The following is a 144,179-nucleotide window of genomic DNA, read 5'->3' as shown; positions in this document are numbered from 1 at the left end:
CTATCCAGTTAAAGACATACTTTCATCAACAACATCAGACTTTTCTTACTAGAAAACAACTTTTTTTCATTAGGAATAACTTAAAACATCGAAGTGTCAGTTTCAAAAGATGAGTTCAATTTGTTTAAAACCAAGATGACAATCTCCATGAACCCTTAAGGTAACAGAGTTCCTCTGAGGATTCCTAATTCCTGTTCTCAGTTACTGTGGTTAAAATCCTCTTAGGCATTTTGTTTCCCCTGAAATCCATGCTTTCCATACTTGATCAGCAATCAAAATTCTTCAAAGTTGTTTCCTAACAACATCTCTCCTATTGACACATTCATTAATATGCACAAAATATAATAAGACACCAGTTTACTTTGAAAGAAGGTAAACAAAGACAATATTGCTGCAGAGGGGCAGAGAGTGAGTAGATAATGATTAGTTAGGTTGAACAAAAGAATTAATGAGGTACAAGAAGCTATAGCTTAGTCTTAATGTAGGAAAACACCTAAATAGAGGATAACAAAAGAGAATAATTTTAAAAATGTAATTTAATACATCTTATAAAGATTATGACATTCAGTTCTATGATTAAGCTTAATAAAAATGCAGTTCAATATGTGGTTCAAATTTAGATATAAATGAATGTATATATTATAAACATATTTTTAACAATAATTCACTGATTGTACATCATTTAAGGACAAGTAGTAGCTAGCTAACAAGATAAACAGGAATATAATTAATTTATATTTTTACAAACGTACACATATTTCTATATATACACATAGTTACAGATTGAATGTTTTTGTTCCCTAAAATTCATATGTTGAAGCCTTAACTTTCAGTGGCTGTATTTGGAATTGGGGGCTTTAAGAAGTAATTCAGGTTAAATGAGGTCATGTGAGCAGGTCCCCATCATGTATGATAAATGTCCCTATAAGAAGAGGCACCAACTTCATCCATGTTCCTGCAAAGGACACGAACTCATTCTTCTTTATGGCTGCACAGTATTCCATGGTGTATATGTGACACATTTTCTTTATCCACTCTATCATTAATGGGCATTTGGGTTGGTTCCATTAGGACACATATCTAATGCAAGTGGGACTTAAAGCGTAGATGACAGGTTGATGGGTGCAGCAAACCACCGTGGCATATGTATACCTATGTAACAAACCTGCAGGTTCTGCACATGTATCCCAGAACTTAAAGTAAAATTAAAAAAAAAAAAAAAGTCACCCGGCCGGGAGCAGTGGCTCACGCCTGTAATCCCAGCACTTTGGGAGGCCAAGGCAGGCAGATCATGAGGTCAGGAGATCGAGACCATCCTGGCTAACACAGTGAAACCCCGTCTCTACTAAAAACACAAAAAAATTAGCCAGGCGTGGTGGCTGGTGCCTGTAGTCCCAGCTACTCGGGAGGCTGAAGCAAGAGAATGGCGTCAACCCGGGAGGCGGAGCTTGCAGTGAGCTCGGATCGCGCCACTGCACTCCAGAATGGGCGACAGAGTGAGACTCCGTCTCAAAAAATAAAAAAAATAAAAAAGTCACCAAAGAGTTTGTGCACTCCATCTCTCTCTTTTTCTCCTGTCTTTTTGTATCTCTCTTTCTCAGCACACAAAGAGATTATGTGAGTATACAGCGAATGATGACTACATACAAACCAATAGAAGAGGTCTCATAATAAAACCTACCTTGCCAGTACCTTGGTCTTGGACTTTGCAGTTTCCAGAACGGTGGGAAAATAAATGTTTGTTGTATAAGCCATTCAGTCTGTGATAGTTTATTATGGCAGTCTGAGCTGATTAATATTGATATTAATATATATGTTTATCCATATCCATATCTATGTGTATATATATGTATTTCATGAACTATATAATACAGGTAATTTTACACTAAGGCTTTATCTGACCTTGGAAAAATATATTAATTACTCTTTCAAGAGAGTTATTGCATGTAACAAAGAGAAACAACTAATGTGTTTTCTTTTTTAATTTTTTTTAAATTCCAAGTCAGTTGATTTTTGTGCTTTAAGTGATTTTATTGTGTGGTTGTAGGCTCCCCAAGAAGTTACAGTTCATTAAAAGGATTTTACATTTTGAATTTCAATTAGATGAGTTGTTTATTCAGTATAAGAGAATGTCATACTCTTTCTCAAAAGAAATAACATATTTTTAATATCAATTTACCAATATATCTCATATATGACATGTCTATTATTTATTCTCTTATTGTTTCTTACACTGTTTTTGTCTTTCTAGTTTATGGCCGTGCCTTCAATACTCCACTATAATTTAGATTTCATTTACTTCATTGAATTGTATTTTCTATTCTCATGACTTTAGGTATTATTTTGTGTTTTCTTAACCATTATTTTTTAGACTTCAAAATTATTATTTTTATAAAATATTAATTTTTCTGCAGCCATTTGTGCTCATTTACAATATTTTAACTGATATGTTATACATGCCATGTATAGATATTTATTTATTTCTTAAGAAAGAAAACAATTTTGGTACCGCCTCCGAAACAAAAAAGCACAGATGTAGCTGTAATGACAGTGATGGTCAATGAACTAAGCACGTTATTATAACAGGTGATGTCTATACCTAGACTCTCATTGTGATGATAAAGAAAAAAAAATTCCTCAAATCTGATATTGGAAGCTCTGTGTCAGAATTCTATTAATTCATCTGCAATCCTTTGCAAAACACTTACTAGAAAGGCTCAAGGTATCCTAGACTTGGAGTTCTAGGATGAAACATGTGTTTTGTAAGATAATAAGACAGAGGAATCTCTGAATTTGTGTTTTGGCTCTACCAGTTGTTAGCAGTATGACCCTGAAAATGTCACTTAAGTTCTCTTTGTTCTTAAATTTTTAAGTTGGGTGAGGGGTAATTTTCTTTATCCAAGGATTCTACTAAGTACAGAAAATTTACTTTAAAAGTATTAATAATAATTAACATTTGTAAATGTAAAATTAAACCATAAGAGTTTCAGCATTTTTTAAAAATTTGGTTTTCACCTATTTCCCACATGATGAAACCAGAGCTCATATTTGTTGTTTGCCTATGATTGCTGCCATAGTCTGAATGTGTTGCCCAAAATTCATGTGCTGGAAACTTAATCCCCTATACAACAGTGTTGGGAGGTGGAGCCTAATGGGAGATATTTAGCTTATGAAGGCTCCACCTTCATGAATAGACTAATACCACTAAAAATGGTCTGGCAGGAGTAACTTCTCTCCTCTGCTCTTCTGCCACCAACACAGCTTTGCTACTCTCTTGTCTCCTTTCGGCCTCCTCCTACCTCTCTTGCCTCCTCCTTCCACTATACGAAGATGGAGCAGGAAGGCCCTCAACTGCCAAATGCTGCTGCCTTGATCTTGAATGTCCTAGTCTCCAGAGCTTGAAGAATATATTTCTGTTCTTTATAAATTACCCTTTCTCAGGTATTTTTTTATAATGGTACAAATAAGACAATTGTTAAATTAGTAAAATCCTGTATTATAGACTTCATGCCTGGAACATCTAAACAGAAAAAAGTCTATTGCCTTCTAAGTAAATTTTCAGGCATGAGAATATATGTAATGAATGGGTGGCATAGATGATACCCTCTTTTTTTTATACTTAATTAGAAATTTAGAAGAGGGAGAAAAAGCACTTGGTGTGTTTGGAAAAAGCTTCATAGAGCAGTTTGAACTTCAGCTGGGTTTATAGAGGTAAGAAAAAGATCAATGAGAAGAACTGGAGAAAAAAATGCATAAATTTACATAATGCATTTAAGTGACAATGAGATCCTTCTGGCTGAAAAGTATGGTTCATGTAGACAAATGAGCAGATCTAGTTCAGAGACTTACAAGTAGTTCTAATAACAAAGAAGAGTCAAGGAGGAGGGGAGTGATGTTACAAGACAGACGTGTGCAATGATTCTTATTGACAATTTTTTGGTAACATTTTTCCTAATTTTTGGGGAAGCAAACACATGTCCACAACCATTCAGAATCCTATGCCAGTTATGTGCCTGAAATTTTAATTACAAATTACAATTACATAACACATACTGGTTTTGAGTAACAAGAAATATGGTGAGTTATTATTTCTCCCACCTGTATCCCAGATAATTGTATTGAATAGTACACTCAGAAAACATCAATAAAAATATATTTAGCATGCACAACCAACTGTCAAGTAGATAAGACAAAAACAGAAAAGTGTATATATATATCATATATATAATATCATATATATCATATATATTTAATCATATATATCATATACATATTACATCATATATATCACATACATGTATCATATATATGACATATAATATCATATATATGAATCATATATGTGATATATATGACATATAATATCATATATATGAATCATATATATGATATATATGATATATATGATTCATATATATGATATATATGAATCATATATATGATATCTTTTGTTTGATGCCTACTATCTACTTCTCATTTCTTTCTGGCTGCTTTATGTCTGGGAGGCAGGCCCTTATACACTGCATCATGGGTTCCCTTGGCTTATGGTTTCAGTTAGGTCAACATTTTGCACTGACAACAGATTGAAAGGTTGGAGGAGGAGTGTTCAGGTTATTAATTCTCTTGGTTACTCCACTCTACAAGATTCAGTGAATTGATTGCATCATTCATGCTGGACATCCTTCTCCATGCAATTACCATCTCTGATTCTAGGTAACTCTTTCCCTGGCCTTTTCTGGTCTATGTGTCTTAAAACCTTCCTGCTGTTGTTAACCCCAGGCACCCCTGTTGGTGTGAACATGCTGGAGGTGTTGTGAACACCCCTGTTGTGAACACCCTGTTGTGAACACCCCTGTTGTTAACCCCAGTTCACCCCTGTTGGTGTGAACATGCTGGAGGTGTTGATGGCTCTTACCATCTCCTGAGATCTAGCTGTGGCCATTGCTTCCCAACTCTGTCTTCATTAAGGCCATTGTGTCAGCTTGAAATCAGCCATGGTGGGAGCATTCACATCATGGAAAATAGCATAGCTACAAATTAGGCTTTTTTGGTTTATTTTTGTTTTTGATTTTTTTCGAGAAAGCCAGTTATTAAAAATGTCTAAATCCACTACTAGCTCAACTACTCTGTATTACCACTTCTTTCCTCCTTTTTAATTCCCTAAAACACAAACACAATTCGTAAAAGGATTTGCTTTATTAAACATCCCCCTAAATACTGATTTTAATGTGCCATCTATTTTTTTTTCTGGTTAAGCTTAAATAACATTGTAATTGGTATCAGAAATAGTTCCCAGAAACAAACCTTAGAAATAGTATCCTGGGGTTGAATTGTAGACATACTGAGAAACGTATGGATTTATTGGTTTTGAGGAAAATTTGGACACTGAAAAGTTGTAGGAAATAGTTGTATGAAGATTTTCAAAATATCACTGTTATTAGCATGGGAAGACATGCAATTAAAAACTAGGCTTCAGGAGATAAAATTTCTTTGGAATTTTATTCTTTTGATGACAATAATGATGATAAAGATTTTTATTGTGGTTGGCTACACCTAAGAGCCCTAGAAAGTATACTCAAGTAAAAGAACAAAATAAAGATTGTGAATACTCAACTCACACAATAAATGGAGAATTAGAAATTCTCAGTGACAGTTTTGAAGAGTTCATTACCTCTGCTAGTTACAGAGCAGATATGGCTAAGGAACAATAACCAGAGCTTGCTGTAGGAGTTGCAGATTTGCAGTGTCAATAAAATGCTCAATTCGCTGGTTGAGAAAGAATGACGCCTTGAGATATAGATGGAAAAAATTGGGAAGACATAAACCCAGCTGAACATTTTGGACTCTCTTCTACCCCCGAGTACTCCTGAATCTCCCTTGCTGGCAGAGGCATACATTCAAACCTTTTCTGAGAGAACTAGAGTTTCCCTTCAAAAAAAAAAACTTCTTAAATGTATTTAGGGACTACTTTCTCTGCAAAGGCCCTGCTAAATGCCAATCATCATCTTCAGGGCCTTAGGAGTTGTCCAACATACACCAAATGAGAAACGTAGTTGACTCCAGGACTCTATATACAGTGAAGTAACAAAAGTTTGTCAGTTTCAATTAACAAGAGTCTGAGAAGCATGTATGAGAGTGTTACTCTGGGGTACTAGACAAAGGAGGATGAAATTTTAAAATGATAAATGCCACCCAATATATTTATAAATTGTCCTTACCTGGAACATGGCATATAAGTTTGGATCTAGCACCTAGGATGGAAGTTAATAGTCAGCAGCTACTCTGGCTGGTTGAAGCCTGTACTCAAAAGAAAGCTTCAGCAATTAGCAATGCAGTTAAAATATCAGTTCCAGGGGGTATATATAGGAAAGAATCAGAAGTTTCATCTGGATTATAATGTTGGCATTGAAATGTTTTATATTACCTGATCATATAGCCATTGGCCATACCCTATGCAATGGTCTAAAGGTCATGCCTTTGTTAAGCATTGAGAAAAAAGCTTTGATTATAAGGGCATTAGCATTTTTATAAGCCTATGTGTGACCATCATCAATCTATTGGCTAGGACTGTGGCAAAAGATGCTGCAATAGCCTTGGGTTTCCTAAATCTCAGTGGAAGTATTGGGATTCAAAGTTGCTAGAGGCAAGGTTAGTGCTTGCCCTCCAGAGACAAGGTGGATGCAAATATCCCAATAAATGTCAAGGCAGGAATGGTAATAAAATTTAATATGCAGTCTGCGGTGATGGTTAACAAAACATAGGGTTTCAATGAATAACATAGATTGATAGCCTACTAAGGGATTGCAGGACATATATTAGCAGAAAAATTCTATGGTTGCAGGACAGAGAGGTAACTCAGATACCAATCTATTGAGTCAGTGGTCGTCCATTGAGGAGAAATCTGTATCTTTTGAAGGACTCAGCAAGATGACACATGTCTCTATCATGAATCTTTTCCAATGGTTTTGCAGAAGGAATTTCAGACTTTAGCAGATGACAAACCTTCAAGAAAATAAAAATAAGGAAAACACTCAAGCATTTTGGAGTTTATGGTACCACCTCTGAACAGACAATGATATCTGAACTTTTGCATTTTACCGTGGTCTGCACAGAGTGCAGGTTTTTGATGATTGATGGAGTCTTGCTTTGATTCTTTCTCGCAGTGGGTCCAATGAGACTACAAATTTATTCTATGTATATATTTTTTCATTCCCAGAATGTATGATGGCAGTAAACAAACTTAATAACTGGCAAAGCTTCCAGTGTCTTCTACATGGGAATCTAACGAAAATTCCTATATTTAGCCACACAATATAATAAAATAATGTTTGTCTTCTTCTTTACCGGTTTGCCTAAGGGCTATGGCAACTTTCTTGTTCCCTGTTATAATTAGTCAAGGGTTGTCTTAATAGCCCTCCTTACATCTTTCTGGTCCTTTGCACCGTAGACCTTATACCATTTGGACATGGAGAGAAGGATATAACAAGACACTTGTGTTAAGGACATAAATCTTTCACCTGGGTAAAAGACAAGAACAGACACTCCTGGGAGAATGGGGAAAAAGTGATACTCTCTCCTAGATATCCTGTTGCCTATCTAAATACATTCTCTAACCTTCTCTACACTGCTTTGTGTTCCAGAAAGCTGATGTATACACACTGCCTCAATGACTTCTCATCACTTTGATATCCAGCTGTGCATGAATAGAAGGAAGCCATCAGCAAGAAATCTGAGTGCTGGAGGAATATGCACTTTAGAGATGTACAATCACGTTATCACTTAACAGCTAGGATATGTTCTGAGAAATGTATTAGGGAATTCCGTTACAGTGTGAACATCGTAGAGTGCACTTACATAAATCTAAATGATATTGCCTACTACACACCTAGGCTATAAGGTATAGGTATAGATTATTGCTCCTAGGCTACAAAGTTGCACAGCAGATAACCAAACTAAATACTGCAGGCAACTGCAACACAATGGTAATCATTTGATATCCAAACATATCTAAACATAGAAAAGGTAGAGTAAAAATACAGTGTAAAAATTAAAAATGGTATACTTGTATAGGGTACCATGAATAAAGACTGCAGGACTAGAAGCTGCTCTCTGTGAGTTGGTGAGTGAGTGGTGAGTGTATGTGAAGGCCTGGGACATTACTGTGCACTACTGTTGACTTATACTGTACTTAGGATACACTAAATTTATGAAACTTTTTTCTTCAATAATAAACTAACTTTAGCTTACTGTAACTCACTTACTCTATAAATATTTTAAAACTTTTTGACTTTTTGTAATAACATTTAATTTAAAACAAGCTCATTGTAAAACTGTCCAAAAATATTTTCTTTCTATCCCTATCCAACATACTCTTTTCTATTTTTAAATTTATTTAATTATTTTTTTACTCTTTAAACTTTTTTGTTAAAAACGAAGACAAACACACATTAGCCTATTCCTACACAGGGTCAAGATCATCAAGAAGTAAGTAGGCTGGGCGCGGTGGCTCACGCCTGTAATCCCAGCAACTTTGGGAGGCTGAGGAGGGAGGATCACAAGGTCAGGAGATCGAGACCATCCTGGCTAACATGGTGAAACCCCGTCTCTATTGAAAATACAGAAAGTTAGCCGGGCGTGGTGGTGGGCACCTGTAGTCCCAGCTGCTCGGGAGGCTGAGGCAGGAGAACGGCATGAACCCAGGAGGTGGAGCTTGCAGTGAGCAGAGATCGTGCCACTGCACTCCAGCCTGGACAACAGAGTGAGACTCCGCCTCAAAAAAAAAAAAAAAAAAAAAAGAAGTAAGTAGGTGGTAGAAATTTTTTTGCTTTATTATAGTCTTGTGTGACCACTATCATATATGCGGTATGTCATTGACTGAGGCATCGTTATGAGCTGCATGACTGCTTTGCTGGATTCCTTAAAGGCATGGTATTCTCACCGACTGTCTTAGACTATTCTCCATCCTCTCTGTTTATTTTCTGCAGATTTACACTATTGAGCTCTTCCTTTCATCCTGCAGGATTAGGAAAGAGAATAGTTTCTTTCTGCTTCTGGCAATACATTATTCCTTGGGTACTCTTAAATACAACCCAAACCTCTATAAAAAGCAACTTTATAAACCTCTCTTCTAATTACCCAGCTTGAATTCCCAGTTTCTTGGAGGAAACATTACTAATACACTGTGTTTCAATTAGCTATAGCTCACACAATTTGCTCAAAATATCATAATTACTTAACTGTTTGATTCTATGACTCAGGTTTACATTTTAATTTTTTTCTCTCCACTTATAATGTTTATCCATACTATAATACCTTTCTAGAACATAACATCAGAAGTGTGGAATCTTAAACTCAAATATGCTCTTTCTAAATTAATCAAATGTTCATTGTGTTTAGATATATATTTTATTATTAGGCTATAATTATATAATTTTTGACTGAATTAAATAAATTAAAAATAATTTTTATAAATAGAAAAAATACTTTCCACTAATAACACAAATAAAACATATATCCTATTAGCAATGTGTTGTGTTGATACTAATCTTCAAATCTCATACCTTCTATATAGATACTTGTACTTTCCTCCTTTATATTACTATTTATTCTAGATTGTCCACTCTAATGCAAACTTTTATATAAATTAGACTTCTTACAGAAGCAAAGAGAAGAAATCAATTTCACTTGAAATAATTATTTTAATTTAATTGGTTAGTTATTAATGTTCTCCATAATAGTTAATCCAAAAGATACGTTTATTCTAGTTTTTTTTTTCCATTGGGAAAACCAATTTCTATACTCTTATTAGTACACGTTTTTGAAGAGTAGTATAAATAAAAGTGTTGATTATTAGACACTTTCTTTTTCACTCAACGTTTTTAAGACAAGAAATATTACATTTCTGAACGCTTAAGCTTTGTCATTTGTTGGGGGAATTTATCATTCAATCTGTTTTTCGAAAATCTCTTTTTCTCCCCATTCCACTTTGCATTCCTGCTGCAGGAATATTAAATGATCTATGTTCTTCTGAGTGCACCAATTTGTTCATATCTCCCTGAGTTTGCCCAAATTCCTTCAGCCTTAGAATGACATTTTATTACTATCTTTCAAGTTAAATATTTTCTATTTTTAAAACCTTTTTTTGACCCTACCTGCCCACCTCTGTCAAAATTAATCATTTTTTCCTTTTGCTACATGTATATTGAGTGAATGCCTCTTAAATTTCATTGACAGTATGAGATTATTCAGAAAATAGATTCAGCTCTCTGTAGCACAATAGTTAAGCAAGCACACCAAAGGAAAAAGAAGTAAATTATAGAGGTGTATTACATTTTAAAACACCACATTTTGTCAACTCTTACACACTTTTCAACATTTTAACATCTCTGACATTGGAATATATGTTAAAATTGATATTACATTATTATCCAGTTGGCATAAAATTGTCCCTCTTTGTTGTATATGAGAAATTGGTATTTATTCTAATTGGGGGAGGAGCCACTGTTAAAAATTTTTATTATATTTTATGATTTCCTGGCTTGATCTCTGTCTCTCTTTCTACCCAATAATGATGATTTTTGTTTTCTAATTTTGTGCTAATGTATAAAGGAAGATTTTCTCATTCTATGTTGGTCAGCCCAATAATTCAGTATGTGATCAGTTGCCTTTGCTTTATTTCAAGGTACTTATCAAGCAAAACTAATCCATATAAATGACAAGAAGATTTTACAGTGTTTAAATGTAACTTTCATGATTAGGCTAAGCAAATTTTTAATTTTTTGAAATTTCATTTTCTGTAAGCTAGGAATCAATCTATGTGTTCAGAGAAAGGTCTAAGACTTGTGATTATGAGAGGAAGAATATCATTAATTCAATATTCAAAAGCAATTCTAATAGTTTCTAAAAGTATTAAGCCGCTACCCTGTAAAACAAACTTGTCCAACCTGTGGCCCATGGGCAGCATGCAGCTGAGGGCAGCTTTGAATGCAGCCCAACACAAATTTGTAAACTTTTTAAAACATTATGGGATTTTTGGCAATTTTTTTAGCTCATTCGTTATCATTAGCATTAGTGTATTTTATATGTGGCCCAAGACAAGTCTTTTTCTTCCAATGTGTCCCAGGGAAGTCAAAATTTGGACAACTCAGTTGTAAAACAATGTAATTGGGCTTCTCTATAACCAGAAATCCCCAAATAGTCTTAATTGCTACTTGTAAAGATGTTTTTAAAAATGTTGTAGGTATCAGTTGAAGGAGAAAGATGTGGAAAGTTGCTATTTCCTGTAGAACTGGATTTTGATGTTCTGTCTTTTCAAATTCTTCAAAATAATCTTATTCATATGTATGTTTTCCTTTGGGTTAATTTTAACTACATTGAACTACATAACTTGAGAATAACATAACAAGAAGACATGTGTTGTTGGAAAAAATATGAGTGAAGACAGACTACAAATTCTTTAGCTGAAATTAAAATAAGTAATTTCATTTATTCAAAATGAAAATAAATGTAACATTAAGTCTTAATAAAAAGAAGAAACAAAAAGGAAGAACTGCAATTTTTGAGAATAGGTATGCAGGGAAATAAAAAAGAAACATCTAGAAATCAACGAGCTAATCCTACTTATACTTTTTGTAAAAAAGGCAAGTAAATGCAAACAAAATTTATGTGCACACAGAAAATAAGTTTAGCCTCTATCAAATACTACTGCCTATAGATTCAGTTTAATATCATCTTTGAAATAAAACTTTGGAGCTAAGACGGATTTTAACTGAAACGGACAGAAAATAAGAGGAAATGTATTCATAGAGCATCTGAACACAAAGAAGTTCACATAGACTTTTTCTTAAAACATAAATATTATAGAAGTAATATTTAAGATTGTGAAAAAGTAGAAAAAGAAAGAATATAATAAGTGCATGTGTCTGTATGTGTGTGTGCACTTATTGTACATGTGTCTGTATGTTTGCATGCACACACGTACTATATATATATTTATTACTACACATATGTGTGTGTGTATATATATATATATACACACACACACACACGCACACACACACACATGGAGAGAGAGAGAAAGAGAGGGAGAGAGTGCATATTCCCTGTGGAAAAAATATACCCAAAACACAGCAAAAATTATCCTTACAAATACATGGCTCAGAAAGGAATTACGTAGAATACACCATAAATTAAAAGTCAAATATCAGATAATAAAAAACCACAATTAGATGAAAGAGTAAAATTCAGAGTTAAGAAAAACGTTAAGAACTAAAATAGTATTCTTACAGAATTGACTAAATTCTGTAATGCCAAGAGAAAAAGGTTGACAACCTTAGGATAAATATACGGACATGCTGAAGATGCTTAAGAGAATAACAGAATGCAGGATTATATGAAGAGTGTTTAAATATGTTAGGAATGAGCGTACCAAAATATGAAAATAGAATTTGAAAGCACAAATAACATTTCTGTAAAAACTAAAATCATAAAACAGCGTTCATGTTTATAGGCATAAAATATTATAGGAATGAAGGAACAAAGGAAACCACAGAGAGAAGATTATACTATATTTTTGACAAATTTATGCAAAAGATCAACATCAACAGATTTTCCGGGGAGCTACTGACTTTCAAAGATTAAGAACTAATTCTACTAGGGTCCAACAAAGGACAGCAAGTCAAGTAAAACAATAACAACAAAATTAGGCAGATCTCAGCCTTCTCTAAGGTAGTATTCAATCCAGTACGCTGGTGAACATTGCTTCCCAAAAGTTAAAGTAAGTAAAATCACAACATTTTTTATGAGCTAACTTATCTTTCATAGGCAAAGCCCACAAAACCAAGCCAAAAGTGTGTTTTAAGACAACAAATTAACCATTTATCCCTAAAGGCTAAGTGAGCAGAGTCAACGTTTCATCTCTTGGTAGATAAAAAGTCTATGTAATGCAACTTATTGTCATATTTTTTATTTTTGTGGGATTTCAATAACGTTAATTTACCAAGTCATCACGCATCATAATTCAGGGCATTTTGTTAAATAATGCTGACCATATGACGTTTGAAATACACACAACTTCTGAGATAAACAATATGGATAAATCAAATTAAAGTCCTATGAAACAGAAAGTATTAAAGCCCTTTATTATAATAAGAGAAACTTAACTGTTAAAAAAGAAAGAAGAAGGCACAGATGAATCATCACACACTGGCTTGGATTTGGATTTCCCTGGACTATACAGCTAGATACTGTGTTCAACTCTAGAATCAATAAATCACCCACACACCTCTCCCAATTTTCTCTAGTCTTAGATGGATTTTTTTTCCCTCTTTGCATTTGGCAAGTTGTTAGGAACACAGGAAATGTTTCAAAATGTATTAGAATAAATTACAAAAATTCTATGGTGTTAATGCAGGGCAAATAAAGCAACAAGAAAACAGGAAATGAAAACCACTAATTTAAAAATGAGGCAGCAAAATTTTGACACTTAGTTTTTGTAATAGTCTAATAACTGACTTTGTAATCAATTTTCATAAGAAATTGAAGATTTTTGTCAGAGTTTAAAATGACTAAAACATTCAATGTAATTTGATTAATTACATTTGTGACTTATTTTTGATGCTTATTAAAGCAATTTTAAAAATTTTAATCACTATTTGAATATTTAATGGAAAATTAATTTTTAAAATAGTTTCTTTTATTTATGTATTTTAGAGACAAGGACTCACTCTGTCACCCAGGCTGCAGTACAGTAGAATGATCATAGCTCACTTGAATTCCTGAGCTCAAGTGATCCTCCTGCTGCAGCCTTCCAAGTATCTAGGACTACAGGTATGCACCACAAAACTCAGCTAATTAAAGAAATATATATTTTTGGTAGAGATGAGCCTAGGCTGAGGTAGAGACAACAGCCTATATTGTCTAGGCTGATCTCAGACTCCTGTCATCAAGTTCACTTTCTGCTTCAGCCTCCCAAAGTGCTAGAATTACGAGCATCAGCCACTGCATCTGGCACTAATTTTTATATATTTAAGTTTTGCTTTATTGTTCATGTAAATTATTTTTAATGGGAAGCCTGATGAAAATGTTTACAATAATTTCATAATGTTATAAAGAGTAGCAATTTTTTTAAATTAAATATTCTGTGTGTCCCTCTTCATCTATGAAGTTTATTCTGTTATTCAAGAACCTATCAATGCATTTTTAAACACTGAAAATCTAATAATGTATTTTAAAAATAATACATTATTTAGAAACCATAGGAAAAGAAGAGGTTGTATGATAATTACTTGCCAGATATGAGTTCACTTATGAGAATTTAAATATATGCTTATCTGTTTATTCAACATCGTTTAACAAATGTTGCAAATAATGGATAAATTTGGGAAAATGATCCAAGTTTTTTTTTTCCATTGCAGGCAAAGAACTAGGGAATATGGTTCACTTAGCCAAATATAGTTCACTTTTTTCTTTATTTACAACTCAAAAATATTTACTTATCACCATTCTATGCTTGTCATTGTTATAGGCTATGGGAATATAAAGATAAATATCACACACATGAATCCTGTTCTCATGGAGCCTGAAACCCAGAAGAAGAGACAAGCAAGGAAAAAGAAAATCACTTCGATGAGGTAACTGTAATTGTTTTAAAAACCAAGAAGGAAACAAACAAGTTCTAAAATAAATAATAACAGGTAGGACCTATTTCTTGGTAAGGAAAAGTGGAAGACCTCACTAATGAGCTGAGCTTTAAGTGGATTAATCCAGAATAATATTTACCCAGGTATAGAGAGAAGGAAAGTCCAACATAGGACCTGGTCTGATTGTAATATTCCATTACCTGTCACGGGCAAGGAGAAGTGGCAGAATATGTGGTTAGGGACAGAACAGAAACTAAATCATGAAGATCTTTGTAGGTCACGTTAGGCATTTAGCAATTATTCCAAGTCCAATGGTAAAGGCCGAGTGGTTTTAAGGTGGTGTTATGATTATTAATAACAGTAACAGTTGTTTATTGAGAGCTTACTGTGTGTCAACCCTGGAAGATGGCAGTGGTGGCCATGGAGACCCAGCCTGGCATACCCCTCTGCCCCTGTTCTCTCTCTATCCCTAGCACCTAGGGCCAGCAGCCAAGTCAGGAAGGCTGGCTGGGCTCTCCTGGAGGCCACCAAAATGAGTGTGTCAATGGGCAGAGATTGAAGAGGACAGTTAGATCCTCCTGCAGCCACACCTCAGACCTGTGATTCTACCAACTCAGAAGGTCTCCAGCTGAGGGCAAGTGGGGACACTCCATGACACTGACCTGGATCAACCATCATAGGTCTGAAAGGTGGGCAGGCATTTGGGTCCTCTCATTATCAAAGTAGCTCTGCAATATCCTTTTTGCCTCTTGACCCACAAAATCTGAACTATTTTTTAGTTGGCTCTTTACTTTCTTACATTTTCTGTAATGCTAGTCAATATGTAACCTTAATATCCCCATCCCACAGAGGCAGAACTGCAGCTCAGCAAGGCTACCAGACCCCAGAACCTGAGGCATGATTTGGGGGGCTATCACAGAGGTCCAGGAAATAAATAAGGGGCGCTGAGATGAAGGAGAAAAAAAGCTTGGGAGTATACTTGTAACACTAACTTGTCAAGGTTTACTTTTAAATCTCAGGTGAGAGTGAGTTAAGGATAGGCAAACTGATTTTGAAGTTTCTTCCTTTAACAAGAATGGTAGTACAATTATAAGATGAGAGTAAATTGGAGATGAAATAAGGATAAGGGGGAAAGAGTGGATATTGAGGAAGTGTCCTGCTAAATTGGAGATGTCTGGGAGAATCCCAAGAGGATCTGTAAGTAGGAAGCCGGACATAAGGTTCTAGAACTTCCAGTAACTAATTGAGCATTCACCTTAGATGTGGAAGGGAAGTGGCCTATTATTTTTGGCTTTGATTTTTGTTTTGTTTTTGCTCTTTTTATTTTTGACAAGGAAAACAGTAAGACGGAACTGAAAAGCAAGTCCTAGTTAACCCCAGGACCAGCCCAGCAGAAAAGCAGAAGAGAGAAAACTGAGAGCTACTGAATGTTCACTTCATTAATTGAAAGTACAGTTTATTTGATAATTGCATACTTTGCTATTAAATTATAGAACTTAAAGTGGCTTAGTATTTATTTCAAAATTCAGGTTGTCATTTTGTGGTATGTTACTACGTGAAGTTGCCTAGTCCATTGACTAGGTTAGCCTATTTCTACAACTTTGGATTCCTAAAATATTCTGCAAGAGAAGACAGTTGAAAAAAAAAAGTATCATTAATAAGTTAAATTAATGTAAAACAAAATTTGTTCCCAGCAACTTCAACACCAGACCATTATCCCTTCACTTTATCAAATTCATTGGCTGTACAAGCTTGACTTACTTACACTGGATGAATAAATGGGGGATCTTTTAATAGGATTCTTTAAATTATTATCACACTTTCCTTCCTCCACTTATGTCTTTCGAGAGGTCCAAAGGGTACAAATGAGCCAATCATTTTTACTCCAAATTAGACAACTCATAATTTTCTGAATACATGCTGATTGTCATCTAAAGATCAATTGAGAACAATGTAAACAAATTAGAAGCTGATAAACTGGGTAAACTACATTTATTTCAAAATTTCCCCTTTTCCTCTTTAAAAACTTTAAAGCAGTTAGAGATTTTAATTTCATTTACAAATCTGCATCTTTAGGCTGGAAGCGGTGGCTCACACTTGTAATCCCAGCACTTCGAGAGGCCAAGGCAGGCAGATCATCCAAGGTCGGGAGTTCAAGACCAACCTGGCCAACATGGTGAAACCCTGTCTCTACTAAAAATACAGAAATTAGCCAGGCATGATGTTGGGTGGGGGGTGGTGCCTGAGATCAAGCCACTGCACTCCAGCCTGGGCAACAGAGCAGGACTCTGTCTCAAAAAAAAAAAAATAATCTCCATTTCTAAACGAAAAGATACCAAAACCTTCATACTCTAGTTTATTCCAAAGAGTGGCCCTGGGATTTTAGTGTGATAGATGTCAAAGAAGTTTTGGAAAGCACAATTAGAATCTCACTGCTGAAATCATGGGAAATCAAGTAGAAGCCTGTCAGAGACAAAAGAGCAATTATTGAATAAGCAAGAAAGCAAAGTTAGTACTGTACACATTTTTAAATGTCAAGAAGGACCAACAGTAATGTTAATGGGGCCAGGCAGAAGGTTTCTACTCTTTCCCTTTCTTAAACCACTGGTATAATTCTCTGATGCCATGAAAGGGCCATGATCATAGGGTGAGCTTGGGAGAGGGGAAACAATAAAGAATGTAGTGAGGGATTTACATTCTATTAATTAGAACTGTCAACATTGCCTCTGTGGCCTTGAGAAAGAAGTTTCCTCTGTCTTCTGGCATCACTGCAGAGTTTATAAACTAAACCCAAAAGAGATTTGAAGTCCATGCTTTGGCAAGTGTTGTCCTGTTTCCAATTCCTGTTTGAATAAGGACTGCTCTCATACTAAGGAAAAATATTTGTCATGTGTGGGAGCAATTTTCATATAGCTAAAATCTTATCAAATTAGAATCATAAAATAAATTATTAAACCAATGTCTTATAAATAAAGAATGTAAAGGGCAAAAAGGGACAGAAGAAAGAAATATAAAATACAAAAACTCCCCCAAACCCAAAACCTTAAACCAAATTACTTTTTCTGTCATATGCCTATAGAAATGTAAGAGTTCTCCAAATCAAGATGATAAGAGATTTTCAGGGGTGTCCAGTCTTTTGGCTTGCCTGGGCGCCATTGGAAGAAGAAGAATTATCTTGGGCCATGCATAAAATACACTAACACTAACGATAGCTGATGAGCTAAAAACAAACAAACAAAAATCACAAAAAAATCCCATAATGTTTTAAGAAAGTATATGAATTTGTGTTGGGCCACATTCAAAGCCATCCTGGGCCACATGCAGCCTGTGGGCCGCAGTTTGGACAAGCTTGGATTAGAGCAACCCAATCGTATTGGAATAGTAATGTTTCCTATCTTGATAAAATGTAAGACTGCCTCACTATTGGGGAGCCAAGCCAAAGGACTTATAAGCTAATACTCGATTGGGTATTGGAGGCTATATAGAATTACTTCACCTTAGAAAACTCCACCAAAATGCTGTCAGGTAAATTCTGTATATTTCAAGGACTCGCTGCTTCGTAGTTTAAACAGAATTTCCATTATCATCATCATCATTATTATCAGTAGGCATGTATTTTATTTAAAAGTTCATTTTAATCTATATATTCTAATACAATTTATGTCCAGCTCTAATTATTGCTATACTTGAAAATATTAAATATATATAATATGTAGTATTACATTACTTAAACAACAGTTTGTATTTCCATACTATAGCGAGCGTCTTGAGTACCCTCTTTGATTAATATTAGTGATGTTTTAAAGCACATAATCCTTTGTCGAATATTATTTGAATAATAGTGCTCTAAGCAGATAAAGATATATTAAATTCCTATTGGGTTCAAAGCTGTAATATACCTTGTGGGACTCTTTAGGATAATTCATAAGTAATTATTTGACTTAATTTACTAAAATGTGAATTAAATATATATATGTTTATTATTAACAAGCACAAATAAATTTGAATATATTTTGCTTAAACATGGATTAACTACAGTTATTTTAGTGTTTCATTTCTTAAATGTCTATGGCGTTAAAATGTTGCTCTGTGAAGTTTTTAATCTATGGTAAACAGTGAGTAAATATTGTGGCATTGCATATACAGAAAAAATTCAATTGCATTAAACAAGCTGGTATGCTATGAACATATTTAAGGTCTTAGAAAAGTGAAAACTTATTTTTGTGCTGCTCAATAGTACATTAACAAATTAACATCTAGAGAAGTATAGCATCAAAGAGATAAAGGACACAAGCTAGAAATAAGCTTTACCCAACAGAAAGAAGTTTGATCAACTGCTTGGAGGAATAAAGCAGCTTAATGAGCTTATGAAGCTCATTAAGTCAATGAGGTCAGAGCCCAAATAAATGAGATGAGAAAGAGGAAATTTAAGAAAAAAATATTAAGAGTGAAAAGACCACAACTGAACTCATAAAAATGTTAGTAACATCAAAGGACAGAGGGTTAGTAACATAGGAACAAGGTTTGAGATAACTATGGGGGATCACATTTTTTTTTTTTTTTTTGAAAAGAAGGAAAAGTGAGATAGAGATGTATTAAGAAAGAAAGACGATTAATCTTCTTGAGGAATAAACCTCAATAACTAAAAATAACAAAAAATCACTAACACAACAATAAAACTAAGATTTACCAGAAAAAAAGAAGATACTATTTGTGTTCACAGAGCACTTTGAGTTTTAGGTAACATGCAGGTGCCCTTTAAATCTTCAAAAATATGGAAAGAATACTTCAGATAATGGAGCAGAGGGCAAGTCACTTAAAAAGTTGGAGGTTTTAGATTGGCATTAGACTTCTCTGCAGTAACATTCAATGCTCAGATTACAAAATTCAAAGAAAAAAGTAGAAACCAAAAGATGCAATTGTTCTCAGATAAGAAACCATTGTAAACTATAAAATTCCAATTGTTGGAGCAAGTGTTATTGAGAATTACTTGTATCCAATTAAGAAGTTAATTAGCACATACACTTTCCAAAGTAGAGAAATCGTAATCACAAAAACAGGTCCATTCAAATATAGAACAGATATTTTTATATTTAGTGTGTAACAGTTAGATGAATTATAAAGTAACAAACTGTAACAGATTAAAGTAGTGGTCTATATTTCAAGTATATGTATTAGAATGGAAGAGAGACAGCCAATGGCCTATCTTTTATTGAAAATATTCACTAAAAATTGTTTAAGAAAATATGTAGTTAAAAAATATGTGTTCCACCTGTTAATGTCTTCCATAATATCTTTGCATAATCTTAGAGTTTTTGAAGATATATATTGTATAAAATACAGTTTTTCAAACTTTGAATGTTTTCAGCTATACCTTAATTTCATGTTTTCTGATATTTCATGTAAAATGTAATACTACTGTATATTTTAATTAGATTATATGCAGAATGCAATCCATTTTTATAAAAGTATGTGTGCTTTTTTACTCATCATGCTCAGATAACTATCTGGAATCATTTTTACCTAAAAATAATTATGTATGTAGTTGAAAAATGATATGTGTGATCCTTTATTAATTTTTTCTGTACTTATTAGCATTGGATAAAATTTTCAGTAATAGTTTTGACATTTTGCAAAAATTGTAAGTGTAGTTGTTATTTTATAATATGAATTATATGGTAGTAATACTATTATTATGTTAAAAATTTGTAACTTAAAAAGAGAATAAAAATTTCCATCCACTCCAGAGAATATGTCCAGATTTGGAGAGCATAAATTATGGAATTAAATATGATGATAGTTTACAACAGCAACTGTAATTTAATAAAATAAATGAACAATTTGCAAACAGAATATAGTGTTCCCAGATTAAAGCATGTAGTTAAAAATGAGATAAGTTAGCTTAACAGTGTTGAAGAGTGTCAACAGTACTGTAAGCACTAATATCTGTGTGAACTAATGCCTATGCATGCATATGAATACAAATTATACACACAAATACCTTGAAAGGTGTAATATTTTCTGCTGAATATATTTGAAATATTAAACTTCAATTTTAGATTATCATGTAAAACTTGCCAATGCTGTTCATCTCTTCTCATTTATCAGTTCATAATAGGATTTTGTTGTTGTCGTTGTTGTTTGTTTTGAAACAAAGTCTCTCTCTATTGCCCAGGCTGGAGTGCAGTGTCATGATTTTGGCTCATCGCAACCTCTGCCTTCCAGGTTCAGAGATACTCCTGCCTCACTCAGCCTCCCGAGTAGCTGAGACTGCAGGTGTGCTCCCATGCCCAGCTAATTTTTGTATTTTTGCAGAGACAGGGATTAGCCACATTGGCCAGGCTGGTTTTGAACTCCTGATCTCAGGTGATCTACCTGCCTTGACTTCCCAAAGTGCCGGAATTACAGGAATGAGCCACTGCACCTGGCCCATAATAGTGTTAAAAAATTGAATTTTTGGCTGGGTACCGTGGCTCATGCCTGTAATCCCAGCACTTTGGGAAGCAGAGGCAGGTGGATCACTTGAGTTCCGGAGTTCAAGAACAGCCTAGCCAACATGGCGAAACCCCGTCTCTACTAAAAAATACAAAAATTAGACAGACGTGGTAGCAGGTGCCTGTAATCCTAGCTACTCAGAAGGCAGAGGCAGGGAGAATTACTTGAACCCGGGAGGCAGAAGTTGCAGTGGGCCAAGATCACGCCACTGCACTCCAGCTTCAGTGAGAAAGCGAGACTCTGTCTTGGAACAACAACAACAGCAACAACAACAAAAATGAATTTTTATACCACTGATGTTTAGAATAGTGGTCAGTTAATCAGTACTCCCCTGCCCCCGGCCCCTGCCAAATATTTTACACTACTTGGGCACAAGGAAAAGCCAAGAGTTAGAAAGACAAAGGCCTGGTAAATACAAGAGAACACTGAACTATTTCATCTACTACACAATTAAAGTATTTTGTATTTTTTGTTGGCACATAATAATTGTATACATTTACAGGGTACATGTGATATTTTGATACATGAATAGAATGTGTAATGAACAAATTAGGGTATTTAGGCTATCTATTGCCTCAAATATTTACCACTTTTGTGTGTGTGTTGGAAACATTTCAAACCTTCTTTTCTAGCTATTTTAAAATATAAAATAAATTTTTGTTAACTATAGTCACGTTACAGTGCTACTGAACACTAGAACTTATACTTTCTATGTACCTGCCTGTTTGTACCCATTAACAAGTTTCTCTTCATCCCTGCACCAAATCACTACCCTTCCCACCTTCTGGTAACCATCACTCTACTCTCTATGTCCATGAAATCAAATTCTTTAGCTCTCACATGAGTGAGAACAGGTGACACTTGTCCTTCTGGGCCTGGCTCATTTCATTTAACATAATGACTTCCAGTCCCACCCATGTTGCAAATGTAAAATTTCACTGCTTTTTATGGCTTAATAATCATTCTTTATACATATGTACTGCATTTTATTTATCCATTCATCTGTTGACAGACATTTTGTTATTCCGTATTTTGGATATTGTAAATAGTGCTGTAATAAACATAAGAGTGCAGATATCCCTTTTATATATGAATTTCCTTTGCTTTGAATAAATACCCAGTAGTGAATTCCCGGATCATATGGTAGTTTCGTTTTTACGTTTTTGAGAAACCTTTATACCGTTCTCCATAACGGTTGTACTAATTCACATTCTCACCAACAGTGTGTAAGAGTTCCCTTTTCTTCACAACCGTGCCAGCTTTTACCTTTTGTCTTTTTGGTAATTGCCGTTCTAACTAGAGTGATATCCTGGTTTGATTTACATTTCCCTGATGATTAGTGTTCTGGGCAATTTTAAAAGAGACTTGATGGGGCTGGGCACGGTGGCTCACACCCGTAATCCCAGCGCTTTGGGAGGCTGAGGAGGGTGGATCACTTGAGGTCAGGAGTTTGAGACCAGTCTGGCCAACATGGTGAAACACCACCTCTACTAAAAATACAAAATTTAGCTGAGTGTGGTGGTGGGTGCCTTTAATCCCAGCTACTCAGGAGGCTGAGGCAGGAAATCACTTGAACCTGGGAGGTGAAGTTTGCAGTGAGCCAAAATCGCGCCACTGCACTCCAGCCTGGGTGACAGAGTGAGACTCCCTCTCAAAAAAAAAAAAAAAAAAAAAGTATATATACATACACACACACACACACACACACACACACACACACACACACACACTTGTTGTCCCTTTGTATGTCTTCTTTTGAGAAATGTCTGTCTAGATCTTTTTCCTAGTTTATATTTGGATTATTTGGTTTTCTTTGTGCTGAGTTGTTTGGGTTTCTTACATCTTCCGGATATTAGTCCCTTGTCAGATGAATAATTTGCAAACATTTTCTCCCATTCTACAGGTTGTCTCTTTACCCTATTGATTATTTCTTTTCCTGTGCAGAAGGTTTTTTGAGTTTAACATAGTTTCGTTTATCTATTTTTTTCTTGTTACCTGTGCTTTTGTACTTTTAATTTTTTTATTGTATTTGTAATTATGCACATGTTCTGCAACTATAACTTCTAAAAACACTACTGAAAGTATATCCTAGGGGGAATGGTAGGGAGAGGCTGAAGCTGATGATACAGATTTACCCACCTACATTAGGCTCACAAGACAACCACAAACTCTCAGAATGTAAATGACCATAGTCCACTCTTCATAATAACATGAAATGAGAATGAGACTTGGAAATTTTTTCAAGGCTAGCAACACATTTAATTATAGAATTCACATCTCTGTAAAGGTGGTTCGTCTTTATGAACAAAAGTTAATCCTACAAATAAGACCCAAGAGGTTTTCTCTTTATGCATATGTGAATACAGATTGGAACAAAAGTAATTTCCACAAGTTTAAGCAGAAAATAAGTCCAGATTGACAAAATTGCTCATAAAAATATAAATAAGAAAAATAAGGCTCTGAAATAAACCGAAACTTGAAAAAGCAAAAAATAAAAAATAAAAATAAATACAAACATTGCATATAAGAGCAGAGAAAAAACCGGTTTAGGTAAAACAACTGATGAGTCATGCAATTATAAATCAACAGACCCTTTCTTCTTATACTTTCTCATTTTTGGATTTTTTGCTTTCATTATAACAAAAAATGTTCTATTCTATTCAATTTGCTCATTTTGGCCCTTCACATGCCACATTATAAATATACTGCAGTTGTATCTATCTTTCTGTCTGCCTGTGTATGTATCTATGTATCTACATTTATGTAAATATGTCTATAGATATTTTTTGTTTCTAATATTTTTAAAAATCTGTTCATTTTCACTTCATTTTCTTAGTGTTCATAAGCCAATATCCTATGCTTCTAATGTTTACAGCCCTATTTCCATTTTCATCATTTACAGTGTGATAACTTAAGTTTTCCTTGTAATTTCTTCTTAAATTCTGCCAGTTCACAGTCCCCTCCTCCTGATGCTTGACAGTTTTTCTTCGAACTTTTGTATATCTCATTTCAGCTCTCAGCTACCCTGTTTTCTTGTTTGTTTAGAACGTTTCTTTAATCTACTATTTTTGTTTTCTATTTATTTCTTCTTATGTTCTTCTAGTTTTTGTGTGTGCTATTCAAGTTAATTTTTAACTCTAATTCATCGTTTAATGATATGAGTTCTTTTCTGACCAGCTATTGCAGAAAACTTGGGACGTGTAGAGAAGGCAGTATTCAAGATGAAAATGCTCATATGTTTGAACGATTTATTTTACCTCTTTATTTTCTTCAAGTCAAGAGTTTTCCAATTGTAGAGATGTCCTCAAGTTAGAAACTTCCTAAATAATAGACTTGCAGGAATTTGTGTATTTCCTCATTCAGCTGCATTACCCCTTCTTCTCTGTTGCATCGACAAAGAGTCCATGACCTGTCATCACCAGTCCTTATGTCATTGCTCTTGAGTTAAAGACAGTTTTTTGTTTGTTTATTTGTTTTCCCTCTCAGTTGATGCCACTTGCTTTGGAGAATTGTTCTCTTCTGCTTGGCCCAAGATTTGTTCCTGAAATCATCCTCTCTAGTCATCTTTCTGAAATCTTACTGGTTCCCAAAGACATTCTGTAGCTTTTCCTCGTGTGTAGTGGTATAGAATCTCCTGCTCTTGTTGGAAGCTTAAGTTTTTGTTTCCTTTTTCTGGTTACCATTGCATTATATGTTTGACATAAGATATAAAAGAGGCATCTCTCTGGTCCCATTTATAAAATAAAACCCTTTTAATGTTTATCTGAAGGCTCACAGCTACAACATTAATGCAAATCTAACTGCATTGACTTGCCTCAAAATACGTCACCAGAACTAGCATATGTCCCAGTACAATTTTATGTTGTATTCAAGTTTTTATGCATTATAGGCACATTTTGTATTATCACGTCCTTGGTGTAGTTAACAGAAGGTCATATTTATTTGAATTTTATTGACATTGATGCACCATTTGTAAACTGTAAAATTTAGAGGCTTCTAGGTTTGGTGCATCTTAAACTTCATGCAAGTCTGAAGGTTGCATGAATACCTGCTTTGCTGATGAATAAATTTTGGGGAAGGTAAGCCATCCCAATTGCTTGATGCTTACGAGACTGTGTAATCTCATAGTCATACCCCTCAGAGAAGTGCTCTGAGGAATTCATTGTGATAAAAATATGAATTGACCATGTAATATACGTATTCACCATAGTTTCATTTGAGACTCTCATAAAAGCTATACATGTTCCATCCACAGGCTAAATTACATGTATAAATCATTTATACAACAAAGTGTTTTATGTCTGAATTCATAAGATTTCTAAGTGCCTAGAATACTAATCATAGGAAAGGGATTCTTATATCTTAGATTTTGATGTCTTACATGAAACCATATATACAGGCTTAAAATGCACATCTACCCTAGAACTTAAAGTATAATGAAAAAAGAAGTATAATTACTAATTATCATGGAATATAACAATAGACATTAATTACATTCTGGTTCAATGGGTGAGATTAAGTGGGATCTGCCTTATTTACCTACATGCACGGCTTTCAACTTTATAGGTTAAACAGACTTGCCTTATTTTTAATAAGGTGGAATAATTTTAGGTCTCAGAAAATGTCATTTTGAAAGTTACCATAAAATGGCATAGTTCCTAAGCAACTGATATTTCTAGCAAAATATCTGTGTTAAAGTCATTAGTAAATATCACGTATCAAAAAATGTGTCTAGAAAATACAACCTTTAACAAATAATTAAGTTCTAGAAAATAAGAAGTTTAGAAATATAGTGATGTTCAAGCATTTAAAATTAAAAGTAAATTTATCCTACTCTAATTCCATCATTGTTCTTTTATTTTCTTAATATTTACCCTGATGTCACTATATCATGGAGTGTTAATTGTCTCATTATTACAATGGAATCTGTATCATTCACTCTTGTCTTTATACTGCTCACAAGTAACAAAGACTATTATATCTTAATGTATTATACAGAATTTGAGTTTGAGAGCGAATAATAAATTTATCTATGATAGCCCTAGGCTAAACATTAAATTTTTGTTACCATCCAGACAGTTCATCTTTTTTACCTAAACAGGAATAGGATTGAGACACTATTTTATTTCCTCTCAAAGCCTAAAATAAATCAAAACTAATGAATAACTAACTGATTAAATAAATAAAACAGTAAATACCATGTTTCTTGTTTCTAAGGAGGATTGAGCTCCACAAAGTCATAATCTAAAGCACAAAACCATTCTGTCTCCAACAGTGCATCCTCTTGTTCTGAGTGAATATATTTGCATATGGATGTGTATTTATGTGAGCACAAAGGGGCTTCACCTAGGGCCTATACCTCTGAAATCATGGTTTTGATTATTACCAGTATTATTAATGCCTTATTTTGAAATAATTTTACACTTAATTAAAAGCTTCAAAATAGTACTAAGTATCCCCATCTACTATTCACACACAATCACTTAACGTAACTGTTTTCCACATTTGCTTTTTAAATAGTGTATCTTTTTCTTAAACGTTGAAATATTCCAGAGTAAATAACAGACGTGATGTCTCATTATCTTTACATGTGTCAATACTGATAGCCTAACAATATGGAAATTCTCTTACATCAATAAAATGTAATTCTAAAAGTCAGGAAATTCATATTAATATAGTATTCTGTCTTTTACATATAGTCAAATGCCATTGTTTACTAATTTATTTGATAGCAAAAGAAAAAATATTCACGTATAGAATTCAATTCATGAACACATGTTGTATTCAGTTGTCATTTGTTTTTAACTTAATCTGGAAAGACCTTTCAGTCTTCCTTTGTACTTCATAATCTTGGTATTTTCTACGAGTTCAGGCCAATAAGAAGTTGATCAAGGAATGAATGGGCGGTATGTGAAATGAAAACAGGAGTTGGCCTGAAGTACTCCCATTAGCCAAACTGAGGGCTATTTGAACATCAAGCAAATAATAATAACAGTGATAGATTATAACCTATAAATAAAAATAAGAATCCAGGAGTTCATACTGATGTAAATAAAATGAATAAATAAATGTCATAGAATGGAAAGTTTCTTTTTATAATATAATTTCTGCCTAAAAATGCAGAAGCAATGATGAAAATAGGACATCACAATTTGACAACTACAATAGTTATAATACATGCTTGCAAAAGTCATCAATGCCTGCTAACAGCATCAAGAATGTGATTAAAAATAAGATATTTACATAGTCCCAAATTATTTCCTGCAGATCCTTATTGGTGCAAAAGAATAAAACAACAATTTTGTAGTGGAAAAGCTTAACAGACACCACCTTAACCAGGAGATAAACACTATCACCAACAATGAGATGTCAAATGTTTTAAAATAATGCACTGACAAGGATGCAGCGGCAGTTTCATGATATTCTGGATAGACATATATAACAAAAATTTAATAATGAAAAAACATAAGACAGAGCCGTATTAAGGAACATTCTTCAAAATAACTAGTGTACACTCTGCAAAATAGTCTTATTTTTAAAAAAATCATTGGTTTTGTTTGTTTTGCCCTTTTTCCATGGTGGAACTCATCTTTATTCTTGGTTCTTCACTGTTATTTTTCCCTTCTCATTATATGTGTTATATAGAATTGCTACACATAGCATAATGCACTCTAGATGTCACTACGTGAAACTGCATAATAGACCCCAATTTCAGCTCAGTTCAAAAGGTATTTACTGTGTGAACACCTAAGTTACAGAGAATTTATCTTTCCCTTATCCATATAATAAAAACTCTCTCTTTGGCCTATCCATTACATTCTGCCTTATAATATTATGACAACAATGATTCATTTCCTTTACTAGATTCCTCCTGCTCCAGCCATGTGAAGTGTCAGCTCTGCTTCCCCTTCACCTTCCGCCACAGTTGTAAGTCCCCTGAGGTCTCCCAAGAAGTCAAGCAGAGGCCAACATCATGCTTCCTGTACAGCCTGTGGAAGTGTGAGTCAAACCACTTTTCTAAGGGATTCATCCGTGGCTCACTCACCTTTGTATTCCTAGTGTGCATAGATGGTAAATAAATTGAATTTTAAATCAGTGCCATATTTTTAAGTCTTGACACTTTCTCTTTTGTTGTGTACTAAAGCAGGCCATGGGTCTTCTCATCATTTTTAGGGTCAGTTCATGTTTCCATATTCTCCCAACTGCACTGAAAAGATTTACCTGCAGATCTAATTATTTCATCCCCGTAGTTGTAAACTAAATTTTCTAAGGGAAATTTATGTGTATTTGTCTTACCATTGATCATAAAGGCAGATATGCAAATATAGGTCAAAAAGGCATTCAAAGTTGGCCTCCCTGGAAGAGCTCGAAGTAATTCTTACAATAAATAATGTGTTAACATGTAATATTTTAAAACTGAATGCAAAAGCAAACTGTTTTTAAAAAGATAAAGAGCCTCACCTTTTACAAAGTTCCCCTAGAACATGCATGAGATTGCAATCTCTTTAGGCTTTCTTCACTTAAAGTAGGTGAAACATTTTTTTATTATGTGATTTTTCACTCTATTAACCAGTGATCAGATCAATTATGTACCCAATCATTTTTTTTTTTCTGTTTGCAGGAAGAAGAAATTGATTCACTATTCTGTCTGGTTTGAAAAAAAGTCTAAAATAAATTTATATTTGGGAGCTTATTTTATTGTGCTTTTTTCAATAAGAAAATGCATAATTAGGAGGAAAATGTGTTAACATAGATTCTCATGTAATTGTCCATATGAAAGACTGATAATTAAACCCAATACTGGTTACAGCTCACCTCTTCCAAAACCAAGTCCCTAATAGAAAAGAGGCACTTTCTTAGGTACTAGTTTTATACTTTAAGATAATAAACCTAGGTTCTAATTATTTCAGTGCCACTGAGTGGTCTATAATGGGCATTAAAACTCATTATCTGCATTCACATGTTTTGTTGGTTGAAATTATCTTCCCTTATCCTCCCTACAGGTGTAAGTAATCAAATGAAGCATCTAGAATTTCAAAATTATTCTGATTTTTAAAATCAAAATTAAACAATTAGAATAAAACAAGTAGTATTTTACAGAGATTAGTAAGTATGGTTATGCAGGGGTTGCATAAAATTAGAAAAATAATATAATAATCTTTATTGATGAATTGAATTGTGTATGACATGGCTAACACAGTATCCACACAAATAATTTTCAACCTTGTATGTTCTATTGAATTCAAATGGATCAGCAAGCTACAACTTGTAGGTTAAACATAGCCAAAAGCCCAAATCCAGCCAAGAGGCCTCTTTTGACCAGAGCCTTGTGATATGGTTTTAATCTGTGTCGCCACCAAATCTCACGTTGGGTTGTAGAACTCAACCTAGCCTGCTGGGAGGTGACTGGATCACTGGGCCAGGTTTCTCATGAATGGTTTAGCACTATCCCCTTGCTGTTGTTCTCCTGATAGTGTGTTAGTTCTTGTGAGAGCTGGTCCTTTAAAAGCCTGCGGCACCTCCCCCGGGGCTCTGTCTTCCTCCTGCTCCACTCCTGTGAAGTGTCAGCTGGGCTTCCCCTTCACCTTCAGCCATGTTTATAAGTTTCCTGAGGCCTCTCCCGACGTCAAGCAGAGGCCAACTTCACACTTCCTGTACAGCCTGTGGAAATGTGAGCCAAACCTCTTTTCTTTATAAATTATCCAGTGTCAGATATTTCTTTATAGTCATGTGAGAACAAACTAAAGCATCTTGTTTTTATAAATTAGGTTTTAGGGTAACAGTCACATCCATTCTTTTTGTAATGTCTATGGCTGCTTTCATGCTACGATGACAGAATGGAGGATTTGTCATATGCACCAACTGGCCTGCAAAACCTAGAACATTTACCATATGACCTTTAACAGAAAAAGTTTTCTGATTCCTGTATTAAAAGGAAATTTTCTGGCAAAATAGTTTCTGATGTCTGTAAATAGGTTGCAGGTATTTGTTGATGGTAAGAAAAGCTTGATGTAGATGCCCACTTGGCTTACACTTTTATAATAATAAGAAAGGACCTCTCTATTGCAACTTAGAAACCAATGTTAAAGAACTCCCATTTGATAGTGTAACTCATTCTCAAACTGAGTTAAGCAAATAAAACACTGTCACATGGGTATTGTTATTATATATTTAGAAGTAAATAAAATATTGCCAAATGGGTAATATATATTATATATTTTCTAAAGGCTTGAGCTTTGCAAGCAGCTCCTTTACCTTATATTTGCATTATGCGATTGTTTAACTCACCGTAAAAATTTTAGTACATTATTATTTCTTTCTACGCTTTTTAAAAACTAGATTCAGCTATATAACTTTTCAGTCACTGATGTGCACACTTATTTAGCAAAATCAACTGTCCTTTCTGTCGTGAATGAAGAGCGATATTCCGTTTAGGATATCACAAAGTAGGATTCCTGAAGAAATAACTTAAATATAAGGCCACTACTGAGGTAAGCCCTTGTACATTTGTGCTGGGGTTAGACCAATATCTTTTTCATTCGTGGTCATTAATTTTCATACTAAGGATTAAAGCTAATTTTTCTCTTTATATCTATAATGAAATATCTACATATGAAAAGCAGAATTTAGTTTTCCCCTTTTAGGGATAAAATACTTTTTGCTCATTGACTTTATGTTCAGTGTTGTAGTTGAAATGTTAGAAATTTCTTGAATTTTCTAATTCGCTTTAAAATATAAATGTAACCTTTTTAAAAAATTTCATTTATATGCTATTTAAAGTCTTCTTGAATACTTCTGTGGAATTGCATTTGAGGAATTGCTAATTAAACCCAATGGTTTCTCTAACCATCCATAACACTGAAGCTGGAATGTGTAAGTGACTTCACTTCTCTTTGTAAGACTCCTCTTTTTTCTTGAGCTGCTTCTACTAGTTACATGATATTTGTAAAAATGGTACCTAAAATAAAAATTCAATTTTATTGTAAATATTTCTGGGAGTTTCCAAAACAATTGAGCTTGCGCTCATTAGGTTGTAGAAAGGAAACAGAATACAAAATTTAAGATTACTTTTTTTAAATCAAAATCTGGCTAGTTCAGATTACACAGGCATTTAATGACATCTCTTTTTTCCAGGTTAGTGCATATTTAAACAGGATTACAAGGACTGTCAATGTATTTGAACTGCATAACTAGTGCAATGTGTGTGGCCTCCAAACTTATTCAGCGAATTTAATGAAATGGGCAAAATTAATACTACTCGACTAATTAGACATTGAGCACATATTAGTCAGCTTTTTCTGAATCAACTTGTTTCTTGTTATTATTCAAGTTAAGTTACAGAATGTAAATTTGATATCTATTTTATGTGTTACTGGTTATATGTGTAAGAATAGCCACATCTTCTTAGAAAAATTTGACTCAAAATTAAATCACAGGAGATTCTATCTCAGCCTCCTTTGATAAAAGGCCTTCGGGTATACATGTAAATCTAACTTTTAAATAACACTTTTTGGAATTTATAATTTTATTTTAGTTTTAAATTATTGCTTTGGTTTAGCTCTGGGATTTTTCTTCCTTAGAGGCATAATTAATGAAAAGTTGTTATTTCTCAGAAAGTAAAAAATAAATATAATTTTGCATACAAATGAGAAAATATGAAGTCAACAAGTTTAATAGAAACAATAGTTTTAAATTACATTAAGGCATCTTTACGTATAGAACCTTCTAGAGAAAAGGCAAGAATTAATCATTGTTTAAAGGTACACAAGATTATTCTAATAATTTAACAGTAGAAAGTAGTTTTTATTGTAATAATTATTTTGTTCATGACTTCAAAACATTCCTTTCAATTACTTCTCAGAGCTAATGTCAATATATTTTTATCAACACTTTAAAAAAGTTCCAACAACGTAGACTTTCTAGTCTTATTTTATGCCCACCTCTTTTTCTTTTTTCATTATGATTAACATTGCGTCTTACAGACTGCTTAAAGTGGAGGTTACCAGACTTGATTTTTTCCTTCTTCCTGAATTGCATCACCTTTCCCTTTTGCAAACCTTGGAACATGGAAATCACATGGAACATTCGAAAACATTCAAAACTGGAGAGAGGGAGAAATGAATTTGTGCCAATGCAAAAACACGATAAACTTCATTTTTCCATGGGTGCATCAATTTGGTAAACACACATATCGTGATGATGGGGTAGTGTATTAGTCAGGGTTCTCAAGATATATGTATGTATGTTCTATTAGTTTTGTCCCTCTAGAGAACATATATATATATATGTATATGAACTCCCCATATATATGTATAAAATATATGAGAACTATATATATATATAAGTACTCTCATATATGTATGAACTCTCTCATATATATATGTGTGTATATATATATATATGTAGGAGTTTATTATTAACTTACACTTTCACAAGGTTCCACAAATAGGCTGTCTACAAGCTTGAGGAGCAAGGAGAGTCATTCCGAGTCTCAAAACTGAAGAACTTTGAGTCCAATGATCGAGGGTGGGAAGGATCCAGTACCAGAGTCCAGTGATCGAGGGCAGGAGGCATCCAGTACTGGAGAAAGATGTAGGCTGGAAGAACAGGCCAGTTTCTCCTTTCCATGTTTTTCTGCCTGCTTTATATTCGCTGGCAGCTGATTCGATTGTGCCCAGCAGATTAAGGGTGGATCTGCCTTTCCCAGCCCACTGACTTAAATGTTTATCTCTTTAGGTAACACGCTCACAGACACACCTGGGATCAATACTTCGTATCATTTAATCCAATCAAGTTGACTCTTAGTATTAACTATCACAGGTAGTTAATTTTATATGTCAACATAGCAGGCCTATGATTCCCAGTTGTTTGGTCAAATGCTAATCTAGATGCTTCTGTGAGGTATTTCTCAGATGTGATTAACATTTGCAACAAATTAACTGTAAAGAAAAGAGATCATTCTCCATAAGGCAGGTGGGCCTCATTTGATCACTTGAAGGCCTTAGGAGCAGAAACCGAAGGTTCCCAGGGAACGAAGAATTCTGCCTTAAAAAGGTAACATGGAAATCTTGCCTAAGTTTGTAGCCTGCCAGCCTGCCCCATGATTTTGGATTCAAGAGGGTGACTTCAACTCTTATCAGTGTTTCCAGCTGGCTGGTCAGACCTACAGATTTCACACTTGCCAGACTCCACAATCCCTTGAGCCAACTCCTTAAAATCTCTCTCTCTCCGTTTCATACACAAATATCCCAACTCCTTTTCCCAACTTTGTTTGTCCAACCAATTTCCAATGAAAGGGTTTATATGTAATATTTGTTAAGTACAATCAAAGTTTTTTTTGGCATATTTGCAAGTTAGAGTTAGGAAAATAATTTAGAAAGACGTTGGATAAGTGATGGAAAATAGGTCATACTCATGGATAATTGATTAAGGAGAAACACCAGAGAGGATAATAAAAATTTGACATTAAAAGTTTTTAAATATCTTAAAATGAAAGTCTCTCATGAATGTTGGCAATAGTCTTACTCAGTGTTCTAAAATGATTGTCCAGTGACAGGGAAGTAGAGCTTTCTGGGGGAAATCCAAGATTAGGGCTTGGGTAGAGTTGGCATGTGGTGAAGAACTACTTCTTGGTTCAGACATACGTTTTCTCATCCTGTCCTCACATGGCAGAGGGGATAAAAGATGTCTCTGGGGGCTCCTTTATAAGGGCACGTATCTCATTCATGAGAGGCCCACCCTCAGGACCTAACGACCTCCCAAAGTCCCAAACTCCTAATACCATCACACTGAGTATTAGGTTTCAGTGTATCAATTTCGGGGAACATAAACATTTTGTCTCTAGCATCCATGTAATTAAAAGCTCTTAGAAGTTCTCAATAATACTTTAAAGAGATCCTGCAACAAATTCTTTGGAGAGCACAAGTGTAGTGTGATTTTCTAATTAATGTATAAAACTTAATTATAGTGCAGCCTTTGAGTGTGTATATTTAATAAGAGAGAATTACTAATACATAGGTGATACTATTTAATTTGGAGAACAGCTTTCATTAGATGTATGTTTTTATAGTCTGTATAAATCTTCCAACCTGTGAGATTATCAAATTTGTCCTATGTTTGTCTATTGAACCCCAAATAAAGGATCTGATTATTTGTTTGCCTTAGAGATTTTCATCTATGTAATGGTTACTTTTATGTAACATTATCTTTTCTTAGGGAAGCTAAACACGTTTTCTTCAGCTCTTACTTAAATGTTGGTCAAACTATTTGGATTAGATAAATTGACAGAGTTGAAACTATTATAGTTATTTGAAACTGTTCAGATTATGGTGGTGGTATCAGGTCTGTTGAATTTTACCAGTCCTATACAAAATTATACTCTTATTATTCTCTTACATGGTACCACAGCTTTTAATAACTCCCAGATTTATACACAGTTTATAGAAAAATTAGAGAATTTAAAGCAATTAGTCAAGGGAGTGTAAATAATACAGAAGAGAGAATAAATTTAAAATCTGGTGTTTTGGAATTGAAAAAAAATTGTTTTAAATTTTTAGTAAAGGTTTTTAAGAGATAATCCAGCATTTAATATTAAATCCAGCAGGCAACTGCAAAAATTTAAACATGTACACAAAAAGAAAATATAACAAGCTGCACATTTCTTTTCTTTTCTTTTTTTATTTTTTGAGTCGGGGTCTTGCTCTGTAGCCCAGGCTGGAGTGCAGTGGTGCGAACTGGGCTCACTGCAAGCTCCGCCTCCCAGGTTCATGCCATTCTCCTGCCTCAACAAGCTGCAAATTTCTATCATTTAGTTTCAAGAGTTTAAACTTTTTTCATCTTAACTCTTACTTTTTATGCCACCAAATCATACCACCAGATTAATTTGAAGTAAATTCTGTATGTTTTATATATATATATATATTGCAATTTCTCTCCTACAATTTTTATACTGTGATTTAATTTACCCTAAAAATTGCCTGTTTAAATAGTACAATTGAGGGATTTTTATTTTATTCAAAAAGATTGTGCAATCATCGCTATTAGCTAATTCCACTGTATTTTTATCACCCCCCTCAAATAAATGCCATACTCATTATGGCAAATGCTATGCCTATCTACTTTCTTTCTCTATAAATTACCCAATCTCGGCATTTAATATAACTAGTATCATTTCTGAGTCTGGTTTCTTTTACTTAGCGCAGTGCTTTTATGCTTTATAGTTTTGTATTTATGAATATTTCATTATTTTATGGTCAAATCATATTTCATTGTATAAATGTACCCCATTTCCTTTAGTCAGTTCATCAGTTGATGGACATCTGTGCTTTGACAGCGTTTCGGCTATTATGACAAATGTTGCTATGGAATGCAGGTACAATTTTTTGAATAGACTTATGTTTTCAATTCTCTGAAATGTGTACCTAGGGTTGCATTGCTGGGTCATAGAATAACTCAACTTTCTAATGAACTTTCCAGAATGTCTGAAGCACTTTAAATTTCCATCATCAATGAGTAAGCGCTCCAATTTCTTCACATCTTTGCTAATATGTTTCATTTCTCATGTTTGTAATTAGATCCATGCTGTTGGGTGGGACGTGGTGAATAATTGTAGTCTTGATTGGCACGTTGTACATCTTCTTTAGACAAATGTGCACTCAAATCATTTTAATTGGGTTAATGTCTTTAGAATTCAGTATATATTCTGGCTATTACTCTCTTATCAGATATATAATTCGCAATATTTTGTCCCATTTTGTGGTCTCTCTTTTCTTTTCCGTGATAGTATAAACTGTTTTTAATTTTAATTAAGTACAGTTTATTAATTTTTCTTTTGCTACTAGTATTTTTTGCTGTCATATTAAAGAAGTACTTATTTTACTTAATATCACAAATATTTACTCCTCTGTTTTCTTCTAGAGGTTTATCATTTAACCTCTCACATTTTGATATTTGATTAATTTTGAGATTTTTTTGTGAATATGCATAGTGTGAAGAAGGGGTGTAATGATTCTTTTGTATGTGGATATTAAGTTTTACTAGCACTATTTGTGGAATTCATTTATTTCCTCATCAAATAGTCTTAAAAACCTTCTTAATATATGAATTAGTCATAAATGTATAAGTTTATTTATGGATTCCCAACTCTATTCCATTTGATCTATATGACTTTCCTATGCTTATAACACACTGCTTGTATTACTATATGACTTTCCTACACTTTATGCCACAATGTTTTTATTACTATAGCTTCACAGTAAATTTGGTAGTAAGGAAAAGTGAATTACCCAACTCTAAATTTTAATTATGACTGTTTTGGTCTTCTGGATTCTTTAAATTTCCATGTGAGTTTTGGATCAGTTTATAAATATCTTTGAAAAGCCACTAGAATATTGATAGAGATTGCACTGAGTTTGTAGATCATTAGCAGAAATATTAGTTATCCAAAGACATGAGATGTCTTTTCATTAATATCTTTAAATAATGTTTTGTAAAATTCAGGGTACAAGTCTGGCTCTCTTTTGTTAAACTTATTTCTAAATATTTGTAATTTTGCTATTATAAATGAAATTATTTTATCATTTTCAGTTTCGGATGTTCAGTCTTAGTGTGCAGACATACAATTGATTTTATATATTGACTTGTACCCTGCAAACTTGCCGAAGTTGTTTATTAGCTCTAATAGGTGTTTTGGATTCCTTGGGATTTTTCTACACATAAGATCATGTCATGTGAAAAGAGAGATAGTTTTCATTCTTTCTAATCTGAATGCGTTTTACTTTACTTTCTTGTCAAATTGTCCTAGATAGCACCAAATGTACAATGGTGAATAAAAGTGGTGAGAGTGAATATCTGCATCTTGTTTCAGTCATTAGTGAGAAAACATTCAGTCTTTTACCAATTAACATTAACCCATTTATGCCTGAGGTGGCAAATTTTGTATTTTTGCAATCAGAACTTGGTGATCACCTTGAGCAATAGGATATAAATAACTCCTACATGCTTAGCATTCCAATAATGGAACACTAGGCATAAATAGGGAAAGCAATATATTAGTAGGGAGCTTTTTATAACTGTCCTTTGTTTACAGGAAATTTCTTCTATTTCTAATTTGTTGAGTTTTTTTTTTTACCATGAAAATGCATTTTATTTTGTCAAATAAAATTTTCTGCATTTATTAAAATAATAATGCCCTTTGTTCTAACAATATGGTATATTACATTGAATGTCATATTCTGAGTCAACTTTATATTCCTCATATCTGAGAATTTCATGGACCTGGTGTATAAGTCTTTTAATGTACTGTTGGATTTATTTTGCTAATATTTCACTGAGGATATTTTGTATCTTCATAACTGATATTGGCTTTCATTTTTTTGAGATATTTTTGTCTGGCATTAATGTCAGAGTAATAGAAGCCTCATAGAATAAGCTTAGAAGTATTCTCTACTATTCTGTTTTTGGAAGAGTTTCTTAAGAATTGATGTTAAATATTCGTGGTGTATAATCTTTTCAGTAAGCTGTTGGATATGTATTTTTGAGGATATTTGCATGTATATTCATAGAGTGCATAGGATCTGTTGTTTTCCTTACTTGTGAAGTCTTTGGCTTTTGGTGATTAAGATAATCCTAGCCATGCAGAATAAGTTTGGAAGGGATCACTCCTCTTCTATTTTTTTGGAAGATTTTGAAAAAGATAATTGTATATTTTCCTTTAAATATTTTATAGAATTCCCCAGTGTAGCCATCTGGTCCTGGGCTTTCTTTGTTAGGAAGTGTTTGATTATTGACTCAGTCTTTTCATTTTCACAGAAGTATGTTTTGATTGTTTAAATTTTTTGAGTGATATGTGTGTTTCTAGGAATTTGACTATTTCACCTATTTCATCTAATTTGTTTGGTATGCCATTGTGCATAGTATCTTTTAATAATTTTTATTTCTGTAAGTTCTGTCATATCGCCCCCACGTTAAATCCCATGTTAGTAATTTGAATCTTTCTGTTTTTTTCTTCGCCAACTGGACTAAATATTTTTCAGTTTTATTCATCTTAAAAAAATGTTTTTTTGGTGTTTAAAATTATTTTTCTAGGCCAGGCACTGTGGCTCACACCTGTAATCCTAGCACTTTGGGAGGCCGAGGCAGGCGGATCATGAGGTCAGGACATCGAGACCACGGTGAAACCCCGTCTCTACTAAAAATGCAAAAAATTAGCCGGGCATGGTGGCAGGCACCTGTAATCCCAGCTACTCGAGAGGCTGAGGCAGGAGAATGGTGTGAACCTGGGAGGCGGAGCTTGCAGTGAGCCGAGATCACACCACTGCACTCCAGCCTGGGCAACAGAGTGAGACTCCGTCTCAAAAAAAAAAAAAAAATTATTTTTCTATTCTCTATTTAGTTGATCTCTGATTTAACATTTAGTATTTTCCTTCTTCTTCTACCTTTGAGTTTAGTTTGTTCCTCTTCTTTCTCTGCATCATTGCCAGCATTTGGTATTATCATATTATTATTATTATTATATTAATTTTCATCATTCTGTTAGGCAAAGTGAGACATGTTATTGTGGTTAAAATTTGTATCTCCTGTATCATTCATGATGTTGAACATATTCTATATGTTTATTTGCCATGTGAATGTACTTTTCAGTGAAATGTCTGTGTCTTTTGCCCATTTACTTATTGTACTGTTTGTTCAATTACTGTTGAGTTTTGATAATTTTAAAAAAATATTTTCTAAATGCAAGCCTTTTGCTGAATATATTGCTTAGAAATATTTTCTCAAAATCTGTGGCTTTTCTGTTCATCATTTCAACTTTTAGCACAGTAATAGTTTTTAATTTTAATGAAGTCCAATTTATCATTATTTCCCCTTTATATTGTTCTTTCAATGTGACATCTAAGAAGTATAAATTATCTTCTATCTCACCCCAGTGCCTCCAGAAGTTTTATAGTTCTACATTTAACTGCATTATGCTTGCATTTTGAGTTCATTTTTTAAATTATACTTTAAGTTCTGGGAAACATGTGCAGAACGTGCAGGTTTGTTACACAGGTATACACGTGCCACGGTGGTTTGCTGCACCCATCAACCTGTCATCTACATTAGGTATTTTTCCTAATGCTATCCCTCCCCTAGCCCCCCACCACCCAACAAGCCCTGGTATGTGATGTTCCCCTCCCTATGTCCATGTGTTCTCATTGTTAAACTCCCATTTATGAGTGAGAACATGCATCATTTGGTTTTCTGTTCCTGTGTAAGTTTGCTGAGAATTATGGTTTCCAGCTTCATCCATGTCCCTGCAAAGGAATGAACCCATTCTTTTTTATGGCTACATAGTATTCCATGGTGTATATGTGCCACATGGGCATTTGGGTTGGTTCCAAGACTTGTTATTGTGAATAGTGCTGCAATAAACATATGTGTGCATCTGTCTTTATAGTAGAATGATTTATAATCCTTTGGGTATATATCCAGTAATGGGATTGCTGGGTCAAATGGTTTTCCTGGTTCTAGATCCTTGAGGAATCACCACACAGACTTCCACAATGGTTGAACTAATTTACACTCCCACCAACAGTGTAAAAGCATTTCTGTTTCTCCAAATCCTCTCCAGCATCTGTTGTTTCCTGACTTTTTAATGATCTCCATTCTAACTGGCGTGAGTTTGTATCTCATTGTGGTTTTGATTTGCATTTCTCTAATGACCAGTAATGATGAGCTTTTTCTCATGTTTGTTGGCCACATAAATGCCTTCTTTTGAGAGGTGTCTATTCATATCCTTTGCCCACTTTTTGATGGGGTTGTTTTTTTCTTGTAAATTTGTTTAAGTTCCTTGTAGATTCTGGATATTAGCTCTTTGTCAGATGGATAGATTGCAAAAAATTTCTCCCATTCTGTAGGTTGCCTGTTCACTCTGATGATCATTTCTTTTGCTGTGCAGAAGAAGCTCTTTAGTTGTTTAGATCCCATTTGTCAATTTTGGCTTTTGTTGCCATTGTTTTTGGTGTTTTAGTCATGAAGTCTTTGCCCATGCTTATGTCCTCAATAGTATTGCCTAGGTTTTCTTCTAGGGTTTTTATGGTTTTAGGTCTTACTTTTAAGTCTTTACTCCATCTCGAGTTAATTTTTGTATAAGCTCTAAGGAAGGGGTCCAGTTTCAGTTTTGGCTAGGCAGTTTTCCTACACAATTTATTAAATAGAGAATCCTTTCCCCATTGCTTGTTTTTGTCAGGTTTGTCAAAGATCAGATGGTTGTAGATGTGTGGCATTATTTCTGAGGTCTCTCTTCTGTTACATTGGTCCATATATCTGTTTTGGTACCAGTACCATGCTATTTTAGTTACTGTAGCCTTTTAGTATAGTTTGAAGTCAGGTAGCGTGATGCCTCCAGCTTTGTTCTTTTTGCTTAGGATTGTCTTGGCTATACGGGCTCTTTTTTGGTTCCATATGAAATTTAAAGTATTTTTCTCTAATTCTGTGAAGAAAGTCAGTGGTAACTTAATGGGGATAGCATTGAATCTACAAATTACTTTGCACAGTATGGCCATTTTCACAATATTGATTCTTCCTGTCCATGAGTATGGAATTTCCATTTGTTTGTGTCCTCTCTAATTTCCTTGAGCAGTGGTTTGTAGTTGTCCTTGAAGAGGCCTTCACATCCCTTGTAAGTTGCATTCCTAGATACTTTATTGTCTTTGTAGCAATTGTGAATGGGAGTTCACTCATGATTTGGTGCTCTGGTTTTCTGTTATTGGTGTATGGGAATGCCTGTGATTTTTGCACATTGATTTTGGATCCTAAGACTTTGCTGAAGTTGCTTATCAGCTTAAGGAGATTTGGGGCTGAGATTATGGGGTTTTCTAAATATACAATCATGTCATCTGCAGACAGAGACAATTTGACTTCCTCTCTTCCTAATCGAAAACCCTTTATTTCTTTCTCTTGCCTAATTGCCCTGGCCGGAACTTTCAATACTATGTTGAATAGGAGTAGTGAGAGAGGACATCCTTTTCTTGTGCTGGTTTTCAAAGGGAATGATTCCAGCTTTTGCCCATTCAGTATGAGTTAATTTTTATATAGGATGTCTGCCTTTAGATTCTTTTTTTTTTTCTTTTTCTTTTTTTGCTTGTGGTGTCTCACTGCTTTGGGCAAATTTGTTGAAAAAGCTATCATCCTCAATTGAATTGCTTTTGCACCTTTGTTAAAACACTGTTTGACATAGTGCAAAACTATTTCTGGCATTTTTATTTTGTGCTATTGATTTAGGTGTCTATCCCTTTTTCACTACTATATTATTTTATTTACTAGAGTTGGTCTTAATATCGGGTAGAGTGATCCCTTCCACTTTTTTTCTGACTTTTCAATGTCATTATAATTATACAGATCTAGACCTTCTTATATAAAATTTAGAATAAATTTGCTCACAAGAAAGAAACTGCTTGAATTTTGATAAGAATTTTATTTATTGGCTGGACATGGTGGCTCACACCCGTAATCCCAGCACTTTGGGAGGCTGAGGTGGGCAGATCATGAGGTCAGGAGTTTGAGACCAGCCTGACCGACATGAGTGAAACCCCGCCTCTACTAAAAATACAAAACAAACAAACAAACAAATTAGCCAGGCGTGGTGGCGGGTGCCTGTAATCTCAGCTACTCGGGAGGCTGAGGCAGGAGAATTGCTTGAACCTGGGAGGCGGAGGTTGCAGTGAGCTGAGATTGTGCCACTGCACTCCAGCCTGGCACAGGCTGAGACTCCATCTCAAAAAAAAAAAAAATTATTAAACATCAACATCTGTACCATATTCAGTCCTCTGATACATAAATACACTGTCTCTTCATTTATTTAGCACTTCTTTACATTTTTAGCAGTAATTTATATAATTTTCAGTACATAGATTGTATACATGTTTGGTTAAGTTTATACATAACCTACATATTTGATTTTATTTGGAAAAATTATAAATGCTATGGAGTTTTAAATTTTGGCTTTCATATGCTAATCGTTAGTATGTAGAAATGTAATTGATTTTTGTGTATTGACCTTACACCTGCAACCCTGCTGAACTCACTCATTAGTTCAATGAGGGGTTTTAGTTGTTTTTCTTTTTAATATAGAAAATCGTGACATCCTCAAATAGTGAGTTTTTTTTCATCTTAATGCCTGAAAGTTTTTTGTTGTTCTCTTCTTCCTCTTTTCATAGACAATCATGACAACTTCAAATAATGAGAGTTTTATTCCTTTTTTTTAGTTAAAACATCTTTAGTTTTCATTTATTTTTCTTTCTCATTACAGTTGGTAGGACTTCCAACATTGTGCTGAATGAGAGGGGACATATTTGTCTTGTTCCCAACATTACAGGGAAAGCATTAAGTCTTTCATGCTTAAGTATGATGCTAGTTGTAGATGTTTTGTATGTATTCTTTATCAAGTAGAGAAAGAACCCCTGTGGTCCTAGTTTGCTAAGAGTGTCATAAATGAGTGTTGATTGTCAATGCTTTTTTGGATGCACTTATATGATCATATAATTTTTTTTCTTTAGCCTGTTGACATGGTAGATTCCATTGATTGGCTTTCAAAGAGGGGACCAGACTAGTATAAATGGAATAAATCTAGTAGGTCATGAAATGCGGTTCTTTTTAAATATTGCTGGATCTGATTTACTAATATTTTATTGAGGATATTTGCACAAATTTTTGAGTTTGCCTACTTTCTCTTAGCATAATGAATTTGAGATTCTTTTTTGTTGTACATGTCTGTAGTTCATTTCTTTTTGTAATTTTTATTTCATGGGTAGATAGAATTTGTCTATTTTCTGATTTAGGGACATCTGAGTCAATTTTTGTAGCTATGAAGGAAGTTGTCATAAACATTTGCATAAGGTTTTGTGGAAACCTTTTTCTTCATTAAATACCTAGCAGTGGGATCCATAGTTCATATGGTAGAAGTATAATTAAATTATAAGAAATTACAAAGTATTTTCCAGAGTTGGCATGCAATTTTGCATTCTTTTGAACAATATGTGGAATTCTCAGTTGCCTTTTCATCCTGGCCAGCTCTTGATACTGTGAATTCTGTTTGTTGGTTTGCATCAATTTGATCTATTCTTGTAGGAATGTCGTAGGATTCTATTTTGGTATTAATTTGCATTTCCTTAATTCCTAAAGTTGTTGAACATCTTTTGATGTGTTTGTCTTTTTTCTGTAATTTTTTAATTGTTGTAGTACAAATCAAATATTTTGATCCCCTTTTATTAGCTTTTTGCTTTTTTATTACTAAATTTTGAAATTTCTTTCTATATTTTAAATACCATTATTTTAACAATGTTTTCTCCCAATCTATGACTTGTCTCTTCATTTTCTTAATTTTTTGAGCAGAAGTTATTAATTCTTATGAAATCTAATTCACAGATTTGTTTTTATATATTCTTCCGTTTTTCTAAGAAGTCTTTGCTTCCCTCAAGGTTACAAGTATTTTCTCACATACATTGTTTTAGAAGTTTTATAGTTTCATTTTTTATATTTAGGTCTCTGATCCATTTTACATTAATATTTATATATGTCATGTGAAATGAATTGAGGTCGTGTGTGTGCCAAATTTATGTTTACTTAATTCCCAAATGCATAATATATAATGTTTGCAAACTTCTACTATAGTAAATAATAAAATTACTTATGATCTAGCCACTCAAAAATCACCAGCTCTTGGCAGAACTGATTTGAAAGTATCCTGACAGAACCTATCAGAAAGACTTTCAATCGATGTTTTCTTCCATGAGGAGCACTTCCAGGCTATTCTTTGCTGCAACTTGACCACAATGTTTTAAAGATCTCAGGGCTCTGGTCAGAATACTTCTATTTTTTAATTATTTTTTCATAATGATCTAAGATGGCTGTTATGTTACTAAATTTTTAAGCATTGTTTATAAACTTGATGTATCTACACATTTATGTACTACATGAAAAATTGATTAAGACTTAAGGAAGCATGTATTTTTGTGGCCATTTTATTTTAAATTTCAAATAATTAGTATATTCAAGACGTCTCAGCCTAAGGCTTTCTCCCACCCCTAGTGGCTTGATTATGTATTCAATAATTTAAAAAAACAAATATCTTTAGAATTCTGAGGAGTGGAATGCCAAGATTATAAAAAAATAAGCTTTTCTATACAATTTAGAGATACATGTATGAGTGTGTGTGTGTGTGTAATACAACTATTTAAAATATTCTAATACTCAAGTGTAAAACTAAAAGTAAAGAAAGTTTAGTATAAAACATTGTTAAAGAGACAAGAGAGGCTGCTAAAAGTATCTATATATTACAATATTCAAGTTGGACAAAAGGTTGGCAATGATCAAACAAAAAATACTAATGAAAACTGTGTTTGCACCATCATTTGCACAGGAAGTCTTCTAGGGAATAGACTTCCAATGTAACAAAAAAGATTCTAGGCATTAAGAATAAGAGCATATCGTTATTCCAAAGGAAAGCTGACAGAGGAGAAATAGCAATTGTATTATTAGCCTTTGTAAATTATGACATTTACTGAAACGATAATAATATTTTCCTCTAATTTGAAGTGCCAGTTTTACCTAATACATTTTTTTCTAATACATTTTTTCTTTTATTAATAACTTGTCTTATGCTCATTGGTCTGCACATCTGTTGCTGAGCCAACATCAAAATGATTTAATTAATGAAGAATGATAAAACTTTGATATTATTTAGGCAAATTTTACACAAAATCTTTTCCTTTTTATCCATTTTATTTTTCATATGAATTTTAAATTTAAATTTAAGGCTTATGAGGAAATACAATAGTCAAATAAAATTATGGTATATGACTAGGTAAATTAGGGAAATCTAAATTTTACCACTTATTGTTTCATTTGCAAATTATTCATTAGTCTCCATTTATGGAAATAAAATTTTGGTTTATACCTTAGATTTTTTATATCAATAAACCCTTCTTATTTTTGTTAATTAATTGTGTTTATTATATAATTTTGAATGCTACTGTTAAAAGTATCTTTAATTTTCTGTCTCTCATAACTTATTGTTAATATTAATCAACACTATTAATTCTGAATAGTAACCTCATAGATGGCCAAATGACTGTGCTCTGCTATTTGTTTTCAATTGCTCATAATAAAAAAATAAAAACTTCTATTTCTGTGAAAACAGTTAAAACATACAGATTTTATTTTAGTTTCTAAATGATCTATAAAAAGTGAATAGTCTTCCATTCAACCAAATGGATACATTTTAAAGTTGACTTAATGTACAAGTGGTTATGTATTTTAAAATATTTTATTGTTATTTTAAAATTTCATTTTATCTGGGTAATGCCAACTTTATTAATGATAGACAAGAAATTATTTTTCAACATGATGTGTAGACCACTTTGCTGTTTGTTTGCTCATTTGTTTATTTTCAATTCTCATGCTCACTTTAAGTTTTAAAAGTCTTTCTGAAATATATCTTATAATATGGGCACAATGGAGGATCCCTTTGTATCTCTCCACTGAGAAATAAAATCATGAATAGCGCTCTTTCAGCGATTCTCTGGTGTCTTATAAAAATACATGTGCTTTACTCCTTGTTTTTCACTGTTACATTTCAAATTAAACTCCTTATTATACAAAGAGCAGATTCACCCTGTGTGTTCCCACTGACATACACATCTCATGCTCCTCTTCCAGGCTGCCTTTTAGGAAGTCAGTGGACTAACCAACTGCTCTTCTTCTGTCTTACTTCAACTACCACAACTATATCCGCTTTCTTTCTTCATGCCCAAAATGAGCATTTGCCCTAAATAATTTAATGAATTTAAATAAAAGTACAAGTGAATTTCCTATGAAATCATTACTTTTTTCCCACTATTCTAATTCTGCAAAACAGTTAATAAAAGTTCAATGTAATTATAAAATGCAGTGCTCTGTGTGTCTGTATAAACCAGTTAGCAAAATCATAGAATTAAAGAAAATGTGCACTGAATTCAAATGTATTGTCTGCATTAATTTTCCTTGAGCAATTAACTCTATGTGCCTTGAATGTAGAAGGAGAAAATAATTGAAAAAATGAGTAGTAAATATATACATGTATTTCTGTTTATATACCTATTTTATACATTAATAAATCTAAATGTAACACTAACAACATTTTGATATTGTTTATGCATTAGTGGTTGAGCCATATCCTAAGCTGAATTTTGTTCTTTCTATATACTTGTAGATTGTTTTACAATGAAAATGTTATTCACACTTATCCCATAGATCCTGATAACAAGTCAAAGATAGCAACTTACTTAATATCAAAAGAATGTTAAAACTGAAATTTTATCATAATGTGGTGCAAAGAGTTAGGAGAATGGCTAAAAAATGGTTATAGGGAATAAATTAAAATAAGTTAAAAGTCAGAGGTGCCTTTATGTTTTGTTTAATTTTAGCAAAAATATGAAACTGTTATGGAAAGATTCTGCTATGATGAGTACCATCTGGTCTTATTTTGTTATATAACAATTTGCATAAAATCTATTAAGTTTGCTGTATTGCATGCTTCAGGAATTTAATACCCCAGAATTATGGATGATATACAGTACTTGGTAACAAATGTTAATAAACAGATATTGTATTTCCAGCTAGAAATGCATATAGAAACTAATATGCAATTTTAGGCAGAATGAAGCTATGGCAAATTGTTTTTATTCTTTTTAGTAATTAATTTACTCTAATTAAGAAGGTGTGATTTGTATTTCTGTGATTCTAATTCTTTAGAGTACTAAAGAAAATGAAGTTTCATCGTTAACTTGGTAGCTTTTAATGTGTATCATATAATTCTTAGTCTCTCTTATTCTCTCACTCACTTTCTCTTCTTTAAAACATAATGAATCCACATGAAATTCTCTATTAAATGTAAAAATAAAAGCTATTGCTTAAAAAGAAATTACATATACAAAGTATCTACAGTGCCTTGTGTATAACAAAGTTCCAATCCCTTTTCATTCTGTTAGAAAGTTATTATTCTCTCTGTCTGAAATCTGAATTATTCCTAGATTTGGCCTCTTTTGAAGTAAAGAATAGTGAAAACATATTTTCAGTGATTTTTTCTTTTTTCTTTTTTTTTTTTTTTTTTTGACAGTGTCTAACTCTGTCACTCAGGCTGGAGTGCAGTATTGTGATCTTGGCTCACTGCAACTTCTACCTGCCCGGTTCAAAGGATTCTCCTCCTTCAGCCTCCTGAGTAGCTGGAACTACAGGCATGCACCACCCCGCCTGGCTAATTTTTGCATTTTTAGTAGAGACGGGGCTTTGCCATGGTCACCAGGCTGGTCTCAAACTCCTGACCTCAACGATTCACCCATCTCAGTCTCCCAAAATGCTGGGATTACCGGTGTGAGCCACCGCGCCCGCTCATCACAGTGATCTTTTAACATTTACCTACACGTCAGATACATGTATGCTGTTTTCATATCCTGCTAAAGGCAAGGTTATTAAACAATGCCAATGTATTCAGCCTTTTTTATGAGATCCTCTACCTATAAATTGCAAAGTTCTCTAAAATCTGTGTGTCTACTATCAAGATGATCATATAGTACTTAAAAACATAGGCTTTCTATTCGTACATCCTTATACCCAAATCTGCATTTCACCTCAAGTTACTTGAGGGAAATAAGACAAAGTTTCTTTCTAATTGTACGTTTTTTTACAGTAGGAAAACCTAATAGACATTACTATACACGGTTAATGTGTAGATTAAGTGGAATGGAAAATATGTAGCTATTTTTGGCCCAGAGAAATAATACATACAATACTAGCATTTTTAAAGCTATTCATTTTTGTATCTGTTCAAAACCATAAAGTATTCTGTCTTTATAAACTATAACTTGTGGAACCAAACAAATAGAAATATTTATAATATTCCTAACACATACAACAATTTTATACCATTAGAATACTTGATCAAACAATGTGAGAGGGTGTGTATGTATAAGTGTTTGTGTGTTTGTACATATGCTCTCCTTTGCATCTGTCATACCCATTAACAATAAATAAAGATACGTTATGGAACAACAATAAAGTGTTTTTCGTATATTTTTCTGATTGTGAATCAAGCCAATATTATTTCAACTATCTATCTTTGCTAGAATTATTATTTTTGGAAACTGTAAAATAATTTTGCTTTTGTTTTTAAGGTTTTCTCTTAATTCTTCATGTTTTATTCACTTTGGAACAGAAATTGAGAAAAATAGCCTCAACCAGCTAGTCAGCCAGCCAATCAACAACTCTATATTGAGTATCTGTTACGTGTCAGACACAGATGACAAGTCTGCAAGAAACAATAATGAAACAGCCATGGTTTCTACCTTCAAGAACATCTAAATTTAATCAAATATGGAAAAGTAAAGAAATAAGTATGGTGCAATAATATGACATTCATATAAAAACTCTGTAAAAGACATCAAGAGAACACAGAGTAAGTGACTTTAATTACTGATTTAATAGAGATGTGGTAGTCAATAAAGTCTTTGAAGTACGATCAGGAATTCACATGGTAGAGAAAAATATGTTGTCTTTTTGAATAACAACAAAAACAATAGCTATGACAGGATTAGAAACAGGATGATTCCCAAATGGTGAGAAATTCTAATACATATACATTAGGTATTTTTTTTCAAAATAGTAACATATTATTCCAATATTAGTCAGTATAGTGTTCTATAGAATGTTTATTTTTAGAAAAAATAAATTGAGAATAGTAAACTGTATGCAATAAATATTTTATAACATTATAAAAAACTACTAAATATTGAGTATCCTCATAGGATATTTGACAAGTGTTGCTACTGTTTCCCTAATTTACATATGGACGTTCTATAGACTATGAGAGTATTTTGCCTGTGATTATATAACTGATAAATGGATACAGCTGTATTCAAATTAACATGTGGCTTACTAAAACACATGCATTTTCCCTCTACAATATACTACTTCCAGATCTTCTTATTTAAAATCTTTCATTTTACTTCATTCTATTTTCAGAGAGTAACTAACTTGATGGATTGGGCAGAACTATTTATCTATATCACATTCAATTCACTCACAACACGTGTATTGGGTGTCTATCATCAGTGGCATTCCCTAGTTGTGAGCGATATTGCAGAAAACTAGGCCACTCCTTCCTTTGTAAGATAGGTTAGTACCCAGGTAGTTACAATGTGTAATCGGTACAAATGACTGTATCCTGCCTGTAATATAATTAGTCACATTTCTCCTATATCTCTAAATTAAGCTTCAAGTGTTGAAACCCATTGTCGGATCAAAAATTCCACTGAAGAAAGTGAAACATGCAAGAAAGACTTTATTCAATACTATTGCAATGGGGGAAGGGGACATAACTCACTTTGAAATTAATCCACTGAAATTTAAGGCATGAGGATTTTTAAGTGCTAGTGTGAGTTATGGAAAACATATCTTGGAACTTTAGGGAGAGGTAGATCAATAGGATATGTTAGACCCATTCACTTTTTTTGGTTTGCAAATGTTTTTATCTGTAGTTAGGCCTTCTGTATTTGCCAATAGGTACACATTAAAGTTACTCTTCTACCCGCCTGCAGACAGGGGAACTATTTTTTTTTTTTTTTTTTTTGATGACTACATTTCAAAAGGACGACTTCCAGCTTCTTTAAAATTATTCTTGGGTAGTAAAACTGGCCAGAGGTTTTTAAAAAGATTTACATCACCAAGCGGCAGAGAAAAAATTTACATATTTTCTAAAGTAAATGCTCTAAGAAATGGGAGGTCAGGGCGGAAAGTCAGAAAGAAGCCTGTCTAAATTTTAGTAAAGCTGAGAAAACATTAAGCCCTTCTTGGTCACAAACTATGTTAACTTGTCAGTAGGTACATTTCCAACATGCTTTTTCTTTCACGCTATCTCCCTTGTATGACTTTAAGACCCTTGGGTACCTAAACCAAGCTCTGAACACTCGTATGTAGAAAAGTCTTGTTTAATGCATTTTATTTAGACTATAAATTGTTGACCCATACAGCATATAAAATAAACATAGGGCAGTTTTTAAATTTGAGAAATTCCGTATATATTAATATTTCTGGTTTTTTTTTGCTGCCCTTGAAAATTGGGAAGTCTGGTTACAGTAGGCATTTGTATTTGTAACTCCTGTCTTATATAATCTAGTGAAAAGTCATCCAATGACTCCATAAGCAAGTTGTGGACTACTAGTCCCTTGCTGCCATTTCTGATATTGATCCACTCCATCATGTGGTATAGCTGTTGTATATGAACTAGATGACTTTAAGTGTTCTTTGGCTTTCTCTATACCCACAACAGTGTGGTTGTGCAATAAAAATCCATTGATAATGTTTCACACTTCCATTAGCCACAGTGAATACATCTTTTCCAAGTAGGCTTACCTGTAATCAAGACTTAATGTATCTTTATTATAGATAACTATATTTCAAAGTATATTTTAAGAGCCTTGTATGTGAGAGGATATGATATACACCAGATCAGGTTCTTACTTGAAAGAGTTTCTTCCTTCTTTTTTTTTTTTTGATTATTACATTTGTTTTTTAAAGTAAACAAATAAAAATTTTATATATTTACAATGTATAATGTGATGTTTTGATATACATATACATTGTGAAATAGTTAATCAAGCTAATTAATGTGTCTATCACCTCATATACATCATTTTTTGTGGTAAGAATAATTAAGGCTACTCTTCAAACCATTCAGAGAACACATTTAATTGATGCAACTTTAGTTTTTTTTTATTATTATACTTTAAGTTCTAGGGTACATGTGCACAATATGCAGGTTTGTTACATCTGTATACATGTGCCATGTTGGTGAGCTGCACCCATTACCTTGTCATTTACATTAGGTATATCTCCTAATGCTATCCCTCCCCCCTTCCCCACCCCACAACAGGCCCCGGTGTGTGATGTTCCCCTTCCTGTGTCCAAGTGTTCTCATTGTTCAATTCACACCTGTGAGTGAGAATATGCAGTGTTTGGTTTTCTGTCCTGTGATAGTTTGCTCAGAATGATGGTTTCCAGCTTCATCCATGTCCCTACAAAGGACATGAACTCATTCTTTTTTATGGCTGCATAGTATTCTATGGTGGATATGTGCCACATTTTCTTAACCCAGTCTATCATTGATGGGCATTTGGGTTGGTTCCAAGTCTTTGCTATTGTGAATAGTGCTGCAATAAACATATGTGTGCATGTGTCTTTATAGCAGCATAATTTATAATCCTTTGGGTATATACCCAGTAATGGGATGTCTGGGTCAAATGGTATTTCTAGTTCTAGATCCTTGTGGAATCATCACACTGTCTTCCACAATGGTTGAACTAGTTTACAGTCCCACCAACAGTGTAAAAGTGTTCCTATTTCTCCACATCCTCTCCAGCACCTGTTGTTTCCTGACTTTTTAATGATCACCATTCTAACTGGTGTGAGATGGTATCTCATTGTAGTTTTGATTTGCATTTCTCTGATGGCCAGATGAAGAGCATTTTTTCATGTGTCTGTTGGCTGCATAAATGTCTGCTTTTGAGAAGTGTCTGTTCATATCCTTCACCCACTTTTTGATGGGGTCGTTTGTTTTTTTCTTGTAAGTTTGTTTGAGTTCTTTGTAGATTCTGGATATTAGTCCTTTGTCAGATGAGTAGATTGCAAAAAATTTCTCCCATTCTGTAGGTTGCCTGTTCACTCCAATGGTAGTTTCTTTGCTGTGCAGAAGCTCTTTAGTTTAATTAGATCCCATTTGTCAACTTTGGCTTTTGTTGCCATTGCTTTTGGTGTTTTAGACATGAAGTCCTTGCCCATGCCTATGTCCTGAATGCTATTGCCTAGGTATTCTTCTAGGGTTTTTCTGGTTTTAGGTCTAACATTTAAGTCTTTAATCCATCTTGAATTAATTTTTGTATAAGGTGTAAGGAAGGGATCCAGTTTCAGCTTTCTACATATAACTAGCCAGTTTTTCCAGCACCATTTATTAAATAGGGAACCCTTTCCCCATTTCTTGTTTTTGTCAGGCTTGTCAAAGATCAGATGGTTGTAGATGTGTGGTATTGTTTCTGAGGGCTCTGTTCTGTTCCATTGGTCTATATCTCTGTTTTGGAACCAGTACCATGCTATTTTGGTTACTGTAGCCTTGTAGTATAGTTTGAAGTCGGGTAGCATGCTGCCTCCAGCTTTGTTCTTTTGGCTTAGGATTGTCTTGGCAATGCGGGCTCTTTTTTGGTTTCATATGAACTTTAGAGTCGTTTTTTCCAATTCTGTGAAGAAAGTCATTGGTAGCTTGATGGGGATGGGATTGAATCTATAAATTACCAGAGAATGCCACAAAGGTACTCCTCAAGAAGAGCAACTCCAAGACACATAATTGTCAGATTCATCAAAGTTGAAATGAAGGAAAAAATGTTAAGGGCAGCCAGAGAGAAAGGTCAAGTTACCCACAAAGGGAAGCCCATCAGACTAACAGTGGATATCTCGGCAGAAACTCTACAAGCCAGAAGAGAGTAGGGGCCGATATTCAACATTCTTAAAGAAAAGAATTTTTCAACCCAGAATTTCATATCCAGCCAAACTAAGCTTCATAAGTGAAAGTGAAATAAAATCCTTTACAGACAAGCAAATGCTGAGAGATTTTGTCACCACCAGGCCTGCCCTACAAGAGCTTCTGAAGGAAGCAGTAAACATGGAAAGGAAAAACCAGTACCAGCCACTACAAAAACATGCCAAATTATAAAGACCATCTATGCTCGGAAGAAACTGCATCAACTAACGAGCAAAATTACCAGCTAACATCATAATGACAGGATCAAATTCACACATAATAATATTAACCTTAAATGTAAATGGGCTAAATGCTCCCATTAAAAGACACAGACTGGCAAATTGGATAAAGCGTCAAGACCCATCAGTGTGCTGTACTCAGGAGACCCATCTCACATGCAGAGACACACATAGGCTTAAAATAAAGGGATGGAGGAAGATCTACCAAGCAAATGGAAAACAAAAAAGGTAGGGGTGGCAATCCTAGTCTCTGATAAAACAGACTTTAAACCAACAAAGATCAAAAGAGACAAAGAAGGCCATTACATAATGGTAAAGGGATCAATTCAACAAGAAGAGCTAACTATCCTAAATATATATGCACCCAATACAGGAGCACCCAGATTCATAAAGCAAGTCCTTAGAGACCTACAAAGAGACTTAGACTCTCACACAATAATAATAGGAGACTTTAACACCCCACTGTCAACATTAGACAGATCAATGAGACAGAAAGTTAACAAGGATATCCAGGAATTGATCTCAGCACTGCACCAAGTGGACCTAACAGACCTCTACAGAACTCTCCACCCCAAATCAACAGAATATACCTTCTTCTCAGCACCACATCACACTTATTCCAAAATTGACCACATAGTTGGAAGTAAAGCACTCCTCAGCAAATGTAAAACAGAAATTATAACAAACTGTCTCTCAGACCACAGTGCAATCAAACTAGAATTCAGGATGAAGAAACTTACTCAAAACCACTCAACTGCATGGAAACTGAACAACCTGCTCCTGAATGACCACTGGGTAAATAACGAAATGAAGGCAGAAATAAAGATGTTCTTTGAAACCAATGAGAACAAAGACACAACATACCAGAATCTCTGGCACACATTTAAAGCAGTGTGTAGAGGGAAATTTATAGCACTCAATGCCCACAAGAGAAAGCAGGAAAGATCTAAAATTGACACCCTAACATCACAATTAAAAGAACTAGAGAAGCAAGAGCAAACACATTCAAAAGCTAGTAGAAGGCAAGAAATAACTAAGATCAGAGCAGAACTGAAGGAGATAGAGACACAAAAAACCCTTCAAAAAAATCAATGAATCCAGGAGCTGATTTTTTTAAAAGATCAACAAAATTAATAGATGGCTAGCAAGACTAATAAAGATGAAAAGAGAGAAGAATCAAATAGTTGCAATAAAAAATGATAATGGGGATATCACCACCGATCCCACAGAAATACAAACTACCATCAAAGAATACTATAAACACCTCTATGCAAATAAACTAGAAAATCTAGAAGAAATGGATAAATTCCTGGACACATACACTCTCCCAAGACTAAACCAGGAAGAAGTTGAATCCCTGAATAGCGAATAACAGGCTCTGAAATTGAGGCAATAATTAATAGCCTAACAACCAAAAAAGTCCAGGACCAGATGGAAGCACAGCCGAATTCTACCAGAAGTACAAGGAGGAGCTGGTATCATTCATTCTGAAACTATTCCAATCGATAGAAAAAGAAGGAATCATCCCTAACTCATTTTATGAGGCCAGCATCATCCTGATACGAAAACCTGGCAGAGACACACACACACACACACAAAAAAAGAGAATTTTAGGCCAATATCCCTGATGAACATCGATGCAAAAATCCTCAGTAAAATACTTGCAAACCGAATCCAGCAGCACATCAAAAAGTTTATCCACCATGATCAGGTGGGCTTCATCCCTGGGATGCAAGGCTGGTTCAACATATGCAAATCAATAAACATAATCCAGCATATAAACAGAACCAGAGACAAAATCACATGATTATCTCAATAGATGCAGAAAAATCCTTTGACAAAATTCTACAACCCTTCATGCTAAAAACTCTCAATAAATTCGGTATTGATGGGACATATTTCAAAGTAATGAGTTATTTATGACAAACCCACAGCCAGTATCATACTGAATGGGCAAAAACTGGAAGCATTCCCTTTGAAAACTGACACAAGACAGGGAAGCCGTATTTCACCACTCCTATTCAACATAGTGTTGGAAGTTCTGGCCAGGGCAATCGGGCAGGAGAAAGAAATAAAGGGTATTCAATAAGGAAAAGAGGAAGTTAGATTGTCCCTGTTTGCAGATGACATGATTGTATATTTAGAAAACCCCATCATCTCAGCCCCAAATCTCCTTAAGCTGATAAGCAACTTCAGCAAAGTCTCAGGATAAAAAATCAACGTGCAAAAATCACAAGCATTCTTATACACCAATAATAGACAAACAGAGAGCCAAATCATGAGTGAACTCCCATTCACAATTGCTTCAAAGAGAATAAAACACCTAGGAATCCAACTTACAAGGGATGTGAAGGACCTCTTCAAGCAGAACTACAAACCACTGCTCAACAAAATAAAAGAGGACACAAACAAATGGAAGAACATTCCATGCTCATGGATAGGAAGAGTCAATATCGTGAAAGAGGTTCTTCTAGTTGAAAAACTGTTGAATAATGAACCAGTTTTATTTTATTTTAAGACAGGATCTCACTCTCGTTGCCCAGGCTGGAGTGCAGTGGCACAATCACGGCTCTCTGCAGCTTCAACTTCCCAGGCTCAGGTGATCCTCCCACTTCAGCCTCCCAAGTAGCTGGACCTACAGGCGCACACCATCATTCCAGGCTAAATAGAGACGAGGTCTCACTGTGTTGCCCAGGCTGGTCTCAAACTCCTGGGCTCAAGCAGTCCCTGCTCCTTGGCCTCCTAAAGTGTTGAGATTACAGGCATGAGCCACCATACTCAGCCATTGGCCTTTTTTTTTTTTTTTCTATTTTAAGACAGGATCTTGCTCTGTTGCCCCAGCTGGAGGACAGTGGCAAAATACAGCCTCATCCTCTTGAAATCAAGTCATCCTCCTGCGTCAGCCTCCCAAATAGCTGAGATTACAGGCATGCGCCACAACACCCAGTCAATTTTTTATTTTTTATAAAGATGAGATCCCACTATGTTGCCTAAGCTGTTCTTCAACTCCTGGGTTCAAACTATCTGCCCGCCCCCACCTCCCAAAGTTCTGGGGTTACAAGAGAGAGCCACCGTGCCCTGCTGTGTTTGAAATGCCACCATAATATGAAAAAGCTCCTCATATATTATTTTTTGTATAATATTTTGTGCCATGACTTACATGAAGACAAAAAATTTGATTTTACAGCCTTGGCAGAAGCTTCCAAGTTGTTGGGGATAACTAATTTGACTTATTTATATGGTTGCATTTGATTAGACCTCATCGTTAGCATCTACAGCAAGAAAAGTTAATAGAAACCATTGTAACATAATTTGTGGCCAGTAAACAGTCCACATGAACAAAAAGTCTTGGAATTTTAGTTAATCTACTATGAGGTTTTGCTTCCTGAGATAGCTGATCAAACTTATTTACATTATCACCTGACAGTATTCAGAACTGATGATAAAAACAAGCAATTATTCTCTAATGTTAGTGAAATTATTTCAGTGGTATTAAGGTAAGCATGGAGGCAATCTATTATAAATGAGATCAATAGTTTACAGTATCCTGAAGTTATATATGATTATTAAATAGATCAATAAATTAATGAGGAGACATAAAAAGTATGGAAAATGTATGATTCAAGAAAAACATTAGCTGATAAGCTTATTCTTGTAGAAAATGTCTATATTTTTAAATATATTGTCCTTAAAATAAATTAAGTGTTCTCCAGAAAATATTATTTTACATTTAACCCTATGTTGGATTCACAAAATAATAAAAGTAAAACAAATATGCCATTATGCTGGGATAAATTGATTTGTGATACAGTCCACTAAATTAAGCTGAGAATTCTATGATTCAAAATCACATAGATAATTCTAAATATAAATAATTTCTTAAGAGTCTTCATATATAGGCCAAAATTCTTTCATAGTGTATATGGTAGCCATTTTTAAAGCTGTGTGTGGAGAAATCAATAAAAATAAGATTCAGAAAGTTTTTGTAGTTTAATTTTAACCCAGTGCTTATGAGATTTAGTCTAATAAAATTGAGAAGACAAGAAAAATTAAGTTTGTGAAATTGATTCTTAAAGAGCACAGATTTTCTGGAGCTCAGCAGGTATGTGATAGGATTATATTTTCATAGCTAGAAATATGATTCAAAAAATAAAAATCTTTGCAACATGAAAGTGGGTATTATAATTGTCTAAAAAATCAGGATTTAAATACTATTCAAAAGTTATACTTTTTAAAGTGATATTACAATTTTGTATTTATGTGTGTGGGTTCATGTGTTTTCACACAAAATGTGACATAAAAAAGCTATCCAGAAGTTAATTTAAATTAAGTAGCATCGAGAAGCAAAACTCCAAACCAGGATCACAATCATGCTGACTCTGTGGTGGGGTATGAAATAAAGGACAATTAAAAAATAAACTTTTCTATTCACTGTCATTTCTGTGTTCACTGTGTAAATCAATCAAATGGGAATCTTCATGTTCAAAGGTTAAAATACGGGTGTAGCAAGTTTGTAGAAAATCTACTAAACCATCTATGGTTATTATCAATCTTAGTTCTTCAAAATGCAAATGACAGAAAACTCATATTAGCTTAGGATAAAAGAGAATGTATTGGATTAAATAATTGAAATGTCCCAATATGGCTACAGATGGATATTCAAAGGATTTAAGAAAGACATGTGCTTATCTCTATATCTTAGCTTTGATTTCTATTGTGCTTCCTAAATTCGGACTGAGTCTTCCACACCATGCAAGTTGATCTCCAGTAGCCTTAAGCTTAGCGTCTATGATTTTGACAATCTCAGTAGAAGCAGATTGCTTATATTTACAACAGTTCCAACAACAACTCTGAACTAAGTCTCATTGACCTAGGGTTGCATACACATCTCTATTAGACTAGATAAGGTTAGCTGCAGTGGTAAACACTCAGCAAGCTTATTGTAGTTTAACACGAGAAAGTTTTATTTGCTGCTCAAGTCACGTATGATGCAGTGATGCCATCTTCAACTTACGACTCATGACCTTAAATGTCTCCACAGCAGAGAAGAGAGAGGAACTACAGGAAAAGCACTATTTACTGGCTTGAAAAGGTTTCAATCAATGGACCCACCTGAGCACAGGAGGAGAGATAGCTAAATATACTTTCATGTGTGCCAAGAAAGACGAAAAGGAACAGGACTTGTTCCTGCCATGTCTTTACTTTCCTAATTACTTTTCACAGAGGTTTGGTACACCAGTGAACCAGACTAGGGTAACATACTCGCTCCTAATGTGGGCAGAGGTAGGAGGGTCAACACCAACTGCATTACAGGGGGCATGGTGGTGGGGAGAATTCTCAAAATAATACAGAGTAGCTTTTGTAGCTCAATGAGGGAATGGAGGCAGAGACACTGGATAGAATGACAAACTGCCCAGATATATAAAAGTTGTCTAGAGAAATATTACCTTCTCATTTTTATCAAATAGTAATACAGTTTGTCACATTTCAGTTGCTGTGTTTTTTTCATCATCTCGTCTTCCCCAACCAAATATTGATAATAAAGTTGATGGCTAAATAACTAAAATACAATTATAAAAATGTCCTGATGCTATACTTAATGATGCTGTATTTCAGTAGGTATAATAAAAATGAATTTTCACTAAGGAGTACTATTTATTTAAAAGAAAGACATACTCAATGTGTATATTTGATAGATTACTATAAACTACAAGTCACTTTTGGAGTTAAGAAAGAAGTAAGTTTAGCTGGGCGTGGTGGCGGGTGCCTGTATTCCCAGCTACTCAGGAGGCTGAGGCAGGAGAATCACTGGAAGCCGGAAAATGGAGGTAGCAGTGAGCCGAGATCGTGCCACTGCCCTGCACTCCAGCCTGGGCTACAGAACGAGACTCCATCTCAAAAAAAAAAAAAAAAAAAAAAAAAGAAATAAGAGGTATCTGAGTTACTGATACATATTCAAATTTGTGAAGATATCTTTAGATATTTTCCAGAATAATATATTCCTAGAATTTTAAAGTTAAAAATAATGCATCTCATCTAATCCAACAGGAATCTTATGTGTGAATGCCTTGTCTCTCTGACTGCATGCCACATGTATTGAATATTGGGTTACTGCAGCCTTTTTTATATTTAGATTCAATCCATATACCAAAATATTAATAGCTACATTTTATTCATACGACTATTATCAGAGTTTAATGAAAATTGAGTTTCATCCAAAAGTTCTAATGAAATGAATAGAATGTTCCATTGACACCTACAAATGTGTTGTGCAGACAGAAATCAGAAGTTCTGAATAGTCTCATATGCAAAGCTAACATCACTGTTTTATTTCTGTCAGGTCTATTATCTTGCCATTTTATTTTTCAGGTACTAAGTTGAATTGATCTGCTGTCTCAAACAGGGAAAATTTCCTCTTAATGCATTACGCAAATTAATTGCTAATCCATCATAGTCTCATTTAGTTCTTTAAAATACTATACAACAGGCTTATATTAAAAGCATGCACAGCTACATTCAGATTGGATATGGCTGATGTTATCACTTTTCCCCTGCCTCTAAAGAATTCTATATAGAAATGGGCTATCTGGGATCCTGGAAAGGCAGAGATTGTTCAGGGCCACCTGGGAAGGGATCCCATTGCCTTTGCTGAGAGGATACGGCCTCGCTGATGCTGTGCCACTGCAGATATAGAAAAACATTAATATTTACAATATTTACTTAAGAGAGGTGCAGAGATTGGTAGTGTAAATCTTTGAAGAAGATGCTGCAACCTGGAGTATAAAAAGATTGTGGAAAGACAAGTGTTTCCGACTCTGACAAGACATTACCCATATGAAGAGTGTCCCCAGATAGAAACGGGGGGACAGAAAAAGCCACACTAATTCATATTCCATTTACTTGTGCTCTGTACAGCCGATTACTACATCTTTGGTTTTAAAAAATTAGGAATAAATATGTTTTACTGTCTTTCCTCACCAATCCATATTCTATTTGAAAATTGTCAAAGGATATTCTTTGAATTTTCATTTCTTTTAAAGCTTACTCCTGTAAGGTAGTAAACTTAATACCCTTCCTTGCCTTGTCTGAAAACTCACAATGTCCTCATCAGAGCTTACTGAGCCTCTAAATCTAACTTTACATTCACCAAAAGCTTAGGCAATAGAGGAATATGTTAGATGACATCATGAGAATGAAATAATACAATTTCAGAAAGTGAGAAATTCTAAAGAATAAATGAGCCCATTTAAACAGTGAATGAATAAATAAAAGGCATGAACCAGATTAAATGAAGAAGAGGCTGTAATAAATTAAATGATGGACCCCATTTGGATCTGGATTATATAAAAATGTATTTTTAATATTTCAAAAAGATGAACATGGACTGTTATTATAGAATATGAATGGACTATGTTTAATCTTTTAGGTTTGATAATACTATTATAGTGAAATCCTTATCTATTTGTGATATATAGTAAGGTATTTATTGAGAAAAAAAGTGTTTCAATGACATTCATCGTTTGGTTTATGATAATGTCATTCCTCAGTGACAAAAGCCATGTGAAGTATACTTAACTGAGAAAAAGTAAAATTATTCTTGATTATATCAGACAATGTCACCACTGTGGCAATCAGAAGTGTTGGACAGGTTCAGTTACATGCATCAGTTGTTGCTACATTTCATGTATATGAATAAAATATGTAAATATATATATATATACATATGTAGGTGTATGGACACACATGCCTAAAAAGACATACATATTTATTACTTAAGTTCATTCCTTTTCATTTTGACTATTTCTTGAACATTGAAAAGAAATAGAAATTATTTGAATTGGCTACCTAAGAAATGCTGCTACAAAGTCTACAGGAAGAAAACTGCACTTTAAAGTTTTGTCCCTGCTTAGAAAATTTTAATCCTATAAGGCTTGGGAGGATGTAGGCCACATTAGAAAAGCACAAAGAAAGAAAAGAAAGTGGAATTTTTGCAACTTTAAGATTCCTCCAAATTTTAATAGCAAGATGCATAAATCGTATTGCAGGTCTATTTTTAATGCAATTATTTACATATTAATACCGTTAAAATCCTTGAACATTTGTAAATAAATAACTAACATATTTGATACTTTAATGTGAAGTTCAAAAAACACCCAGTATGTAGGTACTTTTAAAACTCTAAAAAAGCTTTAAATAAATGTTTAGACATTATGGGCAAGACTGTACCAAATGCTGTGATTAATGTTACTAAACACTTTCTATTACAAACTTCTGTTTTCAGAACCTGACATTACTCTGAAAAAGTCTCGGTTTGCATGAAAGTGTCGCATGTTTTGCCTTTTTCCAAGGTGATTTTTTTCTCGCATGTGGGAGGAAAATCTGTTCCTCTTTTCCAACAAGTGAGAATGGGGAAAAATATAATTTTTCATTATAAAAATAATTTGCTACCTATCTTTATTTAAAGTAGTTCAAATGGCATGCTTATATAACTATTATAAATAATTTTCACTTTTCATTTTCATTCTAAAAATTCTACATAATCATTGTAAAACTATTTAGAAACAGAGAAGCATTTACAGAAATACAAAAACCCACATATAGAAATCACCATATTTCATATTTTTTTCCAGTTCTTTTCAATCTTTAAAGATGAATACATATATACTGAATATTTTAAGTACTGGAATACATAAATATATAGCAACAAGACATGTTTTAAAATATTCTAAATTGTAAGTTTTAATGGCTCCATAATAATTTGTTAATATATGAGCTATAATTGTTTAATCAATAATCAATAGTAGAACAAGTATTTTGTTTCCAATTTCCTATTATAAAAATTAAAATATATCATTATCTGCACCTATATTTGTGAGACTCAATGTTTTTGTAGAAACTTTTTTGAATTGAAAGACTGCTAGCTGCCAACTGATATATATTCTCTTCTTTATTGATAATAAAACTAGTTTATTTTTCCCATCCTCCTTTACAATTAGGAATGGCCATGTGGTTAATTTATATTCAATCACAGGTGAGAGGAATTGATGGGTACCCCTTCCAGATCTTGTTCATAAATTCTCGCATGTATGATACTCCATGTTCTTTGTCCATCTCGAATGACTGGCCTAGTAACAACCAAAGCGACCTTGGAGGCATCTGTTGAATTTCATAGCCGCTGTGGGCTTAGCTTTTGGATGACAAGGCGGAAAAGTATTCTGCTGGCCGATATACCTGCTCAGAACATTTACTTAAGAAAAAACCCTCTTGCTTTTTAAGCTACTAAATTTTGGGGTATCTTTTTTGAATTACATATTTTAACTACTTTATTATGATAGGATAGACATTTTAAAAGCTGTGGTATTTAATGTCCCCATCTCATTGAGTTTTGGGATAAGAATATGTCCATGAAACCTCACCGCCATCAAGGTCATAAACGTATCTATCTCCTTGAAAAGTTTCTCTCATCCTCTTTATTACTATTGTTTGTTTTCTTTTGTTTCACTTTGTTTCTTTTTTTTTCTTATTTTTTAACAGATCACTTAATATAAGATCTACTATCTCAGCAAATTTGAAATAAACAACACAGTATTGTTAGTGATAGGCACTGTGTTCTATAGATTCCCAGAATTTATTCATCTTGCATAACTGAAGCTTCACACTCTTTAACCACAACCTCCCCATTTTCTCTACCTCAGCCCCTTAAAACCAGCATACTACAATCTGCATCTGAGTTTGATTCCTCAAGATTCCATACCTAAGTGAGTTCATGTGGAATGTATTTTTGTATGTCTGGCTTATTTTGTTTAAGATAATCCATATTATCTGAAAAGGCAAAGTTTTCTGTTTTTAAGGCTGAATAATATTCTATTGTATGTATTTATCACAATTTCCTTATCCATTCATCCTTCTATGGACTTTTATTTTGTTTCCATACTTTTGCTATTATGAATAATGCTGCAATGAACGTCTAAGGGCAGACATCTCTTCAAGATCCTTATTTCTATGCCCAGAAATGGAATTTCTGAATTATATGGTAATACTATTTTTTAAGTTTTAAGGAATCTCCATATGCTTTTCCGTAATGTCTATATCAATTTTCCAATATTGTACAAGAATCCCTTTTCTCCATATCTTTGCCAATACTTTTTGTTTTTTTTTTTTAATAATAGGCATTCTAACAGGTGTGAGGCGATAGCTCATTGTGGTTTTGATTTGCATTTTCCTGATGAATTGTGATGTTGAGCACATATACCTGTTGGCCATTTGTATGTCTTCTTCGGAAAAATGTCTTTTTGGATACTTTGCCCATTTACTAACAGGTTTATTGGTAGATTTTTGCTATTTAGTTGTATAATTTCATTGTATATTTTGGATACTAACCCTTACCACATATATGATTTGAAAATATTTTCTATTGTTTACTAGGTTACCATTTCATTTTGTTAAAAACTTTCTGTATAGAAAGTTTTTACTTTGATTGAATCCCACTTGTTTACTTTTGCTTTTGCGGTCTGTTCTTTTTGTGATATATAAAAAATAATCATTGCCAAGACCAATGTCAAGGTGCTTCTTGCCTGTTTTCTTTGAAGAGTTTTATTGCTTCAAGTCTTATATATAAGTCTTTAACCGATTTTAGTTGATTTTTGTGTATAACATAAGTGTTATTTTATTTGTTTGTTGCAGATATCCAGTTTTCTCAACACCATTTATTAAAGAGACTATCCATTACCCATTATATATTTTTGTCATTCTTGTCTTAATTAGTTGGCCGTATATACATGTATTTATCTCTGGACTCTCTGGTCTATTCTATTGGTCTAATTTCCTGTTTTATTCAGTACTATACAGTTTTTGATTAGTATAGCTTTGTAATATAATTTGAATTCAGTAAGTATGATGCCTCCAGCTTTGCTCTTCTTGCTCAAAATTGGTTTGGCTATTTCGCATTTTTGATGGTTCCTTCCATATAAATATTTCTATTTCTCTGAAAAATGCAATTTGAATTTTTACAGGATTGCATGGATTATGTAGATTACTTTAAGTAGTATGGACATTTTAACACCAAAGAAACACAAAATGTCACAAGAGACTGCTCAGAAAAATTATATGCCAATAAATTGAATAATTTAAAAATATTAATTTCTAGGAACATACAACCTACCAAGATTGAATCATGAAAAATTAGAAAATATGAACAGATTAGTAATGAGTAAGATTATATAAGTAATCAAAAATCTCTGAACAAAAAGAAAAGCTCAAACTAGATAACTTCAAGGCTAGGTTCTACAAAACATTTGAAGAATTAACATAAATCCTTTTAAACTCTGCAAAAAATAAAAAGAGGAAGAAACATCCCAAACTTATTTGTACAAGGCCAGTGTTACCATGTTATCAAAACCAGAGAAGGACATTGAAATGAAAGAAAATTTTATTCCAATATACCTGACATACAAAATGCCAAAATTCTCAACCAAATGCAGCAAAACAAATTTAGTAACATATTAAAATGATTATACATAACATGATCAGGTGGAATTTAATCCTGGTATGCCAGGATGGTTCAACATAGGCAAAACAAAAATGAGATATACTGCATTAACATAATAAAAGACAAAAATCATTAGATCTTCTCAGTAGATGCAGAAAAAGCATGTAATAATTTAAACATCTTTTCATGATCAAAACTCTCAATAAATTAGATATAGAAGAAATGCACCTTAAGATAATTTGGGCTATATATGACAAGTCCATGGCTAACATGATACACAATGGTGAAAATCCAAACATTTTTTCTCTAACTTCAGAAACAAAACAACAGTGCCCACTCTCACTACTTCTGTTCAACAAAGTACTGTAAGTCCTAGCCAGAACGATTAGACAAGACAATGAAATAAAAGTCATTCATGCCCTACATCCACCAGCACCCATATGTGAATGTAGGCCCAGTTGTCACTGCCCCAATGAAGTGCTTTTGCCAGAACTCACAATCAGATTGTTGTTGTCAGGGACAGGAACACCTAGGCCATTCCAGTGCATCAGGTGCTTAATTTTGAAGGGAGAGAGAACAAAGCCATGGGTGTAATCTCAGGCCCTGCTCACCCCCCTAGGTTACAGTATACAGCCCAGGGGTACTGAGTTGTTTCTTGGCCCCCTTTGCCCAGAAGCAAAGCCATTCAGCCAAACCCAACTTATGCCACAGAAATCCTCTAAGGCATCAAAGAAAATAAAAGCGAAAAGCATCATTCAAATGACAGCAACTTCAAAAATCAAAGGAACAACAGTCCAGACAGAGGAGAAAGAAACAGCACAAGAACTCTGGTAACTTTAAAAGACAGAGCGTGTTTTTGTTTGTTTATTTTTGAGACAGGGACTCGCTCTTTGGCCCGGGCTGGAGTGCACAATCCCAGCTCACCATAGCAATGACCTCCTGGGCTCAGGTGATCCTCCCACCTTAGCCTCCAGAGTAGCTAAGTCTACGGGCACACACTGCCACACCCAGCTAATTTTTGTATGTTTGGTACCGATGAGGATTCGTCATGTTGCCAAGGCTGGTTTTGAACTTCTGAGCTCAAAAGGTCCTCCCACCTTTGCATCCCCAAGTCCCCAAGTGTTAGGATTACAGACGTGAACCACCATGCCAAGCCCAGAGTGTCTCCTTACCTCCAAAAGACCACACTATCTCTCCAGCAATGGTTCTTAACTAGGTTGAAATGGCTGAAATGACAAACAAAATTTTGAAGCTGGATGGCAATAAACATCATCAAGTTTCAAGAGAAAGTGGAAAAAATTAAGGATTTCAGTAAAATGATTCAAGAACTGAAAGACAGGCTGGGCGCAGTGGCTCAGGTCTGTAATCCCAGCACTTTGGGAGCCCAAGGTGGGTGGATTGCCTGAGGTCAGGAGTTCAAGACCAGCCTGACCAACATGGTAAAACCCCGTCTCTACTAAAAATACAAAAATTACCTGGGTATGGTGGCTGGTGCCTGTAATCTCAGCTAGTTGGGAGGCTGAGGCAGGAGAATTGCTTGGAAGTGGAGGTTGCAGTAAGTCAAGATTATGCCATTGCACTCCAGCCTGGGTGACAAGAGCAAAACCCAGTCTTAAAAAAAAAAATAAAATAACTGAAAGACAAAATAGCCATTTTATGATGATAGAGCTGAAAAGTTCACTAAAATAATTTCATAATACAATTATATTAACAGCAAAATAGACAAAACTAAGAAAATAATCTCGAGTTCAAAGACCGCATTATTGATTCAACTCAGGCAGAAAAAAAAATTAAAAAGAATTAAAAAATAAACAAAACCTCTGACAAATATGAAATTATGTACAGAGACCAAACATATGACTCAATGGTGTCCCTGAAAGAGAGGGAGAGAGTTCAAGCAACTTGGAAAATACATTTGAGGATATTTTCCACAAATATTTCCCCAAACTGACTAGAAGGGTCCATATTTAAATTCAGGAATTTCAGGAAAAAAATCATACTATGCATGATGCTGTCCCAAAGACACATAGTCATCGGATTCACTAAGGTCAACACAAAAGAAAAAATATTGAAGACAGCTAGAGAGAAGAGGCAGGTCACCTACAAATCAAACCCCATCAGGCTAACAGCAGGTCTTTCAGCAGAAAGTATACAAGCCAGAAGAGATTGAGGGCCTATATTCAGTATCCTTAAAGAAAAGAAATTCCAACCAAGAATTTTATGTCCAGTCAAACTAAGCTTCATAAGTGAAGGAGAAATAAAATCCTTTCTTTGACAAGCAAATGCCAAGGGAAATTGTTCCCACCAGACCTGCCTTATAAGAAATCCTTAAGTGAGTGCTAAGCATGAGAAAGAAAGAGTATTATCAGCCACCGTGAAGACACACTTAAGTGCATAGATCATTGTCACTATAAAACAACTATACAATCAAGTGTACATAAAAAACCTAACAACAAAATGACAGGATCAAATCCATACATAGAAATATTAACCTTAAATATTAATGGACTAAACACCACCTTAAAAGACACAGAATGGCAAGTTGCATAAAGAAGAAAAACCTAACTCTATTCTGTCTATAACAGACAGGTCTCACATGCAGTGACACCGATGCACTCAAAGTAATGGAATGGAGAAAGATCTATCAAGCAAATAGAAAACAAAGAACAGCAAGTGTTGCTATTCTTATTTCAAACAAAACAGACTCAAAGGAACAATGATTGGAAAGGACGAAAAATGGTATTACATAATGGTGAAAAGTTCAATTCAACAAAAAGACTTAACCTTCTTAAATATATATGCAACCAACAATGGAGAACCTAGATTCGTAAGAGAAGTTGTTAAAGATCTACGAAGAGACTTAATGGAAGACTTCAACACCCCACTGATAGTATTAGACAGAACATCAAGGCAGAAAACTAACAATGATATTAAGAAGCTAAAATTCACATTGACCAAATGAATCCAACAGACGTCTACAGAACACTCCACCCAACAACAGAATGTACATGGCACATACTCTCTATGCAAGATGACCATCTCAAAGACACATAGTCATCAAATTCACTAAGATAAACACACACACAAAATATTAAAGACAGCTAGAGAGAAGAGACAGGTCACCTACAAAGCAAACCCCATCAAGTGAAGAGCAGGCCTTTCAGCAGAAACCCTACAAGCCAGAGGAGATTGATGACCTATATTCAGCATCCTTAAGGAACAGGAATTCCAACAAAGAATTTTATAACTAGCCAAACTAAGCTTCATAAATGAAGAAGAAATAAAATCCTTTTTTTCCTCCTTCTCAGCTACGCATGGCACATATGCTAAAATCAAACACGTGCCATAAAGCAATTCTCAAAAAAATTTTAAAAAATGAAATCAAACCAAGCACACTTTCAGACCACAGTACAATATAAATAGAAGTTAATGCTAAGAAGAGCTCTCAAAACAATACAATCCCATTGAAATTAAACAATCTGCTGCTGAATGACTTGTAGGAAACAATAAAATGAAGGCAGAAATCAAGATGTTTTTTGAAACTACTGAAAACAAAGATACAACATACCAGAATATCTGGGACTCAGCTAAATCAGTGTTAAAAGGAAAGTTTATAGCATTAAATGCCCACATCATGAAGTTAGGAAAATCTTACATTAATAACCTAACATCACACAAAGAGGAACTAGAAAAACAAGAGCAAACCAATCTTAAAGCTACGGAAGATAAGAAATAACCAAGATGAGGCCGAACTCAACAAAATTGAGGTACAAAAATCATTAAAAAGACGAAGCAAACAAATTTTGGTTATCTGAAAGAATAAATAAGACACATAGACCATATAGCTACACTAATAAAGAAGAAAAAGAGAGGATCCAAATAAACTCAATCCAGAAATGACAAAGGCAATAATACCACTGATCCCACAGATATACAAAAATCTCTCAGATACTATTATGAACACCTCTGATACAAACTCGAAAACCTAGAAAAAAAATGGATGAATTCCTGGAAACATACAACCTTCCAAAATTGAACAAGGAAGAAACTGAAACACCAAACAGACCAAAACAAGTTCTAAAATTGACTCAGTAATTAAAAACTTACCATCCAGAAAAAATTCTGGACCAGGCCAATTCACAAATGAATTCTACTAAATATATAAAGAAGATGTGGTACCAATCCTGCTCAAATTATTCCAAAATCTCAAGGAGGAAGCATGCCTCCCTAAGTCATTATATTAGACCAGCATCTTTCTGATACCAAATCCTGACAGAGCCCCAGTGAAAAAAGAAAACTTCAAACAAATATCCTTGCTGAACATAGGTACAAAAATCCTCAAATACATGGTATTTGGTTTGCAACCAAACCAAATCCAGCGGCACATCAAAAAGCTAATTCACCATGATCAAGTGGACTTTTATTCTGGGATACAGAGGGGTTTAACAATATGCAAATCAATAAATGTCTTTCATCACATAAACAGAACTAAAAACAAAAACCACATGATCATCTCTATAAGTGCAGAAAGGTTTTTGACAAAATCCAACCTCAGCTTATGTTAAAAAACCCCCAACAAACTAGATATTGAAGAATGTACCTCAAAAAAATAAGAGGCATCTATGACAAACCTGCAGCCAACATCATACTAAACGGGGAAAAGCTGAAAGCATTCTGCTTGGAACCAGATCAAAATAAGGATGCCCACTCTCATCACTTCTATTGAATATATTACTAGAAGTCCTAGCCAGAGCAATTATTCAATAGAAAGAAATAAAATGCATTCAAATAGTAAGAGAGGAACTCAAGCTATCTCTTTTTGCAGACAATATGATTCTATTCCCAGAATACCCCATAGTATCTGCCCAAAGCCTCCTATATATGATAAAAAAAACTTCAGCAAAGTTTCAGGATATAAAATAAATGTAAAGAAATCAATAGCATTTTGATATACCAATAACATCCAAACTGAGAGCCAAATGAAGATGAAAACCCCATTAATAATAGACACAAAATGAATAAAATACCTAGGAATATAGCTAACCAGAGAGGCTAAAGATCTCTGCAGTGAGAACTACAAAACACTGCTAAAAGAAAGCAAAGATGACACAAGCAAATGGAAAAAATTCTATGCTCATTGATAGGAAGAATCAAAATATTAGGTTGGTGAAAAAGTAACTGTGGTTTTTGCCATTATTTTTAATGAAAAAAGACACAATTACTTTTGCATCAACCTAATAGTTAAAATGGTCATAATGCCCAAAGCAATTCATAGATTAAATGCTATTCCTATCAAATTACCAACAGCATTTTTTTTACAGAATTAGTAAAAACTATTCTAAAATCCACATGGAACAAAAACAGGGCCAAATAGTCAAAGCAATCCTAAGGAAAAAAAAAAAAAAGAAAGCTGGGGGCATCACGTTACCTGACTTCAAACAATAATAGAAGGCTAGTGTAGTGAAAACAGCACGTTACTGGCACAAAAACAGACAGATAGATCAATGGAATAGGACAGAGAACCCACAAATAAAGCCACACACCTAAAACCCTCTGATTTTCGACAAGGTTAACAATCACCAGCAAGGGAGAAAGGACATCCTATTCAATAAATAGTGCTAGTATAAGTGGTTAACCTCATGCAGAAGATTGAAACTGGACCCCCTACTTTCACGACATATTAAAAAAACAACCCAGGATGGCTTAAAGACTTATATGGAAGACCTAAATCTATAAAAACCTTAGAAGGAAACCTAAAAAATACCACTCTGGACATAGGCCATGGCAAAGGTTTAACAGTGAAGACTCCAAAAGCAGTTGCCACAAAAACAAAAATTGACAAATGAGATCTAATTAAACTAAAGAGCTTCTATACAGCAACAGAAACTATAAACAGAGTCAACTGAGAACCTATAGAATGGGAGAACACTTTTGCAAACTATTCATCTGACAAAGGTCTAATATCTAGAATCTATAAGGAATTTAAACAAATCAACAAGCAAAAAACAAACAACCCCATTAAAAAATGGGCAAAATACATGAACAGACACTTCTTAAAAGAAGAGATACAAGTGGTCAACAAGCATATGAAAAAATATTCAACATCATTAATCATTAGAGGAATGCAAATCAAAGCCATGAGACACTATCTCATACTAGTCAGAATGGTTATTATTAAAGGGTCAAAAAATAATAGATGCTAGGTAGGTTGCAGAGAAAAGGAAATGTTTGTACACTGTTGGCGAGAATGTAAATTACTTTAGCCATTTTGGAAAGCAGTTTGGAGACTTCTCAAACAATTTGAAACAGAAATTAAACAATCACCTTAAAACAAAAAACAGACAACTTAAAGTATTTTATTTGACTCAGCAATCCCATTAGGGTATATATACCAAAAGGAATATAAATTGTACTACCATAAAGACACACCCATGTGTATGTTCATCACAGCGCCATTCACAATAGCAAAGACATAGAACAATCTATATGCCCATCAACAGTGGACTTGATAAAGAAATTGTATATCTATACACCATGGAATACTATGTAGCCATGACAAAGAACAAAATCATGTCCTTTACACCAACATGGATGCAGCTAGAGGCCATTATCATAAGTAAATTAACACAGGAACAGAAAACCAGATACCATGTATTCTCACTTATTTGTTGGGGCTAAGCTTTGAATACAGATGGACACGAAGGAGTGAATAACACTGGGCCTACTTGAGGATGGAGGCTGGGAGAAGCATGAGGATGGAAAAACTACCTATCGGGTACAATGCTTATTACTTGGGTGGTGAAATTTTGTATACCAAACCCCAGTAAAACAAAATTTACCCATGTAACAAACCTGCACATGTGTCTCCTGAATCTAACATGAAAGTTGGAAGGAACAAGAAATATTTAACTCTACAAAGGAAAGAAATACTTCCAATAAAACATGACATTATGCCTTTAAAAAAAGAAATAAGAAGCATTCAACTCAATCCAAATCAGAAAGGAAACAGTAACATTTGTGTTTGCAGATGACGTGATCTTATATGTCAGTCTCCAAATTTTCCAAAAAATAGTGTTAAAACTAACACAGGATATAAAGTTGTGAATAAAAATATCAACATACAAAAATCAGTCATGATTCTATACATTAATAATATACTATCTAAACAAAAAATTAAGAAAATAATCCCATTTACAATAGCACCAGAAGGAATAAAATACTTAAGCATATGTTTAACCATGGAAGTGAAAGATCTGTACAAAGGAAACTATAAAACATTGGTTAAAGAAATTGAAGAAGACACAAATAAACTGAGAAACAATCCATGTTAATAGAATGAAAGAATTAATGCTTTATTATCACAGTTTAGCCTAGCCTTACTAATACTTTTAATTGAATACAAATGATCAAACTGCCCTCTGAAAGCTGTGTAGTAATTTAAAACTAATGCAATAAGTTGTAATGTTATCAAATCAATACTCCTCCAAATATTGTGTGCTACAGCTCATCAATTAGAACTCATGTAGAATAAAAGGAATACAGAAAGTTTACATAAGAATACTTTGCTCTGAGTTTATTAAAAGACTGTTTACAATGGTTTGGGGCACATGTGAGGAAACTACTAGAGATAGAATACTGGGGAGAATTATACTTGTGCTCTACTACCAGCTGAGGTTTGGAAAGGCAAACGAGGGAGATTATTGCAATCTGTGACAGAGAATACTATGTTGACTAACTGTTTAATAGAAAGCAGAAAGAGCCAATTTTTTATTTTGTTCATATAGCTCAGATTGGAAGGACACAGAAAAGAAGGTTAACAAGTGGATCTAAAGAGATACTCAGCAATACAGTCCTTTTGCCCCTCCACATACATTTTTATTCATTCTGTCGGATAAGAAATACATAAAATCTCCTCAACTTCTCCACTGTCCAGTGATGGTGACATTTGGATCATAATTAATAAGTAACCTAAGAGGTAATTCACTATTTTTTCATACAAAAATGTGTACAACAAAGAAAATATAAGCAAATAAAATAAAACAAGGCTACTTCTGTAGCTAGCCTTTCCTATACATTGCGTTCCTGGTGTGTCTGGTTGGGGGTCCTGTACCTAGCTGGGTGAACCTCAATGCTGTGGTTCTGTGCTGAGTTCTTGGTAATCATTCCTCTAGTATTCACTGGATTACTGCAGTTTTACATTGACCAGAATTTAACAAGACAGTAATAAATGACACTCCAATTTCCTGGTTTCTGAACATAGTCATCATTGCTCTGATTTTGTAGCAGTATTCCAATCTGTTGGGTGATTTACTCTGGCCTACAGAGGAATCCAAATGTCTGACTATTGGTTAATTTGCACTCTGAATTAAGCTGGCCAAGAGAAAGTCTCTCTTCTGCAACACAGGAGCTGGGGGGTATAAAAACTTAAACCTCACTCTTTTCTCTTGCTTTAAACCTCAGTCAATTCCCCATGCTTGCCAATGAGCTAGAAGCCAGAGAGCAAAGGTATCCTCTGATAGAAGCCTTACAGGTTAGTATTTGTGGACAAGGAAGAATGAGGTGCTAAATATAGATCAGAAGGAATAAAATAATGATAGAATTGGCAATACTATTTTTAATATTCAATTTTAAATGATACTACAGTCCTTATTTAATGTGCAGTTCTTCAGTTTTCAAGTCACAAAACCATTTTTCATTCATTTGTGAATCAGTTGTCTTTACATCTTTTAAAAGTTTTTTTTTGCGTTTTTATTTTTGCAGTAAGTTCACGATAAGCGGCATTCAATTTCAATTCATTCCCCAATTATCTGGTCCATATTGTCCAATATTTCATGAACTCAGAGGCAAATATTTTTCATTCTCAAATCTACCTGTTTACCATTCTGTTTCTATTGTTTTCATGAATTACTGCAATCTAGTAGATGTGTTTTTCTTGATTTTCGGAAATAATCCTAGACATCTCTTGGATAGTACCATAGGCATTCATCTGAATCTAAAATTAATATATGAATTTCTATTTTCAATAACATGAGAGTACCTGCAATTAAGGGCTGAAGACTTTCCTCAGCTTAATGAACTCTTCCTTCATTATGTCTCTCATTTGCTTATTTTCTATTTCTATATAGTAGATTAAATATCATATTGCAAACTTGCCTGTCAATCAATTGAGGCAGGAATTATTAGGTAGGTGCAAAAGTAATTGTGGTGCTTGATAATTTATTGCTGAATTTTTAAATTAATTTGTAATTAATCATAAGATGGATATAAACATGACTTTATGTTTTAATCAAAGATTTGTAGAGTTAGTTCATGGATTCTAGAAAAAAACAGCATCAATTTTTTAGAATATGTGAGTCTGTTTCTGGCAATATGGAATGTTCTAATTTTAAGAATACAATCTGCCTGTCTAGAGAAAAATATAATTCAAGTAGATGATATTATTCATTCTCTGTCAATAGTTCGACGGAAAAATGTCCTAAAAGATCTCGCTCTAGTCCTACTTACTAATCTAATTTGTAGTTTTAGCTTCTGACATACAGAGAGAGCTTTAAACCAATAATTGGCAAAATCTGGCAGTTGACATACATCAGTCATTTTAAATTGCTAAACTGGCATTTTGGTTTATGTATTAGCCTCTTTTAAGTTTGATTACTATGATTTTAAATGCTTTAACCTCATTAGTTCTTGTTTAATGTGAGAACTTGAAGGCACAAATAAGTCCCTCAAAATAAATCGCCAAATTAAACAAGTAAATAGCATCTTCCCTAGAAGATGTCTAGGAGACAAAATTCTCCTAGAAACCTGGGACCACTTATTTTCATAGCTTTCTTTCCATCTTTTTCTTTATCTTTTTGATCATATTTTTTCTCATTATTCTTATATCTGATACTCTCAGGATGCCAAAAATCAAATAAAATTAATTTTAGATAATAAGATAATAAAATATTCTGACTTTTTTTCTTGATCTTTTTGGCTTTCCAAAGGGAAGACAATTCAAATTTTACACTAACACAAGTTTCAAAGAAAGGTAACTTATCCTTGTAAGGTAGACTCATGGAATCATTAAGACTTTCATGGTAAAGTCTGAAAAATGCAGAGTATGTTCTGTTCTTTCTCTGAATGCTTTTAGCTTAGTTGTTGTTGTGAAATGCATCCATTACCCAGAATTTTAAAAGTCTCTGGACAGTAATAAAATCAATAAGCGATTCAAAAATAAAAACAGAATGAAATAATGTTGATCAACTTTCAAACTAAATATAGGATCTCTACAAATGAACATTGTCTTCATGGAGAATCAACACAGAGTTGAATATCTGGACAACTGATGATGGCTTCCCCTACATAAATAACTAAGAAAGAAAAAGGAATTCCTACTTTTTAGAGAAGACAGTAATATTTGTCTACAGTATTGAGCAATCTTAAAAACCGGTTTATAACCCATTCCAATTGTATTAGTCAGCTGAAGCTGCTATAATCGAGTACCATAAACTGCAACAAACATTTGTTTTCTTACAGTTGTGGAAGCCGGACATCCAAAATCAAGGTGCCAGCATGGTTGGATTCTGGGGAAGCCTCTCTCTTTGACTTGCTGACCACTAAATGATCTCTGTGTTCTAAAATAGTTTTCATTCCCTTGTTTCTTATCCGTATAGAGTGGCTAAAAATTAAGAAAATGCTCGCAGTCCTTTGGATGATGTTTAATATACATTTGTTTTGGTCACCTTGAAATTTGCAGACACAATATGATGTGTGTGCTCCTACACATGCAGGAGAAAAATAACTACACAGTTTTAAATTTTCTGTCTTCTTGTTTTCTGTTCATCTGGAGAAAATCAATTATGGTTACTTTATATAAAGGTGTTAATTAATGAACAGATTATTGAGACTATGTAAAGTACAATAATTAAAATGAATATGAAATTATGTTGATAATAAGCTTTCATATTTTTCAAGAGAAGTTGAAGTTCATTAAGATGTCATATTCAATATTATATGTTTGTATTATTTTATTTATTTGATATACTGATTATATTAGTTTTTTTCAGTTAAGGTATAATCTTTCACATTACTGTCGGCTTTTATAATTATTTACATTACAGTGTTTCATATTACATTATATTTCATTATAATAATTTACAAAACAAATACAACATATATCTTATATTTAAATACTTATACACAAGATTTATATGGAGGGTCTTGAGAGTAGTGTTAAAAATTTATAAATGTAAAATTAGAAGTAATATTTTATAAAATAATGAAACTTTAAGATTACTTCATTTGGGACTTTAGGCCATAATTTAATTAAATAATTTAAAGTTCCTTATATTTAGAAAATAAATATTAATTTTTTATAATTATTTATGTGCTTCCTGGGTTTAAAAATATTGCCTATAACAATTTCTTATATATCAATATTTATTATTTATGTTCATATCATATCCTTTCTTAAAATTAGTTTTTAAATTTTGCCTTTCTCAGGTTCAAGCTTCAAATTCAGATTAATAAGTTTGTTTGTATATTAAGATAAATAAAACTGCTAAGATTCTATGGCCACAGGAAAAGCAAACATTTACTTCTTTTCTACATGTATGTGTGTGTGTGTGTGTGTGTGTGTATACACACATCTATATATATCCATTATACGGATGTGTGTGTATACACACATCTCTATATATCCATTATATGGATGTGTGTACATACATACATATTATGAACCAAGTAAATAGTATCTGCCCCAGATACAAAATTCATCTAATAGGGATACTATTTGCTTTCTTTAACATTCTTTAGAATTTAATTATTTCATATTGATTGTGAGAGCTCTTTTGTTAACTAAGACAAAGATTAGAGAAAATAGATATTCCAAAGAGAAGTGAAATCATTCTAGTTTAATTACATATAATTAAAACATCTTAATATAACTATGTTTAATGTCTCTGTATTTCTCAGGTTAAAAGAAGCATACTCTGGTTTTAGGCATGGTCTGGAATAATGACTATCAACAGATAAACTTTTATATTAAAAAATATTGAGGAATACCTTTGTCAATCATTGACATCCATAATATATCTCACAAGATAAATTAAGGCCTCTGGAGATTTGTGAATGTCTTCTGTCACTTTCTCTCACATGTCACTATCCACCACTGTTAACACTCTGAACCCAGTGACTCCATTAGGGAAATATTTATGCCAGTACAAACCTTAGAAGAATTTTTTTGGATAATCCTGAGTCATGTTTTATGTTGATGATTCATACCAAAAGGTTGTCAAGAAGACTATAAAATCATAGTTATAAATTCACTGTTTAACATAGAAACATCTTCCAGAAATTAAATCAATTCAATTGAATAAATTGTTCATCCTTACCTAAACTTTCCACTTAACAAAAGATAAAAATACAAATATTTGTAGAGATGGTGGGTGTGCTTTTGGGTTGGGTCTTGATTATTTTCTTTTATTATTATTATACTTGAAGTTCTGGGATACATGTGCAGAATGTGCAGGTTTGTTGCATAGGTAGTATACATGTGCTACGGTGGTTTGCTGCACCCATCAAACCGTCATCTACATTAGGTATTTCTCCTAATGGTATCCCTACCCTTGCCCCACACCCCCTGACAGGCCCCAGTGTGTGATGGTCCCCTCCCTGTGTCCATATGTTCTCATTGTTCAATTCTCACTTACGAATGAGAACATCTGGTGTTTGGTTTTCTGTTCCTGTGTAAGTTTGCTGAGAATGATGGTTTCCAGCTTCATCCATGTCCCTGCAAAGGACATGAATTCATCCTTTTTATGGCTATATAGTATTTCATGGTGTATATATGCCACAGTTTCTTTATCCAGTCTATAAATACCCATTGGTGGGCATTTGGGGTGGTTCCAAGTCTTTGCTATTGTGAATAGTGCTGCAATAAACATACGTGTGAATGTGTCTTTATAGTAGAATAATTTATAATCCTTTGCGAATATACCCAGTAATGCGATTGCTGGGTCAAATGGTATTTCTGGTTCTAGATCTTTGAGGAATCGCCACACTGTCTTCCACAATAGTTGAACTAATTTACACTCCCACCAACAGTGTAAAAGTGTTCCTGTTTATCCACATCCTCTCCAGCATCTGTTGTTTCCTGACTTTTTAATGATCACCATTCTAACTGGCATGAGATGGTATCTCATCGTGGTTTTGATTTTCATTTATCTAATGAGCAGTGATGATGAGCTTGTTTTCACATGTTTGTGGGCTGCATAAATGTCTTATTCTGAAAAGTGTCTGTTCATATCTTTTACCCACTTTTTGATGAGATTGTTTGTTTTTTTCTTGTAAGTTTTTTTAAGTTCCTTGTAGATTCTGGATATTAGCCCTTTGTCACATGGATAGATTGCAAAAATTTTCTCCCATTCTGTAGGTTGCCTGTTCACTCTGATGATAGTTTCTTTTGCTGTGCAGAAGATCTTTAGTTTAATTAGATTGCATTTGTCAATTTTGACTTTTGATGCAATTGCTTTTGGTGTTTTAGTCATGAAGTCTTTGCCCACTCCTATGTCCTGAATGGTATTGCCTTGGTTTTCTTCTTAATCTAGAATATGCTTGGTTTCCTTAAACCTTCCCTGTAACCACAAAGCCCAATTCCAAATCCTATAAATAAACTCTCTAAACCTCCTCTTCTCAAGACTGTCTTGGTATATTAAGGGAGATAAAACAATTTTTTTTCTATTCATCATAAGGTCCACGGCTGAGAACCCTAAAACAAAAGACAGTTGAAAAACAGAAAAATATACACATTGATTTAATACACATTTTAGGTGAGGAACTTCAGAAATTAAGATCCATGTATTTTTGTGGATAGTCATGCAGAAGAAGTATGACTGGAGGACAAAAGGGTATGATGTAATGGTAATAAACTGGGAAAAACTTGTCAACGCCTATTTGTTGATTCTTTTCTGTGTCTCTGTGTGACATTTCTTCCCGTCCTGTATAGGGCAGAACACCTGTAATATGAGGTTCTTCAGGAAAGAAGAAAGGGAGATTGTCAGAGAGTGACCTTCCTACGTTTTATAGTCTGTTTCAGGGAGAAGGGGCAAAGGAAATTCCAAGTTTTGTTTGTTTGTTTGTTTGCTCTCTTCAGGAGAATGGGAACAGGAGAAACTCAGAGAGACCTTTCTGCTTCTGTGGTTTTCTCAGCTTCCTTCAGCTTAAAATACTTAAAATATTAAGGTGCTATATTTGGGTGGTATCTTGTTCTGAGTTCTGACTTACTTATACTGTTTTTGCTGCTGATACATAACTAGGCCTAACTTTAAATACAGTAGTGTTCTTGGTGATCTTTGGCTGTTGGACTTCTATATTTCTTAGGGTCTTTAATTGTTTTCTTGAAAAATTTATATTTTATTTATTATTTTAAAAATATGAAACAAATGATATATCACTACAGACACGAAACCATTGCTCTTCTTTGTGGTAAATATGAATGTCAAGAATCAACTTTGGCCACCAATTGGTAATTTTCTCAGGTCTAGTAATGTAAGCTCATTTTCCATGTCTGTTCAGATCTGTTAATGATTGCAAGTCCTCAAGTTTGTTTTACTCCTCTCTCCAATATCACCCTCTTCTGGAATCAATGCATTTCTTTACTGTTTTCCTCAGTATATGTGTGTGTGTGTGTGTATGCACATCTATATATATCCATTATATGGATATAGATGTGTGCGTGTATATATATATAGTCAAAGTCCTCTGAGTTCAAGGACATGCATATTGAGGTGAGCAGTGGAGGTCATTTCAACTTTAGGGAGCACAGAAAGTTATTTACAAAAGAATGATGTTTATGTGTAATCTTTGTTGAAAGGCAAAATACGTTCTTTTTATTTTATTTCATATGTAAACATCTTTTATATAAAGTTATGGAAACACTTCACTTTTCTGTAGATAAATGTATCTAAAGAATGGTGGTAAATGGTGAAAAATACCATGCAACTTGCATGTATTCCATGAGTATGAAATACACTCAGCAATACAATTTTGGATTATGTTCCCCACATTGCTAGCTATGCTTGTGATTCCTTCTCTGACTTCATTGTCTTTTCTCCATCCCCCCTTCAGTCTGATGGCTAATTAGCTGCACTCTCTTTGGCTCATGTGCTGTCTCCTCCAGGAATCTATCCCTGACCTCTTTAGACTGAATTAGTCTGCTCTTTCCTGCGATTCCACCACACTCAGTACAAATCTATCATCCCTTGTACTTGCATTATTTTTTTTCCTGAGTCTGATTTTCCTATGGTTAATGGTTTCTTGAGAGAAATCTTATCTTATTCATTTTTGTATCTGCAATACCTCAGTGATTGCAAAATAATCTCCCAGGAAAGGTGTAAAAAATAAATGAGTGGTATAAACTTTTCCTATTTAAGAAGTAAAATTTAGTAGAGACAACCAGGTGCTTCTTAATTAAAATACACCATTTTGGAACCTAACAAATACTCCCATATTTGCTATTATGACTGATTAAGTGTTCCCTACAGCGTATACTGATATTACTTTCTTTGTATTGAAAGTGATTCTCTTTCACTATTGAAAAAGTATCAATTAGATACTAATTAGTCTTGCTCTCTGCTTGTGGAGGGCTTGAGGTAAATAGGTGTGGAAGAGAATGGGAGCAATAATTAAGTAAACATTTAGGCAGTTCAAACCTTGTGCTCCTTGCAGATAAAAATGCAAATCAGGTTTGCAATATAACCTCCATACAGACAACCAGGGCAGATGCTAATGAATCTAGCATGTTTGTCATGAGTAGTTCAGTTTTAAAACGACTGATTTCTTTACAAAGAGAAGCAGTGAAACATAAACTAAAGTTGCCATGCTGTACCCAACCTGAAAAATTAAACGCTGCTAATGGCCCTTTGTAATACATTGTGAGAATAATGATTATGAAAAAGCTCAGCAGTTTTGATGAATCACTCTCATCTGGCAAGAGGTCCTGACTTATTTGACAGAAGGTGCCTTGCATAGATCATTATAGAGAAGTGAGAGATAACAGCTATTGTGTTACATAATAGTGTAATAATATAACATTTACAGGGTTTTAAAGTGCAAGTGAGAAATAAAAAAAGTGAAGAATTTCACAGTTAAGGAGAAAACATACCAGTCTGCCCTTTAACACAAAGTCACAACCCACAATTAAGGAACTCATGATTCAGGGTAAATAGTGTGGCTGCACCAATTACTCTAGTCTTATAATATTTCTTTTCTTTTCTTTCTTTTACAGTTAGAAATATGCAAACAGTCTTTATAATGCCAGGATAACAACCCTCCTTAAACCTTGTGATTTTATTTTCTCCTTAAAAAAACATGTTGGAAAACAATCACCAAGCTTGTGAAATGTAAGCACTCTGGCTCAGCTGTCTTGTATATCTGAATCTGAGATGCCCCATTTCTCCATGTTTGTTTCCCTCTCCTCTCCAATTGCGCCCTCTACTGGAATTATCGTCTCCTTGGTTTGCAACAGTCGTTAAGAGCTTTTATTTGCATGAGTCAATCTCTCCTTGGAGTTCCTTCTCTTTTCCCTCTGTTTAAGTAATTCATAATATATTTTTTAAGTCTATCTCGAGTCTTACAAAAATAACATTTATTTTTTACTGAATGCTGGCTATGTGCCAAAGTTGTCTGACAAGTTTATGTACAGTATATTATTTAATCCCCACGATACCCTTGAGGAGGTCATAATAATTTCACCCATTTCACAGATGAGGAAACTCAGAAAGAAGTGACGTCATGTCCTCTAGGTCTGATGCCTGGCAAATAGCATGCTTCAAATTCGGCTTTGAAGGGCCAACTACAGAAATTCTGCTTTGTGTTCCTTATGAAATTGTTACCATAGACTCAGAATTCAGCTTTTAATTATCTTATTACTATTTTCAAATGAATTAATTATGTATCCAAGAGCAGCCTACAAAATAGAAGAACTCATAATTGTATCTTTCTGAATTTCCAGAATATTGAAAATGCTTGCTAAGACATGTTGAACTGAAAGGAAAAAGCTGCAGCATAAAATATCATTTTAAGGAGTTTACTTGAAACAAAGTGAGAACAGATGGTCAGGACACATTTCCAAATGGCCTAGGGAAGTGATCTATTTGACCTGTGCTCCAAGCAGATTTTTAAAGGCAAAGGAGGACAAAGAGCAGGCTGATACAAAGTTGATTGACAGGAGTTCTCACTGGTTTACAGAAAAAAGGATGATTAGTGAGTGGGTATACATTGTTGAACTGTAGGGCCTGAGTTATGATGTCCAGTGCATGGCATTTTATGGCCACTTAGCACTTCTTAGTCTGGAGCCCACATAGCAAGTAGCTTCAGGAGGTAATTATTTAGCTCCAGGTGGGAGGCAGATGTGACTACTCACATTTTAAATGCTTCTCCAAATCTGATAATTTAAAAGGGATTAAATTTCTCACATTAAAAAAAGTCTTCTTTTTTTCCTCATTTTTCTTCCTCAAGTTTCTTTTGATCAAAATCTTTCTTCTCGAAAGCATTGATTATCAAAATGCAAGTGTCAAATTGTCCTTCGTCGCTGGCAAGGCTCGTTCCTGGATAGTCCCGTCCCACATCAAGGAAGAAGAGAAGCTAGCTCAATTAGGTACTTTTCAAGTGCACCCTAAGGCTGAATTGAGATGGCATCACAGATTGACAAAAATGAGACTCACTCAAGTCATTGATTTATATAGCTGCTGTCACTTGAATTATCTCTAGTCTTTGAAATACCATGATTTTAGTTTTCTTGGAAGAAGTAATGCAATGAGCTATCCGTAGCACCAACAATTTGAGTAGTAGAAATACAATGGAAACATGAATTGCAATTGGAAAGAGACTTTGTAGGCCAGAATAACACAAAGAACCTATCCACTAGGGAGCCAACTAAAAAATAACGTGAAGAAAATTCAATTTTGGTTCTTCTTTAGAGACTTGTAACAAAATGGCTTCTCTTAAATTTTTTCCTAGATGAATTTCTGCTTCATAAGAAGTATGTATGTATACACAACAAGTATTTCTCACCATACGTATGCCTCCTTGTTTAGCTAATATATAATCTGAGGCAATGTGATTGTCTAGAGCAACCTTAGCCAGCGAATCAACAGATTTTCGTTGAGCTGCAGTGGAGGCAGCAGTTTCATCAGCAATATTTCCCGGGGTTACAAAACTATTTCTAAATATTGTTCATGGGAAAAAAAAAACACCCCACCAAGGAAAAACTGTTCTTCCAATAAAATTCATGGAGCTATTTTCTTGATGATCAGGCAGATAATTAGCAGATTTTCCTCCAAATAGAATCTCTGTCTAAAATACATTGGTGGTCATGTCTACAGAAAAGTTTGAGGAAACCAGTCCACTGTTGAGTTTCTTCAAAGCTATACGTACAGAGAGCGATGGCCAAGTATCCTAAGAGACAGTGCTATTTATAATTCCATGCCCTTACACATTTATAGACCCATGGATGGTGATCTCCATGGGTGAAAATAAGTCCTGATGGAACACAGGCGAGAGTATTATATTTGAGTACATAGTTGGTGGCATTATTAAACCATGAGTTAGAAACATTAGAACAAGGTTAGATTGAATCCTCATAGCACAAGGGATTGTTTTTCTTTTAATTTTTAACAACATTAAGATTTTTTTCACTGTCATTTCTGAGTAAGAACGCAATCATTTGAAAACAAGATTCGGATGAGTTAAACTGAAACATAGGACAAGCGGGTTGGGATGAGTCAGCCAGATTCAATAAACAGATTTTGCTTTGTATGGCTTCTAAGTTGTGATATGAGTACAATCAGTAATACTGGTGAAATTTAGAATAGGACATACCATTGTGTCACTGTGGTTAAAAGTGGTTTATGGGGCCAGTGGATCACGCCTGTAATCCTAGCACTTTGGGAGGCCGAGACGGGCGGATCACGAGGTCAGGAGATCGAGACCATCCTGGCTAACATGGCAAAACCCTGTATCTACTAAAAACTACAAAAAATTAGCCAGGCATGATGGCAGGCACCTGTAGTCCCAGCTACTCGGGAGGCTGAGGCAGGAGAATGGCGTGAACCTGAGAGCTGGAGCTTGCAGTGAACCGAGATCATGCCACTGCCCTCCAGCCTGGGCGATAGAGCGAGACTCCATCTCAAAAAAAAAAAAAAAAAAAATGTGGAGGGTTTATGGTTTATGGTAGCAAACCCAACATCTTGTCAAAGTTCCAGAAGTTGCAGTGGTTTCTAAGAATTATTCCTCCCTGATGTAGTCAAATTTATTAGGGAAAGCAAAAACTGAAACCTGATTATAGGCATTTGCCTGTGTGTATACACACAAACCATTAATAGGCATTTGTATGTGTCTATACAAAATAAATCTGATTGTAGGCACTTGCATGTGTGTATATACCATATGTGTATATACACACAAACCATTGCCATAGTACAAGTATAGTATATATTAAAAGAACTATATATGAGACAATTTTGCCAAAACCCCCAAGAGAGGATAACCATAGTGTATGAAGGAGACCCAAAAAGCATAAATAATTTGAAAATAGGACACCACCGAATATTTCAGTTGTGGTAGGCATTAAAATTGTGAAGAATTGGAAACCATCAATCTCAGCAAACTAACACAGGAACAAAAAAACAAACACCACAAGTTCTCACTCATAAGTGGGAGTTGAACACAGGGACACAGGGAGGGGAACATCACACACTAGGGCCTGTCAGAAGTTGGGGGGCTTGGAGAGGGATAGCATTCAGAGAAATACCTAATGTAGATGACGGGTTGATGGGTGCAGCAAACAACCATGGCACGTTTATACCTATGTAACAAACCTGCATGTTCTGCACATATATCCCAGAACTTAAACTATAATAGTTATTTTTTAGAAAGGGTAACTGAAGCCCTCAAGGAAGAGCTGTTCTATCATTAGGTCCATAAAATAAGCCTGTTTTTGTAGAAGACTTCCCTCGTTTACTTTTCAAAGGTCTATTTCCTTCTTTAGAGCTCCTGTTTATGCTTCTTTTAATAACATTTTAAATGAATAATAAGTCTGTAAGGACATCTCAAGACATCTGTTTTCTTATGTAACCTTCAGGGCTGCATCGTTAGCTACAATGTCACCAAATTGATTACCCTTGTTCTCTGGAGTATCAAGTTTTAAATTACCAGGAATTTTGATGATAGCCAGAGATTTTTGTTTTTTGGATTGTGTTTGAGTTCATTTGTGTTGCTATAAAGCAATATCTGAATTTCAGTGATTTATGTATTTTAAAAAATAGTTTATTTGGCTCACAATTCTGCCGGCTAGAATACTGGGCATCTAGTGAGTGCTACAGGCTGCTTCTGCTCAAGGCAGAAGGCAAACAGGAGCTGGCATGTAGAGAGGTTACATGGTGACAGAGGAAGCAAAAGAGAGATGGGGGAGGTGTCAGGGTTTTGTTGTTGTTGTTGTTGTTGTTGTTTGTTTGTTTTTTAAACAAGTAGCTCTCCTGGGAACTAATAAGAGCAAGAACTTATTACTCCAAGGATGTTATCAAGCCATTCTTGAGGGATTCATGTCCATGACACAAACAATTCCCATTAATTCTTACTTCCAGCATTGGGGATCTAATTTAGACATGAGGTTTGGAGGACAAACATCCAACCTGTAGAAGAGTACTTTCAAGAGGTCAGAGACTTGTTTACCAGCTCTGATGGTTTTACCTGAAGTGGTCAGAAATCCCTGTTGCTCTGAAGCATCCCCAAATTATAGCATGTCTGAAGGCATGTCTGCTGTCAGTGTAAATATTAGTTATGTTATCTTTTGCCAATTAACTGGCATGAGTTAGGGTGAGCAATGCTTTCTGTTGAGATAATTTTATATCTGGAAAGTATAACATATAGAGTATAATCTATAACCTCAGTTAGAGGCACTATGGTCTAATCAGCCCAGTAATTTTCAGATTCATCTTTCAAATAAATCATCAGTGAACAAAATTACAAATTACATCAGCATTATCTATATTTTGTTTTAGGCCCTGTCTATGAGTGATAGTATGGTCAAATAAGGTGATGCAGTCATAATGTGGCATCTCATCAATAGGCAAAGACAAAAGAATGGTTAGAACCATTGACATTTTTTACAGAATTAAAAAAAAACTTTTAAAACTTGTATGGAACCAAAAAGCAGCCTGAATAACCAAGAAGGTCCTAATAAACAAACAAAATAACAACAACAACAGAAAAAACATTCATGCCATCTGACTTCAAACTATGCTGTAAAGCTGTAGTAGCCAATATAGCATGGTACCAGTACAAGAACATAGGCTTAAATGAACAAACAAACAAAACAAAACAAACAAATATCCATACCACCCAACTTCAAACTATGCTATAAGGCTACAGTACAAGAACAGACACATAGACCAAGAGAACAGAATAGAGAACCCAGAGATATGACTGCACACCTACAACCAACTGATCTTTGACAAATCTGACAAAAACGGCAATGGGGAAAGGATTCCTTATTTAATAAATGGTGCTGGGAGAACTGGCTAGTCATATCCAAAAAAATTAAAACTAGATCCCTTCCTTGTACCATATACAAAAATCAACTCAAGATGGATTAAAGATTTAAATGTAAAATCCAAAGGTATAAAAACCCCAGAAGAAAATCTACCCAATACCATTGACAACATAGGCATGGGCAAAGATTTCATGACAAAGACACCAGAAGCATTTGCAACAAAAGCAAAAATTGACAAATGGGATCTAATTAAACTAAAGAGCTTCTGCACAGCAAAAGAAACTATCATCAGAGTGAACAGAAAACCTACAGAATGGGAGAAAATTTTTGCAATCTATTAATCTGACAAACGTTTAATATCCAGTGTCTATAAGGAACTTAACCAAATTTACAAGGAAAAAAACCATTAAAGAGTGGGCAAAGGACATGAACAGACAATTCTCGAAAGAAGATATACATGCAGCCAACAAACATGGAAAAAAGCTCAACATCGCTGATCTTTAGAGAAATGCAAATCAAATTGCCATGAGATACCATCTTGTACCAGTTAGAATGGTGATTATTAAAAAGTCAAGAAACAACAGATACTGGCAAGGCTGTGGAGAAAAAGGGACGCTTTTACACTGTTGGTGGGAGTGTAAATTTGTTCAACCATTACGATAGAAAGTATAGTGATTCCTCAAAGACCTAGACCAGAAATACCATTCGACCCAGCAATCCATTACTGGGTATATACCCAATGGAATATAAATCATTCTACTATAAAGATACATGCATGCATATGTTCACTGAAGCAATTTTCACAATAGCAAAGACATGGAATCAACCCAAATGCTCATCAATGATAGACTGGATGAAGAATATGTGGTACATATACACCATGAAATACTATGTAGCCATAAAAATGAATGAGATCACGTCCTTTGCAGGGACATGGATGAAGCTGGAAGACATTATCCTTAGCAAACTAATGAAGGAACAGAAAACCAAACACTGCATGTTATCACTTATAAGTGGGAGCTGAACTGTGAGAACACATGGGCATATGGTAGGGAATAACACACACTGTGGCCTGTTGGAGGGTTGGGGGTGGGAGGAGGAAGAGCATCAGGAAAAATAAATAATGGATGCTAGGCTTAATACCAAGGTGATGGGTTGATCTGTGCTAAACCACCATGGAATACATTTACCTGTGTAACAAACCTGCACATCCTGCATGTGTACCCCTCAACTTAAGAGCTGAAAATAAAAACAAAGATTAAGATCATTACATGGGAAAATAGTTATGTTAAGGTGAGGAAAGAAGAACCTCATGGAAAGTAAGTCTATTAACAGAGTAATGTTTGGTATAATGTGAGTGCAGAATGGTTTCCATTGAGTGGGAAACAGATGTGAGATAAGATTTCAAAACTACTTCCTCAACAGTTTTAAAGTGAGGTGGTAGCAAAGATCACTCTTAAGCAAGGTGGCATTTCTCTAGCAATTACCTCAATTTATTGGCTATAATATCCAAAAGGTCGATTTCCCAAAGCATTTCTCTGATATTCATAAAAGAACAGGGTAAACAGAAAGCTGTAATTGGGATTCCTTAAGGCAGGGGAAGTTGTAAGACTATCCTTGATAATTCGTGTGGTTTTCAGTCTTTCTGGAATTCAAAAAAGAGGATCACTCTGATCCAGTTTCAGGAGGGTGATTAAAACCTGTATTACTAAAAATTAGGTATCCAGTTCTGACAGTATCCAGCCAATCCAGATATCTTTGAAATTGCTTTACTGTTGAGGGCTTAGGGAAGGCTAGAATGCCTTTATTTCTATCTGGGTTTATGAGCAATCCTTCCTTAGAAATCAAATGTCCTAATTATTTTGTCTCAGCATGGCAAAATTAGAGTTTCTCTCCAGAAAGGCTATGTCCCTTATATGACAATTGTTTTAAGAGATCATATTATCATTCTTACAGGTTTGCATATTCAAGGAACAAGGGAGAAGATCATACATGTATTGGATGAACATATATCTCCCTAAGTCAGATTTCAATATTTGAGAAAAATAGGTAGGGCTCTCAGTGCAACCTTGTGGCACAGCCTAGGTGTACTGGGGGTCATCCCAAGTAAAAGCAAACAAGTACTAGCTCTCTGAGTCTGCTGGAATACGTAAGAAAATACTGCATAAATCAACCACAGTAAATATCTCCCTTTCAGAAAGAACTGCTATCAATAGAATACCAATAGAATAGAGGTTTTATACCACTGGATGCTTTGGGCATCCAGTCAGTATCAACAATGTTGCTTATAGGTCTGAAATATTGTACAAAGTTTCAACCCCCCCCATTCTGAGGGAAGGATCTGGGTGTTACATGAGTGCAAAGCAATAATTATGTCCTATTTTATATAATATTTTATTATGGGTTTGGTTCCTTCAATTGCTTCAGGCCTTAACAAGCATTGACTGATATTGGATAAATGCTTATTTAAGTTTACTTCCACTTGAGTGAGGTTTGCTGAATCTATTTTGCCACTATCAGTGAAAGATAAGGATCATAAGTGGTCTTGCGAATTTTTAGTAAGTCATCAGTGTAATTTGTTAGTCCAAGTTTAGAAAAAGAAATTGTTGGATCTGTGTTTATATCCAACACTTTTGCTGGTGCAAAAGTAATTGCTGCTGTTTTTGCATTGTTGAAATTTGCCGTTTGCTATTGGAATACATGCTTCAATAAATGTGATATGTTATACATCATTTTAATGAGCATTTCTTGCTTTAAGTTTTTTTGCTAATAACTTATTACTTGTATATTTCATATTTATTTTAGACTATGGAAATGATGTTAGACAAAAAGCAAATTTGAGTGACTTTCTTGTTCTAGTTCAAACTGGGTCTTAAAGCAATGGAGACAACTCGCAGCATCAACAATGCATTTGGCCCAGGAACTGCTAACGAATATACAGTGCAGTGGTGGTTCAAGAAGTTCTGCAAAGGACATGAAAGCCTTGAAGATGAGGAGTGTAGTGGTTGGCCATCAGAAGTTGACAATGACCAATTGAGAGCAATCATGGAAATTGATCCTCTTACAAGAGATATTGCTGAATAAATCAATATTGACCATTTTATGGTCATTCAGCATTTGAAGCAAATTGGAAAGATGGAAAAGCTCCATAAGTCAGTGCCTCAAGAGCTGAGTGAAAAAAAAAAAGTCATTTTGAAGTGTCATCTTCTTTTATTCTACACAGCAACAATGAACCATTTCTTGATCAAATTGTGAGGTCCAACAAAAAGTGGATTTTATACAATGACCAGTGATGACCAGCTCAGTGGTTGGACAGATAAGAAGCTCCAAAGCACTTTCCCAGGCCAAATTTGCACCAAAAAATGTCATGGTCAGTGTTTGGTAGTCTGCCGCCAGTCTGATCCACTGCAGCCTTCTGAATCCCAGCAAAACCATCACATCTGAGAAGTATCCTCAGCAAATTGATGAGATGCTCTGAAAACTGCAATGCCTGCAGCCGGCATTGGCCAACAGAAGGGGCCCAATTATTCTCCATGACAATGCCTGACCGCACATGGCACAACTAACGCTTAAAATTGAGCTTCGAAGCTTTGCCTCATCCGCCATATTCACCTGACCTCTTGCCAGTCAACCAGCACTTCTTTAAGCATCTCAACAACTTTCTGCATGGAAAACACTTCCACAAACAACAGGATGCAGAATATGCTTTCCAAGAGTTCACTGAATCCTCAAGCATGGATTTTTACACTGCAGGAATAAACGAACTTATTTCTTGTTGGCAAAAATATATTGATTGTAATGGTTCCTATTTTTATTAATAAAGATGTATTTGAGCCTAGTTATAATGATTTAAAATGCACAGTACAAAACAGCAATTACTTTTGCACCAACCTAATATTTCAGTTTTATTATCATTTTGTAGTAGTTTTGTTGGCTCCTTCTGTTCCAATTTGAATACATTTCCCTCATTGGGGGAACAAAAATGTATGCATGGTATAGTTCCAAAAATTGTTTGCCTAAAAGTTTATGGGAGCTAAGGGAATAAGCAGAAAGAAATTAAGGCCACTAAGTAAGCCTACCTGGGAGTCTAAGGATTTGGATTATGTGAAGTCACAGGTTGATTAGACAGCCCTACCATTTGTTTTGTTTGTTTTAAACTTTAGTTTTTAGAGACAGGGCTAGAACCCAGTGGCAGGATCATGGCTCACTGGAGCCTTGAACTATTGGACTCAAGAGATCCTACTATCTCAGCCTCCTACATAGCTGGAACTACAGGAGCATGCCATCATGCCTGGCTATTTTTTTGTTGGTCAGGCTGATCTCAAACTCCTATCTTCAAATGACCCTCCTGCTTGAGCCTCCCAAACCACTGAAATTATAGTTGTGAGCCACCATGCCTGGCACCCCTACCATTTGTATACTCCTTTTACTTCTTGAAAGGGAACGGTTTAAATGATCGGGTTAAGAACAGAAAGGCTAGCTCCAGTGTCCATAAGGGTGTGAGTCTGCTCTTTATTTGTCAAAAAATCAATTTCTCCTTGGATATTAGTCAGAAGAAACAGGTCCTTGGAACAACCCTCTTCACTTGCAGGATCCTGTCTTTGTGTTGTTTCTGCTGTCAATTAATTTTTCTACAACCGTTTTTTGAAAATGGCAGGGATTTTTGCAATAGAAGCAAACATCTCTTTTATCATTAAAAGGAGGCACCTGTCTTTTCTTAAAAGGCCTGGTTTGACTGTTGTAGTTTCAAACACATAATCTTTGAGGACTTACTTTTTTCTTCTTTCTGAATAGTTTTAGAAAGTTTATCTGTATTATTAGTAATTCAAGATCACTAAGTCATGGGTTTATATAGTTACCCAATCAAGCTGATGTCTTTAAAAAAGATAACCAAGTCCTCATGTAAGCCATTGAAGAAAGTAGAATTTATAAGGAAATAATTCAGATAATCTTTGAGGCTAGCATCAGTGCCATTCTGGAATATAATTTAAAGGATTTTTCAAACCATTCAAAATAATCAAGCACAGAATCGCCTGGTCTTTGAGCACATTGTTGAATTTTCCTCTAATCTATATTTTTAGGAAAGACCTGGGAATGGCATCATGAAGAGACACAGCTGAAGTGTAAATCCTTTCATGATCTGCTTCATTCTGCTTTTTTTTCAAACCCTCTTAAGGATTATTTCAGTTAGCCTTTTTTATCCATTTAGTGCCCCTGCTTTCTGATAGTAGCATATGAACTAATTAATATAGGTCAGAACAAGTCCAGACAATTAAATCAAATATTTTGGAAACCCGATGGATCTTGAAATGATATATTTTAGTTAGATTTTTTTCCAGGGGTTATACAAAATAGTAAGCTCACCTCTTCCTATGGGTTTTACCTTGAAAGAGGCTGCCAAAACAGAAGTTTCAGGGAAGTAGCAAGATACCTTGGGGGTTTCCTCAGGTAGTGATTATAGGAAAGGCAAGTCAAAACAAGAGAGTTTAGATAAAAGAGAGTATAAAAGCACAGGGGTAGAAGGAGGAGCGGTTGCAGGTGGAAGAGAGAAGGCCTTTAGTATCATAAAATTCAGAATAGATTCAGGTATCATTTTGTTTACCTCTTGAATAAGCAATTTTCTCAGAAAAAATTTTAGAAGCTTCTAGGTGCCATTAGAAGTAAGGGTCTTACTCAATTTGGCGATAAAGCCAGCTCTTTATAATTGTGCACACAAATAAATTATTTTAGGCATTTGAAAAGACTCTCATTTTCACCATTTCTGCGTAAGATTATCCTGGGTCATGTGGGTCTGTTTTCCTGGATATTTACAAGAGAATGCTCCAAAGTGTTGTACATAAAGCCAACTGTTGTTTCTAAAGGAAGGGTACCTTATAAGGCCACTCATATTTTGAAGCTAGATTTTCAAAATAACTTAGGAGCTTTTCGGCCGTGACCACGTCCTTGAGTCCATTCAGGGTGGAAGCGTGCTGCCTATGAGCATCACTCTTTTGGTGTCAGCCAAGAGTTGGGAATCATTCTCTGACATGTCTCAGACTGCCTCCAATTGCCACAGGGAAAAAGGGTTGCCTAAGCTATGGGGGACAAATCCTAACATTATACACACCTGAATGAGGGAAAAAAAAAAAAAGCATCCCTTAAATAATGTTCTGGTGAGGAATGCCCTATGAGGTCACATCACATCCTGAAAAACAACCTTGAAAACTGAAAAGTCCCTAAGTCACCTAGATAAACCAACTGGGTCAAGAGAAGCTTTTGTCTCTTTCCTTTGAGGTGACATAACTCACCCTTATGCACTTTTCAGTTTGGAATTAATAAAAACTGGTCACAAATAAGAAACTAAGTCCCAATTTCATGCAATGGAAAGCAGTTGCAATTTTAAAAGCCTGTTATATAAAGTTAAACCACAAAATTGCCAGTACCTTGACCCAGTACCTTGACCATTCTGATGTGAGGCAGAAACAGTGAAAGTCAAGTTTCTTTCTTTCTCTTTCTTTTTTTTAATTTCCCTGAAACTCACATGTCCTGCCCATTAGGCAAAGGTGGAAATCCTCCATTTTAGGAACAGAGATTTGAAAAGAATAGCTCAAGCAAAGTCTAAACCTTCAACTAAAGAGTAGGACTCATCCCTTACATTCAACTATTTCTTTCAAGCTGTGAGAACACAAGGGGTTCACAGCTGGGTAGGTGCTGAATCTGGAAGGAATGTCTGATGGTTTGTGGCAGGGGGTGGGGGGATCACTTTGAACCCTTCTTGCTGTTTCAGAAATGTCAACCCAAAAGAAATAAGCTGAGGCACAAAATATAATTTTAAACAGTTTACTTGAACCAAAGTAAAGAGAGGTACTAGGGACATACTTTAAAGTCACTTATTTGGCCTTTATTACAAGCAGGTTTTTAAATGCAAAAGAGGATAGGACGTGGGCTGATACAAAGTTCTTTGAGAGCAACTCTCATTGGTTTAAGAAAAATAACGTGATTAGTGGTTAGCTATACATTTTTGTACTACAAGGTATGAGTCATGATTTCTAGTACACGGCATTTTATGGCTACTTGGCATCAGTTAGTTTAGAGCCCACATAGCAAGTGGCTTCAAGAAGTAATTATTGTGTTCAATATGGGAGGGAGATGTGACTGCTGTCACATTATAAATATCTTTTTGGGCCTGGTAATTTAAGTGGCTCAGGTAAAAATCTTCCCCCAACCACCTGAGGCACCTATTTCTCAGTATGCAGTTATAGGCAGACAGACAAGAAAAAGTGATCAATTCTGGTTTTTAAAGGAAATAATATCACTTTGAAACATAGTATATTCATTAAATAGGAAAACTAATGATCAGTATGAAAATGACCATAATTTCAAAAACACAATGAAGTTATATTACCAAATTTTTTTAAAAAAAGAAACACCACCATGAAAGAGAGTTTTATTGAATGTCTACAATGAAACTCCATATTGAGCTGGGGGCTGTAAAATCCCTAATATGCTTAGAGTTTATAAGGAGAGGCAGATCAGTAAGCCAGCAAGTAAAGTGCAGAATAACAAGGGCTATGAGAAACTTGTGCATCCAGAGGCACCGACACAGAAGCGATGTGTCATGGGAAAGACTTCCTAGATGCTCGAATGCCTGAGATGATCCGGGATGGCTGAGAGTTAGCCAGGGAAATGAAGTTGAGAAGAACATTTCAGGCAGAAGCAAAAGAGATAAAATAAGCACTAAGGAGGAGAGGTCAATGAACATTAATGGAAATGCAAATGATTTAATGAGATGGGACCAAGAAGTGCAAAGGTAGCAGTGGCTAGTGAGAAAGCCAAACAAGAGAGACACGTGTTGTGTCCTTGATTGTCTTTTCTGCCCCACTAGAAGGCTTTGAACTCTTCCCAAGGACTTTGGCAACTCAATAGTATATTTTACAAAAAAAGGTATGCGATTAAATCTCTAATTTGTAGAATTATTCTGGTAAAAATGCTGCAGGTGATTAGAGGGCTTGAAGAGTGAATTCTGCGACAAGATGTTAACAAATCAAGAAGGAAATAACAAAACAGCAGGGAAGGATATTCAAAAACTACTTAGCAACCAGAAGCAAAGGAACTTGGTGAAAGATTGCATTGAGAGAGTAAAAAAGAGCAAATCACAAGGAAAGAAATCCAGCATGTTAACTTAAGAAACCGGATAGATGTGAACAACTGGCTGAGATTGCAGAACAAATATACTGATGGCACACTGTGAAGATGATAAGATCAATTTGAATATTTATATTTGTAATGCCAAGAGGAGATTTTTAGCTGACAGTCTTGACCTCATAGTGGGATTTGACATGAGTTAAAGATAGGGGGAGTATTCAGTATTTAGGCAGGAGAGTGATTTCTGTCACCCAGGGTGTGTGTGCATAGCACAAAGAAAAGTAAGCCAGTAATTGATCCCTGAGGAAAGCAAACATTCAGAGGATAAGCAATAAAAGAGAAGGCAGAATAAAAAGTGGGCCAACACATGGAAGAATAATAAAGTAGAAATAGGGAGAGGAAGGCTGGCAGTCAAAGCTTTTTCTAGAAAACAGAACTACTCTGTGTATTTCAAATAGAGAATATTTACAACAGAATTGATTGCAAATTTGTCACAAGAACTGGGAAAGCAAAAATAAAAAATTGAGGTTATTCAGAGATTAATACATTCAATAAACCCCTACCATCCTTAGGCTAAAACATACAGATTGCCTAATTGCTCTGCTGCTCAAGCAGGAAGACATTCTATATCTGTCTTGGATGCTTGGGAAGAACCCTACAACTCTCTACCACACCACCACTGCCTTCCAAAAATCTAGAGGCCCACACAATTTTTATACTATAATAGTGTGGAAATATTTAAAGTAACTGAATGATGAGCAACATTAGTAGCCTCCAGCAAAATTATGCTACCAAGGCTGTACTGATTCATATCCAGAAGGTAAAAGAGAGGGCCACAGGGCTTCTTCCTTTTTTCCATTTCCCAGACTACTAATACCTTCCATTAGGGGCATCTATGAAGAAACAAAGGTTTGAGGCTTCCAACAGAGCAGAGGAAAATAAAAGTAGAATATAGACAAACAGACAAATGCCAGGTACACAAATTTTTAAGGATAGATGTTCAACATGAGAGACTTGACTGAAGAATTTTAGTTTGATTGCAAACTGCCAGCAAAATTGCTTTCTGAAATGAAGCATTAAGTTCTTTCTCTTATTATAAGCATACAAGTATGCTTTTACATGTTTGTCAATACTGGATATTATCAACTCTTTTATCTTTGTAAACACAATAGTTGAAAATAGATATCAAAGTGTCACTTTCATTTGCATTGCAATAGTTAGAAGCAGCTGCTAGTTGTTTTTCTTAAAATATCTGCACACATTTATGTACCATTTCAGTACCAATTCTGCTACATCCTTCTAGAGAAGACATGACCTCACGTATCTGCTGATCTTAGGCAATAAAATAATGGAATCGTGGTCATGGCATTAATTCTGTTTTCCAGCTAAGTTTTATGCCTCTCATTATTTAGAGTCCCTCAAAAGTAGATCCTGACACAATGATTTGGGTGTAAGTGTTTTATTTAGGCCGGGCGTGGTGGCTCAGGCCTGTAATCCCAGCACTTTGGGAGGCTGAGGCGGGCGGATCACGAGGTCAGGAGATCCAGACCACCCTGGCTAACACGGTGAAACCCCGTCTCTACTAAAAATACAAAAAAAATTAGCCGGGTGTGGTGGCGGGCACCTGTAGTCCCAGCTACTCGGGAGGCTGAGGCAGGAGAATGGTGTGAACCCGGGAGGCGGAGGTTGCAGTGAGCCAAGATCGGGCCACTGCACTCCAGCCTGGGCGACAGAACAAGACTCTGTCTCAAAAAAAAAAAAAAAAAAAAAAAAATTAATTTATTTAGTGAATGAACTCAAGAAACATCAAATGTACAAGGAGGAATATGTCTCAAACTTAGAAGGTTTACTAAGTACATCATGATGTTTCCTTGCCCAGAAGTAACATAGTAAAAGAGTGAGAAAGTGAGAAAAAGAAGATAAGGTCAGTAAAGAATGTTAATAAATTGGTCATTGCTTTAAGAACTTGACACTAAATCCCACAGGTGTACCTTTAAGAAAGTACTGAGCTCAAAATGTCTCCTGAAATCTAAGGGAGCTAGATTTTTTTTGTTCAATTTCTGGTCCTCATTTGTTGAGAATAAGTAATGGGGTGTTGACATGCTGATATTTCTGTGTATCAGTTGAACATATTTCTAAGAACAGCAAACACTTTTAGTCATAAAAAGCTAGGAAGCCATTGAAATATACTGGAACTGTTTTGGGGTAAAAAGGAACCAAGATAAAATGGGTGTACCTTTGCTCAGTTACTCCCATTTCAACAGACCCATTTGAGTTCTCTTCCCAGTCAGTGACTCTTCAGGACTGCAACTAGAAATGGTGCCTCTAAAAAACCTTCAACTAGAAATTTGCAATCCCCATGCTTCAGGTATTCATAAGGACATAATTAATTGTCATCATTTTATTCCTCTACCACATTTCTAGATTCACTTTCACCCTTACCCAGTATTTCTGTTGATCTAGGTTGCTTTTGCAGTTAAGTGACTGAGGCTTTCATTTCTGAGGGATCTGAACCTTGATTATTTTTCCTGTGACAGGTCATGGTTGTCACAACCATTAACAGTCTTATGTCTATGCATGGAAGCATCAACAGCCACCCCAGTAAGTCCTCTACATTACAGAATTTCTTCTTACTTTCCCATTATATAGCACTAACACCTGTTCCCCATGAAGATCAAGAAAATTATCCCAGTTGATAAAGTAACTATTTCCTTTATCTTTACCAGAAAAATGAGCAGGTAGCAAACATATTTTTAGCTTCCATGGAATTCTTATTGTGTCCCTGATCTTATTGTGTCCCTCTATCCTTGTGGAAAAGGCCGAAAGTTCCGTGAGTCTTCTTCAAACCACTTTCTCTTTCATGTTCTAATCTTTCTCATTCCAGGAACCTGAACATTCACCCAGGCCCTTCAACACTGCCTGGAATTTTTAATGTATTATTACTTCTGGCTACAGTCTTGTTAAATGGGACACTATCCCTTTATCATTAGGTAGGCTACACTAATTTTAGCAGGTCCAACAAATATATCAAAGTAATCTATCCAGTTTTTTCTCCTTGTCCATTAACTAGTCACAGGAATTTGCCAAACGTGTATGAACAAAGCCATATGTATGATGTGAGAAAGGGAGAGGTCAGTGAAACCATTATTTATTTGCTAAGGGTATCATAATGAAGGACTATAAACTGGGTGGCCTAAACAACAGAAATACACTGTCTCAAAGCTATGGAGGCTGGAGGTCCAAGACTGAAGTGTTGGACAATTTTTATGTCTTTTTCTTTTCTTTTCTTTCTTTTTTTTTTTTTTTAAACGGAGTCTCGCTCTGTCGCCCAGGCTGGAGTGCAGTGGCACGATATCGGCTCACTGCAAGCTCCGCCTCACGGGTTCACGCCATTCTCCTGCCTCAGCCTCCCGAGTAGCTGGGACTACAGGCGCCCATCACCACACCCGGCTAATTTTTTGTATTTTTAGTAGAGATGGGGTTTCACCATGTCAGCCAGGATGGTCTCGATCTCCTGACCTCGTGATTCGCCCTCCTCGGCCTCCCAAAGTGCTGGAATTACAGGCGTGAGCCACCGCGGCCAGCCCCAATTTTGATTTCTTTAGAGTGGTGAGGGAGAATTTGTTCCATGCCTCTTCTCTAGTATCTACTTATTTATTGGCATTCTATAGCTTTTTTTGGATTGTAGATCTTTGACTTCATCTTCACATGGCATTCTTCTGTGTGAGTATCTATGTGCAAATATTCTATTTTCCTAATGACACCAGTAATGTAAAACTAGAAGCCCATCTTACTCCAGCGTGACCTCATCTTAACCAGTTTTACCACAATCCTATTTCCAACAAGTCACATTTTTGAGACATTGTGGGAAAGGAGGTTTAGGATTTCAATGTAACAAATCTTTCCAGGGCACAATCCAACCCATAATACCCTCCGTAGATATATAGAGTCTACCTTCTATTTTTGTGGATGTGTGTGTGTGTGTGTGTAAATGTGTGCTCTCTACACTTGAGTAAGTCCACTCCTAAATATACACATTATTGCACGGAATCAATGCCTTCGTGGTTCATCTAGCTAACGATGGGTAGTTCTGGTCAAATCACTTCTTTATATAAATAAGACTAGGTGCAGTAGCCTGTCAGGCATTGCTTTTTTGAATGGGCAAAATAAATATGCTGCAGATGGTCTTGTTTGAGGATGCTAGGGATCTGCAGAAGGTCTCTCCTGTTAGAGCTTGCCAGAGACAACATATGCCATTTCTATCTACCACAGATATCAGGACTTTAGAGTCTACTGGGTTTTGTTATTGAATGCAGTGCAGCTTGTATCAAAACCTGAACCTGCTGTAGAACTCTTCCTTTCACTGGCAGTCACTCAAATATGGCAGCCCTCTAAGTCACTGGTTAAAGCCACATTCCCACTTTTACTATGTGCTGTCTGAAAAATACAAAGTGATCTATCTTCATGTACTGTGTCTCTTCGTGGTGGGAACTGAAACATACAACAACTTGTTCTATATCTGGGATAGGATGGCCCCAAACCATTAGATATTAAAAAGGTCACTAACGTGGCAGAGCCTTGAGGTTTTGTAGGGTTTATCTCTCAGTTTTTCCAGGGTTTGCAGAATACTTGTTACTTTTGAGTTTGAGGGTGACATTAATCTCTCCTATACCATCTGATATATTTTTGTTTTATAAATTGACTCTTTGACTAAAGAAGGAGCAGTTTCTGGGTCTTCAACTTCATCTTGTTTTGATCATAATCTTACTACATAAGTCTTGAAACTACCATGAGAATTATGATCATTATCATAAATATTATTTTATACTATTTAATGAAAGACCAGGGGAAAGGTCACGTGGTAGGTCCAGGGAACCACTGGATGCATTGTGAGGGGGACTGTGTACAAGAATCCTTTCATAACGTCCATTTATCCCACTCTGAGAGAGGAGCTGTGCTTGTGTTGTGGACCCTCTGTTATCAGTGCAAACTCACCTTCTAATCAATTGCTCTTGTAAGATCTGAATATTCGCTTTACCTAATGTATAATATTTCTCATAAATAACTGTAGATCTATTTCGTGAAGAATTAGATAAAAATTTCATGCCTGTATCAAAGCATCTCATGTATAATTACTACATACAAAAATTAGAAAGACGTGTATTAAAAAGATAGATTCTTTCTGGAACAATTCACTTTATATCCTAAATGGCATAGGACTTTCTCATTCAATCTTGCTCTGAGAATTGGCTCAGTTTTAAAGACTGGGTGAGAGATAATAACCCTTCATGAAGGCAATGACCTTAGCCCTCTGACTGACAACTCTTGATTTTTGTTGTTGTTGTTGTATAAGCAAAGTCTAATCCACATTGGCTATCCATCTGTCTTTCACAGGGAACACTATGTTCTGTAATTCCCTCTCACTGGTCCTGCATGCCAAGACCAGCTGGTTTCATTCAGTCTTGCAGCCCATTATGACAGTTTTTACCCATCTTGCCTTTGACAGTTAAATGCTGCCACCTGGTTCAACTCTTCTAGAACCTTATAACTACTGATACTAGCAAACTGTTTCATAGAAATTTAGTTAACTCTTGTGTTTGAGTCAGCTACTGCTATATGTACACTACATAATATACAACTTCAAAACTCAATGTCTTGCAACAACTATCGTTTATTTTTCTCCCTCACTGGTGTACAGTTTAGTTGGGACGGCTCCACTACACATTGGACGTTGTTGGGTAATAGGCTTTTGATTGGGATCATCTCTCTTTAATGTTTACCTACATTTTTTTTCTTGGACTAGCATCTACTTGGGACATAATTTCATGGTAATCTTGGAACACAGTGACTAGACAGAAAAATATGTCTTCAGATATTGAATCAATACTGGCTCACTGTAATGTTTGTCCTCATTTTAGTAGCTGAACTCTAATGTGTTTGCATCTTCCCATCTGGTGCATGTCACAGTCACATGTAAGAGGCAATAATGTGAACAATCAAGAATAATATTCCACACTACCACAGTCCATTGTCTTGGTAATAATTATTCAGTTTTCTTTCAGAAGTCAATTAAACTCATTTTCTCCACAGGATACCAAAAAAGTCACACAGGCTTAAGGCCCAGGATCTCATAATCTTAGTCAGGTCTGGATAAGAATTATTTTGATCCAATACTTGTGAAATAAAAATAAAAATTATCTATTTCCCACATACTCGATTTAGAATGGTGAAGAAAAGGGATATAATCACAATGGTAAGCACGTAATACTTAATGGTCCACAGCAATTCTGAAAATCCATGGGCTAATGTGAGGTTCTGCTACCCTGAGCTATGGATTATTTATTTTTACTGACCCAGATTTACTCCCTGAGAGTATTCCCTGGACCTTTATTTTTCATGGCTTTTGATTTTGCATCTGGAAGACTCTTCAGTGTCCATAATCCTCCTTGGGCACAAGAGAGTGGGCATTAGAGAATAGACTCTCCCTGGCGACTGAACATTTCAGTCAGTATGCTTTCTGTAGAGAATAAAATCAGGACCTAAAAATATTCTTACTTTCAAACAGCTACAGTATCTTTTAATTCAAGCTGCTGGAACTTTTTTCATATCGCCTTGGATTGCCACCAGTGAGATGTTGTTTTTTACAGTAGAAGAAAATAGATTTTTGGCCAGGCGCAGCAGCTCATGCCTGTAATCCTAGCACTTTGGTAGGTCAAGGCAGGCGGATCACGAGGTCAGGAGATAAAGACCATCTTGGCTAACATGGTGAAACCCAATCTCCACTAAAAATACAACAAATCAGCTGGGTGTGGTGGCAAGTGCCTGTAGTCCCAGCTACTCGGGAGGCTGAGGCAGGAGAATCACTTGAACCTAGGAGGCAGAGGTTGCAGTGAGCCGAGATGACGCCACTGCACTCCAGCCTGGGTGGCATAGTGAGACTCCATCGAAAACAAAAAAGAAGAAAGAAAGAAAGAAGAAAGAAGAAAGGAAGGAAGGAAGGAAGGAAGGAAGGAAGGAAGGAAGGAAGGAAGGAAGGAAGGAAGGAAGGAAGGAAGGGAGAGAGAGAAAAGAAAAGAAAATAGATTTTTACCAGAGAGAGAGAATAATAATAAATAAATAAAATAGCAGGGTCAGGTTAATATTTGCCAACAGGAACCAGGAGACTCTGAGTGTGATTTTGAGAATGTTGGGTTTGCAGGGTTGCAGAGAGTCGGGGGGTCTTTGTCAGGCTGGGGGCTTCTGCTTCATCACAGGTCTTTAGGGCTAGGTCTGTCTCATGTGTCTGTCAACCTCCTGGGACCAGCCGGCTTTCTAGCACATGCTCTTCTCATGATGATGGCAGAGGGACAAGAGAGCCAGCAGCACCACAAGAGGTCTTTAACTGCCAAGGCTCAGGAGTGGCCCCTTGCCATATCCATCAGCACTCACATGGTCCAAACTTGGCTGGGACTAGGATCAGGTGAGTGAGACACTCATCTGGGGGGCAAAATTTAAGGGGCTGCCAACAAACTTAGTAAGCAGGATTAAAAAAAATGTTTCAGTGCATTTTTAAGGCAAAAAGTTCCTGGATGAACAAAATATCAAAATTGTAAATAAAGACAGGATCTCATCTTGAATTTTCACAGTCCTGTGTTACCTGCTTTACCCTAACCTCACCCTTCAAGTCATTCAGTCAAGCCAAAGCTGGCGGGATGAGAAATATAATCCCTCTATTGAGAGGGGATTTAAGGAATAGATTATTTTTGAACAACACTCTAACCAAAGTGACTGAAAAATAAACAATGCATCTAAATATTGTAATGAAGAAATTATGTCTGAGGGAAATGTGAGTGATAAAATGATAATTCTAGTAATGAGAATCTGTTGGAAAGAGGAGGGAGACATGCTTGTATGAATAATGACATGAATAAAACTCCATATGAAGATTTAAAGATGTATTTTCAGATAATGTGACTTAACTAGTTTTAAATTAAATGTTACTTTAGCTTTTATTTGAAAGGCATTTTATTTTTGGAAGGAGCTGACAAAAATTCTATTCAAACTGTTTCAGTTAAAAAATACTCATTAGTATAAATAACAGAATTGCAAGACTACAGTAAAACTTTCCAGACACCAAATGGGACTTAAGAATTCAAACTAGATGACAGGGCTGTTCTGTTTTAGCCTGTGGAAGGAGAAGTTATAGCTAGCAGCCCTGAAATTACATGCCTCCAGATCCCTGATACGAAAGATCACTCTCTTCTCTCAGCCACACATCAAGCACTCCCAGAAAACCTCTTTCATTGGGTAAAGAAGTCAGAGGTGGTAATTTTTATGCAATACAGAAGCCTAATGAATATAGTAGAGATTCTTACACAATAATTTGCTTGGGATAGAACACCTTGTAAAATCAGGAACCTGTCACAGTGTCTAACCTTTAGAGCAATGTCTGAGTTTGTGCATGGGAAAAAAGAAATTCTAAACTTGAAGTTTAAGCTTGAGCCATCACTACAGGCCAGCACATCCATCATGCCAGCAACGTTCATCTTTTTCTTGTATTCTAACAAGTTTCATTTTCAAATAAGGCATTTTGAGGATTTGAGGATTTGAGATGAGAAAGGAAGCAGGTAAGCCAATTAAATAATTCGGGTTTTTTTTTCTACCAATTGTTTGGAATTAGAACTGATCCTATGGACCAAGCATGTTCCCACAGTTCTTGAAAAATCTGTAGCAATTTTAGCCTCAAGTAATGGGTAATAATAAAGTGTGTGAATAATTTCTATTAGTTCTATAAGCAGATAGAGTATGACCTACTGGTATTACCTGTACTGCTTTATAGGGCAAACCCCTAGATCAAACCTCTACATATCAAGTATCTCCAGCTTACCCCTATAATTTAAATACTTAAGAGATTTAGTAGCTATTATGTCTTGTATTGACCCTATGTGCACTATTAAGTACTTACATTAGTCACAAGTAATATGAGTTTTGTAGGAAGTCACTTTGTTTGTAAACGATGAAGTTGGTATTGCACCTAGGCAGTGTCACTCTATATGCTGCAATCCTAATTATGGGTCCCTCATTGCCACTATGTTCCCCTCTTTGTGTTCATATTTAGTCTATATGTAACTCCCATTTACAAGTGAAAATATGCAGTATTTGGTTTTCTGTCCCTGCATTAATTTACTTAGGAATGTCCTTCAACTGCATGCATGTTGTGCAAACGACATAATTCTGTTTTTTTAATGGCTGCGTAGATTATCATGGTATGTCTGCCACATTTTCTTCATTGAGTCCACTGTTGATGGGTATCTTTGATTTCATGTCTTTGCTACTGTGAATAGTGCTCCAATGAGCATGTGTATGAATGTGTCTTTATGGTAGAATGATTTATATACGTTTTGGTATATGCCCAGTAATGGAATGGGTTGAATGGCAGCTGTATTTTAAGCTATCTGAAAAATCTTCAAACTCTTTTCCATAGTGGCTGAAGTAATTTACATTCCCACAAAAAGATATAAGTGTTTTATTTTCTCTGCAACCTCACCAGCCTCTGTTATTTTTTGGCTTTTTAGTGATAGCCATTCTGATTGGTGTAAGATGGTATCGCATTGTGATTTTGATTTGCATTCTCCCATGATTAGTGATGTTGAGCATTTTTATATGCTTGTTGGCTGCACGTATATCTTTTTTGAGAAGTGTCTGTTCATGTCTTTTACCCGTTTTTAATGGAGTTATTTGTTTTTGCTTGTTGATTTGTTTAAGTTTCTTATACATTCTGGACATTAGACCTTTGTTGGATGAACAGTTTGCAAATATTTTCTCCCATTCAGCAGGTTTTCTGTTTACCCAGTTGATAGTTTATCTTGATGTACAGCAGCTCTTTAGTTTAATTAGGTCTCATTTTTCTATTTTTTGTTGTTGCAATTGCTTTTGGACTCTTTACTATGAAATCTTTGCCAAGTCCTATGTCCAGAATGGTACTTTCTAGGTTTTCTTCTAGGGTTTTTCTAGTTTTAGGTCTTACAGTTAAGTCTTTAATCCATTTTGAGTTAATTTTTGTATATGGTGAAAGAAAGAGTCTGGTTTTCATCTTCTGCATATGGCTAGCCAGCTATCCCAGCGCCATTTACTGAATGAGCCATTTTTCTATTGCTTGTTGTTGTTGACTTTGTTGAACATCAGACTGTTGTATGTGTGCAGCTTTTTTGAGTTTTCTAGTTTTTTCCATTGATGTAGGTGTCAGTTTTTGTACCAGTGCCATGCTTTCATTTTTTTATTACTGTAGCTTTGTAGTATAAAGTTGGGTAGTGTGATGTTTCTGGCTTTGCTCTTTTTTTCTTGGGATTGCTTTGCTATTCTGGCTCCTTTTATATTCATACTGAGAATATAAGGACTAGCATGTCTTAGGGATGATTATCTTACATAGAATCTTTCTTGGATTTTCTGAAATTCCTAAATTTCATGTCAACCTTTCTAGTGAGGTTTTGGAAATTTTTTGAACAGTATCCAATCCTCAAATATGTTTTCCAAGTTGCTTGTTCTCTCCCCGTCTCTTTCTGAGATACCAATTAGTGATAGATTTGGTCCCTTTACAGAATTCCTCATTTCTCAGATGTTTTGTTCATTTTTAAGTTCCTTTTTCTTTATTTTTGTCTGACTGAGTTGATTTGACGAACCAGTCATTGAGCTCTGAGACTCTTTCCTCACCTTGGTACATTCTGCTGTTAATACTTGTGATATTGCATTATAAAATGCTTGTAGTGAGTTTTTCAGCTCTAGAAAACCAGTCTGGTTCTTTCTCAGGATAGCTATTTCATTTTTCAACTCTTGTATCTTTTTATTGAATTCCTTGGATTGAGTTTCAACTTTCTTCTGAAACTTAGTAATTTTTTTTTGCTATCCAGCTTCTGAATTCTACGTCTGTCATTTTGGCCATTTCAGTCCGGTTAAGAACCATTGCTGGGGAGATCGTGTGGTCATCTGGAGGTAAAAAGAATCTCTGGACTTTAGGGTTCTGGAATTAGATTTCTTGTGCTGATTCTTTTTCATCTGTGTGGGCTGGTGTTCCTTTAATGTTTGAAGTTTCTGTCCCTTAAATGGGGCTTTTTACTTTTATATTTTTCAATGTCCTTGAGGATTTGACTGTGGTATAAGTTGAATTTAGTCAATTGGCTTCATTTCTGAATGATTTCAGGAGGCCAATGCTCAGTTCAGTTCAGCACTCCTGGGCTGAATGTTGTAACCCTGGGGTGCTGGTTCTAAGCCTGTAGCTTTTTTCTCTGGCCCTTCCAGTTTAAGCACCTGCTACACTGCAGAGGCCAATGTGTTTCCAGTCTGCTAACAATAACACTCCAATGAGGGGTGCCAGCAAATGTACTTTGACAGGGTTTCAGCATGGCAGCAGTGGGTCCCATGTGCCTGTGCATTCTGGTAGTATGGTGGTGGTGGGGTCAGTATGCACATGCACTCCAGCAAAGCACGAGGGAGGCTACAGGCAAATGAGTGGTGGTGAAGCAAGAGTGAGTGGGTTGCAGGCTTGTGTGAGCTGGTGGGAGCCTCCCTGCAGAAGCCCTCTGACTGTTAGACAGGGTCTGCCAGTCAAAGTAATGGAGGTGGCTGCTGGCAAGTGCTTCAGCTGGGCAACAGAGAACACACTGAAGGTGGGTGTGGCCAGGCAGGCCCAGCTTATCCACCACTAACCTAACAATCGTGTTTTTTTTCTTCAATTTAGCCCATTTTCAGTGCTTTCTATTGACATAGTTCAGATATTTGTCCCCTCCAAATCTCATGTTGAAATTTGATCTCCAGTGAGAGATGTTTGTGTGGTGGGGGTGGATCCCTTATGAATGGTTTGGTGCCACCTTCACGGTGATGAGTTCTCACTCTACTAATTTACAGAAAACTGATGATTAAAAAGAGCCTGGGGTCTCCCTCCTCTTTCCTCCTTTTTATCTAATCATGTGATTCCTACTTTCCTTCTGCTTCTGCCAGCAGCTTGAGGTTTTCACCAGAAACATACACTGACATCATGTTTCTTGTGCAGCCTACAGAATCAAGATCCAAATAAAACTCTTTTCTTTGTAAATCACCCAGCCTCAAATATTCATTTATAGCAACACGAATAGACTAAGATATCTTCTATCAGTGTTCTGAGTTCATTGATTCTTTTACCTTTTACCCTACTTCTGTGTATAATCCCATAGCTATCTATTCCCTTTAAAATCAGATTAAATTCTAAGGCCTGTCATTTAAACCATTCTCCAATATCAGGGCTCTGCTTGTGGTGGGGAAAAACTAAAACTAGGTTATACTTACCATCTACCTTCTCTGTGAACTCTTCAGGTTACTGAGCATCAGTCAGGGAAATCTCAAAATCAAACATATTGCTACATACAAATCCACGCTTATAAAGTATAATGTATTTTCAATACTGCATTAAAAGTCTGCTTTTCTATTAAGGACATTGTTAATTCCTCATTACCCCTTAACGTCCAAATTGTAAACACTCATGTCAGTCTCAGTTTATGACCCCTCTTCCAAATATGATGAGATATCAGGAGCCAGCAGACATAAAATCAGGAAGATTCTGGTTTGGACCCGTATGTTTCTTCCCTACCTTCATTTCAGTGCAGGCTTTTGCCTTTATCATACAATAATATTCAACTTTTATCTTTCAAACACTTTCTGAAATGAAGGAATATAAGACTAAAAGTAGAAAGAAAACTAGGACTGGGCATAGCTGGGTGCTTCTGAATACTCACATTTATTCTTATGCCTATTTATTCAAAATCAAGTTAATGAGATTTTAGTGGGAGCTTATGACAGTGCTAAATGCTGGGGATACAGGAGTCAGCAAAAGCAATAATATTTATGACACAAACAAATGTATACATTGTTAAGAAAAACAGATAATGCACAAGAAAGAATCATAACAAAATAGATTCTTGTAATAGATGATAAAAGGGCTCATATTGGAGGCATTCAGTTATTCTTGTCAGAGAATTATACAGGAAACCCAACAATGAAAAGACCTAATCAACATGTAAAACTCCTGGAGACTAAAAAATAAAACAGGAAGAGAAGAATGCACAAAGATACAAATACAGGATAGTGCTTACTGCATTTGAAGAAAAGAATATAAACTAAAGTGAAATGAACAAGCAAACAAAACACTAAATGTCTGGAGCAGAGGGGAGAAAGGCAAGAGCTGTCAAGTGAGTTGGGAAAAGTCAGGGTCTAACCTACATCTTAGGTGCTAAAATAGAAAAATTTAAATATGTTTCAAAGGAAAATAGGATATATTGAAAGATGTGATGTTAATCTAAGGAATCAGATGATTCTAGTGATATTTTCTTATTTTTATTTTTGGAGGATTTTTCTGAATCTTATTTTGTTTTACTTTTTCAACTTTTATGTAAGCCTCTAAATTTGCTACTGCAAATGTACTTATTTTATGTAGAGAAAAAATAGACATTAAAAGATTTATATAACTGTGTATCTGTATTAATACAGATATACAAAAATATAATCACAGAGCTGGAAAACTTGGGTGGAAGTACATCAAATTACTCTCAGTGGTTGTTTCTGGTTGGTGAGTTAGATATGATTTTCACTTTAACTTTTTTCTTTTTCATCTTAATTGAGGTACAATTAACCTGAATATATAAAATATATAAAACAAAATGTATATATATTTAAGGTGTGCAATTTGATGTTTTGATATATACAAACATTAGAAGATGATGAACACAATCCTGCTAATTAACATATCCATCACCTCACATAGCAACCTTTTTCAATTATACAACATGTTATTACTAAACATAGCCATGATGCTGCCTCTCAGATCTCCAGAACTTGTTTATCTTTTAACAGAAAGTTTATATCCTTTGATCAACATCTCGCCATTTCCCCCCACCTTCCCCCCAGCATCTCCTCATTTCTCTCATTCTGGATTCATGGTAACTACCTTTGTACTCTGTTTCTGTGAATTTTCCTTTTTTGGATTCCATACGTAAGGGAGATCATGTAGTATTTGTCTTTCTGTGCTTGGATTATTTCAGTTAACATAATATCCTCCAGGTTTATTCCTATTATTGCAAATGACAATATTTTTTTCCTTTAGGCTAAAAAATATTCCGTTGTATCTATGCCTATCAATGTCTATAAAATATTTTCTTTATTTATCTGCTGATGAACTTTCCGTTGTTTCCGTACCTTGGCTATTGTGAACGATGCTGCAATAAATGTGGGAATGTAGATACTATTTTAAGATTTTGATTTCAATTCCCCTAGATATATAGCCAAAAGTGAGATTGCTGTATCATACGTTAGTCCTATTTATTTTTTGAAGAAACTTCATATTGTTTTTAATATTTTACCAGTTCACATTTCACCAACTATGTATAAGGATTCCTTTTTCTCTATGTCCTCTCCAACACTTGCTAACTTTTTCAATTTTTGATCATGGCCATCTTAGCAGATATGAGGTGATATTGTAGACTTAATTTCCATTTTCCTAATGATTAGTACTGTTAAGCACCTTCCATATATGCATTTGCATGTCTTCTTTGGAGAAATATCTATTCAGATCCTTGGCCCCTTTCTAAATTATTTGGGTTTTTTTTTTCTATTTTAGATATGAAATCAAAAGCATAGGTATAAAACACAAAAATAAACAAATGACACTATAGAAAAATAAGCAGTTACTGCATAGCAAACGAAATAATAAAAAAATGAAAGGCAATCTGTAGAATGGGAGAAAGTATTTGCAAACTATATATTCAATAAGGGGTTAATATTATTCAAGCTATATAAATAACTCATACAATCTAAATGATATTTTTAAAAGATCACTATGGCTCCAGTGTGGAAAAGTATTAGGAAAAAAAAACAAAACAGTAAAAGAAGGAGCAAGACATGTCATGTGTACTGCAATAGCAATTACAGAGAGCATGGTAGCTGATATTCGATACTGAGGGGTTTGTTTTGAAAAATTTTTTTTTTTTTTTTTTTTTTTGAGACAAGAGTCTCTCTCTGTCTCCCAGGCTGGAGTGCAGTGGCGTGATCTCCTCTCACTGCAAGCTCTGCCTCTGGGGTTCATGCCGTTCTCCTGCCTCAGCCTTCAGAGTAGCTGGGACTACAGGCGCCCGCCACCATGCCCGGCTAATTTTTTTGTATTTTTTAGTAGAGATGGGGTTTCACCGTGTTAGCCAGGATGGTCTCGATCTCCTGAACTTGTGATCCTCCCGCCTCGGCCTCCCAAACTGCTGGGATTACAGGCATGAGCCACCGCGCCCGGCCGGAAAAAAAAAATTGTTGTAAGAACATTTAACATGAGATGTACCCTTTTAACAAATTTGTAAATGCATAATAAAGTACTATTAATTATATGAACATTGTTGTACAGCTGATCTTTTGAAATTATTTATCTTGAAATACTGAAGATTCACCCATTACACAGCAACACTCCATTTCTCTCTGCCCCATCCCCTGGCAACCACCATTTCACTCTGTTTCTATGATTTGATTATTTTAAATACTTCCTATAAGTGGAATGATGCAGTGTTTTTCCTAAAGTGACTGGCTTATTTTACTTAGTAAAATGGCCTCCAGGATTATTCATGCTATTGCATGTGGCAGAATTTTCTTCTTTTTAAAAAGTAAATAATATTCCACTGTATTTATATATGTAACGTCTTAACAGAAGATATGCTGAGATATATGGAAAATTAACATATGTTCAATTACAGGGCACAGGAGATATAAGTAGAAGTATAAGGAGGTTATGACAGTAAGGTAGAGTTTGAACTATGGTTTGTTGTAGGAATCAGACTAATCTGTATTTGATGTCTCAAAAATATATGAGGTTAATTTAGAGAGCACTGTGATAGATTAGGAATGAATTTGAGTAAAAAGAAGCAGTATTATTTATTGACTCAAGTTTTGGACTTGTAAATCTGTATAGGTGATGGTGTCCTTCAGGAGAATGAAAACAGTAGAGAAGGCAAATCTTAGATGGAAGACAAACTCATTAATTTGTGGTGCGGACTGTATCCTTGAATGTCAAAATCTATCCTTTTGACATGCAAGATGGAAGTTTTGAAAAGCTGCTTATGATAAGTTTCTAGAGTTGATACAGAATATAATAAAAATTAAATTTTAATCTTCTATCATTGTAATTTCATAGTTTTTAAACTATCATGCACTGACTCTTTTCAGTATTTCCATTTTTTGTTTTGTTTTGTTTTTTGTTTTTGAGGCGGAGTCTCGCTCTGTCGCCCAGGCTGGAGTGCAGCGGCACGATCTCGGCTCACTGCAACCTCCGCCTCCCGGGTTCACGCCGTTCTCCTGCCTCAGCCTCCCTAGTAGCTGGGACTACAGGTGCCCGCCACCACGCCCAGCTAATTTTTTTGTGTTTTTAGTAGAGATCGGGTTTCACCATGTTAGCCAGGATGGTCTCGATCTCCTGACCTTGTGATCCGCCCGCCTCGGCCTACCAAAGTGCTGGGATTACAGGCGTGAGCCACTCCATTGTTATTTTTGAGATTATCTTAATTTCAACATTGTTTATAAGGCTATCGCTATCACTGGTATTAACCAAGAAAATTTCTAACAATGAATCAATAGTGTGTAGAAATCAAGTCTGTATTTTATCAGCATTGATATCAAGGTCAAAATTTTGTGCTGCTTTCCTCCATTTTAATTTTCAAATTATCTTTACGTTATTTAACCAACAAACATTTGGAACACAGTAAGTGTTGCACTGTTATATATCTTATATAGAAAGACACAGATTATCATGTGATGATTTTACATATATGTGTGTGTGCATGTAATATTATATATACATTAAGTTATATATTTGAATATGTGTTTGTGTGTGAGTCTGTGTGCATATGCATATATATAAATAATTCAATGTTAAATTTGAAACTGAGATTCTTGTTCCTGAGAGCAGCTTTTGGTATCTCCTGAGCAAACTGTCAATTTTATCCTATATTTTGCTAACTGATTTTTTGCGATATATTAACTGCTCTTATCTTTTAAATTTTAAAAAAGTATAAAGTGTTGTCATTTTTATGTTTTAAATTATTATAATCACTGGATTTAAGTTGTTAATATGTATTTGATTTTGAATAAGTATTCAAATATGAAAATTAGTTCAAGGTCTGGGCAAAATATAAAAGATGATAACCTGATTGTAACTTGGTAGAAGAAACAATATAAAGAAGAGACAAAGATTCTCTGGAATGATTTCTGTGCAATTTCCAAAAATAGCAAAGAATGTTATTTAGAAATAGTGAAGATTTCCTTTGTGAAACTATACAATTCTTTTAATAAATTATGTAATAAAGAGGTTTTTGTTAAAATTGTTATAATTAATTTGTTAAAAAATTATATAATAAAGAGGTTTTTTTAAATTAATTGTTTTGAAAAAGACACACTGGTACACTTTTTAATTTATCTTCAGTGGATATTCTGAAAAAGGTTCAACACTGATTAAGCTGTTACTTGTTACTAGCAATTTATCGGTTATGTATTGGTAAATAATATTTTTTCCTAAATGTATGATATGATAATTATAAATTACATTGTATATAAATCCAAACTTTGCTTCTGTTTTAACAAGACATTTTGGTCATTCAGGAAAATTGGAAAGTATCAAAAATATGTTAAAATAATTATAATCTGTAAATACAATAATAAAATAAATATTTTTATTGTAAAGTCTTGATATTTCTTATGATTTTCAATACATTTTATTTTCTTCTTCTAAAACTCAGATATATCAATAATTAAAATATTTTGAGAAATGACAGTGGTTGAGATATCGATAACATTGCTAATCTATATTAAAATTTTAGATTTCGTAAAATGTGTTTTTTTCAGTTAAAGTTTAGCATGTCAGAAATTTTCCTACATTTAAGTTTTTTGGGGAATTGTACAAATATAATATTTTTTCCATTTGAAACAATATAGGTTCACTGTGGTCATCTGCCTAACTATATTTTTAGATATTTTTCAGGGAGTATTAGTTGATTTATATGTTTAAAGGCATTTCAGACCAACAATTAAAAACAAAACAAAAATAATCTGGCATTTTAGTGAGAATATTTATTGTCACTTAAAACACAAATATTCATAAAACATTGTACATATTTTACATTTTTCACTTGATCCCAATTGCCAAGCTTTGTTTTTATTTGGAACATGCAAATAAATTTCTTGTGATATTCTGTAATTTTCATAACAGTAACATTGTATATTAAATAAACACAAAATGGTTTCTTATAAAATGTATTATCTTGTTGGTTTTGCCTACAGCCCATATTCTATAATATGGTCCTTTCCCGGAATATGTTTAACATGTATATAGTAACATATTCATCTATAAAACCTTTAGCTAACTGAAAGTATGAAAGGGCCATTTAAAACTGTATTCAGTAGAAGCTTTATCAAGTTTTTATTAAAATAGTTTAGCTTTATTGGTCAGAGTTGTCATTTATATGCAAAAGTGGTACATAGGATGACAACATTTATTATGTTGAAGAATAACTTTTAAATAGCTGACACACTTTTCTTGCAATAAATCAAAATGGAAAAATGGGTTTTCCATTTATAAACTTTAGAAAAGACATTTTACAAAGCCCTAACACTATTTTTAGCCCATATATGTGTTGTTTGGCAAGGTTTAAGGAATTACTCTGCTTGGACAGGTATATTATAAAATTTTATTGCAATTTACTGTTTAAAATGAATACAGTTGAATGCTGATGATAAATTTTCTAAACTCATGTGCTTCATCTTTAATAATGAGTGTTCTTGTTCAATAAAATAAAAATTACATACTGATATTTCCTTATATAAGTATTTTTCTATTTATCAAATGGCTTTCTTATTTACTTTTAAAAAGTCAGAGTTATATCATAACTTTAAAATTTATAATGGCAAAAAGTATCTGCTAAGATGCATTGATACTAAAGTAGAAACTTTAAAATTAATTAAAATCAGTTTTAATAGATAGGAGCTAATCACCATAAAAGCAATTCATCAAAATGGAACACAAATTGCTACCTTGAAATAAAAGAAAAACACATATATTTCTCTCATTTTATATTCCATAGTATCTAATAAATAAGCCACTTAGCTATATTCAGTAGTTTGTTAGATAATTTGATTTAATAATATTAAACAATGGGTAACTGCTTATGTTTACTCAATATTTTTGACATTTCTCTGCTCTTAAATGATTGCATGCTTTTTTCTTTTACTATTTAATGATATTTTCCTCTTTTCCTTTCTTTTTTTTTTGTTTGTTTGTTTTCCATCATCATATATCTGAACATCTTCTCACCTGGCCATGGCAAATTTTCATGCTCAGTTCTAAATAAACCTATCAACCTCAAATCTTTCTCTAAAATTAAATTAGCACAAATCACTGCACTCCAGCCTGGGTGACAGAGCGAGACTCCAGCTCAAAAAAAAAAAAGAAAGAAAAAAAAGAAAAGAAATTACTCCTGGGCTGGGCACAGTGGCTCATGCCTATAATTCCAATACTTTAGGAAGCTGAGGTAGGGGGGTTGAGTCACTCTAGTAGTTTGAGACCATCCTTTTCAACATGGTAAAACCTCATCTCTATAAAAAATACAAAAAATTAGCCAGACATGGTGGTTTGTGCCTGTGGTCCCAGAGCTACTCAGGAGGCTGAGGTGGGTGGATCACCTAAGCCTGGGAGGTCAAGGCTGCTGCGAGCTGTGATCGTGCCACTGCACTCCAGCCTGAGTGACAGAGTGAGATCTTATCAAAAAAAAAAAAGAAAAGAAAAAGAAACTACTTCTGCATCTAACCCATTAGTTATTTCCTAACATAGTCAAAAACAAGGAAGAATGTCTTCTAAGTAAAAGTTCTATAGTAAGAAAAACAGTATACTAAAGCATAATAGTAAAACAACATAATATTAATAAACAATAAATAAAAAGAACTCCTCTACAGGCATATGTTATTTTATTGCACTTCACTTTAATGCACTTCGTGTGTATTTTTTTTTCCAAATTGAAGATTTGTGACCACCCCGTTTAGAGCAAGTCTAACAACAACATGTTTTCAAACAACATATGCTCACTTCTTATCTCTGTGTCATATTTGGTAATTCTCATGATATTTCAAACTTTATCATGATTATTGTATCTGTTATGGTGGTCTGTAACTAGTGATCATTGATATTACTAATGTAATTGTTTTGGAGCCTTATAAAAGATGGTGAACTTAACCAATAACGGTCATGTGTGATCTTACTGCCCTACTGACTCATTGTTCCCCTGTTGCTCTCCATTTCCTCAGCCCTCCCTATTTTCTTGAAACACAACAGTATTGAAATTGGGCCAATTAATAACCCTTCCATGGCCTCTGTATATTCAAGTGAAAGGAAGAGTTATATTCTCTCAGTTTCAATCAGAAGCTAGAAATAATTAAGCTTAGTGAGAAAGGCATGCGAGAAACTGAGATAGACCAAAGATAGGCCTCTTGTGCCAAAGAGTTAGCAAAGATATGAATACAAAAGAAAAGTTCCTGAAGAAACTTAAAAGTTCTACTCAATTGGTGGACAGATCACGAGGCCAGGAGATCGAGACCATCTTGGCTAACATAGTGAAACCCCGTCTCTACTAAAAATACAAAAATTATCCGGGCATGGTGGCAGGCCCCTGTAGTCCCAGCTACTTGGGAGGCTGAAGCAGGAGAATGGCATGAACCTGGGAGGTGGAGCTTGCAGTGAGCCGAGATCACGCCACTGCACTCCAGCCTAAGCGAGAGAGCAAGACTCCATCTCAAAAAAAAAAAAAAAGAATATATGATAATAAAAAAGTCAAACAGTCTTATTACTGATACTGAGAAGTTTTTGGTAGTCTAAAAAGATCAATCCACCCACAATGTGTACTTAAGCCAAAGCCTAATGCAGAGCAAGGCCCTAATTCCCTTTAGTTTTATGAAGGCTGGGAGACTTGAGGAATCTGCAGAAGAAGAATTTGAAGCTATCAAAGTTTTGTTTATGAGATTTAAGGAAAAGAGCCAACTCTATAACATAAAGTGCAAGGTGAAGCATGAATTGCTGATGTAGAGGCTGCATCCAGTTATCCAGGATATCTAGCTAAAATAATGGATGAAGGTGATTCCATTAAACAATATATTTTTAGTGTAAGTAAAGTTGCCTTTTATGTAATGTAGGGTATTCATAGGGAAGAGAAATAATTGCTTCAAAGTTTTAAAAAACAGGCTGACTATCTTCTTAGTAGCTAACACAATTGGTGACTTTAAGTTAAAGCACATGCTTATTTATAATACCATTCTGAAAATTCTAGAGCCATTAAAATTATGCTAAGTCTACTCTGCCTGTTGTCTATCAATGAAACAATAAAGATTGGATGACAGCACATCTGTTTAGTGCATATTTTAAGCCCATTGTTGAGACCTACCTCTCAGAAAAAAGATTTCTTTTGAAATGTTACTGCCCATTGACAATGAACCTTATCATACAAGAGCTCTGGAGGAGATTTACAAGTAGATTAATGTTATTTCCATGCCTGCTAACACAACATCCATTCTGCAACCCAGAAGTCAAGGAATAGTTCTCATTTTCAAGTCTTATTCTTTAAGAAATACATTTCATAAGGCTATAGCTACCAAAAGTAGTAATTGTTCTGATGGATCTAAATTGAAGGCCTACTGGAAAGGATTCACTATTCTAAGTGTCATTAAGAAGACAGTAGAGTCAACATATCAACAATAACAGGAGTTTGGAAGAAGTTGATTTCAGCCCTCATGGATGATTTTGAGGAGTTGAAGACTTTAGTGGAGTAAGTAACTGCAGATATGGTTGAAAATAGCAAGATAACTAGAATTAGAAGTGGAGCTTGAAGATATGACTACATTGCTACAATTTCATAATAAGACTTGAATGAATAAGAAGTTGCTTCTGATTGAAGGGAAAATAATGTGGTTTCTTGAGATGGAATCTGCTCCTGGCAAAGATGCTCTTAAAAGTGTTGAAATGACAACAAAATATTGGGGGAACCCGCCTCCAATATTTCAACATAGGTTCTTTCTATTTTCCATAAGTGTCGGCTGGCTGAGAAATAAAGAGAAAGAGTACAAAGAGAGGAATTTTACAGTTGGGCCACCTGGAGTGACATCACATATCAGTAGGACCATGATGCCCACCTGAGCCTTAAAGCCAGTAAGTTTTATTAAGGATTTCAAAAGCGGAGGGGGTGCAAGGGCAGGGAGTAGGTCACAAAGATCATATGCTTCAAAGGGCAAAAAAGAGAACAAAGATCACATGCTTCTGAGGAAACAGGACAAGGGCAAAATCAGAAACTCCTGTTAAGGGTCCAACAAAGGTCACAAGGCAAAGGGCAAAAGCAAAGATCACAAGCAAAGGGCAAAAGCAGAATTACTGATAAGGGTCTATGTTCAGCGGTGCAAGTATTGATTGATAAACATCTTAAACAACAGAAAACAGGGTTTGAGAGCAGAGAACTGGTCTGATCTCAAATTTACCAGGGCAGGGTTTTTCCCCTCCCTAGTAAGCCTGAGGGTACTGCAGGAGACCAGGGCACATCTCAGTCCTTATCTCAGCCAAATAGGACAGACATTCCCAGAGTGGCCACTTATAGACCTCCCCCCAGGAATGAATTCCTTTCCCAGAGTATTAATCTCAATATTCCTTGCTAGGAAAAGAATTTAGTGATATTTTCCCTACTTGCACATCCGTTTATAGGCTCTCTGCAAGAAGAAAAATATGGCTTTTTTGCCCAACCCCGCAGGCAGTCAGACCTTATGGTTGTCTTCCCTTGCTCCCTAAAATCACTGTTATTCTGTTCTTTTTCATATTTTTCAAACACACGTTTTACAATCAATTTGTACAGTTAACACAATTATCATAGTGGCCCTGAGATGACATACATCCTCAGTTTAGGAAGATAACAGGATTAAGAGGTTAAAGTAAGACAGGCATAAGCAATTATGAAAGTATTATTTGGGAAGTGGTAAATGTCCATGAAATCTTCACAATTTATGTTCCTCTGCCATGGCTCCAGCTGGTCCCTCCATTCAGGGTCCCTGACTTCTCGCAACCACAAAGGATTTACAATATTACATAAACTTAGTTGCTAAACCAGTAGCAGGGCTTGAGAGGATTGACTTCAGTTTTGATAGATGTTCTACTAACAGTAAAATGCTACCAAATATCAATGCATGCTACACATAAATCTGTCATGAAAGGTATACTCAATTGATGTGGCAAACGTCATTGTTGTATTATTTGAAGAAATTATCACAGCCACCCCAAGCTTCAGCCACCACCCCCAAGTCAGCAGTGACCAACATGAAAGCAAGATACTCCACCAGCAAAAGTATGACCTGCTGAAGTCTCACATGATTGTTAGCAATTTTTGCAGTAATATATTTTTAGCTAAGGTATGTATTTTGGGTTTTTTTAGACATAATACTAACTGAACACTTAACAGTCTAAGGATAGTGTGAACATAACTTTCATGTACTAGAAAACCAAATTATTTGTCTGACCTGCTTTATCATAATATTGCTTTATTGCAGTGGTGTGGAGTGAAACCTGAAATATCTTCAAGTTATGGCTGTATATATTTAGCAACATTTCCAAAATAATAGCTTACATTACATTTTGAGAGTCCATAGATCTGTGTCTTTCAGTATTCCATAATTCTCAGAATGAGTGTTAATGATTTCTAGCCATCTATGTAACATAGATTGTGAAAAAATTAAATAACACACACACTATACCCTAATGAATATAATAATATTGATAATGACAGCTTATCAATGTAAATTATGCTATTAATTATAATCTTCCACCAAGATCTCTATTTTTCATAAGTGTCAATATGTATGTGGTTTATATTTTGTTGTTTTTAATTTTTACCTTTTATTTTTAATAAACCTTAGCTAATGTTAATTCACAATTAGAGGTTACTAAAATGATACCAGTGTTTTTTTAGCTTTCTCTGATTTGGATATTTGCTTTAAATATGATTATAAAAATGATAGAAAATCATCTTTCTTTGAGTAAACCTTCAGATTTCATTATATAATAAGTTAAACATAGATGGCCTTCAAATGCTAGGCTTAGATATTTTTGCTTGGACAAATTGGTCATCATTTTGTTTTTTATTTGTTTGTAGAAGTAATTTCTTCATAATCTTCTACATTGTTTGTATAAGCTTTTACCATACTGCCATTAATATAATATATTTTCGTTAAGTGGAAAGAATAGAAAGTCTTTGGCATTTGAGTCGTGACCCGCTTTTTCCCCAACCTCTGTCAGCTCAATCTGATGGCAGTCTTTCCCAGAGATGTATTCAATAATACTAGAATTTCTCTATCTCCAGCTCCCAGCCTAAAACTATTAATACTAATATCTCCCCAGGAGAAGTAGGCTGCAAGCAATTCTCATCTCCCTAACTAAGGTGCCAAGTTGCTATTTCAGGTAGGCACATATAAGAGGTTTGGATTTTTTACCTCCAGCAAGAGCATAGACTCTACCCTAGACAGAGCAAGCTGAAAATAATCAGACTCCAATCACTATCACCCAAAATTTCTAGTAAGTCAGAGTTTCCACGAAGGAAGATGCAAACTGATAGCAGAGGCTACTGTTCCCACATGACACTGCTTATAAAGCCAGTGTATCATTCCATAACAAGTGGGTTACTGTTTCATTCCCAGTTCTTGCGTAATGGCTCAGATATTTTGTCCAGTAAGACATTCAGGCTGTAAGAACAGTTTTATGAATTAAAAGTTTTTGCCTCTTTCCCGAATTTTACATGTTTAACTCCTAAATCTCAATATGACTGTAGGCAGAAATAGGATCTGTGAGGAGGTAATAAAGGTTAAATGAGGTCATTAGGGTGAAACTCTAAAGTGATAAGGCTGGTGACCTTATAAGAAGAGAAAATTACACCAGAACTATTTTTTCTCTCTCTTTTTCTGTCTCTCTCTGCCATGTAAGGAGATAGCAAAAAGGCAGCCATGTGCAAGCCAGAAATAAATCTTTCACTAGAGCCTGAACTAGCTAGTATCTTGATCTTGGACTTCCCAGCCTCCAGAACTACGAAAATAAATTTCTGTTCTTTATACCCATTTTCTAGTATTACGTTTGGTTAGCCCAAGCAGACTGTTACAAGCAGAGGCTGCTGAAACTCTCCCAAAGAATTAACTTTATTTGCGGCAGAGTATGGAGAAGTTCAAACCTAAGGGAGTACTCTAAAACAACAGAAATTTTCTGGTAAGCAATTAAAAGAAGGCTAGTAGTTCCATGAGAACAATAAGCTAAATTATAGACTGATTAGAAAGCTACCATAATCAGATAAAGAGACAGCTAAGAAGAGCCCGCTTGGGGTTGGAATAGGACTCAAAAACTGGGATCAAAGACCAACTCCACAAAATGAATAGATGTAATTGAATCAGACTGAGGGACACTTTCAGCCACAGGACAGTGTTGAGTAGAAAACAACAATCAGTTGGCAAGTAGCAGAGCCTAAAAGTGTGGTGTAGGCAGATAGCTTTACAGAGATATCAGGGAAAAAGACCATCAAAGACAACCCGTTAAAACCACTGTCATCCCAAGGCAATTGTACTCATGGTAAGGGTGATGCTTTGGGATGAGTAAAATCAGGAACTTCAGACAATGAGGGTAATAGACTTCCCTGGAATGGTCCAGCCAAGTCACTACTAAATAAATAAACAAGCGAAGGACACCAAAAACAACGCCAGAATTAAAGGAAGGGAGCAACTATAACATATTATCTTAAAATGTTTGCATTTTAACTGAAAGTATGAGACATGAAACGGGAAAGTGTGACCCATATACAATAAAGAGCAGACAATAGAAGCTGTGTTTCAAGGAGCCCAGACGGTGGGATTGGCAAATAAAATTTCAAAGCTGCTATTATAAATATGTTCAAAAAACCAAATAAAACATCAACGAAAAAACTAAATATGATGATAATGGCTCATGAAATAGAAAATATCAAAAATGACTCAATTATTTAAAAACTAATTATAATTTTAGGGTTAAATAGTATAATACCTAAAATGAAAATTTTACTATAAAAGCTCTGGAGATTTAACTAGTAAAAGAATCATCACACTTGAAGATAGGCCAACAGATTATGCAATCTGACTAACAGAGAGAAGAAAAAATGAAGAAAAATATAGAGAAAGATGTGAGACACTGTAGTGGACTAATATATGCACACAACAGGAATGAGTATTAGGGGATGAGGAAAGAGAGAATGCAGTTAAAAAAAAAAAAAGAAAGAAAGAATGGCTGAAAGTTCCCAAATTTGATTAAAAGCAATAATCCATACATCCACGAAGGTCAGTGAACTTCAAGTAGAATAAGTATAAAACAATATACAGAATTATAGTAAAATTGACAACAGACAGACTATATTGAAAGTAGCAGGATAAAAATTACTCAATAGATAGAAGGAAGCCCTCAAAAGACTTATAGCTGACTTCTCATCGGAAATAATGGAGAACAGAAGGCAATACAACAATCTATTAAAGTGCTAAATGAAAAAGAAAATGAATTTGTCAACCAAGAAGCTTATTGCAAAGCAGACTATCTTTCAAGAGTTAAGAGGAAGCAAAGACTTTACAGAGAAACAAAACTGAGAAATTCTGTTGCTAGCAGACATAACATTAGAGGAAATACTAATGGCATTTCTACAGGCTAAAAGCAAGTGACCCCAACAATAATTCAAATCCACATGAATTAAATATTAGTGCTGGTAGTGGTAATTATGTAATTATAAATAAAATATGATCTCATATTTTATCTCATCCTAATTGATTTAAAAGCTCTAAATAAAACAATATGTATATAATTTTATTGGTGGGTGCCTTAAACCATTTATGCTGCTGTAATAAAATACCACACATCACGTAATTTGTAAACAATAGAAATTTATGCCTCACAGTTTTGGAGACTGGGAAGTCCAAGACCAAGGCGCTGGCAGGTTTAGTGTCTGGAAAGAGATGGCGTCTCTTCTTTTAAGATGGTGCGTTGTGGCTGGAACCTCTGTAGGGGATGAATATTGTGATGTTACATGGCAGAAGTAATGGAAGGACAAAAAGGGCCTGAGCTAGTTCCCTCAAGCTATTTTATAAGGCACTAATTTATTCATGAGGGTGGAGCCTTCAGGACTTATCATTTCCCTAAAGGCCCTATATTTCAATACCACTACTACAATGGAGACAAAACTTCAATTTGAATTTTAGAGGGGTCACATTCAAAGAATAGCATTGCGCTTATAAAACATAGAAAAATAATATATTTAATAAGAAAAGCATAAAAGATATAGGTGGGAATAAAGCTAAAGCGAAGCAAGAAAATGAAATCAGATGATAACTTGAACCCACAAGAAAAATGAAGACAACAAGAGATGGTAAATAAAACAGTTAATATAACAAAATCTATAAACATATCTTTAAAGCCTTTCTTTGATCAATGTTTCTAAAAGACATAAAATGATTTAAAGTAATAATTGTAAAATTTTATTGTTGAATTTGTAATACATATAGACGTAATAGTCATAGCAATAGTAATACAAAAATTCAGAGAGATAGATCTAGATAGGAATAATATTTCTACATCTCACTGGAATTAGCTTATTACAAATATGAAATAGATTTTGATAAGATTTATAAGGTAAGCCCTAAAGTAGCTACTACATAATATTAATAACTCAAATATGTAATAAAATTTAGTTTAAAAAATTAAGCGTTATTATAAAAATATTCAATTGATGCAAAAGAAAGCAGTGAAAGACGAATCAAGGAAAAACAAGCTATAAGGCTCATAGAAACAAAAAAATGTAAAATGGAAGACATAAATCCAACTTTATCAATAATAACATTAAATGTGAATGGTTTTAAACAATGCAATCAGAAGGCAGAGTTTATAAGACTGAATTTTAAAACACAAGCTTGAAACATATGCTTTCTACAATAATCACTTTTTAAAATTTAAAGATAAAAATAGTTTTAAAGTTAAGAGACGGAAAAAATATATCATTCAAACAATAAGCATGAGAAAAATTGTATAGCTATACAAATATCCTACAAAATATTTTCTTAAACAAAAATATGTTAATAGAGATGAGTAGAGACATTTTATAATAAGCAAGTGAATCAATCAAAAAGATAGAATGCTTTATATATAAACGTTCCCAACAAATAAGCCCCAAAATACATGATGTAAAATGTAACATAATTGAAAGGAGAAATTTAGAATTTTGGAAAAATAATAATTGGATATTTTAATACCATACTTTGAATACTCGTACAAATAATTAGGCAGAAAATAAATAAACTGAAGGTGTGAAGAAGACTACAAACCAAGTACATTTAGCAGATATTTATAAAATGCATAAGTATTAAAATGTATGCTTTTCTAAAAATATAAGCCATGACATTATTCCTTTAAGTAACTTTCTCCTTCATACCTATTTTGGAGGCTACTTGATATGAACCAACTTTTCAGGGAGGTAATTTTTTAAATATTTTGTTTCTTTTATTTCCAGAGAGTATCATTTTTACCATTCTATATTCTAATTTGCTAAATCAATCATCTACCATTGTAATAATCTATAAATTTAATTTAGTAAGCCTTATTTAGAATACTTTTACTGTAAATTTTTATAATTTTCTTTGGTTTGTTTGTATAGTTTTTTGTAAGATACCCTATCTATTCTTTATTATGAACATAATTTCCTGTCTGTCCATGAACAAATTTATAATAGTGTCAAAGATACATTTTAATAATTCTGGGTTCTTTTATTTTCCCTAAGGCAGTACCCATTTTTTAATTTAATTTTTATATCAGACAGTTTATGGTGGTTTATCTTCCTTGTAGTGGGCAGTGGTTAAAATATTTACTCAATTATTTCTGTCTTCCACCCATTGTTCTCCATCACTAACTTGGGCATTTACTATATCTGTGTGAATTTCAGAGATTAGCCAGTGGTTAATTTATACAAAAACTTTCTCCAGAATTTCCTCTTATTATGTAGGTGTCCTTAGAGCCCTAAACTCTGTCTTCCAACTTTTAAGAGTAGTAACACTGTGTATTTCTGACTGAATTCCAGCCTTTCTATATTGTGAGGAGTGAATGAGAAATGTCCTCAGGTGAGAAGTGGCATAACTATGTTATCACCAATGGTAGGTTTCTTTTTTGTGAGTCTATCTTTATTCACTTTTTTACTCTCTAATTTAGACAAGTAGAATATAGATATATTCTACTTTCTACTAAATTTTGTCACCCTCCAGGATCTTCAAGTATTTTTAAAATTTTGTTCAACATAGGCATGCATATGTGTGTATATCATATGTGTGTTGAAGCTTCAAGAACATTGGTTTAATCAAGCTACTTGACCATTACCAGAAATTTCTTGGACTCATAAATAAAATTTTAGTGAACAGCACTGAATTTTTTCCAATCACTTTTTTTCTTCAAACATTACTATGTATAATGGTCTGTGAAGTACTGATTCAAGCTCTACAAATTAATTATTTCAATCACCTACAAACTGAAATATTTTCCAGCATGCACATATAAAATAATTTACCTACCTCTGCATATTTTTCATCATTAATATTATTGGGTGTCCAACTTGTCATTTGTAAAGTTAATTTTTGTAAAATACCAGTTATAATCTCTTCTCCCTTTAACACACACACACACACACACACACACAGTTTATTTGTGATTGCTTTGGCATCTAATGAAATAAATTTGTGATGTAACTTTTTCAAAAAAATCAGGTTTGAAAATACATATAATCTTGGACTCCTTTTTTGTTGTTAGAATGTTTCTTGCTGGACATTGTTTTGTACTTTTATTATATCAAATGAGAGGTCACTGCACTTTAATGGAAGATTACTTTGGAACTTTGACAGCTTTCTTCTAATTTTGATGATTTTGACAATATGTTAATAATATATAGTACAATGTTGACTGGAAGAATCAGAGAACCAATATATTGTAATTTTGAGATAATAATATTACATATTTTTAACCTTCAAAGTTGTGCTTTTATTTTTATTTTATAAAGTAGTTGCACTAATAAAATTATTTATTAGTTTACATTATTTATTTCTAACTCAAGACTTATTATTTATATTGATAGCATTTAAAGACCAATATTTACTTTGCTGTTTTCATCAAAAAATTAAATTTAAAAAACCATTTATTAATAACGTATCTAGTTTCTATTAACAGAAGACATACCATAACACAGCAGTTGCACTGGAAAAAAAAGGTTTAAGACATATAAAAATAAGCCAAACCATAATGGAACTAATAGTAATAAAAAGAAATATTAAAAAATAATGGATAAATTACATGACAATTTTCACTCTGTTTATTCAAGGTTAACTAAAGTAAGTTGTGCAGTGGAGTCTTTTCAGGGAATGTGAACACCTTCAAGGTGTATTTTGAAGAGCATAAAAATATCCAAGGGGATTAAAATTTATATTAATTAAATTATTTCACATCATTAAATATGTGAAATATATATGTGCCAGATTAAATCATCTTTTCCTCTGACATCACCAAGCAGCTGATTGGCAGATCATTGTACTGTTTGAGTATCCCCCACTGATGAATACTGATAGTTGTTAGCCACAAAAACACTAGTATACGAAAAATTATTCCATAAATATTATTCATCAGTGTATGTTTCTTAATATCATAGAGCTTTCAGAACTGCCTCATGTTCTACAAGTATGACTTTGATATTTTAGTAATAATACTTACTGTTCTCTTTTTCCTTTATACTCGTTTTACATTGGTTTGAAGCAAAAATTAGTAATAAAAATTATTTTTCTGAAGTGCATATGAAGTATAAACTAAAAGTATAAGATAGAACTATAATAAAAATTACATTTGTCTCAAAACTATCTCTATATGTAACAAACTGCATCCTAACTTACAATGTAAACAAACTGCAACCTATCAAGTAGCTGAATTTCAGCCAATCATAGCAAACAAGCTTTAGCCAACCACAGGCTGCCAACGGATTAGACCATGTTCATTTAAGGTAAAAGTCAAGCTGTAATCAACTAAACTGTTGCCATATGTCACTTCCTTTTTCTTTCCATAAATACTATCTGTCCACATTGCTAGGTGGAACTGTCTGAACCTCTCCTTGTTCTGAGTCCTGCCTGATTGTTTGTTCAGATAAACTCTGCTAAATTTAATTTGTCTAAGGCTTTCCTTTGAACAATTTGGCATCATAAGTGGAATCCAAAGTAGACCTCCAGTGACCCACAGGAGAGCCAGGTGGCCAAGTAAGTAAAGGTACCTCTGGGTCAATTGTGCCTATAGCTTTCTTATCGCAACTGGGGTCGTGGGCAAATTCTGTCTCAGATTGGAACTCCACAAGCTTGTGTTTTGAGCATTCTGAATTAGAGTTTTCTTAATCCAGAGTAAATTTGGAAGTCACAACACAAACAAGACTGGGTCTGTAGGGAGGCTTCGACTGTTTGATTGGGTGAGAGAGAAACTGGACTTTGTTCAGTAGGCAGATAATGTTGCCAAAAGAAAGAAAATCATGGGTTTATCTGTATCAAAGGATGGTGAAACTTCTTCACTTGAAACTCCAGCCAATTTCATTTTAAGAACATAGACTCAAAACCTGTGCTTATATAGAGAAATGGGTAAACTCCACTAAAAGTAACTTGGAATTACAGAGGCCACAATGAGGAAACGTCTTACCAAAGACAAACAGGTGTCTGTTATTATAGCTAAAACAGCTACATGAACAAGAAAATCTACTCATAGATATTTTTAAACCCAAACTGAGACATCTCAACTAAAGAACATGTTCTCTGAGAAGTCTGCCTTTATTGTAATTAGCCAAGTCGTTGGATAAAAAATTGTCCACTCTTACACCAGCAATCTGATGCAACCACTCCCTTTGGCCTGGACTGTTTCCCCACTTGAGAAAGCCCCCAGAGGTTTTACCCCTGGGACAGGAATCAACCAATCCATCAGAGAGAAAATATAATATTTCTGTGTTGAAGGTTTCAAATCAAGACCAAAAGTCTCTGTGTCTGAACCTATTTAATTGGCACATGGACGATTTTTATAAAAATGTTTTTAAAATTTAGTCATCTCTGTTTTCTCTATTTGATCCTGCATCTCCCGTGGGAATCTTTCAATTGACTGAAACCTCACTTCTCAAACTCCTGCTGACCATGTGCTCTTCCCCTTGCTCATATTGTCATAATCTTTGCTACAATCCAAAACTCATTCTTGGAAAGCAAATTGATTTGTCTGTCATTCAATCTTGAAAATAAACAAATAAGGCTGGGCACAGTGGCTCATGCGTGTAATCCCAGCACTTTGGGAGGCCTAGGTGGGCGGATAACCTGAGGTCATGTATTCGAGACCAGCCTGACCAACATGGCAAAACCCCGTCTCTACTAAAAATACAAAAATTAACTAGGTGTGGTGGCACATGCTTGTAATCCCAGCGCTTCAGGAGGCTGACACAGGAGAATCACTTGAACCCGGTAGGCAGAGATTGCAGTGAGCCGAGATCGTGCCACTGCACTCCAGCCTGGGCGACAGAGTGAGACTTCTGTCTCAAAAAGAAAGAAAACAAACAAACAAACAAACATGAACTTTACAGTGTACATGCTAAGTCTAGACACAAAATACTCGTAGTCTCGTACCTGGTACATGGCTAAAATGAATAAAATCTATAATATCTGTTTCTGTCTACATATTTATCTATACATATGACATATATGTGTGATATTTTTCTATCTTCTGATATTGCCAAAATCAAATTGTAAAGAAGTTCCATTTAATTGGCTTAAAGAAAAACATATGCTTATATAAACTGTTCTCTCAGAAAAATAAAAACTAATCCAAATGCTCTTCAAGTTCATGTGACTTGAATCATTTACAGCAAATAAGGATAATGTTGGTTTGATTAAAACAGGCATATCTTCAGGGTTGTCAACATTAAATAGAATATACGCACAGGGTCGAGCACAGTGGCTCATGCTTGTAATCTTGGCACTTTGAGAGGTGGAGACAGGTAGATCACCTGAGGTCAGGAGTTTGAGACCAGCCTGGCCAACATAGTGAAACCCTGTCTCTACTAAAAATACAAAAAATTAGCCGAGTGTGGTGGTGCATGCTTATAGTCCCAGTTACTTGGGAAGCTGAAGCATGAGAATCACTTGAACCTGGAAGGTAGAGGTTGCAGTGAGCTGAGATTGCATCACTGCACTCCAGCCTGGGTGACAGAGCGTGACTCTCTCTCAAAAAGCTAATACAGACACAGGACTTTTCCTGCCTAGATGTACTGGTAAAATAAGTTTATGTTGCTTCTGTATTACAAAATATGTCGGCAAAATAAAAAGAAAAGGGGGAGACAAAATGGGTAGCCGCCTAATGTTTCATCTTCATAAGCAATCCAAGCATAATTGTTAAAAACAAGTGACTTAAATATATGTAAATAAGATAAAATTATCATGTGAAAGATGTCCTCCCTATATCGGAAGATAGTAACATTCCTATTATCAAGAATGAAAAGTTGAGGCTGAGGGAAATCTTTACAAACAACAATTTAATTCTCAAGCCTAGCCAAAAGTACCTAAGGAGATAGAGGTAAAATTTTGTCCCCTCTTGAGTTTCTTATTACAGGGAGACTAAAAATATGTGGGACCATTAATAAACAGGCTCTGTTCCACAATGACAAATTATACCACAAGAAAAATCATGCTCCTAAAAATTATGAATTATATAACCCCTTAATTGTTGGTAGCCTCTAACCATGCAATATTTTGATAACGGAGCTTTGGATAAATACTACTAGAGAATTTCTACTGGTGAGTTCCAATGAAGAAGGCATCCCACATGGAACTGTCAGTTGTGCCTGTCTAGGATATATTATTATTTGTACAGAATTTAACAACCTACCATATGTGCAGGCAACTGTGTGTCTCAGTAAGTGAAAAATAGGCGACGAATGTGGATTAGAAATTCTAAAAGCACCTTTGTCACTCAGTAACCAATTGGAAATTAAGCATTGGTCAACACCTCTTAATTTTTACTATGGAATAAAGAGGAAACTGTCAGAAGGAATAAATCCCTTTAAATGGGCATCTTTGGTGGAGAATGTTTCTTCCCTGGCTTGGCGTACATGTAAATAAATTTATAATTAGAAATCTATTTCAAACATTATCTGCTATAGCTGACTCTACTGCAAAGACTATAGTTGCTTAGCAAAATTAAAAAAAATTATATTGCTAAAGTTGTTTTCAATATCAGGATTGCTTTGGACTATGAGCTGAACGGGGGACTGTGATAGCTAACACTTCCTGCTGCAATTGAATAAATACATCTTGTATGGTTAAAAACTCAACTGCAAGAAATCAACAAACAAGCTACTTGGTCTATACAAGTAGATTCCTCTTCCAGCTGATTTGTGATATGATTGATTTTGATTGGCTCAATTCCTGGGGGTCCCTGTTAAGAAGTATATTTTAGTCTGTTAGTATTAGCTTTCTGATAGCCAGTATAGTAGTTTCCCTGATGCACCATATCCTCTCAAGTCTTAAATTATTGTATGCAGCCAGCCATTGTACATCAAATGGTCTCATAAGCATTAATGAGAACACAACGAAAACTTAAAGAAATATTCAACTGACCTAACGTTGAAAATTTTAAATTCTATACTGAGAAATTGAATATTGTAAAATTTAAATTCTATACTCTCTACACTGTCTTTTTGACGGTGACAGAGAGTAATGTCACCTTCCAAGGTTTTTATCACTGTCTCAAAGTTGAGAAGCTGACTAAAAGGGGGAAATTGTTAAGTTAATTAGTTTGGTCTAAAGCTGTCTCTATACTTAGTAAACTAAAACCTAACTTAGTGTGTAAACAAACTGCAACCTAAGTTAAGAGTATATTCTTGTAACAAATAGCTGAGTCTCAATCACAGCAGCTGAGCTTAAGCCAGTCACAGGCTACCAACTGATAAGACCATGTCTATATAAGGCAAATGTCAAGCCTTAACCAATCAAGCTGTTTCTGTGTGTCACTTCTTTATTCTGTCCATAAATACTGCCTGCCCACATTGCTGGGTGGAGCTGTCTGAACATCTTTGTTCTGTGTCCTAAACTCTCCTAAATTTAATTTGGCTGAAGTTTTTTTTCTAAGAGAAGCTAATACCACTGAATAATTTAATTTTATGAATCAGACCATAAACTGCAATTAGAGAAGTTTGTTTTTGTTTTGTGTGATCTATGATAAGTACATCAGATATCTATGAAGCATTATAACCACACATGATTTTTGACACAAAACTTTTAGGATAATGAGAGGTAGAAGATAGTTTGATTTTTATATTTATTATGGGAGTAAAATGTTTGTATAGATATATAAGATGACATTTATAGAAAACTGTTATTGACGCAGTACTTACAGTTTTCATTAGAAATTAACAAAAGTAAGCATACCTTATGAGTTTTTAAATAACAATAGAATGAAATACATTCTGTCATTCAGGGGAAAATTTAAATTGAAAATAAATTTGATAGTTTTGGGACATGTTCAGGGTTTTTTAAGTAAAAAATTTACAGCAAAAGATACAATAAAGAAGAAAAAGAAACATCTGGCAACTTGTTGTCTGGAAGCAGTGCACTGAGTATGAGTTATTAACGTTGAGTTTTAGTTAGCAAAAAAATGAAAGATATAAAATATATAGAAAACATAAGACTATCATATAATTTTATTTAGTAATTATAGCTATACTAAATATCTCTATTCAGTTACAGTTTCTACAACTTAAGATAAAACAGGATCATTTAGAAAAGTACAAAGAAGAGAAATAAAAATGATTAAATGATCATTATTAAATGCTATGTATATATGTATGTTATATATAACATATATGTGTGTGTATATATGTGTGTATATATATATGTGTGTGTGTATGTGTATATATATATATATATATATATACAAAAATCTGTACATTTTTGAAGAAGCTGTATAGGTTTGAGTCAACCATACATGATTTTTGACAAATTATATATATATGTAAATTAAGGGATTTTATATTATTCAACCAGAAAATGAGTAGTCTTTGATAATGGTGGACTACTCTTATATCCTATGCAGATAAGTTGAACCTCTAATGCAAACTTGTGCTTGTGTATCTGTTAATAATTATTATTAGTTTTATTACTGATTTTGCTTTAATTGAAAAGAGTAGCAGCAGTAGAAGCAGTAACAACAAATAATAAAAACTTCTTCTTCAAAACCAGACTGTTTTCTCGTTGAGGTGTTTCTTACCACCTGCATTTGCACATTGACTTCCAGCCTCACTAAACTTGCTTGTACTCTCACTTGTCTCACAAAGTCACTGGGAAAACACAGAATTTGTGTCATGCCTTGTTACTCAGCACTTCTTCTTCCATTGCCATCAGTCTTTAAGGTTTCTTCTCTCCAAGACTCTTCTTTCAGACCTGGGGCAAATATATGCCCACTGTTCATCACAAAAACACAGTGTCTCTTTATCAGAGTCGTGGGAAGCTCTGATGATCCAGAGCAACTCAGAGACAAAAACAGCATTATCTTATCCAAATAAGCACATCCCTTCTTTGCCATGATGCTCTTGGTCTAATGGCAAGCCTTTAGAAACCAGTCTTTCCCATCTGAACCACAGAACAGAGAAAAATATTTGTGACTATTATCTCAATTCTCCAAAGAATGGTACTAGTATTTTGCTAGGTGCCTGGGAAGTTTTATTATACGTAATGGATAGACACTTTAATACATTAAGCCTTCATTATTACTGAATCACTGGCAGAAAAACTCTAAGCCTCTATGCTGTGTTTGTAACTTTTTTCAGGTAATGTTCCATACTTATCTGGATATTGACCCTGAGGATTGGGGGTCTGGGAGAAGATTCTGATTAACCTCTTGTTGATTATTTGCTTCCTACTCTCTATCAATGGGAAGAGACAAGATTATCTGTTTTGGTCTCCTTTATAATTTGGGGGGAGACTTTCCCTATATCATGTTCCCTTTCCTCTGCTCTGAGGGATAAGTTTGGGACAGACAGCAAACTCTATGGATTCCTCATAGCTAGTGGGAGTGTCTGACTCCACATTTTTGAAGAAGCTGTATAGGTTTGAGTCAACCACACATGATTTTTGACACAAAACTTTTAGGATAATTAAAAATTACAGAAAATAAGAATATATTGGCTTAATATTGACCTTGTAAGGCAACTATATTACTTTGAGGAGCTTAATCTAAAATTTTTGAAGCTCTATATAACAATTTACATTAATGAGTGTGGTGGGACCCCAATAAACTACCATGCTGATTTTCACACATATTACAATTTGAAAAGATCTCAAAAAACCAGAGGATAAGTTTTCATATATTCTGTTACAAACTGTTAGATCTTGACAAGTTGCCAATTTTCTTTGAGTTTTGTTTTCCTCATCAAAAAAATAGAAATAATGACCTGCTTTGTTTCAAAGTATTAAATTCACAAAGTATAAGTTTTTTTTTTAAAAGATAAAGTTACAAATCACTTTTTTAAAAAATCTCATTTTCTTTAAACTTTTGACTAAGGTGGGAAGTCTCCTCTTAAGCATGCTTGAACATTCAGTATCATTTTATTTGGAGAAACCACCGGTAATTAGTTCAGATTTGGAATTCATTGTCACAGCTTGTACTTTCTAAGCTCTCACCCATACGAACTGCACTCATTTCCTTTGCACAGCTTGACCTTTTCTAATTAATGCACAGGATTGCCTAACTTCAACGTGCATTAACGTGCTGTGCCTATCAGGAGCTGAAAAAGTTTCAGCTCTATAAATTTCCCAAAACTTTGCATTGGAAAAACAGATCTTTAAAATTTTAGTTTGTTGGATAGTACTCAAATTAATCTTGGCTTATTATTTCCTATTTTTCAGAAGTGAATATTATCTACTCTCTTTATTAATATTCTTATTCTCCTTAAATCCATGTAAGGAAAATAGCTTCATCCTTTACGATTATTCTTTTGAAATTGTGGTTGCTCTTATTGTTGCTAACAGGGGAGAGTGATGCATTTAAAACAAAGTAAGGTGACATAAATAAAAATTATTAGGATCATCTAACAGAAAGGAATAATTTAAATCAATATATTTAAGTAATACATCTTATGTGTTTTCTTTCTCAATTTCTTTTTATTAAAACATCCTAGGTGTAGAACTGGTCTTTTAGTTCTTCACAGCCAAGCAAAGGATAAGATTTAATTAAAAAATGATTGACGATTGAAAGGAAGATAAAACAGATCCTAAATCACAACTACTACACAAGTCCAGGAATCTTTAGGGTCACTTAATGAGCTTCTTTTCTGGCTTTCTTCTTGCCTCCCCCATATGGTGATGGCTAAGCTATGTATTTCTTCCAAGGCCTTCTGGCATCTCTTCAGAGTTCAGGTAAAAAATATTCAAGAATACCAAGTGATTGTAAAACATAGGCACAACTCAGAAAGTTTGTAAGTATCCTTTTTTTTTCCTCTACTGTCTTATTACCAACCAAAATTACAATGGACGACCCAAGAGATTGCACCAGCTTTAACCTATGACTTCTATTATTCCCTGGCACATCCATTTATACATTTACAGTTTAAGAAACAATTCAATAAATGAATCTCTTCTGATGGAAAAAAAATATATACAGGGTGATACTAAATTGCTGAGAGGTGACACTTATCTTGCCCTTTCCTTAGAAAAATATCCATCGCTAGGAGAAAGATGCCCTGAGAGGCAGGGAGGTAATTGCTGGCTATTTTGGATGAGCTCAGCAAATTTCAAAATAGGAATATCAGTACCGTACATCTTGTAAGAAGAGGAAACTGAATTGCAAGAAGAGGAAACTGAAATTTATGCCAAATGTCTGGTCTTCTTTTGAAATGAAAAAAATGATAACAGAGTTTCAGGTAAAGGGAGTATGACAAAATCAACTTTTTTTGCATTTAAATTTTCAAAGATTTAATGATGTGGCATAATATTCATGTTATATTACTAAGTAAAATAAAAGGAGGTAATGAAATAGTACAGAAAAATATTATCTTTATAGAAAATATTACATAGTCACCCATATACATGGATTTTACATGTTCTGTTATCAAAGTCTATGCATATGAAATTACTTTTCTTTTAATGCTGAAATAAACTGTATTTAATTTAAATTTAATTGCTATATTTTAATTTAAATGAAGTGGTATTTTCACCAGCGTGATTTTTGTTTCTTGGCACTGCCACCACTTCTTGCTTTTGGATGGTCCCTTGGGATGACTCATTCCAGCTTGCCATCCACCATTAACCCTGTGGTCTCTGCCATGATGCTTTTGCTTGTCACCTTCTGTGACTGATGCCTACCCCTCAGAGGCTGCCTGAAGGACCCTCTGAGAAGACACTGCTAATAGTGTCCCTCATTAAACCCCAACTCCACGACAAGCGTGCTCTGTCTGAACTCTCTTAAATCTGCCATGCTCAGGAGAGAGGGCAGTGCTGGATTGCACACGGTGCTTACTGGATCAGACCTTTCCACACCACCCTGCCACAAATTGTCACTTAGGTTTCTAAGCAACAATGATCATTTCCATTGCCTACCAAATTCATAAAAGCAAGACTTTCAGCTTTTCCTTTTCAATCTCAACTATAGTGTCAACAAAGAAAAAACAAAAAAAATCCAAAAAACTGAAAAATATAAAAAAAATCCATTGTCTAGCTAAATATGGAACTGTTTAGGTCAGAGCTGTGCACACTTATATTCTGTTTAGACATTTGGTTATTTTTGTCTCCTAATAGCCACCCAAGAAAAAAGAATTTTTGAAATTAAAATAAGATATTATTCTAAGTCTTAGAATGTAATCTAACAAATATCAATATCAATTTTCTTAAACTATAATACAAATGTCTAATTCAGATTAAGATAACTTCAGCTTCTTTTCTAAAACTGTGAATATATAATTACTTCAAATTTATGTAATAGAATGGTCGTTTCAGTTGAATATTTGTTCTAAAGTAAAGAAAGGATATTGTCAATTCCGAGAAAAGAATAAATAAAAAAATGTCTGGAAGAAAATACAACAGATTGAAAGTTAAACGAGTTATCTCTGAATTATAGAAGTATAATTTCTATTTCTTTTTAAATGTTCTACAAATAACATACATTAAAATAAAAGAATGTTATTGGAATATGATTTCATATTTATATGTTTTAGAATTGTGAAAATGGGAGGGGGAATGTTTACAAATGTTTATACTTAGCCTGTCTCTTACTGCAATTTAGCATTCAAAGCAGTGGGATATGTGCTGTGGAGAAGGGTGAATATTCTGAAGCTTGAGTTTAATTTCAGCTCTAATTCTTACCACACAACTGCTAGCATTAGCATTATTTGGGCTTCTGATATCTCATCTGAAAATAGTTCCAGTCAAATAGTTCAAAGGTTTTTCCCATAGTTAGCTGATTTACTATGTTTAAAATTTTAATTAGTTAATGTTGGAGATTATAAAGAAGATCCAGTACACTGGTTGTGTGCATAGGCCAGTGCATGAACTTACTGGTGAGCTTAGTCCTCTATTGAGTGCCTTTTGATGATTAACTTTGTGTACTTAGTTCTCCTCCATGATTCTGAACATACCCTCTTATATTTCAGAATCTAGATGTGTTTTTTTTTCTCTATCTTTAGAGAAGAAGAAATTTTGATGTATAACATGTTTAGACAATTTTTGAAGTTCCTATATAATTAAATTGTCCTATTTATACATTTTCTCCCAATGCATAAATAGCTGCCACAACTGGTGTCATTTCTCACTCTGAAGTTACAATCCAGCACTCATGCTGACTTGTACAAACCGTGTACGACAGGAGAGCCACGCCACCATAGCCTCTGGAGATGCATCCTTCCTCCTTTCTTCAGCAATTAGGACAGGTTTTTATGTGTTAATGTCAAAATCAACTTTTTTTTTTAACTTATACTTTCCCCGCACATTGTTTTTTTTCTTTGCATTAGGCTGCATTACCTGATACTGCTTCAGATGCTTAGCCCCGATCAGGCAGCCGTCTCTCTTGGGTTTCCCTCCTGTTGTGATCTGCAGCCCGCTGATCACAACAGCCGGCTGTTCTTGATGGGAAATTGAACACCCCAAGGAGCCTCTGCTGGTCTGGTAGAGCAGCTAGAGCTTTTCCCAGTGTTTCTCCCATTGGGTTCTCTCTTCTTTAATTAAATATGATTGGTAATACATGTAGGGCCCTCACTGCTCCACCATTCTGTTGGGAAACCACCCTGCAATCAAGAATCAAGCCAGGTGAAATAAGAGTGATCTTTTTTTGTTTGTTTAATAGCTTCTCTAGAGACATGATTAGTAAAAGCTGTGATCATGTGTAGTAGTAAGAATACTGGTAAGTAAGGAAGCAGAAAAAAAATGCTAGTTTTTCCTCTAAAAAATCTTCAACTACATCTACAGTAGTCAAATACACTATGTAACTTCTGGTTTAGGATCATTTCAGTGTGCCTTATGTATCTCTCCAAAAAAGTACAAGTTTCTCAAGGAGAACTATATTTAAAACAGTCTGTTTCTAGGACCCTAAAAGTGTAGCTATGAAAGCCTTTTTCATACCATACTTTCTTCACTTATCTTGGTTGCTTCTTTTCAGATATGTGCAAAATATTTGAGGAGGAATAGCAGTGAGATCTCAACAGGTAATGCCTCTATAACAGCTTTAGATATGAAAGGAATTAATATTTTCACTAGTGCTTTTGTTTCCAACACATCAGAAGTTTCATTCCCTTTAACCTTTGCAATCACCCTCAGTCTTTCATTTGAGAGTAAAAAGAATATAATCTTCTTGTGAATCAAGCCAGAGTGAACACTGTTACTCTGATGACTTGAACGTGTATTTAATTTTATATAATTATTTCCCATATAAAAGTTGATTTATTTTTTTTCAGCCTTTCAATAACTGTGAATAATGGCATCTTTGAAAAATGTTGCTGCTTGCTAATTACTTTGTAACATGTCATCTAGGTTCCTACAGGGTACTTGGGCAAATACAGCCTTGTTATGTTTTGCATTCCTCCTCTGCCCCTCCATTCCTACTAGGTCACTTCTTTTTAGCTTATTATAGATATTCTGTGCATGTAGAGCTGGGTGTGTGGGCTGAGATCGCTCTGACTTTTTATATATACAGATGGAAGTGGGAACAATAGTAGCAGGTAGGTTCATGATGACAAAAATAATCCTGCAGTATTTGGGTTCAGTTTTTATTTTTTATTATATTTCATTTTTATAGTTTATTTTGCAGGTAACCAAAAGTCAGTATTTCAAAGAGTCAGGGAAAATAGAGTGCATTGATTGTCACCACCATAGGAATTCTTCAATACAAAGAATGCTGCAAATGTCCCGGACATGATGTGTTGCAAAAACTAGAAATTCATTGAGGAAATGATGGGATGTTGCCGAGAAAGATAAATATGCCTCTAGGAGGCAAAACCATCCCGTGGGTCAGGGTTCCCAAGGAGAGATGTGGCAGAAGCCAAGTAGAGCAGGGCAAGGCCAGTGGTTTCATAGATTCCTGGGCCAAACCTATAGAATGTCAATGTGTCACGGCTCTGTTGCATTAAATGGAGCTCTTCTTTCAGGAAACCAGATAATTATCCATGTTGGCTCATAGGGTCTCATACGTCATAAAATTAATATTTAACCTAGAAAAAACTTGAATGTCCATCAACACTATTATATTTGAATGAATTACAATGTATGGATACTATGCATCCATAGATCACAATTTTGTCCACATTTTTAGTATACATAATTAGGCATCCATAGTTATGAATTTTATCCATATCTATATACACAAGTAAATGTCTAGGACATTTTTCCAATGGCAAAAAGGAACAAGTTCAAAAGGTAATACTTTATACATATAATATGATTACGATTTTATATAATTACGCATATCATTATGGTTTTATAAAAACCTTAGAAAATGTCTGTGAAAAGTGAAGGAGAGAGAAAAAGAGAAAGGCATGAGAAAATAAATTTCAGTCTCTAACAATTATTTTTTGGTGGGACAGTAAAGAATGTAAGCAAATTATTTCTGAAGATATGTAATAAACCTTTCATTCCCAATTAGTAATATTTACTTTTTACAATTTCAATAAAGATGATGTGAAAATAGAAAAATCAAGTACACATCCTATTTTATTATTTAATGATATTTATAATCTTTGTGATACAAAATCTTACAATTTCTTTTAGTAAATCGATCAAACTTTTTTCTTGGATTTTGTGTTTCAACGTCTTCAATTTATTTTATGTATCAGTGATTTACAACAGAGTTTGGGCATAAATTGAGGAATATGCCTAATATCTGACTGAAGGCAACTGTGTCAAATTCATACACTCAGCATGCAGGTAACACCACTATAAACACCTTTTATAATAATCACACTGACTTGCAAACTTAAACCATACATCTCCTACTGACTATATTTTTTCGAATATAGGACATATATTTAAACGTTCTGAAAGTGCTTTAAATAACCAACCATTCAAATAAAAAGTGCATAATCTTACAAGATGTGATAGTTTTCGGAGTATCAGAAATAATATTATATGTAATTTACACCTTTGGTAAAGTGTCATTCATGTTAAGAAACTATGTAGGGTATGGGATGTGTGTGTGTGTGTGTGTGTGTGTGTGTGAGAGAGAGAGAGAGATTATCTTAACAAAGTTTAAGAACAAAGAAAGTTTAAATGATTTTTCTGGCTAAGGATACATTCTCAGTGCTTATGACTTCTCAATCAAAGGATTATTAATGAATCCGAAACGGTTACAACATTGAATCTAAAATGATCTCTTATATTCTCTTCATGAAGTTGTAATTTATATTTCATTATGCATTAAAATTAATAATAGTACATTTTAGACATTTGTTACACTTGAGTTAATATAATTATGTAGTCTTTATAAGAAATGCTACCCACCACTCTTCTCCAACTCCTATCACTCCATAAAAAAATTAACTGATGATTTGAAAAGAATGATACATGCAGATGCACACACACACACACACACACACACACACACACACACACAGAGGGTGAAGTTTAATTTTTAAGTTACAAAATCATGCATGGTGTTCATTCTTTGTGTTGAAAATATAATCAATTTTTCTAGTTCTGATTCAGATGAATTAGTTCTTCATAAGCTTTGATGGGGATATCGCTTAGTAGATTAATGTAACTTCAGCCCATTACACATAATGGTGGTCAAATTAATTCACTAAAACTTTGACCACATTCTAGATAGTAAAGCAAGAAAAAATTAATCAGCTTGGGGCTTTGCATCATATTACATGTAGAAGTGAATCATATGAGTGTAAATTATGCACATTATTTCTATGCCATTTCAAAATAGTAGAAAGTAGAACGTGCAGTTTCACCAGTGTAAATTATGTAATTATTGGAGTGTTTCATTATATACCAATTCTATTACAAAATAATCAAATGGTTATAACAAATTGTGCAATCATGTTCCTTATCACTGAAGGAAATGTACTTTGATACATTCATTAATGAGAGCACTTTAATTTCAACTTTTCAAGAAAGAAAAGTATTACAAAGGCATTTGGTAAATTAGGTTAGCAACGTAAGTATAGTTAATTTGATAAATTTTAGTCTGTTAAATGTGTTAGTTGAGAAGATATTATGAGATGAATCCAAAGATGCCGTCATAAATTTGTTAAATTATGTTTAGAACATATATTTATTTATGACTTTGATTCAAGACCATTGTATTCACAGTTTCCACTATTTCTGATTCACCAACTTTGGATGTATCCCACTGAATATGACAGAACAGTGGAAAGCATTGAAGAATAAACCAAAAGGCCCTCTAATTTCAGACAGATGCTCCCCTCAGTCTGTTTAAAACTTTGAGCAATTCACGTAATCAAATATCTTTCTTAAAGTATAAGTGGAAATAGAAGAATAAACATCAAAATTTGAATAAATTAAATGGCAGACAACCCATGAAAAATGTAATTTTTCTAGAGCTCTTGACAAATATCTATCAGAGGGTAAGAATGCTTTAATGTTATTAAAATTAAAAAGAATACCAAGCTTTGGTTTCCACATTGTCTATCGTTTACTCAGTATCAACCTGTATTTTGAACATGTGCTATATTTATGTAACACTTGTGTTTCATTACCATCTTCTCAGTCATCTATTCACTCATCCATGTATTAACTAATGCATTCGTGCTGTATCCTAAAATATTAATATTTGTGCTATTCTTGAACATCTTTATAAATATTGTTCTACTCACCTTGCTCTAGATGAATTATGGTTGACTTGCTGAAAATGTGGAGATTAAAGCCATAAATATTGATATTTTGACTACTTACATAAGCTCATGAAAATAAACTATAAAATACCAAGAGAATCAAGAAATAATATATTCTTTTGAAATGAAAATAAAAGTATACCTTTAGCTATCTCTGCTGTTCCACTGGAGACTAGATGAGCGATTTGTAGATTGGCAGACAAGAGAAATAAGTGGGTCATGGCTTTAGATGAGGTCACAGCAGGAGCTGAAAACAATAGAGTTTCTCAAGTGATCAAAGGAATAAAGAATAGAGACAAGGATAGGCTGCTGAACGAGATTCATCAAGCCTCAGAGCCCAGTGGAGCTGAAGCTGCATCTGCACATCACCAACTAGCATTGAGGGTGCACCTCTTGTTTCCCATTGTTATCTACTGGAGCTATTCTTCCCTTTGTAGTAGGTATGACCTTCTTCCAAGAGCTGGCACCAAGTCATGTTTCTTGCATGTTATGGATCATGCAAGAAAACTACCCCTATGTCCTGAGACTTGGCTAAGATAATTCAAACCACCCTGTTTGTACATCTGCCTCACCCTGCTTGTTTTTAATCACCCAGGAAATATGAAATGTCATTGCAGAAGTGTTTTTAACTATGAAAGACTCTGATGAAGAGCAAAGGAAAAAATCACATCTCCTTATTAATGAAACACTTTCTTATTGCTCATTCAATAAATATATTTTGATCAACTTTATATCTAAACCTTGAAGGAACAAGCAACACTATGAGAATAAAGCCCTTGATCCTAGAGTTGTGAACTGACTACTGCCAACAACCTGAGTGAGATTGAAAGTAAGTCCATCCCCAGCAGATAAACCAATGCTTGAATCCTGTTCACAAAAACTATGAAAGTAAATATGTGTTGATTTACAGTAGTAACTTTATGGCAATAAATATATATTGTAATAAATAATACATTTTCTCAACTTTTTCATGTTGAGTTTTTCATTAATAGTGACATTGAACTGACAGCCATTCATGAAATGTCCCCCATTGCCACTTTAAGATGCTTACTACTGAAATGCATGCCTCATACTCATATACAGAAATATGTCACAACACTGCAAACAAAAACAAAAACATCCAACAAGCTTCAGGATAATATCTTTTTGAAAATTAAATCATAATAACATCTGGTTTGAAGCAATACTTATTTATGGCTTATGACTCTATGACTATTTTATGTAGTCTCCAGACACAGATGCAACCCTCCCCCACCCAACATTTATTTTTAAGTTGAGACTGATAATAGAGCATACAAGAGAATATTATAAGCCATATTACTCATATAATGAGGCTTTTGGGGGAGAGCAGGGCAGGAATAGCTTTGAAACCGGTCTAAAAATGGCTCAAGAGTGCATGGAAAGGAGCCTGCTTGGAGTTTTTATGGTGGGCACAGAGTGGGGCCAGGGCCAGCTCTCCATCCCTGTGCAGGGGATTATATGGTTTGATTTCCTGGCAGCTCCACAGGAGGGAACACACGGATAATCTCATCAGCTTTCCCAGATTAGAGGCAGAAGTGGGAGAGGGAGGTTTGAGACTTAAAGTAGTGACCGAATATCCAAAAATGGAGTTAACTTTGTTGAAATAAGTTGTGTGTTTTTTGGTTTTTCTCTGCTCTCTTTTGTGTCTGGAGTTACCTGTAGGCAGCTCTGCTGAATGCTGGTGGAGAATCCACACACCTGGAAAACTGAGTTCCTCCAGTAGTTTTACAATGGTAGTGTAAGGAATCCAAAGGGAGAGGTGAAACACTCAGATATTGGAGGACTGTGGTTTGGAACTGGAACTCTACAACTTCGCATTTTATTAACTGAATTAAGTTATAAGTTCTGGTTAGATTTAAAGGGTGGAGCAGTCATTTTCTTCATTAAAAAACCATTGCAAAATCAAATGGAAAGGGGCACAATTACAGGGAGTGGGATAATTGGAACCATTCTTATAAACAATTTACTACAGAGCAGACTCAAAAAGAAAAATTTGTGTTTCGCTTTATTGTATACAAATTTCAGCACGTGGAATTCAGCAGAAACAAAGGGAAAAGCATCAGTTTACACGTGACACTCTGCCCCTGATTTACAGTATCAGGATTGTACTAACCAGAAATTTGAGTAGCCATCTTTTTGCCATGGAAGTTAATTTTCACTCACTCTGATATCTTCCTTGAAGAATATTGAATAACAGTACATGACAAACTGTGGCTGAGTCCTTTTAAATTAAACTACTCAGAAATAGCAATATCCAAGGAAAAGAATGCTGAGCAGGGCTAGGGAACAGTGAGATTAATAGAACCCTTAATCAAACTAAGAGTTAGCAACACAAAAAGTAAGATTCCCTGGAGCAGTATATCAATGGATTGCATTTTCTTATGTATTTGATCAATTCAAATAATTAGAAAATGAAGCAATCGTTTTAGGGATTTCCCTCCTTTGCAGTGCATGTCTGAATTCAAAGAATGTATGCTAAAAGTAAAAATTTAATTGGTCAAACCTTAACCTACTTGAAGTTTACGATTTAATAAGGACTGTCACTGTAATACCATAAATTAAATCTAAGCCAAGTTCAAGCTTCACAGGCTGTCCATTGGGAAATACAACGTGATGACCTCACTTTATCAGGAAATTACTGACATGATACATATGATCAAGGAGCTTCAGAACAGACATTTAAGCGTAAGTTAATAGATTATTTTAGAAAAAAAGGAAAAGATAATTTGACTTAAAAGACAATCTGGAATATTATAATAGATAAATTAATCTATTAAACAGGAGCCTATTAATGGCAAATTAATAGCAGCAGTCTACAGAAAATTGAAAATAAGAAAAGACAGCCCATGACAATTATTTAATGATGTCCTGGAAAAACTAGAAGAACAATAAATAAGTGACAAATATTGGCTAGTTGTTCTAATTAACGGATTATATGGTTGTCTACCTGGAAAGAATACAAGTAGCTAAAATATCATTATAACATATATAATATTATAAAATTTTGGTGCATTACTTTTTATAACATATAAATACAAAAGCCAATAGCTCTCATTTACATTATCAATAAGATCAAATTTAAATATGTTTATAAAAAGGTATAAACTGAAATAGAATGAATATTTCACGCATTAGAATAACCTAAATAGGAGGGTTTTTCTAGAAGTTATTTCCATCATGGATATACAGTACTGATCAAAGTATAATAGAACAATGTGATTGAACACGTACCTAAATGATACTATAAATATTTCTGAATCAAATGTCTGTATAGATCTATTATATTACCATAACCCTAATATATTTATCAATTATGTAATGTTATTCACAACTCAATAGAGGCATAAAAAGATAGTAGAAACCAAACATGTTTGAAAAATGCAGAATATTTGTACTACTATGTATTTAAATATATTATTGCCTTACAAAAATTAAAACAATATTTTACTGAAACAAAATATGTCTATTAGAACAATTAAAATAATAGAAATTATAGTAACAAAGTATGTTTAATATGAAGTAAGATAAGAGAATGTATTCATTTGTACACACATACATAGACCTAGACAGACACACACCTAGACTGTGACAGTGTTTTAAAATGGATATTATTCTTCTATTTTATATAATAAGTACATAATGTAATATGACATTAAAAGAGTCCATGAAACAGTGCAATTTATTATTTGTGCATACTGAGCCTTCAGACAATTTTAACATTATTATTTATACTCTGTTATTCATTTTTTCTATAATGAATACAAAATTTTACACTTTCATTTCAAAAAATAAAATTTTAAAATAAGACTTATTGAGAAAAGTAATCATATTTGAAATATTAAAGTACAGTTTAATTATCTGAAAAATACAAAACCAAGAGATTAGATGATTTTGCACCTGCATAAGAAAATATTATGCTTGCAGAATTCCTTAGTTTGAGACTGTTTGAAATATGTACCTTTTCCTTTATTTATATTCATATCACAGACATATATATCATAGAAAGGAAAAAGAGGCCTACAAAGTGAACAATTTCCTAGGAAATAAAATAAATTTGAATGTTCTAAGAATGGAATTCATTTTATAAACTAGTGGCTCTCAAAGTGTGAGGCAGAATCCTTTGAGACAGACTCAAAGTCAAATCTATTTTCACAATAATACTAAAATATTATTTTTTGGTTTAACTCTTATTGTCCCAAAATTGTAGCTAGAGTTTTCTAAAAGCTACATGACGTGATAGTTTAATTGCTCATATGATGTGTGGAGTTTGTGAAGTATTGGAAATTGTGTATTCTTATGTGTATTTCTGTTTCCTAGAATATTCTGAGATAGCAGTTGGATAGAGGGAGAGATAATAGAGAGATATAATTATTATTAATTTTTTTTTTTTTGAGACGGAGTCTCGCTGTCGCCCAGGCTGGAGTGCAGTGGCGCGATCTCGGCTCACTGCAGGCTCGGCCCCCGGGGTTCACGCCATTCTCCTGCCTCAGCCTCCCGAGTAGCTAGGACTACAGGCACCCGCCACCTCGCCTAGCTAATTTTTTTTGTATTTTTAGTAGAGACGGGGTTTCACCGTGTTAGCCAGGATGGTCTCGATCTCC

This window comes from Symphalangus syndactylus, chromosome 16 (assembly GCF_028878055.3).
Source record: "Symphalangus syndactylus isolate Jambi chromosome 16, NHGRI_mSymSyn1-v2.1_pri, whole genome shotgun sequence".
Classification (NCBI taxonomy): domain Eukaryota; kingdom Metazoa; phylum Chordata; class Mammalia; order Primates; family Hylobatidae; genus Symphalangus; species Symphalangus syndactylus.
This window is presented reverse-complemented; position numbering follows the sequence as displayed.